Here is a 103,467-nt window from a genome sequence, read left to right on the forward strand (position 1 = left end):
TAGACAGCCTCTGGGCAACTGGGATCATTCCTTCGGGGCCAGCACGTTGCAGGGACACTGCTCGTTCCTCATCCATGCTGCTTTTGGAAGGACTCTGAAGCCAGAGGTCGAGCCAGTCAGGCCCAGAGAGCCACCCGCAGAGGGCAAGGGGCCTGGGAGGATGCCCTCCTGCTGACTTCCCTGTCTCCAGCCCCTCTGCTGCCTGCTGACCTGGCGCCATGTTGCGGCCGAGCTCAGGGGTGTTGATCTCGGTGAACGGGCTGGGCTTCCCACCGCAGAATCTGGCCCGCGTGGTGGTGTGGGAGTGGCTGAACGAGCACGGGCGCTGGCGGCCCTACACAGCAGCCGTCTGCCACCACATTGAGAATGTGCTGAAGGAGGATGCCCGGGGCAGCGTGGTGCTGGGGCAGGTGGATCCCCAGCTGGCTCCGTATATCATTGACCTGCAGTCCATGCACCAGTTCCGCCAGGACACAGGTAGGGAGGGGCTCTGTGTGTCTGTGGGGCGTGGCCGGGGCGCGGGCTGGCCAGGGGTGTACTAAGATCTTGGGGTGACGTGGGGAGCTGCCAGTGGGGTTGGGCTTCAGGGCTCACCGAGACCCTCAATCTCTGCTTGGGTTGGGTGTAGGAGTTGCACGCCTCTGCCTGGTAAAGACGGGCATGGGGCTGATCTGATCCCTCATGGCACTGCCGTCATCCAGCCAGGAGAGCAGAGTGCAGCTGGTGCTAGCCTCAGCCGTGGCTCTGGAGACAGTGAAGCGGCCCAAAAGGAATACACACACTTGTGCATGTCGAGAGAGATGGGGATTAACCACAACTAATGTTTATCGAGGCCAGGTGGAGGAGAGCACATCTTTTACTGGACCCATGTCACAGAGCTCTTCCTCAAGGCTGGGAAAGGAACTCACAGCCAAATACAGGGGAGGGGACGGATTGTTTAGATATTACCTCACCCACCGTGTCTCTCTAGTATCTTGGGACCAAAACAACTACAACAACACTGCCAACAATATCTGTGTGTCCGTCCATTGCATCCAGCCAGCCCTCCAATTGGTGTCCATATCTGTCTGCCTGTCTCTACCTAGGGTGACCAGACAGCAAGTGTGAAAAAGTGTGAAAAAAACGGGGGTGGGGGGTAATAGGAGCCTATATAAGAGAAAGACCCAAAAATCAGGACTGTCCCTATAAAATCGGGACATCTGGTCCCCCTATCTCTGCCTGCCACGTGCCCCTCTCTGTCTGTCTGCCTGTCTCTGCCTGCCACGTGCCCCTCTCTGTCTGTCTGCCTGGCTCGGTTCTGCTTCTCATCGTCATCAATTCTCATTGCCACCCTAGAAAAGTCTCACGTGAGCTCATTTCCTCTCCCCTTCCCCCAGGGCTGCTGGGAGATGTCCCCCCTTCTCGATCCCCGACCATCCCCCACATTCTGGGAACGCAAATACTGCATCCCATGAGACACCCTGGCTGCCATGTGGGGACTGAGGTTTGGTGGGGGGTGTCACTCCCGGACTCCCATCACTTTGGCATAGGGGAGGTTGGCCCCAATGACCTCGGGGAGTGGTGGGAGGTGGCTGCCCTGAGCTCTGGTGTCTCCTGCTGGCCTAACTGTGGCATGGTGCTTGCGGTGTTTTCGGAGAGGGGGAGTGCTGTGGTGGGAGGCCAGCCCGCAGGGGGTGAGAAAGGGCATTAGAAGGAAGGGTGCACAGAGGGGCTCAGATATCTGGAAGGGAGGCAGCAAAATGCAGATCCTGCTGTGGGCCAAAACCCCAAATGAAGGAGATCCCCAGAATTGGCTCAGGGAGCTTAAAATGAGGTGGAATCAGTTCCTTCCACATGGATGACACTGCCCCCAACCAGAGGCTGGTGAGCTGGCTGGGAGAGGGGAGCAAAAACCCAAGGCACTATTTCTGGTTCTGACACCAGCCTGCTGTGTGGCCTGGGGCAAGTCCCTGCCTCAGTTTCCCCCAGCCCTATAGAATGGGGATGACGACACCCACCCACTGGAAAGGGCAATGCTATGTAATATGCTTCTGCCGCTGGCTCTTCATGGGGATAACCTGGAGGGGAATGTGGGTCTGTAAGGAGGGACTGTCCTGAGAATGGGAAGCCACGGAGAGGCGGGGGAGCAGGGTGGGGATGGGAGCACTGCACAGCTGGGTATCTGCTGCCTGCACGTAGCCTGTGTGGAGTCCCTTCCTGGGACACTGGGGCTCTCTTTTAGGCTAGGCTGGGATTGGCGGGAAAAGGGCTGTCTGCAGGACAGCTTGCGGTGGTGTCTGGCATGGGGCGCAGTACAGGAAGGAGGGGTGAAATACAGAGATGTGCCCATCAGCTGGATTGCTGTCTCCAGACTCCCCCAAAAGGTGCCAATGACACCTGCAGGCCCCTGGCTCCAGGGGGCCCTGTTTCAGCAGGGGCAGGGAGGGTCCCCTGCTCGCTGTACTCTCTGTGCCATGGCTGAGGTTACAGAGGGTGGGGACGCTAGCTCTGTGCACTGGGCTTGTGCTCTTTGTGTGACGTGTGGTTTGCTGGTCCATTGCAGCTCTGACCGGGAGGGGACTGGGCGTTAGAGATGTCACTAGCGGCTGTATTGATGTGATCACCCCTCTCCTCCACCCTCCTCTCACTGCTGCTCCCTTGCTGCATGGGCAGCTTCCTATTGCCAGCCTGTGATGGGGCATCCTCCCCCCGCTGGCCACATGGGCCCATTCAGCCCGTTAGGCTGCGAAAAGGGCAGAAGTAAGCTGGAGGAAGCTCATTAGAAGGCGGCTCCCCTGTGAGGGAACAGGCCTGGCTCCTCCAAAGCCAGGAGGCTGGGAAGAGTGCAGCAGGGGGGAAGCCTGCAGCCCCTCTCCCGGAGGTAGAAGCAGCAGCCCAGTAGGAGGGAGTGGGGTGAGAGCAGTACAGGGTGGAGATGCACACCTCAACTGTTCATGCCAGCCCTGGACTGGCACCCAGCACAGACAGCAGGCCTGGGTTCCCATACCAGCCATTGCCGCCTGGCACTGCTTGGGGGCAGTGACTAGGAAGACTGCCTGAGTCACTGGTGGAGTGGCAGGGTCAGGGCAGCGGGCGGAGGGCTGCCTGGTGCTGTGTGGACAGAAGAGACTTTGAAAGACACCCGGGAAGGGGATCCCCCCTAGTGACCTGCCTGGAAGGCTGACTCCCCAAGGGGTTGCAGCAGCTCCTGGTGCAAGGGAGGGGCTGCAGACGAAGAGGGAGAGATGCGGAGATGGAGTGAAACCACAGGAAGGGGCGTTGACTGTACCGAGCTAATCCCCAGAACGGCTAGGAGGAGGTACCACCTGCGGTGAGCAGAGCCCCCCATCACACAGCCCTACCTGTTATGGTCAGTGCAGAGGGTGCATTCTGCCTAGGTGCCCAGTCTGCTGGTGCCTTCCACCTGCATCTATCTATCACTGTAGATGTTTTCCACTGGGCTGGCCCTGGCACGCTGGACAGCATGGCTGGTGCCCACAGCACAATGGGTACTTTGGGCACAGATGGATCCAGAATGTCTGGTGACCTTGTTGTTGGCGGGTGCTCCCAGGCTCCATGCATTGTACCTGGCTTTAGCTGGAACATTAGGGAGCAGGGCAGATGGGTTCAAAGCTTGGTGCAGCTGTAACTTTCAGCAGCAAAGCAGGTGCATTTCAGCTGGATGTACCCAGAACATGGTGGCATGGCAGGCAACATTCGTCTGATTACAATACACCACATGGCTCTTAGGGGGCATGTTAGATTGTCCCGTGTCTGTGCCCTGACTTTCAACAGCCTCTCTTGCATATCTTCTAACATTGGTAACATTAAAAAGAACAGGAGTACTTGTGGCACCTTAGAGACTAACAAATGTATTTGTTTTATTAACAAATGTATTAGTCTCTAAGGTGCCACAAGTACTCCTGTTCTTTTTGCGGATACAGACTAACACAGCTGCTAGTCTGAAATTGGTCGTGTGGGCTCCCCACAATTAGCCTCACACTGCTTGTGCAGGGCAGACTTGTGATGTGCCGTTAGTCTATAGATTTGTGCACACCAGCTTTTGTACAGCACCTAGCACACAGGATCCTGGTCTGTGACTGGGGCTCCCAGGCACTGCTGCAATAAGTAAATGTACAAAGCTGTTGTTGTTAATTACATCCTGTGGCAAATAGCCAATGCTATTGTGGTGGGTCCCATATTTTTCCTTGGGGTCAGGGCGCTGTCTCTGTCCCGGACCCTATTCTTGGGCTCTGCTAGTGCCCTGGAGGGGGAGAGAAAGGGAGCAGGGAAGGGACCTAGGTCCGCCCCCTACTCCGGTCCCAGCCCCTTCAGCTTCACAGGCTTCTTACCCTCTCTCCCCTTGGGCTGGGTTTTGCTCAGTCCTCTGGGCTGGGGGAGTCCCACTGCCCTGCTCGGGCAGGGTTTCCCTTTCCCGGTCCTCTGATTGTCTGGTCAACCCCAGTCAGCGCCAAACCCCAGTCAGCTCTCCTTCCCTCCTCCTGTGTGACCAACGCAGGGGTTTTATTAGGTCTCGGGGGAAGGGGGGGCTTAATTGGCTCCAAGTGCTCTAATTAACCTGTAGTAACCTCTCCTTAGTCCACAGGGAATAAGGCTCTGGTGATCCTGGGGCTTATATACCTCCCATCGATTACTCTCCTGCTGCCCTCTGGCCCTGCTGTACCACAATATATTTATTGCAGCGCCCGTCCAGATACTGGCCTCTGCCCAAGGATCAAAACCACAACAAGAACAAATACCCTTAACAGAAATTAACATCCATTCATGTACTCTGAGATTGACCCACAGTAAAGCACAGCCTCTGTAGGAATATACCCTAACTGATACACAAGAACTCCAGCTTACAACTAATACCTGGAGCTACATTTTACACAACATCTAACTGACCTGGAGAACTCATTGCCACAAGATGCTGTGGAGCTCAGTAGGGTTCAGAAAAGGATTGGATATTTCTGTGGCTAATGAGGACATCTCCAGTTACATGAGAAGTGGTAAAACTTTTGTTGTTAGAAAGGACACAAACTCTCATGCTTCAGGGCATGAGTCAATCACAAACAGATGGGGTCAGGCAGAAACTTCCCCTCTGAGAAGGGTTATTCCATAATTGTCCAGTAGGGGGTTCCTTGTACCTTTCCTCTGAAGCAGCTGGTGCTTGTCAGGCTGAGACAGGGTGCTGGCCTAGGTGGACCCCTGGACTGATCCAGTCTGGCAATTCCTGTGTTATATGCCCATATGCAGAGAATCACCTCCCCAGAGTCAATCACCCCCAAATCCTTCACCCCTGCTCCTCCCAGACAGCACAGCTCTGTATTAGCCCAATTTGATACCCAACAATGTGCTTTGGACTGACCCATTTATGTATAGACATATCTGACATCTACAGACACGGTGCCCTACGCCTTAGACAGATACACATGTATCAACACCAAAGATAGATAGATCATAGGTACTGCCTGAATGGTTTGGCTTTATAAAGTATTATTTGCAGGCGCCCGTCCAATGGTCCGAGCTCTCTCACAACACATCAAGCAATCATAGAATCATAGAAGATCAGGGTTGGAAGGGATCTCAGGAGGTCATCTAGTCCAACCCCCTGCTCAAAGCAGGACCAACACCAACTATGGTAATGATAGAACAATACTCAGTACTGCCTGTAGACATAGTTTCAAACAGATGCCGAAAACTTCCTGGCATCAGCAAGGCACAGAGCTGATGGAAGATTTCCCGGCGGATCAGTTGACAGAACTGAAATTTTCTGTGGGAACTCCCCAGGCTGTCCAAACTGCCCGGCTCCTAGGGATCACAGGCTCCACGAGCTAGCCAACTCCCTGCACTGCCTGCCTGGCCGGTGGGCAGGCTACCTGCCTTCTCAGTTCCCCTGGGAGGAGGGTGGTTGGCTCCCTGGCAGGCCGGCTCTCTGGAAACCAGCTTTGCAGCCTGGAATTTTTCAGACATGTCCGTTCTGAGGGAAATTGGGCATTTTTTACTTTCTTCCAATTCGGAACAAGACCAATTGGAAAAGCACCATGGGGATGGAAATTCGATGTGTGAAAGATCCAGAGTGAAGAAGGGAGGTCTTGTGGCTAGCTCTGGATCTGGATTTGGTTCCTGGCTTTGCCACAGATCCCTTGGGCAAGTCACTTAATCTCTGTGCCCATCAGCTCTCCATCCGGGAAATGAAGGTAGAGAGCCTTTCTTTGGTCGAGTTCGATTCGAAACGCTGCAGGACAGGCCTGTCTCTTAGGGTGTGTCTGTGCAGTGCTTAGCACAATGGGGCCTCAGTCTTGGTACTACTGTAGCAATAATAAATAAATCACAGGACCCTCAGTTACTCCCCTAGTCCCCTCTCTTCCCCAGCTGCCTGGACTTTGTGGCACTCTGGAAAGCTGTACATAACCATGTGATGGGCATGCACAGGGCTCAGCATGGCTTTAGCCTCACATGGTGCATCAGCATGTGGGTTTGGTTTGAACAGCAGCACCAATAGCTGTGTGTGTCAAACAACAATGGCAGACAGGAAATAACCTGCAGAGCAACTAGAACAGGAGTACTTGTGGCACCTTAGAGACTAACAAATAACCTGCAGAGCAACTGTTACCTATTGAGCCCCAGCTCAAGGGGGGAGGGCGGGACCCTGGGCCTGGAGAACAAAGGGGCGCTGGTGACGGGAAGAGCTAAGTCCCCTCCACTACTGGGGCTGCCTCTGTCCATGTCTTTCACTTGGCAAAGTGGTGCATCTTGTTGCAAGGCAGAGGCCATCAGCTATGGTAGGAGTGCCGCTGCAATGGCACTAATGGCCAGTGGAAATGCAGCTGCTGCTTTCAGGTCCAAGGGCTGCAAGTTCAAGCCCCAGCAGGACGGAGCACTTTGCTGAATGCTCCTTCTTTCTCCAGCACCGAGAGGTTCTAAGCACATATGGCTCCCTTCTGAATCACTGTATCCTAGAGGTGGAGGCAGGGCCAGGGCAAGCTCCGACTGTCTGAATCTGCTATGGTTCTTGAGAGCTGAGCTTTGGTGTGTTGTGGTTGTTACTGGGGTGTCCCAGTCAGGTTTTAGGAAGTCCCAGAGACCTGCAAATAGGGTTGCGGGTTGCTTGGATCAAGCCCAGAGACTCCCTAGTGAGGCATGGAACTCCCCGCTTTCCCGGTCACATCCGCACTGCAGCGGCATTCACCCAGCACCAAGCAAACTCCCACCGTCCAGCCGCACCAAGCTCCTGGCAGAGCCTGGCTGTTCCAAACTCCCACTCAGGAATGTGCCGGGGGCGATGGCCCTGTTCTGCCGACACCCTTGCTGTGCTAGGCCTTGCGAAGCACAGATGCCAACTGCTCTAAAGGCTGCTTCATTCTCCTACTGGCTCCATGTGTCGGGTTTCCTCAGTGCCGGTTCCAGTAGGGGAAGCATGTTCAGAAGTGGTGGGGGAAGCCGTGCATTCCTGGGAACTAGAGGAGCTGGGCTGTGCTCAGAAGGGGCTCAGAGCTTGGGGCTGTCAAGGTGGGGGCCGCTCTGTCTGCGTGTGAAGAGGCAACGGTGTCTGAGCCCTGAGAGGACGAGTCGGACCCAGCCAGCGTGGGATCGTGATGGGGGTTGTTGGGTTTGGTGGAATCTTGCACCAATAGTTTTACTGCCCGTTTCACACCCGTTTTCAGTGGGAGCTGGGCCAGATGCCACCTCCAGCCAGTGGGCATCCCTTAGCAATGCAGCCCCCCAGAGCGGGCCCATTGCAGCGCTGGCTGTGTAGCGGGCAAGCCCTGGAATCCCCCATAACTCTGCCGTCCCTTACTGGCATCTCATGCCCCCACATTACCCATGGGGCGATGTGCCTGTTGTGCTGAAGGGCCCCTTCCCCAGGTCTGCATTGCAGCTCACTGCCCCAGGGTGGGGAAGGGGAGACGGAAGGAAGCTCCCCTAGAGGGCTCACAACTATTTGAAGGGATTCTACCCAACTCCTATGCACTAGAGGGGGGCAGAGGAAGATGAGGGGACGGGGGAGACAAGAACAGAAGGCAGAGAGGAAGAGATGGACAGGAAGGGAGCTGTGGCTTTAAAGATCAAAGGCTTCTTTTGGTTCCCAGGAGATGCAAGCCTTGTCTGAAAATGCCCCCTTCTTCCCCACTGACTGCGAGCCATTCTCAGCCTCCCGCCCCATGCAGTGTGGTTTACGCGCGGCTGCCTCTCTGCTCAGCACACGCTGCACCTGCTTTCCCACACCCGCCTGTTTGCAGGAAAGGGGGAAAAAATACATCTGCGACGGCCTGGCCTGGTTTCAGAGCAGACACGAGGTGCGGGGGACCCAGCGCCAGCCCTGATGGCCTGGCCTGACCCGGAGAGGTGATGTAGGGAGCGGACTGGTGGGTAGTTCGCCTGCTTCCTGCCCCCGATGCACGCTCCGTGGGGATCTCTGTCTAACACACACACAGGTGCTGACAGAGTACCATGGGATTCCCACACGTGTGCACGTGAACTAACTCTCTCTCTCACACACACACAGATTACCATGAGGATCTTGCTTACACACATACAAAATACCCTGGGGATCTCTCTCACTCTCTCTCTCTCTCACACACACAGTCAGGATGCATGGGATCTCACACACACACACACACACACACACACACACACTCTCTCTCTCTCTCTCTCAGGGTATCAGAGATGTCAGCCAAGCACACACACCATATTTACAGACTCTGCAGGTAAATTACACTAGGAGCCCCCTTATCTTGCACCTGTGGAACCCAACCCGGGGCTCCCCAGCGGCAGGAAGTCTGCCTGGGGGGAAACAGGGTTGCCAACCTGCAAGGCACAAGCTGGCCCCATTGGGCCCAGAATCAGCGGGTGCTGCTGACAAAGTGGGCAGTCTGGTGCCGGGCATTGGTGGGTCGGCACATGTCCCAGCAAGCCTCCCTGGCTGGATTATCCAGATCCCCTTCCCTGGTGGGGCGCGTATACCACCAGCTGTGCTAGCCCAGGGTGTCTCCACCGCGACAACGCTGCTGTCCCGCGGGGGCACCATTTCACCTCTCCCAGCTCCAGAGGGGCCAGCTAGCCCAGCCCATTTATCTGTGAGTGCTTCTCAGTCTGTCCTGGGTCTCCGGAGCTCCAGCGCCCCCCAGGCACATCCCTTCCCCGACAGAGTCCCCATGGCACGTGTGGCTTGGCTCAGCACGTGCTGGGCCGACGAGGCCTTTGCTACGACCTGACCCAATCTCCTCTCCCTGCAGGTTCTAGAGCAGTACATTTCCAGGGGCAGGCGTGGGAAAGCCCCCTCCCACCTCTCTGCAGTTTGGATGGGGAAGGACAGCCTGTCTGTCTGTTTGCTCAGCGGCAGACTGGTGCTCACCTCTAACCCGAGGTTCCCCTTGACACAGGGTCCCACCTGCCTCCGGTTGGGGTCAGTGCCATGAGCGGATGTGTGGGAAAGCAAAGGCTGTTGCAGTCAAACAGCAGGCGGGGGTTGTGCAGAGCCTGCGGGCTGGGGGCTACCAGCTCGGCACTGCTGATACAGCCCTTTTCTTAGGGGAAGGGGGGGCTGCTTCTGCCTGTTCAAATCCTGAGTCAGGTCACACATGTCATGAGTTTGTCAGTGTTATCCTAGTCCCTAGCTGGAGTGAAGCCAAAGCCCAACATGCATCTGTAGGCATGTCCTCGTGTGCCCCTTCAATCCACAGCCAGGACATGGCTTCTGCCGGACTCACAGCCTTGCCTCCAGCTCCTGCCACGTCCCCAAAATGCTCAGCCCCGTGCCCAAGGACTCCAGCAGTGCCCGCTGAATAGGCAGTTCTTGTCATGCCCATACAACGCCCAGCCATGCATTCCTGGCCACAGCCCCCGTATGCCCCTGAAACCCACAGGCACATTCCCTTGGCGAGACTCGCCATCATAGAATCATAGAATCATAGAATATCAGGGTTGGAAGGGACCTCAGGAGGATATCTAGTCCAACCCCCTGCTCAAAGCAGGACCAATTCCCAACTAAATCATCCCAGCCAGGGCTTTGTCAAGCCGGGCCTTAAAAACCTCCAAGGAAGGAGACTCCACCACCTCCCTAGGTAACGCATTCCAGTGCTTCACCACCCTCCTAGTGAAATGCCCTAGGCTCCCCAGCCTTTCTGGCATCCTCATGCCCTGGTTGCTCCTGTGCACCTGAAGTTGCTAGAGCATCTCTGGCCAACCCATCTCCAGAGCCATCTCTCACCCATGGGTGGGCTACGGACGTCTGCCTGGGATCAGCGTCTAGCATTGCCTGGGGCCCACATGAGGTGCTGCGGGAAGGCATCAGAGTGTAATGGGGCAGATCCTGCATCGGAACCACAGAGCCTGAATTCAGCCCCGGAGACTAGTGCAAAGGGGACCAAGCCAGCAGCCCTATAAGCACCGCAGGACCTATCGAGAGCAAACCCCAATCTCCCTCTCTCATGGTACTGGATCTGGCTAGTAAATCCCATGGGGAGCCAGAGGCCAGTCTCTCTTCCTCAGGCAGCAGGACGTAGACACCAGCCCCAGGGCAGACTAGCAAATGGCTTTTGGCATCAACTGGGTTTCCGTGTCCCTTCAAGAATTGCTTGTATTTCCCAGAGCCAGGCGGGGTCCCGTGGTCTCCATGTGCTCACTGGAGATCTGCCTTCCAGGAGGTACCAACTCAGCAGCTCCGGTGAAAGGCCTATGCCCCTCCCACCCACAGTCAGGAATAATTACAGGGCAAGAGCCTCTGCCTGCTAGCAAAGGGGAGACTTCCTTAGAAACTCCAGTAGCTTTAGTGAGCCCAGCTCATTGCCTTCCCATGCCCCACTGCCTTGTGCTCCTGGTTGAAGGCTCTGCAGGGGCCCGGATCGGGGGAGAGCTGGGGCCTCAGCTTCGTCCCATAGAGGTGTGGCTCCTCCACCCAGCCGGGCGGTGCTCTGCAGCCGTGTTCTCTGGGTCACGCACAGACCACAGGACATTTGAGGGCTCGCCCCCTTGCTGGGCCTTTTCAGTGGGGGTGGGCCCAGCATTGCAGGCAGACTGCGGCCCCCGCCTGGCCCTAGCTGCCCTCCAGTGGCAGAGTTGCGGGGGGAGGGGTGAACCAGCCCATACTTACTCCACCTCCAGGAGCAAAGGGGGAGGTGACCGGTGACTTGATAGCCCCCTCCCCCCAGCCCTGCTCAAGTGCTCTGCACCCACATCGATCAAGCTCCCCTCCCCCCCGCCCCAGCCCTGCTCGAGTGCCTTGCACCCACATCGATCTGGCTGTGTGTGTTGCCAAATGCCCTGCAGGGATGAGATGCAGCAAATACTCAGGTTTCAGGGGTAGCTGTGTTAGTCTGTATCAGCAAAAACAACGAGGAGTCCTTGTGGTACCTTAGAGACTAACACATTTATTTGGGCATAAGCTTTCGTGGGCTAAAACCCACATCATCAGATGCATGGAGTGGAAAATACAGTAGGGAGATATAAATACACAGTACATGGAAAGATGGGAGTTGCCGTACCAAGTGGGGGGATCAGTTCTAATGAGACAATTCAAGTTAAGTGGGCTATTATCAACAGGAGGAAAAATCACTTTTGTAGTGGTAATCAGGGTGGCCCATTTCAAACAGTTGACAAGAAGGTGAGAGTATCAGCAGGGGAAAATTAGTTTTTAGTTTTTGTAGTGACCCATCCACTCCCAGTCTTTATTCAGGCCTAATTTGATGGTGTCCAGTTTTCATATTAATTCCAGTTCTGCAGTTTCTCACTGGAGTCTGTTTTTGAAGTGTTGTTGTTGAAGAACTGCCACTTTTAAGTCTGTTATTGAGTGTCCAGGGAGACTGAAGTGTTCTCCGACTGGTTTTTGAATGTTATAATTCTTGATGTCTGATTTGTGTCCATTTATTCTTTTGCGTAGAGACTGTCTGATTTGGCCAATGTACATGGCAGAGGGGCATTGCTGGCACATGATGGCATATATCACATTGGTAGATGTGCAGGGGGGAGGGATAGCTCAGTGGTTTGAGCACTGGCCTGCTAAACTCAGGGTTGTGAGTTCAATCCTTAAGGGGGCCATCTAGGGCAAAAATCTGTCTGGGGATTGGTCCTGCTTTGAGCAGGGGGTTGGACTAGATGACCTCCTGAGGTCCCTTCCAGCCCTGCTATTCTATGAACAAGCCCCTTATGGTGTGGCTATGTGCTTAGGTCCTATGATGGTGTCCTTTGAACTGATATGTAGACAGAGTTAGCAATGGGGTTTGTTGCAGGGATAGGTTCCTGGGTTAGTGTTTTTGGTGAGTATTTGCTTCAGGTTAGGGAGCTGTCTGTAAGCGAGGACTGGCCTGTCTCCCAAGGTCTATGAGAGTGAGGGATCATCCTTCAGGATAGGTTGTAGATCTTTGATGATGCGCTGGAGAGGTTTTAGCTGGGGGCTGAAGGTGATGGCAAGTGGCGTTCTGTTATTTTCTTTGTTGGGCCTGTCCTGTAGTAGGTGACTTCTGGGTCCCTTCTGGCTCTGTCAATCTGTTTCTTCACTTCCCCAGGTGGGTATTGTAGTTTTAAGAATGCTTGATAGAGATTCTGTAGGTGGCTTCCGCCTTCCATGCTACTCTGCACTTTGAACTGTGAAGCTGGCTGGGATTCCCCCTCGTGGCTGCCGCTGTTGTGTGACTGGCCACGGTCTGATGTGGTCTGGTCACTCTTTGCTTCTGCCTCGGTCATTTGAAACTGGTATTTTGGCTCCTAAATCGTTTAGGCACTTTTGAAAAGCCCCCCCATGTTATTCTGGCTCCATTCGTGTTCCCAGGAAGTTGACTGAGACCCAATCCCAAACGCAGATACAGGGATCCACAGCTCATTGGCCTGGTCAGCACCCTGGAATGGGTGGCTTGAGCTGTTAGACCCTGGGAGCTGCCTTCTCCAGGAACCCCAGCAGCAGCCCCAGGTCTGGATTTCCTTGTGCCTTGTCTTTCCTGGGATCTTGAATTAAGGAGCCATTCGCAAATGCCCTGGAGTGTCCTGCTGTGGCTGCCAGGCTGTTCGGTAAAGTCCTGCTCCTGCTTTTTTACTGCCCACAGCTAGGAGGGCAGCAGAGCAGCTTCTGCTCGGACCCTTGGTCCGAACGAGTGACTCTGTTGCATGAGCAGCTGTGAATTGTGACGAGGTTGCCCAGAGGTCTCGTTGTTCAGTGCCCTGAGCACCTCAGCGGTGGACCCCCACTGAGATATACTTACCCACCCCACTGATGTTGCTGGGGTCAGATCTTCCATTGCCTTGAGTGCAGTTAGTGCAATCCCCAGAAGGGAGCATAACAGAGGAACAATGGGCCCAGTGCCGTGTGCCATAGGAACCACCTCCAGCTGCAGTGCGTTAGTTTCTTGTCGGTGGGGCCTTCTAGATTCTGCCCGGAAGCGGAAGTGGCTACTGAGGTACATCCTGCTCTGGTGACCAGTGCCTTTAGGGCATGCAGCAAGACGACCCATAGGATTAGTATTTAATATAGTGCCTGGGAGCCCAGTCCTGGAGCAGGACCCCACCATGCTATGTGCTGTACAGACAGAGCAATAAGATGGTCCCTTGCCAAGGAGCTCCCAGTCTAAGGCCCAGATCCTCCAAGGTATTGAGGCTCCTCACTTCCACTGATTGCAGCGGGGGCTCCCTGTTGGGATGGAGTCCACCTGCAGGAGGAGCTGGGAATCCCAGCCAAGGAGAAGCCATGTTCAAAGATACAGATGGAAGAAGAGTCAGCTGGGAAGAAGCAAAGAGGTGGCAGCACTGGAGCTGCGGATCCCAGTCTCACAGGAACTGACCAGCCCACGTACACGTCCCTCTAATGTGTCTCTCGATCAGTCCTCCGAGTGCAAAGAGAGACGAGCTCGTTCGCCTCAGTGGAGCTGAGTCAGTAGTGAGGAGAGGGAATCAGAGACCTGCAGGGACATCGGCAGCTTGCTGCATGATGGAGCTCAGTTGGGTTGATGGGATTCCCATCTCCTCTTGTCCTGGGGCAACGGTGGGGGAAAGCAGAGCCAGCACAGGCTCTCTGTGGCGGAAGGGAAGGGGGCTTGGCTGTTGTTCACCTTAGGCTGCCTGGGTTCAAATCCTGTCTCGTGTCACGAGTGAAAAGGACTTGGGTGCTCTGGGTATGTTCAAAGCACAAAGCTACCACTGAGGGCTGAGCCACCTCTACTCAAGAGAGCTCCAGGAGTAGGGTAACGGGGGGTTGCATTGAGGAGCATCAGCAGAGCTCACCAGTGTGTGTGTCAGGGAGAGTGGAAGGGAAACTTGGACTCAAGTAGCAGAGCTGGTGGGGGTGTCTGGTAAGAGTGAAAAGCACAGGCAGAGCTGTGTGCGTGGGACCCAGGAACAGCAGGTCCGATCAGGACTGAGGACTTTGTGTGTGTGTGTGTGGTGGGGGGGGAGGATGGGGACTTGGAGCTGGAAGAGCCATGTGTGCTGGAACAATTTGTTTAGTGGGGGTGCTGAGAGCCATTGAACCAAACTGTAAACCCTGGATATAATGGAAACCACTTCCAGCCAGGGGGTGCTGCAGCCCCCCCAGCACCCCTAGTTCTAGCACCTATGAAAATAGCAGGGGATGCTGTTGCTCAGGACTGAGTTTTCACAGATTCCAAGGCCGGAAGGGACCATTGTGATCATCTAGTCTGACCCCCTGGATAACACAGGCCACAGAACTTAGCCAAAATAATTCCTGGAGAAAAGTGTCTTGAAAAACATCCAATCCTGATTTAAAATGGTCAGTGATGGGAGAAGCCACCACGACCCTTGGTAAGTTGTTCCAAGGGTTAATTACCCTCACTGTTAAATATTTACACATTATTTCTAATATGAATTTTTCTAGCTTCAGCTTCCAGACATTGGATTGTGTTTGAGCTTTTCTGCTAGACTGAACAGCCCGTTCTCAAACATTCATTCCCCATGTAGGTACTTACAGACTGTGAGCAAGTCACTTTCTTTTTGTTAAACTAAGTAGATTGAGCCCATTGAGTCTATGACTACGTCGTGTTTTCCAATCCTTTCATCATTCTCATGGCTCGTCTCTGAACTCTCTCTGACTTAGCAACATCCTTCTTGAGCTGTGGGCACCAGAGCTGGACACAGGATTCCAGCAGCGGCCGCACCAGTGCCCCAAATAGACATAAATTAACCCCTCTACTCGCACTCAAGATTCCCCTGTTCATGTATCCCAGGATTGCACTCGCTCTTTTGGCCACAGCGTTGCACTGGGAGCTCAAGTTCAGCTGATTATCCACCATGCCCCTCGATCTTTTTCAGTCACTGCTGCGCACTGAGTGGATGTTTTCAGAGAACTATCCACAGTGACTCCAAGATCTCTTCCTTGAGTGGTAACAGCTAATTTAGACCCCATCATTGTATATGTGTAGTTGGGATTATGTTTTCCAATGTGCATCACTTTGCATTTATCAACATTGGATTTCATCTGCCATTTTGTTGCCCAGCCACTTAGTTTTGTGAGATCCTTTTGTAACTCTTTGCAGTCTGCTTTGGACTTAACTATCTTGAGAAGTTTTGTATCATCTACAAATTTTGTCACCTCACTGTTCACCCTTTTTTCCAGATCAGTTATGACTATGTTGTACAGCACTGGTGCCAGTACAGACCCCTGGGGGACACCACTATATTCCTCTCTCCATTCTGAAAACTGACCATTTATTCCTACCTTTTGTTTCCTATCTTTTAACCAGTTACTGATCCATGAGAGCACCTTCCCTCTTATCCCATGACAGCTTACTTTGCTTAAGAGCCTTTGGTGAGGGACCTTGTCAAAGGCTTTCTGAAAATCTAAATACACTATATCCACTGGATCCCCTTTGTCCACATGCTTGTTGACCCCCTCAAAGAATTCTAGTAGATTTGCGAGGCATGATTTCCCTTTACAAAAACTCTTCCCTGACAAATCGTGTTCATCTATATGTCTGATAATTCTGTTCTTTACTATAGTTTCAACCAGTGTGCCAGGTACTGAAGTTAGGCTTACCAGCCTGTAATTGCCAGGATCACCTCTGGAGCCTTTTTAAAAAACTGGCGTCACATTAGCTATCCTCCAGTCATCTGGAACAGAAGCTGGTTTAAATGATAGGTTACAAACTACAGTTAGTAGTTCTGCAATTTCACATTTGAGTTCCTTCAGAACTGTTGGGTGATGCCATCTGGTCCTGGTGACTTATTACTGTTTAGTTTATCAATTTGTTCCAAAACCTCCTCTAATGACACCTCAATCTGGGACAGTTCCTCAGATTTGTCACCTAAAAAGAATGGCTCAGGTTTGGGAATCTCCCTCACATCCTCAGCCGTGAAGACCGATGCAAAAAATTAAGGCTTGGAGGATTTACAAAGATACTTTCAATTCATGAACCTTTATTCCTGGCATTTAAACCCAGGCTGTATTCATGGGAGAGTCAGCTGGGAAATAAACCCAGCCCCTGTGTTGTCTACCCAGAGGGAGTCCTGTGATCGCTGTGATAGCTAGAAGAGAGGAGGCAGAAGCACGTTGGCTCAGGCAGGTGCCCTAGGGAGAAGTTATCGACTGTATCTATTTTCCTTCCAAACTCTGTTTGCATTTCACTCTCTGCTCCCCTTTTCTCATTAGATCATTTCTGTCTGCTCTTTTTCCCAGTGTCTCCTCAGCAGAATGGGACTCCAAACCACACCCACCCTGGTCAGATCCTCTCTGCCATCTCGCCTATGGAAAGTGAGCTGCAATTAAAATAATGGTGTGCAGTGCAGCACACCCATGGGTGCTAACCAGCTTAAAGGGAGTAGGGAAGAAGCCTGGCTCTAACTCCGCTGCACCTGTCAGCAAAGCTGGATGGATAGATGCACATGCAACACCCCCCTAACATCAACCATGCTCTTCTTGCACTGCAGTTAGGCACAATCCTTCCCCAGCCCAGGCCAGCCAGGGCTTGATTGTCATAATTGGTCCCATTGCTACTTGGCTGCCAATGCTGGCATCCGTTCCCATGGCAGCAACACCTGGGGATGTCAGGTGAGACTGTCCGGAGAGGTGAAGTGACCAGGTGTTGGGGTCAGCGAGACCAATCAGACATAGGTTCTAGGGGCAGAATGTCATGGGCCCTGGAAGTGAGCCCCACCCTTGGAGGATTTACTGGCGCAGCTGCTGTTTGTGCTGGTTCCAATCAGCTCTTCCGACCTGGCTCTGCTGGCTGAAGATCTCTGTTGTCTGGGAAAGGCAAAGAAAAAGCCGCCTGGCTCTAGCAGCCCGTGGGATGCACGTGTAATTAATAGCGGTTTACTTAGTGGTGGCAGCCGTGTCGAGAAATCAATAGCTTCCCCTTCTCCGTCTGCAGAGATGGATGACGCCCTTTTGTTAGCTGAACACAGAACATGGTACACATGGGATTTAAAAGTAGACGTCTACCAGAGTCCATTCCAGGTGGGCACAGAAATCCAGATCTGGTTCATCTCCTTCCAGGCTGCACCCAGACTCCATTCCTGTGGGCCCAGGAAGATTCATTAGATGCTTCCTCCATTTCAGGGAAGTTGGGCACCAATAGTCAGCTGATCCTCTTCATTATGCCAAGGCAAGGAGCCAACTGGCTAGTGCTCTGCCTGCGTGGCCCAGTGCAGGCTTTGCTAGCCCCCGGTCTCAATGCACCTAGCCCAGGCCCTGTTGTCCTGCACAGCAGGAATGGGTATTGGACATTTCCTCCCAAGACACAGCCCACAGTCCAGCTCAGGTGCAGGGCACTAAAGAGTGGGGCCTAGCCAAAGCTGGAGAGAAGATTGGCTGAAGATCAGCAGAGAGCTTTCCAGGTGGAGCCTGACGTGTTCCAAGTAAGCCCATTGCGGAGCCACGGCATGGCTGGGGCTGCAATTCTGACCTGAAGCTGATGAGAAATGAAAGCTGGCGAGTTTCCAGGCTGGGCTCCCCCTATTCATGCATTTCTTCTGTGGGTTAGGATCCCCACTTCACTGAGTCTGTATTCAGAGAGCCACAATTTCTATCCAATTGTCTGTGGATCTTCCCATCAGCCACTTACCTCCATGCAGGAGGGGGCCGCTGGGTGGAGATCTCCCTGAAGGAAGTTGATTGGGCACCAGACCAACTGCTGGCTTGGAGAAAGCACAGTATCCTCCCAAAATATAATGGGATCAAATCTTTGGAGCGAGAATGCCCCGCCCTTGATGAGATGGAAAGAGATTCCCCAGTGACAGGGGAACCCAGACATCATGAACAGGGCATCACTCCCCACCAGTGACAGAGCCCTGCATGGGCAGCCAACTAGAAGGACATAAAGGACCCAAGAATGTCCCACACAGGACATTGCTAACCTGCCAGTCATGCACACAGAGGGTTTGATTTGATGGGGAGCCCTGGAGCTGGCCATCCCAAAGCGAGGGCATTGCTCACCTACCCACCTGCGACAGAGATGTGGGTGAAGCACAGAAAGCTCTGGCCTCAATCCATCCAGACCAGGGCTGGGGAAAATTCTTTCTTCAGACAAATGTGTTTCTCTCCCTAGTGGCACGGAGGCCGGGGCTTGAGATGGAAGCCAAGTCTGGGAAGAGACAGTCATGCAGCATTGATCTCGACCCTCCACCTCTCTTCACGTCTCCATCCGCAGGATGAAACGGGTCTGAGTCTGGATCCTGGTCTCACCCCTCACTCCCCAGGGCTGGCAACGGCAGCACCCTCAGCTCTTGGTGGCAGGGCCGGCTCCAGGCACCAGCTTAACAAGCAGGTGCTTGGGGCGGCCAAGGGAGAGGGGCGGCACCTGCGGTAATTCGGGGGCGGCAGGTCCCTCACTCCCTCTAGGAGGACCTGCCGCTGAACTGCCGCCACCGATCGCGGCTTTTTTTTTTGTTTTTTCTTCCCAATTGTCGCCGCCGATCGCGATCGCGGCTTTTTTTTTTTTTGCTTTGGGCGGCAGAAATGCTGGAGCCGGCCCTGCTTGGTGGGGAGGCACCTCATGCCTCTAGCATGACCTCCTCTGGCTGATACTCGGTGTTAAAGAGCCTAGGAAAGGTTGTAGGAACATGGGACCACGAAGGAGAAAGCAGGAAGATACCACAGGACCTTCACTGGCCAAAGCAGTGTGAATGAGCTGGCAGGGTGGAAAGAGACTGATTTTAAAAACTGTGCAACTAGTGATTATTTTTGGATGCCCCAAAAATCACTAGCTGGTTTTCAGATGTTGATAAAGGTAATAGTGTTGATGTAATGTACTTAGACTTCTATAAGGCATTTGATTTGGTACTGCACAACATTTTGATTAAAAAACTAGAATGCTATAAAATGAACATGGCACACATTAAATGGATTAAAAACTGGCTAACTGATAGGTCTGAAAATGTATTTGTAAACAGAGAATTGTCATTAAGTGGATCTGTTTCCAGTGGGGTCCCACAAGAATCGCTTCTTGGTCCTGCGCTGTTTAACACTTTTATCAATGACCTGGAAGAAAACATAAAATCACCACTGATAAAGTTTGCAGGCGACACAAAAATTGGGAGTGGGAAGTAATGAAGAGGACAGGTCACTGATTTAGAGCGATCTGGATCGCTTGGTAAACTACTCTCCAATACCAAATTCTACAGGCCACTTTCCTCAGATCCCACTGAGGAATATACTAAGAAACTGCACCATCTACTCAGGACACTCCCTACACTAACACAGGAACAAATCAACACAACCTTAGATATTTATCTAGCCTACTCTTAAATATCTCCAGAGATGGAGATTCCACAACCTCCCTAGGCAGTTTATTCCAGTGTTTACTGAACAAGTTTTCTCCCTCCTCCTTATGACACCCTTTTAGATACCTGAAAACTGCTATTATGTCCCCTCTCAGTCTTCTCTTTTCCAAACTAAACAAACCCAATTCTTTCAGCCTTCCTTCATAGGTCATGTTCTCAAGACCTTTTATCATTCTTGTTGCTCTTCTCTGGACCCTCTCCAATTTTCTCCAAAAAAGAGCCCCAACCGAGGTTATTCTATCTACTACCCAAGATCCACAAACCTGGAAATCCTGGACGCCCCATCATCTCGGGCATTGGCACTCTCACTGAAGGACTGTCTGGATATGTGGACTCCCTACTCAGACCCTATGCCACCAGCACTCCCAGCTATCTCTGTGACACCACTGATTTCCTGAGAAAACTACAATGCATCGGTGATCTTCCAGAAAACACCATCCTAGCCACCATGGATGTAGAGGCTCTCTACACAAACATCCCACACAGATGGAATACAAGCTGTCAGAAACAGTATCCCTGATGATGCCACAGCACAACTGGTTGCTGAACTCTGTGACTTTATCCTCACGCACAATTATTTCAAATTTGGTGACAATATATACCTCCAGACCAGTGGCACCTTTATGGGCACCCGCATGGCCCCACAATATGCCAACATTTTTATGGCTGACCTGGAACAACGCTTCCTCAGCTCTCGTCCACTCATGCCCCTTCTCTACCTACGCTACATTGATGACATCTTCATCATCTGGACCCATGGGAAGGAGACTCTGGAAGAATTCCACCACAATTTCAACAGCTTCCACCCCACCATCAACCTCAGCCTGGACCAATCTACACGGGAGGTCCACTTCCTTGACACCACAGTACAAATAAGTGACGGTCACGTTAACACCACCCTATACCAAAAACCCACCGACCACTATGCCTACCTTCATGCCTCCAGCTTCCATCCCGGACACACCACACGATCCATCGTCTACAGCCAAGCTCTGCGGTACAACCGCATCTGCTCCAACCCCTCAGACAGAGACCAACACCTACAAGATCTTCACCAAGCATTCTCAAAACTACGATACCCGTACAAGGAAATAAGGAAACAAATCAACAGAGCCAGACGTGTACCCAGAAGCCTCCTGCTGTAAGACAAGCCCAAGAAACAAACCAACAGAACTCCACTGGCCATCACCTACAGTCCTCAGCTTAAACCTCTCCAACGCATCATCAGTGATCTACAACCCATCCTGGACAATGATCCCTCGCTTTCACAGACCTTGGGAGGCAGGCCAGTCCTCGCCCACAGACAACCCGCCAACCTTAAGCATATTCTCACCAGCAACCACACAACGCACCATAACAACTCTAACTCAGGAACCAATCCATGCAACAAACCTCGATGCCAACTCCGCCCACATATATACACCAGCGACACCATCACAGGACCTAACCAGATCAGCTACAACATCACCAGTTCATTCACCTGCACGTCCACCAATGTTATATACGCCATCATGTGCCAGCAATGCTCCTCTGCTATGTACATTGGCCAAACTGGACAGTCCCTACGTAAAAGGATAAATGGACACAAGTCAGATATCAGGAATGGCAATATACAAAAACCTGTAGGAGAACACTTCAACCTTCCTGGCCACACAATAGCAGATTTTAAGGTAGCCATCCTACAGCAAAAAAACTTCAGGACCAGACTTCAAAGAGAAACTGCTGAGCTTCAGTTCATTTGCAAATTTGACACCATCAGCTCAGGATTAAACAAAGACTGTGAATGGCTAGCCAACTACAAAAGCCGTTTCTCCTCCCGTGGTGTTCATACCTCAACTGCTAGAAGAGGGCCTCACCCTCCCTGATTGAACTAACCTCGTTATCTCCAGACTGATTCTTGCCTGCATATTTATACCGGCCTCTGGAAATTTCCATTACATGCGTCTGACGAAGTGGGTATTCACCCATGAAAGCTTATGCTCCAATACAGCTGTTAGTCTATAAGGTGCCACAGGACTCTTTGTCGCCTTTTACAGATCCAGACTAACACGGCTACCCCTCTGATACTTGGTAAACTAGGCACAAGCAAACAATATGCATTTGAATATGGCTCAGTGTAAATGTTTCCATGTAGGAACAAAGAAGGTAGGCCATGTTTACAGGATTGAAATACCGATAATAATTAACAGTAATGGGCCTGCTTTTCAGAGGTGCTGAATGCCCACAGATCCCACTGACATCAGCTGAGTTTGTGGGTGCTCGGTACCTTTGAAAAGACAGCTTTATTCCATGTTTGTTGGGAAAAATCTGAGTAAAATTAGGTAACCTTGCTTTGAGCTTTGCGATCCTGAATCTGCTCCCACCTGTCCCAGGGGTGATATTTGCATAACTTGGTCTGTCTCGAGGAAGGAAAAAGGCAGTTCAAGCTTGATGAGAATTTAGTTCAGCATTTTAAACCAATGAACCTCCAAACCGGGCGTTTCTATCCAATCGCAGGAGACTTTTCTTTTGAGTCTTGAGCTGGTGTGTTAACCCTGGAGCGTGTTAATGAGGCCTTTACTAAAGATGCTTTGGGTTAAGATCTTCTGGATTTATCTACTGTAGGAAAATGACCCACTGCAGATAACAGGGGTCAGCAACAGGTGTAGCTGAGCATATTTGAGCTGCAGGTAGAGACCAAGAGGTTGTGTTCAGCATGGCTGTATCTATGGCCCTCATCACCATAGTATGTGAGCACTGCCCAGTCTTTAATGTATGTTTCAGCAACCCCTCGAGGCAGGACCGTGCTGGGAGACAAACTCCCACAGGCCCTGGGTGGTGGAGCAGGGCCTGCCAAGGCCTTGGCTAGCACCTGAACCACTGGGCCAGCCTCAGTTTTCACAAGCAGTTCGGAATGGAAGGCCAGGGGACAAGCACCATCAGTAGGTAGGAACGGTGTGATTATACACCATGGTTGGCACTACGCGACAGTCGATACAGGCTTCTGGGTGCCGGGCATTAGTATAACAGAGATGACACGATCATGTCCAGATGCTGGCGATTCACAGATGCTGTGCTACTGTGATATAACACAGGGGCTGCAGTCATGTCTCTGTGCGGGGTGTGTGTGTGTGTTTCCCGGGTGCTGTGTTGTGATATAGCAGAGGGGCTGCAGTCGTGTCTCCGTGCGGGGTGTGTGTGTGTGTTTCCCGGGTGCTGTGTTATGATATAACAGAGGGGCTGCAGTCGTGTCTCAGTGCGGGGTGTGTGTGTGTGTGTTTCCCGGGTGCTGTGTTGTGATATAGCAGAGGGGCTGCAGTCGTGTCTCAGTGCGGGGGTGTGTGTGTGTGTTTCCCGGGTGCTGTGTTGTGATATAACAGAGGGGCTGCAGTCGTGTCTCAGTGCGGGGTGTGTGTGTGTGTGTGTGTGTTTCCCGGGTGCTGTGTTGTGATATAACAGAGGGGCTGCAGTCGTGTCTCAGTGCGGGGTGTGTGTCTGTATGTGTTTCCCGGATGCTGTGTTGTGATATAACAGAGGGGATGCAGTTGTGTCTCAGTGCGGGGTGTGTGTGTTTCCCGGGTGCTGTGGTGTGATATAACAGAGGGGCTGCAGTCGTGTCTCAGTGCTGGGGATTCCCAGGTGCTGTGATAGAGCAGATGGGATGGGATGCCATTTTGTCTCAGTGCTGGGGGTTCCCAAGTGCTGTGCTATGATTTAGCCGAGGGTTTGCAGTTGTGTTTCAGTGCTGGGTGTGTGTGTTTCCCGGGTGCTGTGTTGTGATATAGCAGAGGGGCTGCAGTTGTGTCTCCGTGCGGGGTGTGTGTGTGTGTGTTTCCCAGGCGCTGTGTTGTGATATAACACAGGGGCTGCAGTCCTGTCTCAGTGCGGGGTGTGTGTGTGTGTTTCCCAGGCGCTGTGTTGTGATATAACACAGGGGCTGCAGTCCTGTCTCAGTGCGGGGTGTGTGTGTGTTTGTTTCCCGGGTGCTGTGCTGTGATATAACAGAGGGGCTGCAGTTGTGTCTCAGTGCTGGGTGTGTGTGTTTCCTGGGTGCTGTGCTGTGATATAGCAGAGGGGCTGCAGTCGTGTCTCAGTGCAGGGTGTGTGTGTGTTTGTTTCCTGGGTGCTGTGCTGTGATTTAGCCGAGGGGATGCAGTTGTGTCTCAGTGCTGGGTGTGTGTGTTTCCTGGGTGCTCTGCTGTGATATAGCAGAGGGGCTGCAGTCGTGTCTCAGTGCAGGGGGTGTGTGTGTTTGTTTCCCGGGTGCTGTGCTGTGATATAACAGAGGGGCTGCAGTTGTGTCTCAGTGCTGGGTGTGTGTGTTTCCTGGGTGCTGTGCTGTGATATAGCAGAGGGGCTGCAGTCGTGTCTCAGTGCAGGGTGTGTGTGTGTGTGTTTCCCGAGTGCTGTGTTGTGATATAACAGAGGGGCTGCAGTCGTGTCTCAGTGCAGGGTGTGTGTGTGTTTGTTTCCTGGGTGCTGTACTGTGATTTAGCCGAGGGGTTGCAATCGTGTCTCCGTGCTGGTGGCTCCTGGGTCTTGTTATTCTGTATAACCAAGCGACAATACTGGCTCATGGCTGTTACTATCCTGCGCTGTTCAGCAGTGAACGGAGTGTGCACACTGCTGCCTGCGTTGTCACGGGCAGAATTCCATCCGCGAGCTCTTTGTGTCTGTGGCGACTGACGTGGTTGGGGACGCTGCAGCTGGGCCGTTGAGGATATCGCAGCCTGCTTGAAGAGCTGCTTTCCCTGTGCGTGAGACGATGTGAGCCGTGCATCCAGAGCCTCCCCCCTGCCGGAGACCAGAACTGCTGCCTCAGCACATGATCTGGGGCCTAATTTAATTCCCTCCCCTCTGCCAGGCTGGTGCTGGTGCTGCTGCTCTGAAGCCAGAGGATTAATAACGGTTATTCTAGTAATTAGTAGGGCTGGGCAAACGCTGTCAAAATGTCTTGGGGAATCTTTCTTTTGCGAGCCGAGCAAAGGGCTTACACACAGCCTGTGTAGCCAGCTTTCTCTGCCTGGGGGAGGAGAGGGGCCCACAGGACTCTGCCCCGATCTGATTGTAACATGCTTGGAAAGTGTGTGCTGCAGACCCATCTTTGGCTTGACCGCAGAAGGCAGCTGCTGCCTGGTAAAGGACATGAGCCCAGAGCCTCAAAGACAGGTGATTTCAATGGGAGTTAGGCATCTAAATTCCTTTGGAGATCTGGCCCATAGATCTTTGAATCATGGCACTAGGCTGGGACCCAGGAGATCTGGACTCTGCTTTTTGCTCTGCTGCTGAGCTCCTTTGTGATCTGGGGGAAGTCACTTGCCCTCTCCACCGTCACCTGGCCTGTCTCTTTAGGCCGTCAGCTCTTGGGGTAAGGACTGTTCTGTGTGCTTGGACAGTGAGCAGCATGGAGCCCCACCCCACACATCAGCACCAGTGCTGTGAAAGCTGGCACTGCTCTGCTCTCAGGGCCCCAGTTGGCAGGGAGAGGAGCAAACAGGAGCAGCCTCCTCCCTTCCGTAACCCAGCCCTTGAGAGACCCACTGCCACACCCAGCCCCTCCTTCCAGACACAGGTTGATTTTCCAAACCTAGGAAGTAACCCAAACCATTCCTCAGCCCACCCTGGCGGCAGCTCCCCGGGGATTTCCCCCTGTGCCTCTCTGTCACTCCTGCAGGATCTGCCTTGCTGTGTTAACTGAGCACCGTCTCCCGCCGCAGGAGGCCACTTTGCATCCACTGTGACACTTCCAGGGTTACCCGAGGGGCACAGGGTGAATTGCTCCTGCCTTCTTATAGCGCGAGGGAGCCTTGTCTGTGCCCACCGGGGGAAACTTGCCCCATCCTACCAGCTGCTGGCAATACAAGCGCCCCGCTCCGGGCTCCACAAGCTCTGCTCTTTCCCCCTGCAGGTTGGTGATTTGCACAGCCCTCAGGTCCCCAAAGCAAGTACTTGGGGCAGAGCAGAGAGAACTTAGGGCTAAATCTCTGGAGATTGCTAGCCACAGCCTGTCTGTGCACCCCACTGCATTACACGCGCATGCCCAGCCCCATGGCCTCTGGATACCCGCAGAGCACACGGACTTGTTGCCTCCGTGGAAGCAGTGCCCTTCCGTTTACTAGCTTCAGCTCAGTTCAGCTCTCCTCAGCATGCCACGCCTAATCGTCCTCATGCTGTCCTGCCGTGACCCCAGAGCATGAGAACCAGCCTCAGGGCAGACTGCTAAGAACCAGGGCACAGACCCCAAATTGGCTGGAGTTCTATACTTAGATTTCACCCACCAGTTATCAAGTGTAAACACCTCAGGCACCATAACAACCTGAACATGGAGTCACAGAGAGTCCCCTGGGATGCACCGATCTGTCTTGCCACCCTTTGTGATAGATCACAGCAATATTCAGGTGACTCCCAGTCCCAAAGGACCAGTCCCTTACCGCAGGTCAGTTGCACCTTATATCTCACACCAGACGCAAGGCTTGTCACCAACCCTGTAATAAACTATCTACAGATTTATTAATAGGAAAAGGAAACAAAAGTTATTTCCAAGGTTAAAGCAGGTAACACACACACACAAATGAATTACAATCATACGTTTCAAAAGGTAACAGAAGCTTCTATAACAAGGAAGCTCTATGTGTCCTTCAGGGCTAACCCAGGCTAAGCAGCTGGGGATCCCTTGCCTATGCCTAGAAACCTTGCTCTCCAGAGTCCAAGCAGCACAGAGATCTAGTTCCTCCTTGTTAGGGGTTTTTAGTCCCTTCCCCCCCTTCTGCTCTGAGCTGCCAACTCAGCTGATGGGAGGAATTCACTTGCACATCTCCTCTTCATGGGGTAGGGGCGGGGGTGAGTCAACAATGACGTCTTTTGTCCTCTTTAATGTTCCACTCTAGTCCCTGCATTGTGGGGCAGGACAGAACCCTGCTGGAGACCAGCCCTTCACACTAGTCAATGTCTCTCCCCTGCCTGGTGATTTCCACATGGGCTGACGACGTGAGCGCTCAAACATCGTCTTACACTGTGGGATACAGATGTTACAAGTGAGATTAATGCAAATGCGGCAGCTCACAGCATTCTATCAAGTCTGCACACTAAACACATTCTTAGAATTCTGACACCTGTTGTAACAACTCTAACACAGAGCTGTGCCAGTCAGAGGTCACTTGAGGCATGGGGACCTTGGCATGGGCAGGCACCTTGTCTGCCAGCATCACAGTCATGTCTCTGTAAACCCAGAGAGAAGTTTATTTGTGTGAGGTGGTGCGTCAATGCAAAGGTGCCCCCCTGGCCAAACAGGGGTGGGGGACATGACTCCGGCTCACTCAGCTCAGCAGGGCTGTCAGGCCACCCCTGGTGTCCAGGAATCTGGAAACCCGCTCTGTTCTTAGAGGGGTAGGGGAGAGGGAACCCAGGCCCGCCCTCTCCACTGGATTCCAGCTCAGCCCTCAGGCTAGCCAAGGAGAGTCAGAGTTTGCCCTGAGCTCCTTCCTACCTTCCCCTGGGCCTCTGCAGGCGCTTCATTCAGTCTGTTGGCCTGTTTGCCCCTTGCTGGGTGTTGTCCCCGGGCGGCTCTCTAGCAATCTGCTGATTGGAGATCCTTTCTTCTGCCTGTTCACTCCTCTGTTAGCCGCCTTGCCTCACCCTTCTGCTTCCCAGCCCGTTTACCCTGCCAGCTGCTAGACTGCCAGTTAGCAGTGGCTGGCAGGGCCTGTATTAACCTTTTGGTTGCTGGGCTAGCATGGGGTATGTACACCTCAGGACAATTTGACAAAGCTTCAGATAAAAATTCAAGTAGAAGCTGGTGTGAGGACTGGAAACATGGTTACAGATGAAAGAAAAAATCTAGAGGCTATATTTAGTCCCAAGCTCCTTGCCTGTGTAATGAGGTATTTCTCACTCAGAGGTGACTCCATCCAGAGATCTGGGATCCATTTTCATGAGACACGCTTCCTGTTCTTATTGCTGTTCCCGACCTTCTGTCTTTTCTCATAACCAGGGTGTTTCATTAACTTCAGTTCACCCCCATGGTCCCACCTAGTCAGGATCTTTCCGGGGGGCTCTTTTGTGCTTTGGCCAGGCCCTCGCACACTCTTTCTGGACTGTCAACACTCGGCTGCGCTGGCTCAAAAGAAGGCAGCTGTTCTCCCTCTGAGAAGCACCTCGGCCCAGCGGAGCAGTTTCACCTCCAGTGGCTTTAGAACACAATATTCTACCTGCTACAGAACTGTCCATCCCTATATCCAGCAGTAACTGTGACAACTGTGAGTCCTTAGCCTATGGCAGAGACCACTCGTGGGAAATCTCGTGACAGTGCTGATCAGAGGGGAAACGTGCCCATCTGAGCATGTCTAGGCCAGTCTCTGGGTAGAGACATGTAAATGTGTACCCCCGTCTGCTGCCAACATGGGGCAGGCAATCCTGCTTCCTGGGGCCGGAGAAGGAGCCACATGGCACCAGGAGAGCATGTGTGGCAGCTGCTGCAGGGACACCCAGCCAGAGGGTCTGAGCTCTGGGCTGGTGCACAGCAGATCAGCCAGACCCTAGAGGGAAGGAGGGCCCTGATCAGTGGCAGGGGGGCTGATGCCATGGGTCACGGAGGCTGTGTGTTTGCTGATCAAGCTGAGTGCTTGTCACTGATACAGGCATTGGGAGTGATTTCTGGGTGAATTCCTGCCTCCCCAAGGCAGTAGGAGGGGTCTGCAGGTCCCTCCAAGGCAGGGGGGTCCCTCCAAGGCCCTGCTGGGAAGATGCAAACAGGATTTCTTCCTCCAGGGCTGTCAACTCAGCCCCTTCCACCAGCGCCAAATTCACTTTAGAGCAAGTAAGGCCAGTGAGCGAAATGGCGGCTAAGCCAGAGCAGGCGTCAGTAGCTGTGAGCCTGCTGGTGCCAGGGCAGTTAGGGGAGCTGCACATGTTTATAGGTAGATGAAAGCAATTCTAGCAAGAGGCATGTAATACTAAATCGGCATCATTTTCATTACTGCCGCGAGAGCAGGTCGTGTCCAGCGGGATTCCAGCGCCCTGGCCTTCCTTTAACCTTTCTGCTCCAGCTGCCTTGTCATTAGGAGAGGGATCGTTACTGTGTCTGCTGGGTACAGCCAGAGGATCTTTATCGTTTGTTCGGGTTGGGGGGGAGGAGGTGGAAGCTAGGGCGGAGGGAGGAAACGGAAGGAGGCTGATTGCAGGGGAGAAGAAGAGGCAGAGGAAGAGAAATGGTGGAAAGGAAGAGGAGAGTGAATGAGAGAGCAGAGGAGGAGAGAGAGATGGGGATGGTTAAACCAGTGCAATGTCTCTACACAGAACAGGCCAGCAGACTGCACCTGCAGGCCATGGAGGGAAGGGGGAGAAAGACTGTTCTGTTCCTTTTGATGAATGCTTGAGGCCATCCCTACTGAGATGGTTAGCTAGGCAGATTGATAGATGATGGGTGTGAAGCAAGGGGACAGAAGTGTGTACATGGGGTTGGATGGATGGATGGATCCACATGAAGGGTGTTAGTTAGCTGCTGAATGGGAAACTGAGGCAGCGGCTGCGAAAGGTGGGGCCCTGACTTCCCAGAAATAGGGTCTAAAGTTAGGCTCCTAAATCCACTTGGCTCTCAGGAGTGGGGACTGCTGGGTGCTCGGCAGGTGCCTTGCTTTGGCCAGAATCGCCAGAAGCGAGCATCAGGAAAGGCAGCCTGGCAACGTGCAGGAGGCTGCAGAGCCAGGACTCCTTGGCCCACAGAGCAGTTGGATGTGACCAGGCTGCACGAGGGAAGAGACATCCTGGAGTGAGAAGCAAAAGCTGCTGTGATGAAGGTATCTGATGTGGGGCACACATAGTGCCCCTGCTTCTGAAGGAAGGTGATAAAGGCCACATGTGCATGGAATGCAAACTGGTCTCTGAGCTGGAGGAAAGATGGAGGGGCCTGAATGGCAGATGAAGTCACTGAATGAGCTAAGCCAGACAATGACTGGCAAGAGAGACAGAGTAGGCTGAGGGTATGTCTATACTACCGGCAGGATCTGCGGGCAGCGATCGATCCAGCCGGGGTTGATTTATCGTGTCTAGTCTAGACACGATAAATCGACCCCCGAGCGCTCTCCCGTCGACTCCGGTACTCCGCCAGGGCGAGAGGTGCAGGCGGAGTCGATGGGGGAGCGGCAGCAGTCGATTCGCCGCAGTAAAGACACCGCGGTGAGTCGATCTAAGTACGTCCACTTCAGCTCCCTTCACGTAGCTGAAGTTGCGTAGCTTAGATTGATCCCCCCCAGTGTAGACCAGGCCTTAGACCCCAAAGGGGAGAGGTGGAAAACAAAGGAAGATAAAAGGATCTGGCGTCCAGGAGGGCAGCAGACGGGAACCGAGTTGAGGCAGAGTCCGACAGACACAGTCTCCTTCACTTCGATACCTGCGATGGCTAAGCCACTCGAGTGGCGGATCACACTAATGGGGACCAATGACCTGCAATCAAGAGACAAGCTCTGACAAGGGCGTCACCAGCCAGGAAGAGGCAAGTAGCCCTTGACTGACGGCTTGGCAGCGAAGTGGATTGCAGGGAGGAGAGGTATTGTGGGGCACCCCAGGGATCCATGGTGGGGTCTCATCTGGTTCATCAGTGATCCAGAAGAGGATACAAAGAGCACCGGCAGGTGATATGAAATGAGGAGCTTTTGCGAAGGGGGAGAGGAGGAATGATACAAAGGGACCTGGAGAGGTCAGAAATACGGACAGGAAGCAACGAGAGGACATTCACCTTGAGAAGATGTGGCTGAGAGCTCTGGGGAGGAGCAATCTGGAACCTCGCTATTGGATGGGAGGGGAGCCGTGATGCTGAAGAGACCTACGGGTGTTAGCAGGCAGCACGTTAGGTACGAGTTTGCAATGTGATGTGACTGGTAAAAATTTTGCAGATTGATACCGTGAAACCAGGCAGCAATTGACCCTCTTTATCCAGTGCTAGTGCAAGCCCAGCTTTCCAGAAAGGTATTGACAGACTGAAGAGTACTCAGAGAAAAGTGACAGAAATGACCAGGGGCTAGAGAGGAGAGTTCCAAAGGGAAGTGTGTACGGCTTGGCTAAGTGCCGTAGAAGGGAGACATGAACCGCAGGAGGGAGAGGAATTACTGACGGTGGAGCAAGTCATGGGCTGAAAGCTAAAAAGGGCCCACTTTATTATTTATATTCCAGTAGCTCCTAAAGGCTGCAATTGAGCTGGGGGCCCCATTGTGCTGGGCACTGCACAGCCTGGCCCTGAAGAGCTCACCAGAGTGGGAACAGAGGTACAGAGAGCGGAGTGAGGCGCCCCAGGCCAGTGGTAGGGTGGGGAATAGAACAGAATCCAAGCCTCATGACTCCAGATCCAGTCCTTACCTAGGAGAGTGCATTGCGTCTCTGGGATGGCTGTCAGCAAAAACATCCTGAGAGGGAGATGCATTGATCTCCCCAAGGAAAACAGAGAGAATCCCGTCACTGGGAACATAACAAACTAGACTGGACTAAGCAATGGAAAATGTACTGCAGGGAACAATCCCGCACTGGCAACCTGACGGGATGGACTGGATGACAGAATAGATCTATTTTCTCTCCAGTTTCCATGGATGAAATTTATCCCCTGATAAATTCCATTGACGTCAGTACAGTCAGACCAGATACTATCTGTCAGTCCGTTTGTCTGTCTAATGCTGGTGTCACTGCTGTACCAGAGTGCTGGCATGGAAGAGGAGGTGGGTGAGGAAGGGAGATGGTAAAAGGAGGCTGGTCTGTGTCCTGGATGATTTTGCTTTCAGACTGCGGGGGTTGGGTTGTGCTATGGCCGAGGTACCATGCGCAGAGATTAGGGATGTTTGAGCTTTTTGTTTCTCCTTAAGCTTCAGGCCCTGCAAGTTTCTGGGCTTCTTTGTGCTCCCCGCAGGACAGGGGGCTGGCCGGTTGCCACTGCTAAGTCCCATGCCAGGAGAGTGTGCAGGGGGCTCTCAGGGAATAGACAAGGCTGGGCTGGCTGGCTCTCTGGCTACAGCTGTTGGCCAGGGACCATGAGAAGCACTGGCTGCGGTATCACGCATGGTGCACGCAGGGTGATGGACAGACTCTCCCCAGTCAGACCAGGCAGGTCTAATGTTCAGCCACTTCCTTGAAGGCACAAAGCTGCTCAAGGGCAGAAGCCCACAGTGCTTTACAAGCAAATGTTCAGCACAGTCAGTAGCAAGGAGCAGCGCTTCGTCACCTCCCCTCCTTCCCCCCCTTGGGTCATATCCCACCCTCCTCTCTTGGGGGGTCCTGGCAGAGGAGGGACTTGCCATCCCATCCTAACCTGGGTGATAGTTTTCACACAATCCTGACTGCAGCCCACAGGTTAAAGAACTTCCTGCACCCCGTGCAAAGTACTGGCCCCTTTCTCCCAGATCCCCCGTTCCAGAACACTAGGGGGAGGGAGCATCTCCATCAGTAAAGCTCAGAGAGGTGATGACGCTTACGGTGTGGTTGCGATATCCGCAGTGCTGCTCTCGCTGCTCGTCCTTAGCACAGAGAGCTGCCTGTTCACTCCGGTCCCCAGCAGCGTTTGTATTACCCACATCCTGCCGTGGGACTGTGATTTACCTTTCCTCCCCAGGCAGCCATTGCGCCACTAGAGTCGTTCAGAATCACGCCGCGGCAGGAAAGGATCCAGGCACTCGGTATTTTTTAGATTCCAGTAGCACCTAGAGACCCAGCTAAGATCAGGGCCCTGCTGTGCTGCTCGGCACCGTACAGGACCACGTTCATTCAGTCCTAGGCTCCAGGCATTTATGTTTCAAGTACATAAAAGGTTGTTAGAAGGAGGATGGAGAAGAATTGTTCTCCGTAACCTCTGAGGCTAGGACAAGAAGCAATGGGCTTAAATTGCAGCAAGGGAGGCTTAAGTTGGACATTAGGAAAAACTTCCTAACTGTCAGGGTGGCTAAGCACTGGAATAAATTGCCTAGGGAGGTTGTGGAATCTCCGTCATTGGAGATTTTTAAGAGCAGGTTAGACAGACACCTGTCAGGGATGGTCTAGATCGGGGTAGGCAACCTATGGCACGCGTGCCGAAGGCGGCACGCGAGCTGATTTTCAGTGGCACTCGCACTGCCCGGGTCCTGGCCACCGGTCCGGGGGGCTCTGCATTTTAATTTAATTTTAAATGAAGCTTCTTAAACATTTTAAAAACCTTATTGACTTTACATAGAACAATAGTTTAGTTCTATATTATAGACTTAGAGAAAGAGACCTTATAAAAAGTTTAAAATGTATTACTGGCACGTGAAACCTTCAATCAGAGTGAATAAATGAAGACTCGGCACAGCACTTCTGAAAGTACTTCTAGATAATACTTAGTCCTGCCATGAGTGCAGGGGACTGGACTAGATGACCTCCCAAGGTCCCTTCCAGTTCTATGATTCTATGATGATTCTATGATCTCCCTCTTCTGGTGTTTCTCCCCCATGCTGCTCTACCAACTCCCCTTAACGTGAACCTGCTGTCCCAATCCTACATCCTCCTCCAGCTCTTCCAATGGCATTGACTGCTGGGCTGCAGCACCCCCTGCTGGTTTGCTCCCTGCTCTTAGGCGCTTACTGTATAAACTCTGTGTTTCACAGATGGTGAACTGAGGTCTTAGAGCCAGATTTGCAAAGGCATTTAGGAGCCTAAATGCCTTTGCAAATCTAGCCCTTGATCCAACGCCCATTGAAGTCAATAGATCAGCACCTGCCTGCCCTCGACTTGGCCAGGGCACACACAGAGGCAGGAGGAGGAGATGAAACTAGATCCCCCGATTGCCAGTCCAGCACCTTTAGAAGACCCTCGTTCAGGGGTGGGCAAACTTTTTGGCCCAAGGGCGACATCTGGGTATAGAAATTGTTTGGCAGGCCGTGAATGCTCACCCAATTGGGGGTTGGGGTGCGGGAGGGGGTGAGGGCTCTGGCTGGGGGTGTGGACTCCGGGTGGGGCCAGAAATGAGGAGTTCAGGGTGCGGGGCTGAGGGCTCCGGCTGGGGGTGCAGGCTGTGGGGTGGGACTGGGGATGAGGAGTTTGGGGTGTAGGAGGGTGCTCTGGGCTGGGAACCAAGGGTTTGGAGGGCGGGAGGGGGATCAGGGCTGGGGCAGGGGGTTGGGGCGCGGGGGGAGGCTCAGGGGTGGTGGCGCTTACTTCGAGTGGCTCCCAGAAGCAGCGGCATGTCAACTTGTGGAACTCCTTGCCTGAGGAGGTTGTGAAGGCTAGGACTATAACAGGGTTTAAAAGAGAACTGGATAAATTCATGGAGGTTAAGTCCATTAATGGCTATTAGCCAGGATGGGTAAGGAATGGTGTCCCTAGCCTCTGTTTATCAGAGGATGGAGATGGATGGCAGAAGAGAGATCACTTGATCATTGCCTGTTGGTCCACTCCCTCTGGGGCACCTGGCATTGGCCACTGTCGGTAGACAGGATACTGGGCTAGATGGACCTTTGGTCTGACCCGGTACGGCCGTTCTTATGTTCTTATGTTCTGTTCTTATGTCCCCCCCTCTGGTTTCTACGTGGAGACGCAGCCAGGTGGCTCTGCTGTGCGCTGCCCCGTCCGCAGGCGCTGCCCCTGCAGCTCCTATTGACTGCAGTTCCTGGCCAATGGGAGCTGTGGGGATGACGCATGGGGCAGGGGCAGCGTGTGGAGCGGAGCCCCCTGGCTGCCCCTACGTGTAGGAGCTGGGGGGGGGGCATGCCATTGCTTCTGGGACCCGTGCGGAGCGGCCCCCGACCCGGCTGGAGTGCTGGAGTGGGGCAAGCCCCCGACCCCGCTCCCCAGTGGGAGCTCCAGGGCCGGATTAAAACGGCTGGCAGGCCGGATCCAGCCCGCGTAGTTTGCCCACCCCTGCCCTAGTGCCTGCTCTTGTGCTCTGTTGGCTCAGACTCCATCAAGCCCTTCTGCGTCCACAGGCCCTGGAGTTTGCTGAGTTCTTGTTGAGTCCAACTCCAGTTGCTGCAGACCTTTTAGCCCCTTGTGAGCCAGGGGCAGAGAATTTCTGGGGAGCCCTCCCAAGTAGAAGAGGCTGATATTTGCCACCTCCCATCCTCGCGCTGATTTGTTGGTGCAAGGCCTGTCCTCCAGTTTTTGATGCTCCATTGAACGTGGCAAGGCATACTGCTCCTGGAGAGACATGGGGGAGAGTGGGGGAGGGTGCTCGGGGCAGGCTGAATGCCCTTGGTGACTGGGTACTTGTAATGGGTATACTGGCCCCTTAAGGACAGAGGGATTAGGGGGAAGGGAGCAGGGTCCAGGCTACCCCGTTCCAAGTAACCCCAACCTTACAGAGACCATGCAGCAGCAGGGGCAGCAGGCATGGGGGAAAGGCAGTGGTCCTGGGGTAAGAGTGCAGTGTTGCTAGAACTAGGGGGGCTGGGGGTATTGCTGCACCCTCTGGCTCGAAGTAGTAATAACAATCCAAATACATGGTTTCCATCATCAGCACCGCCACTATAAAATTGTTCTAGCACCCCTGCAACCATGGACTTGTCCTGCTATTCCAGAGGTATTTGATGTCCTGGTGGGAGCCTTCTTCTATAAGGTTTCCAATCAAGTGCCTAAAATAAAGGGGTTTTGACCTTCTGGATGCTTATTATCCAAATGGAATCTCCAGACCTGGTATCGTTTGCCCCTCACTAGCTGACACCTCCAGTCAGGATGAGACAGATCTATAATCCTGCACTCCTTGCTAAGTCCCCACTGGCTTCCGTGGCAGCTTTGCCTGAGTAAGGACTGCAGGATCAAACCACTCCCCTTATACACACACTGAACCCAGGTTTTTTGTGCCTGGCTGGGAGTCCCAGCTCAAGCTGCTGCAGTCCTTTTGCAGGGCAGACAGCCAGAATGATAGCCAAGCCAGCCTCGTTGGAAATAAACACCACAGCAACCACTAATGTACAGCTGTTTAGCTTCATGAGTCTCCGGGGAGGGATGCATAGCTAACAACGCTTCAGACATCATTATTGATTGCACACACGGGTTGCTCTTACATTTGCAGTGTCAGCCTCGGAGACAGAGGCAGGCGCAAGGGAGGAGTAAAGACAAAGGAAGGGATGCAGTGGGGGCTGTTGTGAGCTGGCCTGCACAGACTTTTTGGTAGGGGTCTGCAGCACTCCATCTCAGCTCCCTGCTGCCAGGCAGACAGGGCTCCGGGCCTGGCGCAGAGGAGCTCTGCAGTGCAGTCTGATGTTTGCTTGGGAAGGGGTTCTTTTCACATGTGCAATTAGAGCCCTCTCCAGTGGGTCTGCGCCGTGCGAATCAGAGACATGTTCCTTCGTGTGCTGCGTCATGACCGCGTTGCCAGCTAACTGCATCAGCTACACCACAGTGCTGTGCGGCTGGCGGCTGCAGGCTGTTGCAGTGGTGGCCTCTTGATTCACCTGGGAGGCCTGGGGAATAAAAAGGGGATTTGTGTTCATTGCCCCACTGATTCTGGCGTGTGGGATGTGGGGGGACCTGTGAAATCCCATTCCTAGGCCTCAGGGATCCTCTCCTGGGTCCCATTCCCAAGGCTTGGGAGACTCCACTCATGATGCCCATTCTCAAGTGCTGGGGAGGCCCACGCTTCCCATGTCAGGAGCTGGGGACCCTCATTTCCATGCTTCCCAATCATAGGCATTGCGGGTGCCCCTAGGGCCGGCCTTTGGTACAGGCAATGGGGCGAAGGCCCAGGAATGCCCCTCCCCCCACTGCTCTGCTGCAGCTGCTCCTGCCCCCTGCCTTCGAGCCGCCCCCGCCAGCTGCTCCCAGGAGCTTCCTGTTTGCTGTGCAGAGCGGGGGGGGGGGGGGAGCCTGATGTCAGGGTGTCCCCCTCTCCCCGCTCATGTGCCCCATCTCTGCTGAGTGGGGTGGGGGGACAGGGGTCAGGAGTGGGACAGAGCTGCTGGCTGCTGCTGCTGCTGGCTGAACAAGCTTCAGACTGGGGAGTGCTGCTCTGCTTAAAGGGGCAGTGCGCTGTCTCTCACACACTGCCCCAGCACACACAATCTCTCAAATACTCTCTCTCTCTCTCTCTCTCACACACACACACACACTCTGTCTGTCTCACACTTCCCCAGCGCGCACACATACACTCTCTCTCTCTCTCAAACACACACACACACACACACACTCTCTCTCTCTCTTATGCTTAAATTTAATTCTTTGAGTAGTGAGTTCTAAAATGTCTAACTTGTCCTGGCTGGAATAATTATCTTTATTGCTTTTATTATTATATTGTGCTTTGTCATTCATTACTTAAAGTGGTACAATCAAATACTAGTATCCTTCTAGAATGTAACTTTAGCTTGTACTAACCTTAGCAGTGCCAGTTTAAAAACATTAGCTAAACACATAACTTTAGACACTGGGCAGATGAAGGTCACTTATTTTCAAATTGTATTTTTAGTTATATCTGTAAAATAACTTAAAATCTGCATGGAAATAAATGCATTTCCAAGTATGATACTAATAGCAATGATGGACTCAAATGTTAGTGAGTCACATACATGATTGTGATCGGTAAACATAAATGCCAAAATAATTAGAAAAATAAATTCCCTTTCTTAATAAAAGAGAAAAAACCCTTAGTCGCATATGTTAAAATTAAGTATGTTTTTAGTGGAGTGAAAAACCATTGACTAAACTAGAGTAGATCATGGCAGTAACAGAGTGTGTCTGTTAGAGAAAGTCAGCAGATTTGAGGCAGATTTTATATTTATTTTTAACTCTACTAAAGATAGTGTACAAGGTATCAAATGTGTGTTTCTGTGATCTGTGTTAAAGCTCCAGAACTGATACCTCAAGGGTTGGGACTGGGACTATTTTGCCGTATTATCTCCTGATTGTTCAAAATTTACATACAAACGTGGCTTTAACTGGAGTTTGTATATATTTTCTTTCTTTATATAATAATTAGATACAGGGCTCCTGTATTGTTATATCGGGGTAGAGGTGTATAACAGTTAGATACAGGGCTCCTGTATCGTTATATCGGGGTAGAGGCGTATAACAGTTAGATACAGGGCTCCTGTATCGTTATATCGGGGTAGAGGCGTATAACAGTTAGATACAGGGCTCCTGTATCGTTATATCGGGGTAGAGGCGTATAACAGTTAGATACAGGGCTCCTGTATCGTTATATCGGGGTAGAGGCGTATAACAGTTAGATACAGGGCTCCTGTATCGTTATATCGGGGTAGAGGCGTATAACAGTTAGATACAGGGCTCCTGTATCGTTATATCGGGGTAGAGGCGTATAACAGTTAGATACAGGGCTCCTGTATCGTTATATCGGGGTAGAGGCGTATAACAGTTAGATACAGGGCTCCTGTATCGTTATATCGGGGTAGAGGCGTATAACAGTTAGATACAGGGCTCCTGTATCGTTATATCGGGGTAGAGGCGTATAACAGTTAGATACAGGGCTCCTGTATCGTTATATCGGGGTAGAGGCGTATAACAGTTAGATACAGGGCTCCTGTATCGTTATATCGGGGTAGAGGCGTATAACAGTTAGATACAGGGCTCCTGTATCGTTATATCGGGGTAGAGGCGTATAACAGTTAGATACAGGGCTCCTGTATCGTTATATCGGGGTAGAGGCGTATAACAGTTAGATACAGGGCTCCTGTATCGTTATATCGGGGTAGAGGCGTATAACAGTTAGATACAGGGCTCCTGTATCGTTATATCGGGGTAGAGGCGTATAACAGTTAGATACAGGGCTCCTGTATCGTTATATCGGGGTAGAGGCGTATAACAGTTAGATACAGGGCTCCTGTATCGTTATATCGGGGTAGAGGCGTATAACAGTTAGATACAGGGCTCCTGTATCGTTATATCGGGGTAGAGGCGTATAACAGTTAGATACAGGGCTCCTGTATCGTTATATCGGGGTAGAGGCGTATAACAGTTAGATACAGGGCTCCTGTATCGTTATATCGGGGTAGAGGCGTATAACAGTTAGATACAGGGCTCCTGTATCGTTATATCGGGGTAGAGGCGTATAACAGTTAGATACAGGGCTCCTGTATCGTTATATCGGGGTAGAGGCGTATAACAGTTAGATACAGGGCTCCTGTATCGTTATATCGGGGTAGAGGCGTATAACAGTTAGATACAGGGCTCCTGTATCGTTATATCGGGGTAGAGGCGTATAACAGTTAGATACAGGGCTCCTGTATCGTTATATCGGGGTAGAGGCGTATAACAGTTAGATACAGGGCTCCTGTATCGTTATATCGGGGTAGAGGCGTATAACAGTTAGATACAGGGCTCCTGTATCGTTATATCGGGGTAGAGGCGTATAACAGTTAGATACAGGGCTCCTGTATCGTTATATCGGGGTAGAGGCGTATAACAGTTAGATACAGGGCTCCTGTATCGTTATATCGGGGTAGAGGCGTATAACAGTTAGATACAGGGCTCCTGTATCGTTATATCGGGGTAGAGGCGTATAACAGTTAGATACAGGGCTCCTGTATCGTTATATCGGGGTAGAGGCGTATAACAGTTAGATACAGGGCTCCTGTATCGTTATATCGGGGTAGAGGCGTATAACAGTTAGATACAGGGCTCCTGTATCGTTATATCGGGGTAGAGGCGTATAACAGTTAGATACAGGGCTCCTGTATCGTTATATCGGGGTAGAGGCGTATAACAGTTAGATACAGGGCTCCTGTATCGTTATATCGGGGTAGAGGCGTATAACAGTTAGATACAGGGCTCCTGTATCGTTATATCGGGGTAGAGGCGTATAACAGTTAGATACAGGGCTCCTGTATCGTTATATCGGGGTAGAGGCGTATAACAGTTAGATACAGGGCTCCTGTATCGTTATATCGGGGTAGAGGCGTATAACAGTTAGATACAGGGCTCCTGTATCGTTATATCGGGGTAGAGGCGTATAACAGTTAGATACAGGGCTCCTGTATCGTTATATCGGGGTAGAGGCGTATTACAGTTAGATACAGGGCTCCTGTATCGTTATATCGGGGTAGAGGCGTATAACAGTTAGATACAGGGCTCCTGTATCGTTATATCGGGGTAGAGGCGTATTACAGTTAGATACAGGGCTCCTGTATCGTTATATCGGGGTAGAGGCGTATAACAGTTAGATACAGGGCTCCTGTATCGTTATATCGGGGTAGAGGCGTATAACAGTTAGATACAGGGCTCCTGTATCGTTATATCGGGGTAGAGGCGTATAACAGTTAGATACAGGGCTCCTGTATCGTTATATCGGGGTAGAGGCGTATAACAGTTAGATACAGGGCTCCTGTATCGTTATACCGGGGTAGAGGCGTATAACAGTTAGATACAGGGCTCCTGTATTGTTATATCGGGGTAGAGGCGTATAACAGTTAGATACAGGGCTCCTGTATCGTTATATCGGGGTAGAGGCGTATAACAGTTAGATACAGGGCTCCTGTATTGTTATATTGGGGTAGAGGCGTATAACAGTTAGATACAGGGCTCCTGTATCGTTATATCGGGGTAGAGGCTATAACAGTTAGATACAGGGCTCCTGTATTGTTATATTGGGGTAGAGGCGTATAACAGTTAGATACAGGGCTCCTGTATCGTTATATCAGGGTAGAGGCGTATAACAGTTAGATACAGGGCTCCTGTATTGTTATATTGGGGTAGAGGCGTATAACAGTTAGATACAGGGCTCCTGTATCGTTATATCGGGGTAGAGGCTATAACAGTTAGATACAGGGCTCCTGTCCTCAGCTAATTCCTAACTTATTATCTGGAAAAAACCCTGGAGTTTTCAGGTGCCCAAGTAGCCCCTGGAATCACGGTTATAGTTTCCTGCCATGCCCCAAATCGGAAATGGTGCCCCCGTGTGCGTTGGGCCACATGCTGAGCACCAGGCACCACAAGCCACAGCAGCTGCGCAGAAGTGAGGGTGGCAACACACCCTATGCCAGGCCCAGGGCAGGTGCTACCATTAAGGCGAACTAGGCGGTTGCCTAGGCCGCCAAGAACTGGGGGCGCCAAAAAACGGTGCCCCCAATTTTTTTTTTACAGCGTTCCTCCCCGAGTGCGCGGTCGCCGCTCCACTTCTCCCACCTCCCAGGCTTGCAGCGCCAATCAGCTGTTTGGCGCCGCAAGCCTTGGAGGGGAGGAGAATTAGAGCGGGGGCGGCGTGCTCGGTGAGGAGGCGGAGCAGAGGTGAGCTGGGGTGGGGAGGTGCCGCACGGCTCCCCGGGCCGTGGGGGTGGGGAGCTGCCGCGGGGGTGCCTCAGGGCAGGGGGGAGGGAACTGCCGCAGGGCTCCCCACCCCAGCTCACCTCTGCTACGCCCCCTCCCCGAGCACGCCGTCGCTGCTCCACTTCTCCCGCCTCCCAGGCTTGTGGCGTCAATCAGCTGTTTGGTGCCACAAACCTGGGAGGGGAGGAGAATTACAGCGGGGGCGGCGTGCTTGGGGAGGAGGCGGAGCAGAGGTGAGCTGGGGTGGGGAGCTGCCGCACGGCTCCCCGGGGGGGGGGAGCTGCTGTGGGGGGGAGGGCGCCTCAGTGCAGGGGGTGGGAGCTGCCGCGGGGGGGCGCCTCAGGGCGGGGCGGGGGCGCAAGGTGGAAGTTTCGCCTAGGGCGCGAAACTTCCTTGCACCGGCCCTGCCCAGGCCACCCTGACTTCTGCGCGGCTGCTGGCGGTGGCGTGGCCTTCAGAGCTGGGCGCCTGGAGGACGGTATCAGGCTGCCCTGCCAGTGCTTAATTTTGTGCCAGGGCTGAGCTCTGGTACTGCTTTCAATACAAATTAAACACTGAGGGAGGCAGTGGGGCCCAGAGGTGATGGGGTGGGGGGAGATGAGAAGCCCAGGGAGCCCATGGGGGCTAGGGGTAATGGGGGGGGAGGGGGTGCCAAATACAAATTCACACAGGGCTCACAGGGCTCCTGCTGTCACTGCACAAACCCTCCTCACTGCACCGAGGTTGCGACATCCAGGCCACAAGTCCAGCCTCTGTATGTGCTGAATGCACGAAGGCTGGGAGGACTGCTCTGGTGAGGGGCAAAACTGAACTAAACCTGGATCTGGAGTGCAAAGAACTAGTCTTATCCAGGAAGCAAGTCTACCCTTCTCTGCCACTTTGCATGCAGCTAACAGGCTTGACCAACAGGGAGTCCTCATGTGGGGTGACTAAACTGCAACAGCCAGCCACCCTGAAATGGATCCTGAGCTGAGAGTCCCCAAAACACTGGTCGCTTAGGCCTTGTCGTTATAGCCACGGTCTGGTTGTGACATTCTCCTCAGCCCTGGCTACAGCCCACACGGTCATGCTGTGTCTGCACAATGGCATTTCTAACCACACAAACGTGGTGGATAGAAAGCTGGCTAGCTCGTCGAGCTCAACGGGTAGTGATCAATGGCTCCATGTCTAGTTGGCAGCCGGAATCAAGCCGAGTGCCCCAAGGGTCGGTCCCGGGGCCCGTTTTGTTCAATATCTTCATTAATGATCTGGAGGATGGGATGAATTGCACCCTCAGCAAGTTCGCGGATGACACTAAGGGCTTGGCTACACTTGCGAGTTAGAGCGCATTAAAGCAGCCCCGGGTGCCCTAACTCACGACCCGTCCACACTGGCAAGGCACATAGAGCGCTCTGAGTCCGTGGCTAGAGCGCTCCTGGTAATCCACCTCGGCAAGAAGCATAACGCTTGGTGCGCCTCGGCTGAAACGCCCGGGCGTCAGTGTGAACGAGGTGTTGAATTACTGCGCTCTGATCTGCCTCCGGAAGAATCCCATAATCCCCTTAAGTCAAGTGGCCACTCTTGTCATTGTTTTGGAATCGCTGCAGGAATGCGGATATCAAAGTAAACCATTACTGTGGAATGCTGTGTGAGAGAGAGAGAGGTGGGGAGGAGGGGGGATCTGCTGCTGTCTGAATTTACCAGACAGCATGCTGACATGCTCTCAGCCCCCCAAAACCCACTCTCTCTCCTCCCGCATACACACAACACATTCCTTGTCACACTCCACCCCCCCCCATTTGAAAAGCACGTTGCAGCCACTTGCATGCTGGGATAGTTGCCCATAATGCACCGCTCCCAATGCCGCTGCAAGTGCCGCAAATGTGGCCACGCCAGTGTGCTTGCAGCTGTCAGTGTGGACAGACTGCAGCGCTTTCCCTACTGCGCTCTGTGAAGGCTGGTTTAACTCAAAGCGCTCTACATTTGCAAGTGTAGCCATGCCCTAAGCTGAAGGGAGAGGTAGATACGCTGGAGGGTAGGGATAGGATCCTGAGTGATCTAGACAAATCGAGGGATTGGGCCAAAAGAAATCTGATGAGGTTCAACAAGGACAAGTGCAGAGCCCTGCACTTAGGACGGAAGAATCCCATGCACCGCTACAGACTAGGGACCGACTGGCTAAGTGGCAGAAAAGGACCTAGGGGTTACAGTGGACGAGAAGCTGGATATGAGTCGACAGTGTGCCCTTGTTGCCAAGAAGGCTAACGGCATTTTGGGGTGTATAAGTAGGAGCGTTGCCAGCAGATCGAGGGAAGTGATTATTCCCCTCTACTCGGCACTGGTGAGGCCACACCTGGAGTATTGCGTCCAGTTTTGGGCCCCCCACTACAGAAAGGATGTGGACAAATTGGAGAGAGTCCAGCGGAGGGCAACTAAAAGGATTAGGGGGCTGGGGCAAATGAGTTATGAGGAGAGGCTGAGGGAACTGGGATTGTTTAGTCTGCAGAAGAGAAGAGTGAGGGGGGATTTGATATCAGCCTTCAACTACCTGAAAGGGGGTTCCAAAGAGGATGGATCTAGACTGTTCTCAGTGGTACCAGATGACAGAACAAGGAGTAATGGTCTCAAGTTGCAGTGGGGGAGGTCTAGGTTGGATATTAGGAAACACTATTTCACTAGGAGGGTGGTGAAGCACTGGAATGGGTTACCTAGGGAGGTGGTGGAATCTCCTTCCTTAGAGGTTTTTAAGGTCAGGCTTGACAAAGCCCTGGCTGGGATGATTTAGTTGGGAATTGGTCCTGCTTTGAGCAGGGGATTGAACTAGATACTTCCTGAGGTCCCTTCCAACCCTGATAGTCTATGATTCTAAGTACAGCTAGCGAGTCCCACCCTACCATGCTACCTTGCCTTGTGTGCACCAGTGCATTCTGGGAAAATCTGAGCATTTAAAGGGCCTGATTCTCCATTGTCTCTCCCCTTGTGGAGTCATTTATATCTGGGCAAAAGTGGGTGTGAAAATGCTGCCAGGTTACCCGCTCTGCACAGGAGCGAAGAGCTGCCCATTGGCGTGTCACTGTGCTGATCATGGGCAGCAGGACCAACCGAACCAGCCACACAGGCGCAGTCAGAAGGTCCTGTCTAGGCTGCACAAAATAGTGCATGCCAAGCTGGTTCCAGGATAACATCCATGTGCTAGCCTAGGGCTCTGGCAGGGTGTTGGCACTAACTTACTTAGAGTCACCCATGCCAGGAGCTGGTTACAACTGGTTCAGTTCTAGCCTCTCCTATCAACCTCCCCCCCCACACACACACTGCTCCACCAATAGCTATTCGCTTTAGACTGGGCTCCAGTCACGTTGCTCGGTTTTGATGGCCATCCAGCCTGTCCGATCCAATCATTGTTTTCCTCTTGGAAGGGCAGGAAGCCTTGTGACAGCCCGGTGTGCTGGGGCTCTTCCTCTGTGGATTTGTACAGGCGCTGAGGAGGGGGTGACCTCTACCCTCTGTCGGCTCTTCACCGATGATGTCATCCTGCCTCTTAGCTCACTTCCCAGTCCACATCTCCAGCCAACCAGTTAGCAGATTCCACCGGAGGTCACAGCTGTCTCCATGAGCGCACCCCCCACCCCCTCGCCCTCCCAGCCACAGAGTCCTTTGGATCTTGCACAACAGCAGGAAAAGGGGAAAGTTACAGTTCAGAGCAGAGACGCTGGGCCAAATTCTGCACTCAGTTACACCAGCTTCATCACACTGACGTCCATGGAGTTACTGAGACTTTCCCACCATCTGGTGGAAATCTGACCCCGTGAAGCCAACACATTTTACTCCCGCGTCGCTGAGAGCACAGTCCGGCCCATTGGCATTATTCAGGATTTACAACTGTGTAATTGGGATCAGAGTTGTATAACTGTGGTTCTGTAGATCCACAGCTTTGTAGCAAGCTTGATGTCCCCACGTCCCCACCGAGGCCTCGGAGGGACCCAAATGTAGCAGCAGCTGCTGCTGTAGTGGCAACCACACCTCTTGAGCATCTCCCAAATATTGGACAGTTGCCACCTGCTTGCTGTCCTGCCTGGACTGGTTAACACTGAGCTGGCTGTAATCTGGAACCTCAGGCTGCTTAATGGTAATGGCCAGAGACTCCATTTTGTCTGGATTAATAACCAGACCAATGCACGCTGCTTCTTGCCGCACCAGCTTGGCCATTCGAGATCTCGGAGTAGAATGGCGTTCAGCCCAACGCCAGCGACAGCTGCCTTTATCCATTAGCCAGTCAGTGCAAATCCTGAACAACGATGGTGACAGAACCCAGCCTTGCTGAACACCTGTGGAGATAGGAAACCATGCCGTGTATCTGCCACTGAGGCAAACGCAGCTTTCTGTTCCACTGTCGAGCACGTCTATCAATGACACTGGCTGAAACACCTCATCAGATCCCACAAACTCACTCAATGCACTGAATCAAAGGCCTGGTGGAAGTCTGTTTAAAAAAAAAAAGTGCAGCTCACGGCATATGAAATTCAGCCATTTTCTCAAAAAGCGGTGCTTTCTGTGGCTTTCTTGGCATGGATGTATTAGAATGGAAGCCAAGTGAATTTCAAAGTGTATATACCAAGGAATGCTGCTGTATGGCTGGCAATCATGTGGGTGTCAAAAGCTTTGATGGCCAGAGAACATTTCCCAATGATGGACATAAACTGAACCAGACCACTGTAGACTGCTTCCCAGAGACCAATCTGCGGGGTGCTCAATTTGCAAGGAGACCACATCCTTCTGGAATTTGCCATGAAGATGATGAATTGGGATCAGAATCTGGCAAGAGTTACTCCAGATTTACTAGGGTTTACATGCCAGCAGAGTCTGTCCCAATGGAGTTACTCTGGATTTACACCATTGTAACTGAGATCTGAAATCCTGAACCCTGCTCCAGCGTGTTGTGCCACTACAGCATGCAAAGGAACTGGGAAGCTGGTGTAACTGGGGATATCCAGGGGCCTACACCACCCACCTTCACAGCCCACAGCAAAGGGTGTGTAAGGCTTGTCCTCCAGCAATCCCAACAACCCCTTGATTGGTAGAACTTAGAGCAGCCCTGAGGCTGCTCTAGATTGCACTGGGGGCTGTGCTGCCTCCCTGCAGCTCTAGGGATCATGGGGAGCAGAACTGTGTTAAAGCCACTTTTACCCTCTCTCCCCACCTCAGCTGCACCAAGCAGAGATGTGGCATAGTGAGGACCTGACCCAGTAAGGGCCATGTTACTCCCGATTTACCTCAGTGTAACAGATCAGAAATTAGCTCAGTGACTCTGCTTGGGGTCTACCAACAAGAAAGAAAACAGGGATATTTTACAGCATGCTCCCATTCCACTGTCCTGATGCCATTTGTGCAGGCTGGGTTGGAGGGGCTGGAACTGGGAGATTGCTTTATTTTTAATAACATTTGCTTACGGAGCAGATTTTTATTATTCTTTCAAAGCATGCTGACACTTTCTTTTAAAGGGAAACACGTTGCCAAAGTTACAGCTACAACAGAGCCAAGAAGAGGATTTAAAAACCGGTGTGTCTGGGAAACAGCTTGTTCAGGAGGCTGGCAGCCGGCTCTCACATCTAGGCTGAAAGCTGACCCCCGTTGGTTACGCGTGAGAGATGTGACCATTTCAGTGCTCCTCTGGGGCAGGACTTGGGTGGGTTTAGCGCAGGTCCTGGAGAAGGGGCATTGGCACCGATTTGGCAGCCTCCCATCCCTGTCCTCTTGTTAGTATATTTCCGCTTCCCAACAGCCTTGTGTTAGCTCCATTTTTACACCTAGGGACCTGAGGCTGAGAGATGAGGCCCTGCTCCTCCAAGTTATTGCAGAGTGAGGACCCCCATCTAGTCAGCTTAGGTGCTAGCTTAGCGCCCAGGCAAGCTAACGAGTGCAGCTGGCCTGCAGTAGGATGCCTAGCTGGCTACACTGCCTGGCTGGCTGGAAGACTCAGCAGACCAGCTCTTAAGCCAGCAGCAGCAGCAGTTCCAGCATTCACCTTCAGCGGTGTTAGCATCTGTTCTTGCCCTCTCCCAGCCTGGGCTGCAAGTTTCTTCCTGCTTTCCCTGACTCCCGGCCCCGATCCCTGGCTCGGAGTCCGACTTGACCCTTGGCCCTAGCATCTGGCTTCTGAATCTCGTTCTGACCCTCAGTCCTGTTTCCCAGCCCCAACACCTGCTCTGACCATAAGGCGTGACTGCCCGTGTCTTGGTCCCTGATGCTAGCTCCCATTGTAATCAAAGACCTTTGAGGTTCTGGGCCTACCTGACTTGCCTGAGGTCACAGCAGCAGTCTGTGGCAGAGCAGGGACTCCCCACCAGATCTCCTACGTGTTAGGCTAGTGATGTAACCTTGAACCATCCTTCCTCTCTACAGAGAGGCTATAGGCTCATGGTGCATGGCCTGGAAGGGAGAGTCTAATGGGTTGAAAACTGAAGGGACAGTCAGGCTTGAGCTGAGTCTCTGGTGCACTTATCCTGGCATAGCTATACCGCAAACCCTCCTAGTATGGAAGCCGCTTATACTGGCAAGAGTTCTTTTGCCGGCATGACGTGTTCCACTTCCCTGAGCAATTTGTGAATACCTGGAGGATGAAGGGGTGATCACTAGCAGCCAGCATGGATTTACCAAGACCAAATTATGCCAAACCAGCTTGATGTCCTTTTTTTGACAGGGTAACTGGTTGGTGGATAGGGGGAATGCAGTGAACATCATATACCTGGACTTCAGCCAGGCTTTGGATGACATTCTGATAAGTAAGCTGGAGAAATGCTGGCTCAACAGAACTACCATTAAGTGGATACGTAACTGGTTAAACAACTGCAAACAAAGGGTGACTATTCATGGAATGATGTCGGATTGGAGGGAGTTCTCAAATGGGGTTCCACAGGGGTCTGTTCTGGTGTTGTTTAACATCTTTATTAATGACCTGGACGTAGGAATAGAGAGAATACTGATCAAATGTGCAGAAACTAGAGAGGATCCAGAGGCGAGCGACAAAGATACTCAAAGAGATGGAACGCAGCCATACGAGCAAAGGCGGAAGGAACTGGGTATGTTCAGTTTGGAAAAGAGGAGATGAAGAGGGGACATGGTATCGGTTTTCAAATATTTGAAAGGCTGCAATAAAAAAGATGGAGAAAAGTTGTTTCCTGTTCCCACAGAGGGCAGGACAAGAGGCAATGTGTTCCAACTACAGCAGAGCAGATTTAGATTAAATCTCAGGAAAAACTCCCTACCTGTAAGAACAGTGGGCCAACGGAACAGATGCCCAGGGAGGTCATGGAAGCTCCTTCCCTGGAGGTTTTCAAAAGGAGGCTGGAGCCATCTGTCTGGGATGGTTTAGACCCAACAACTCCTGCATCTTGGCAGGGGTTAGACTAGATGACCCTTGCAGGCCCTTCTAGCCCTGTGGTTCTATGGTTCTAACATCATGTTGGTGCAGTCACATGCAGCACAGCTTACAACGGTGGTGGTACCACTGGACTGGGGCTCCTGCAGCACCTGTCCAATTCTCCCCAGTTCCGTTGCTGGGAGCAGGAGCTTCTGAGTAGAGCTGGTCAGGAATTTTCTGATGAAATGGTTTAATTGGAAAATGCTGATTCCTCAAACCCCAAATGTTTTGCAGAAACATCTCTGAGCTGACAAACTTTTGTGCCTTGGGGGGTTGCTGGAGAACCTGAGCCTCCAGGGTCCATGGCTCTGGGGCAGCCCCAGCTCTAACCAGCTCCCTGCTCCCAGAACTGCAGCAAGGAGCTTGGAAGCCTTGAGAACCCCAGCTGGGTACACTTGCAGTGTAGATATACTCACCTGAGGGAACCTGGCCGCCCTGGAAGTCTCAGCTCAAGCTCGGTCTCTGAGTTTTAGAGTCCGTGTCCCAGTCTCTCCCCTCGTCGGGCTCCTCATCCAGTTCCACTCCCCCTAGTCTCTGACTCCCAGTCTGCCCCCAGTGCTCCAGCTCCCATTCTAAGTCTCCTTGCACAGGGAGTTCCAGCCTCCTTCACCTTTCCCCTCCACCAGCTCCTTGTCAGATCTTAGCCTTCCCCTGCCGCCATCACACTGGCCCCTATTCCCAATTTCCTTGTCCGGCCTGTCCCAGGCTCTTCCCCCATACCAACCTGACTCCTCACCTGATCTTTAGCTCCCTCCCACGCCCCAATTCCCAGTCTCTACCCACCAGGCTCCTTGTCAAAATCTGCTCCTCTCCAGCCCTGCCACAGCTCCAACTCTTGTCCCTACCTGCATTCAAATCAGGCTGCCTCCTCATTCACGCTGCCTGCATGCCAGCAGGGTGAGCATTGAGGTGACAGCTGCCTTGAGCAGCCAGGAGGAGCAATTGCATATAGAAAGTCCTACTCCTCCCTGGGGGTCTGACCTGGAGCATGCTCTGTAGGGATGGTGCATGTGCAGTCTGCACTAGGAGTTATATGGGGCTGGAGCATGCTCAGTGCAGATGCACTGTGCAGAGAATTTAGCTGCCAAACTCTAACAAGTCTCTGTTGAGCGTGTGTGCATGGGAGCACTAGAGCTTCTCAACCAAACGGTTGTAAGAACTTTTTTTAACATGGGCAAAATTATGTATTTCCCCTTAATCTTGTTCTCAAAAACAGCCGAGCCATTTTTTCAAAACCTACCCTAAAAAATCAGCCTAAGGCAGACCCCTGGCATGGGAAATCTAATGAAGCTGGAGTTTGGCAAAGGTCTTAGCAACTGAGAACAGAATTTTATAATGGGAAGTGTCAGGAACCTTAAGAGCAGGTGGCGCCACCAGATTGCAGTATTAGTCAGTGGTATTGATCAATGATCAGCCAATGGATTTATTGGCTAGCTGCCAGCATGGGCAAGGCCAGTGATTGAAACCAATCAGGTTGCTTCCCTGCCCTCAGCTCCGCCTTTCTCCTTTTCAGTTATCCCTCCACTGGAAGGGCTTGCAAAACCCAGTTCCGGAACAGGCTGTATGTTCCCATGTGTGAACTGCTGCTGTTGGAATAACCTCTGGCAATCCCAGTTCTCCACCCCTCTCAGCCCCTTCAAAGAGGCCCATTCCAAGCTGGCCAGTGCAATAGCATCAATAATTCTATCCGAATGGACGTCTGTTTCTCGTTACCCCTCTCTGTGCCAAAGAGTGGAGCACCCCAAACAAGGCGCGTGGTGCACCCCACCTGGAAAAGGAGGGCTGGGGCTAGGAAATTCCAGCTAGCAAAGCACTCTGATCATTCACAGCGTGGTAAGTGCTTTATAACTAGAGAAGGGACCAAGGACTGGTGCAGCCTTCAGGTCTGTGTCCTCAGTTAGGTCTCAACTCTCCCCAAAGCTGGGGCCTCTTTGGATCTGGGGTTTGGTTCAGGCTGGTCTATGCTGAGACCACCTGGCCAAGGATTGTTAGAGGAACCTGAACTCTCCTCCTAAGCTGTCTCTTCAGTTCACGTCAAAAGACTCGTCTTCCTCTCCAGCCAATGAGCCACACAATCTCCTCTCTAACGAAACAATCCAGCCCCCCACCCGAGACTCCCAGTGCCCTGAACCGTGCTCATTGTAACTCCCCAACAACTTGGGGCACACTGTGTAGGGTTACCATATTTCAAAAATAAAGAAAGAGGACACTCCATGGGGCCCTAGCCCCACCCCTTCCCCACCCCCTGCCCCGCCCCAACTCCGCCCCTTCCCCACCTATTCCCCAAAGTCCCCGCCCTAACTCTGCCCCCTCCCCTGAGCGCCCCGCATTCCCCCTCCTCCCTCCCAGCCACGTGAAAAGGGCTGCCCGAGCGCTACCGGCTTCACGGTTTGCCGGGCAGCCCCCAGACCCTGCGCCCCCGGCTGGCGCTTCCCCAGCGCAGCTGGAGCCCGGGAGGGGAAGCGCCCAGCCGGGGGCGCAGGGTCTGGAGGCTGCCCGGCAAACCGTGAAGCCGGTAGCGCTCGGGCTTCGGGCAGCCCCCATGCCTCCGGACCCTGCGCCCCCGGCCGGGCACTTCCCCTCCCGGGCTCCGGCTGCTGTGCTCCTCCCCTGACTCTTCGGCTCTGTTTAAGAGCCGAGCTGCCCGAGTGCTACCGGCTTCGGGCAGCCCCCTTGCCTCTGGACCCTGCGCTCCCGGAGCCCGGTAGGGGAAGTGCCCGGCCGGCGGCTCAGGGTCCGGAGGCATGGGGGCTGCCCGAAGCCGGTAGCGCTCGGGCAGCTCGGCTCTTAAACAGAGCCGAAGAGTCAGGGGAGGAGCACAGCAGCCGGAGCCCGGGAGGGGAAGTGCCCGGCCGGCGGCTCAGGGTCCGGAAGCATGGGGGCTGCCCGAAGCCGGTAGCGCTCGGGCAGCTTGGCTTTAAACAGAGCAGAAGAGTCAAGGTAGGGAGCACAGCAGCCGCGGGAGGGGAAGTGCCTAGCCGGCGGTATTTTTCCCGGACATGTTCGGCTTTTTGGCAATTCTCCCCGGACGGGGGTTTGATTACCAAAAAGCCGGACATGTCCGGGAAAAAACGGACGTATGGTAACCCTAACACTGTGGCCTGCTGTATGGGAACCTGCAGAATGTGCTGGCGCTCACCTGGAGCAGCTGCAGAGCTCTGGGACCCTTTTGTACCAGCCGTGCCACAGCCAAATGAGCTGCATTGCAGGGAGGAGGGCAGCAGCTTTTCACTGCCAGCCTCCACATCCTGACCTCTGCCTCCATCACTGCTCCCTCCCGTGTCGTCCTATGTAGACAGAGCAGCCGGTTAGCTCTTGCTCTCATTTTCCATCCTCTCTCTCTCTCTTTCAGTCTCCTTTGAAGATGGGGGTGGGGGGAGAGAAGGAGACCAGAAAATGTGGGTGCAGGGTAGAGTAGTAAGGGTGCTAGAAACATTGATCTGGCTAAAAGAACAGGAGTACTTGTGGCACCTTAAAGACTAACAAATTTATGTGAGCATAAGCTTTCGTGGGCTACAGCCCACTTCATCAGATGCATAGAATGGAACATATAGTAAGAAGATATATATACACATACAGAGAACATGAAAAGGTGGAAGTTGCCACACCAACTCTAAGAGGCTAATTAATTAAGATGAGCTATTAGCAGCAGGAGGAAAAAAAAACTTTTGTAGTGATAATCAAGATGGCCCATTTCGGACAGTTGACAAGAAGGTGTGAGGATACTTAACATGGGGAAATAGATTCAATTTGTGTAATGACCCAGCCACTCCCAATCTCTATTCAAGCCCAAGTTAATGGTATCTGGTTTGCAAATTAATTCCAGTTCAGCAGTTTCTTGTTGGAGTCTGTTTTTGAAGCTTTTCTGGTGCAAAATTGCCACCTTTAAGTCTGTTACTGAGTGACCAGAGAGGTTGAAGTGTTCTCCTACTGGTTTTTGAATGTTATGATTCCTGATGTCAGATTTGTGTCCATAGATTCTTTTGATCTGGCTGATTTCCTTTCACTTAAGGCCACATCTGCCCAGGGATTTCAGCCACAGGTGGAGCTGCATTGGTACAACCAGCTAGTGTAGACATGGTTGAAGATGGGGCAGCCTGCTCCAATTCGAATTATGCTGTGCTGGTGTAGCGTGCCTACATGAGGATTGGCACAGGTCCAGCTATGCCAGTGGCTGAAACCCCAGTGTAGACAAGGCCTTGATATTAATCCAGTCACCAGATTCCTGTGTTCACAGCAGCTCACTTGGGTTTCCAATGAAGCCAAGTGACAGCCATTGGTATCCTGCCAAAGGGGATTCAGGGCACCATGTAGTCTGTCTACACTGCGGGCGAAGGCGGGATGGCAGCCGGGGCTGACACACCCGGGCTAGCTCTAATCTAGCTAGCACAGCTAAAAATAGCAATGGCGACGTGGCAGCATGAGCGGCAGCACAGGTGTAAGCCCAGAGTCTCAGGTGCGCTGAGGTGACAGTTCCCTAATACTGTCCTTTCCCAGAAAGCCCGGCCCTTGAGAGTTCACTCTCATCCCGAAGGGGCTCTGAAGGTGAAATCTGCACAGCTCCCAGTAGAGACGCCTGCAGAATTGATATTCTGGGGAGCTGGAATAGCATTTCCTCACCGTCAGGAAAGGCTGGCCCGGCAACCTAGAGCTTGGTGCTAGCTTCTATTCCCTGTATCCCAAAAGCCACCCTCTCCTCCCCATCTCTTTCTTGCTCACTTTCCTGCTTCCCTAGAATCCTTTACTGCTGCCCACAAACTGCACTCTGGGAAGGGTGTTAAGTTCTGCTAGGCCAGGCCAGGCCAGGCCAACAAAGATTCTGTGGTTAAAGGTGTTTCCACTGTCCCCTGTGTTAACGGTAAGGGTGATTGTAAACGGGGAGTCGTCATCAAGCAGGTTTGTTTCCAGTGGAGTCCCACAGGGCTCAGTTCTTGGCCTTTGCTTTTTAACATTTTTATCAGTTATTTGGAAGAAAACACAAAAATCAGCTGATAAAGTTTGCAGATGACACAAAAATTGAGGGAGCGGAAAATAATGAAGAGGACAGGTCACTGATTCAGAGCGTTCCGGATTTCTTGGTAAATGGTGCAAGCAAACAGTATGTCTTTTAATATGGCTCTGTGTAAATGTATACACCTAGGAGCAAAGAATGTCGGCTGTACTTACTGGGTGGGGGACTCTGTCCTGGGGCGCAGTGACTCTAAAACAGATTTGGGGGTCGTGGTGGATAATCAGCTGAATGTGAGCTCCGGGTGCGACACTGGGACCAAAAGACCCACGCAGTCCTGGAATGTATAAACAAGGGCATCTCAAGTAGGAGCAGAGAGGTTATTTTATCTCGGTATTTGGCACTGGTGTGACCACTGCTGGAATCCTGTATCCAGTTCTGGTGCCCACAGTTCAAGGCAGATGTTGATAAATTGGAGAAGGGTCAGTAAAAAGCCTGGGCTCTGAGACCCTCCCCACTCATGGGGTCTCAGAGGCTGGGCTCCAGACCGAGCCCAAACGTCTACACGACAATTTTTAGCCCTGCAGCCGGAGCCCCCCAAGCCCAAGTAAGCTGACCTGGGCCAGTTGTGGCCATGCCACGGGTCTTTTATTGCAGTGTAGACGGTTCAGGGGTGACTTGATCACAGTCTATAAGTAGCTACATGGGAAACCAGTATTTACTAATGGGCTCTCCACTATAGCAGAGAATGGTCTAACATGGTCCCATGGCTGGAAGTTGAAGTGAGACACATTCAGACTGGAAACAAGGTGTACATTTTTTGATCGTGTTGGAACCTGACTCCTGGGGTCACAGCAATGCTCAGGTTTGGCCCAGCCAAAAAGTAGTCGGGCTGTGGCCCCAGTGCTGTTCCCACCCCCAGCTCCATGGCCAATGGCTTATGCAATATGTGGGGGCCTTGTGTGGCTTCTGCGGTTGGTAGCGGGGAAATGGAACCTTTCACAGGTAGGTCACCAACTCTAGCTGAGTCCAAGTGCTGGTGTTCCATAGCTTGTGTGGAATGAGTTTGTTCAGACCATTTCCTAGGGCTCCGGTATTGAACCCACAAAACCCATTGTCACTAGTTAACAGTACCTGGCTCCTGGTTGGCGGCTGAACCAAGCACTGAATGGCTTATTGAGACTGAACCCCCTACCTGTTCCATGGGTGGGCCCTCCAGGTCAGGGCTGAGCCCCACTGGGGTGGGGGAACCGTGTTCTGCCCCTCCCTGTGCTGACCTTGATGCCCAGGCGCTAAATAACAGGGGCTGACTTGCCGCTCTGTTACTCCAGCGCAACTCTGTGGGTTCCAGCGGAATTACCTGACATCAGCTTGGAAGGTAGTGGCTACTCAGCCCCATATTTTGAAGCAAAGCGGGTTCAGTGACTCTAATTCTCCTCTCCCTCACACTGGAGTAAAGCCAGGGTAACCCCAGTGCCTACCCTGGGGCGAGAGGCGAATTGGGCTCAGAGTAGAGCTGTTTGTAATAATATAAGTGGGTTTTGCTTCCAATAATTCTAGAGGGCCAGAATCTCAGCGGGTTTAAATTTAGGGTTACCATACGTCCGGATTTTCCCGGACATGTCCAGCTTTTTGGTCCTCAAATCCGCGTCCGGGAGGAAATTCCAAAAAGCTGGACATGTCCGGGAAAATAGGGAGGGGTCGTGGGGCTTGGGTCCGGGCTGGAGCCGCTGGGGCCGGAGCCGGAGCCGCTGGGACTGGGGCTGGGGGTGCTTGGCCACCGGCCGGCGCCGCTCAGCCAGGGCCGGGGCCGGAGCCGCTCGGCCGGGGCCGGGGCCGGTGCCCCGGTGCCCGAGCCGAGCTGGAGTCCCTAGGGCCGGAGCCGCCGGGGCGGGCCGGAGCCGCTCGGCTGGGGCCGGCGCGCTCGGCCGGAACCGGGGCCGGCGCCCCAGGGGCCGAGCCGAGCCGGGCCGGAGACGCCGGGGCCAGAGCCTCTTGGCCGGGGCCGGCCGCCGGAGGGAGCCGCTCGGCCGGGGGGGGCCGGACTGGGCCGCGCCTCCTTGCGCCCCCCCCCCTCCGCCCCAGTTTACCTGCTGCCTGCCTGCCTGTTTCAGGCTTCCCGTGAACATTTGATTAGCGGGAAGCAGGGGAGGGGGCGGAGTTGGGGCGGGGCCAGCGCCCCATGGAGTGTCCTCTTTTTGTTGTATTAAAATATGGTAACCCTAGTAAATTGGCATTGCTGCATTGAAATCAGTGCTGATTTACACCAGCTGAGGCTCTGGCCCTGATGGGTATAAAAAGGCCAGGGTGATAGCTGGGAACAAGCTCTGCTTAAGTGTTAGGAAAGCCAGGGCTTGAAGGACCATCCCAGTGTGTGAAATCCCGTCTCACCTGGAGAGGTCTCCCAGGCTGACCTGGCTTGGCCAGGCTCCCCTCGGAGGGCTCCGTCCCTCACATGAGCTAATTGGTCTGACCCATGCAGAGGAAGCTCAGCATCCCTTTTCTGTGTTCTTCTTTCCCCCAGGGACCATGCGTCCAGTGAGGAGGAACTTCTATGACCCCTCCTCGGCCCCTGGGAAGGGGATCGTGTGGGAGTGGGAGAACGACAACAACTCCTGGACTCCCTACGACATGGATATTTGCATCACCATCCAGAATGCCTATGAGAAGCAGCACCCGTGGCTGGACCTCTCCTCTCTGGGCTTCTGCTACCTGATCTACTTCAATAGCATGTCGCAGATGAACCGGCAGACGCAGCGGAAGCGCCGACTCCGGCGCCGCATGGACCTGGCGTACCCGCTCACCATGGGCTCCATCCCCAAGTCCCAGTCCTGGCCTGTGGGCACCAACTCTGGGCAGCCGTGTTCCTGCCAGCAGTGCCTGCTGGTCAATAGCACCAGGGCAGCCTCCAATGCCATCCTGGCCTCGCAGCGGAGGAAGGTGTATGTGGGCAACAGCAATGGGACTCTGGCTGTTAGGCAGAGCAACACTTTCAACGGCACAGCATTGTGGTCTGCGGGCACCATGCCAACTGGGGGGACAGCTAAGATGGAGCAAGTCCGGTCCCCTAGCGGCATGCAAGTGACTACCTTCTCCCGAAGCCAGAGCGCTCCCACTGGCACCCAGCTTCCTGGGCAGAACAACCTGAACAGGCCTGGCACGCAGCGGGTTGCAGTACTGAGTACCAGGGCCTCCATCCCACCAGGGTAAGGATCCATACCTCTTGTGGCTTCAGTGGCGAGGAGGTGGGGGTAGCTACTGAAGGGCAGATGTGGAGCCAGGTCACATTATAGGGCTGTTAAAATGGTCCAGTGCCCCTCAGCCATTATGCCTATGGTGATATATGGCCTGCATGTTTATGTAGTCTGGCATCCTGTCAGAGACCCTCAGCTCTCACCTGGAGCAGACGCACCCTCCTGAGTAGATGATGGAATTCAGTTTCTGTTCTTTCAAACATGGGGCCTGATTCTCTTCTCTGTTACGCCAGGGTAAATCAGGAGTGACTTCACTGAAGTCAGTGGCGTAACAATGGGGTCAAGCCAGTGTAAGTGAGAGGAGAACCAACTGCCTGGTGTCCGCTATGCTACTTGGCTAGTGGAGTCCAACCCTGGCATGGAAGGAACTCCCCTCCCTGGTCGGATTCAATTTTCATATTCTGTCAATCTTGATAACCCTCCTCTGCTCCACCAATGGCATCTAGCCCTGCCCTGGGGGTAACCCAGCCATTGGGATTCTGTGCCTAGGGGCCTTATAGAACAAATATATTGAGAGAGCAGGTCCATGTCCATCACTGCGGACTTGTGCAGACACTGTTCTATATGATCACGTGTCACCCTTTTCCAGGCTTCCATCCTGTCCAAAGAGGGGCCTGTGTCACTTGGTATTTCCTGGAGGGGGCTCTCCGTTGTTCTTTGGGTGTGTTCATTGTCAGAGAGCCTGACATTCCTGACTAGCTCCACACGGCTCCCCGGGGGCCCACACATGGTGCGACACACCTCCTCTACTTCCAGTGCGGAAAGCCAGGATGAATTCATGGGATGGCTTTCCAAATGGAACCAGTAACAGACCAGCAAGAGGAGGGCCAGGGTGGCTGGCACCAGGGTGGGAAGGGAAGGGAAGAGCTGGGTGTGGTGGGCAGTCCTGGAACTTGACAAGAGATTGACCTAGCGGAAGTCACCCTGGCACCATCAAGATCCGTCTGTTCCTCTCTCCTGCATGTCCTACTTCCCAGTAACATACACAGCCCCGGTCTGGGCAGAGGAAACCTCTCCCCTTTGGAACTCCTCGGCCCATGGGCATGGTAGCCATCCTGTGCCTAAGTGGGCTGTGTGGGGTCTCTCCTGGGCCTCATTAGCTCAGTCAAAGGGATCGCTGCAGATCAGCTCCAGCCCAGCAGCTCGTCCCACCTCCGCAGGGTGTGCAGCCCCACACGGGCAGCCACATGGAGCGCTGACCACAGACCCGTCCGGAGCTGGTGGCCGGTGAGAACAGGGACAGGCTGTGCTGGAGAGAGCAGTTGGTATTTCTGAGCAGCCCTGAACTGGCAGGTGCAGGCCCAGGCCAAGGGGAGACAGAAACGGCTGTTGTTCCAAGGAGGACGTCAGGCGCCGGGCCCTGCCTTGCGGCCTTGCAGAGCCTGGGCCTTGCAACCGCCCTCCCCAGAGCCGCCATGCAGAGCTGAAGAGCCAGGGGGTGCGGGTGTCCGACCGTCACTGCGGATAGGGCTGCCTGAGGGGTCGGCTCTGTGCACTGAAAGTTGCGTGGTCTTGTTGCTGTGGCAACCGGGCCCAGGTGCAGTGGGCTGTAAACACAAGGGGATTCTCCCAGCATAGCTAAGTGTCCGCTCCTGCTTCTCGCTCTCACTCTCCCAGCCTCGTTCCTCCTTCATCCCTAGTCCCCCCACCCCCGATCTGATTTAGTGCATCCTTAATTTCCAGTGCTGGGCCCATCAAACCCCCAGCGGCTCAATGGACCGTAGATCGATAGACAGATGGACAGAGTGGATGGATGGGAAGGAGGGATGGGGAGTGGGATGGAGGGATAGAGGTGATGGATGGAGGGGAGAGATGGGGAAGGAGGAGAGGGATGGGAAGGGAGAGATGGAGGCGGGATGGGGATGGATGGATGGATAGAAGGAAGGCCTGGGGATGGAGGGCAGGGATGGAGGGGATGGATAAAGGGGAGGCATGGGGATGGAAGGGAGGGATGTGGGGAGATGGATGGAGGAGAAGGATGAGGATGGAGAACTGGAGGGGAGGGAGGAAAGGATGGAGAGGAGGGATGTGGGGAGGGAGCCCCAGTAACACTAGCAGCAAGGCTCAGAGTGGGGTGCCTTGCCCAGGGCTGTAGACCCAGTCAAAAGAATCCAGAGCTTTGATGTGGTGGTTGGGGGGAGCTGCTCTCTGTGCTGGGAGGAGCGATGCAGCCAAGTCTGAGCAGTGCTTCCAATGGGCTTGCAGAGCCCAGCAGGGACCATCCCTGTTCTTCTCAGGGTCTGATGCTACTTGCAACCGTACCATGATACACGCTGGAGATGCAGGGGCATGGCTCTGGGTCCATTTCCGGTTGGAAGTTAATCCCGTGGGTCTATCTGGGTTTGCTGTCAGACTGTAGAGCTCTTGGGTTGGGTAGTGCTACTATTGCCAATCAGGCATCAGCTTCACTGGGCAGGGTAGACCACTAGAGTGGGACTCGGGAGACCTGGGTTCTCTCCCTGGCTCTGCCATTGGCCTGCTGGGTGACCCTGGACAAGTCATTTCACCTCTCTGAGCCTCAGTTTCCCCATCTGTAAATGACATTGACCTTCTTTGTAGAGTGCTTTGAGATCTATGAATGAAAGGTGCTATAAAAAGCTAGGAATTATTATTCTTCATATTGGACTGAGCTTCATCACTATTCTGGGTCCATCCCTAGTCAATATCTGGGCTTAGATACCAGGCTGGTAGATGCCTGAGAAATATCTTTGCTAGCTAGGGTCAGATCTTCAACTTGTATAACTTGGCCCAGATCTGCTGAAATAATGGAGCTATGCTGAGTCCCACCAGCTGAGGAGCTACCCCAGAACCCATACAGGGGGAGGGATAGCTCAGTGGTTTGAGCATTGGCCTGCTAAACCCAGGGTTGTGAGTTCAATCCTTGAGGAGGCCATTTAGGGAACTGGGGTAAAAATCTGTCTGGGGATTGGTCCTGCTTTGAGCAGGGGGTTGGACTAGATGACCTCCTGAGGTCCCTTCCAACCCTGAGAATCTATGATACAATAGGCAGTCAGCTGGGCTGGCACATTCATCCCGGGACCATTGTGATCAGTTAGTCTGACCCGCTGGATCGCACAGACCCGAGAACTGCCCCACAGTAACACCTAATGAAAGCAGAGCCAGACTGACTCAGACGTGACTTTCACCTCCCTGCTTTTCAGCTGTCCCCCTTGCTCCCTCCTCTTCTTTGGACCCCAAGCAGCAGAGCCACCCCCTAGCCCTTCTCCGATCAGCCTGAGAAATGTAGCCTCTGTCAGTGATGAACCAGGCAATTCTCTGAGACCCCCCCTTAAAGCCCTGTCAACACCAGCCTATCCCCAAATAACTCCGAGACGGTGGAGCACATTCTGCTCTTGGGTACCCCAGGAAAGCTCCCTGAAGGCAACGCGGGTTCCCTGGGGACAACTTTTCCCAATGTAAGAAGCTTTCTACATAGTTATATCTAACTAGAGGCTCTTTCCGGCCTGCCCCCTATGAATTGAACAGAGAGGGCCAGCTCCTCAGCTGGTGTCAATTGGTAGAACACCACTGAAGTCAGTGGAACGATGCTGATTTACACAGCTGAGGAGCTGGCCCCCTTGGTGTGTCACAGTTGTAAAAAGAGGGGATGAGGGAGCTGCAGGTGAGTCTGAATTCCTCAGCAGGCCTGCCAGGTGAGTATCCCCCTAGGTCAATCTTACAGGCACCGTGTTCCGCTCCTGCGTGGTCCCTCTGAGCAGGCCTTGCTGCCTTGGAGTCCATTTAATTCTGCAGCATTCACTTAACAAGCCTCTTGCATTCCTCGCCCTCGCCCTTTGGGGACTTTCTTTTCCTTCCGCTTCCTCTCATTACCTTGGTATCTGAGATCTTCCCATTCCAGAGGTGTCTCTCTCTCGTCCTTCTCCCCTCCTTAGTTCTGCTTTTCGGCCCTGGCACTCTCAGGCAAACCAGTGTCTTTTTTCAGTCCCCAGGAGCGACCTGTCGAATGATGTCAGGAGATAAACCCGATTGGATTAACTGTAAAACCCTCAGTTAATCCAAGGCCATGAGTGGGGCAGACCCAGTCTCCAGCCCCGCCTCACTGACACCCAGGGGCTGTAAATGGGCTGGCTGTATATATAGTCATACCCCACTGGGAGCTCTCAGCATGGAGGTGGGGAGGGATGTGATGGAAGATGCAGAGCGGGAGAGCCCCAGCACTCGGATGGGCAGCCTGGGCAAGATTAGCCCTCCAGTGCTGGCACAGGGGTTTCTGGGGGCAGAAAGGGTTCATCAGTTCACCCCAATAACTCATTGCCAACAGGTGTGGTACCGCATGACAAGGAAAGAACACGTATGTTTTATAGTGGAAGCCCCCCAGGGCTCAGCATAGCCTCATTGACTCAGTGGAGCTGCTGATTTACATCAGCTGAGGTTCTGGCCCATCGATTCCAAGCAGACAGATGCAATCCAGCAATACTCCCTGAATGGCAAATTCAGACTATTCCACCTTCTTCAGCCCTCTGTTTCTGCCATCTCATATCCAAAACGCTCCCCAGGCCTCAGGGGGAACTGAGAGCAGCCTTCAAACGGGGAAAGGAAATGGGGAGGAGATGGGTCCAGAGACTGGAAATGGCCCATGGAGATTTCTGGCTCGAGCTCAGTCCATGTCAGTTGGTGGCCTGTGTGAAATGAACTGGCAGGTCTCAGTCCAGTTCCGACATCACCCAGGCTGCAATTGGCCCACCCTGGGTGGGGATGTCAGCATAGGAGGCAAGGACTGAATGCAGCATGGAGGTCACCCTTCCAGGTCAGAGTCAGGGCATGTAGGCAGTGTGGTAGGGGAGGAGTTTTCATTGTGCTCTATCTGTTCTGCACATAAACAAAGAGCTGTGGTCTCCAAGGGGCTCCCAACACTGCACTTTTCACCAGCACTAAAGTGCCTTTGCCAGGGTGGAGGAGGATACAACCCAGAAAGTAGCTGACCGGTTAGATGGGAACAAATCATAGAATAATAGAATATCAGGGTTGGAAGGGACCTCAGGAGGTATCTAGTCCAACCCCCTGCTCAAAGCAGGACCAACCCCAACTAAATCATCCCAGCCAGGGCTTTGTCAAGCCTGACCTTAAAAAGCTCTAAGGAAGGAGATTCCACCACCTCCCTAGGTAAAGCATTCCAGTGCTTCACCACCATCCTAGTGAAATAGTGTTTCCTAATATCCAACCTAGACCTCCCCCACTGCAACTTGAGACCATTGCTTCTTGTTCTGTCATCTGCCACCACTGAGAACAGTCTAGATCAGGGGTCGGCAACCTACGGCACACGTGCCAAACACGGCACACGAGCCGAATCTGAGTGGCACGCTGCCTGCCCGGTGAGAGGAGGAGGGGCGGAGGGGCCGGAATGCACCAAGCTGTGGGAAAAAGCGGGGGAGGAGGGAAACTTGGCTGCGGCAGGACCAAGCTTCTGCCTCCTGCCCCGGCAGGGGAGAGTGGTGGGGGGGGAGTCCCGGCCCCCCGCCCCACTCAGCCCCCCCGCCCACCACTCTCCCCTGTGGGGGCAGGAGGCAGAAGCTTGGTCCTGCAGCAGCCAAGTTTCCCTCCTCCCCCGCTTTTTCCCACAGCTTGGTGCATTCCGGCCCCTCCGCCCCTCCTCCTCCCTCTCCCTGCCCGCGATGGCCCTTGCGAGGGGGAGGGGGAAGAGCGGCAGCGTGCTCGCTGCTCCGTAAAGCAGGCAGAGAGAGGTAGGGACGGGCCTGGGGGTAGGGGGTGGAACAGGTCATATCCCTTCCAGCCCCCTGCCATGAGCCACTCAGGAGCCCCCACGAGCCGAGCACCCCAGCCTTCTGCCCTGCACCCCCACACCCCCCAGCCCTCTGCCCTGACCTCCCCCCAACACCCAGCCTTCTGCCCTGCACCCCCACACCCCCCAGCTCTCTGCCCTGACCTCCCCCCAACACCCAGCCTTCTGCCCTGCACCCCCACACCCCCCAGCCCTCTGCCCTGACCTCCCCCCAACACCCAGCCTTCTGCCCTGCACCCCCACACCCCCCAGCCCTCTGCCCTGACCTCCCCCCAACACCCAGCCTTCTGCCCTGCACCCCCACACCCCCCAGCCCTCTGCCCTGACCTCCCCCCAACACCCAGCCTTCTGCCCTGCACCCCCACACCCCCCCAGCCCTCTGCCCTGACCTCCCCCCAACACCCAGCCTTCTGCCCTGCACCCCCCCACACCCAGCCCTCTGCCCTGACCTCCCCCCAACACCCAGCCTTCTGCCCTGCACCCCCCCACACCCAGCCCTCTGCCCTGACCTCCCCCCAACACCCAGCCTTCTGCCCTGCACCCCCCAGCCCTCTGCCCTGACCTCCCCCCAACACCCAGCCTTCTGCCCTGCACCCCCACACCCCCCAGCCCTCTGCCCTGACCTCCCCCCAACACCCAGCCTTCTGCCCTGCACCCCCACACCCCCCAGCCCTCTGCCCTGACCTCCCCCCAACACCCAGCCTTCTGCCCTGCACCCCCACACCCCCCAGCCCTCTGCCCTGACCTCCCCCCAACACCCAGCCTTCTGCCCTGCACCCCCACACCCCCCAGCCCTCTGCCCTGACCTCCCCCCAACACCCAGCCTTCTGCCCTGCACCCCCACACCCCCCCAGCCCTCTGCCCTGACCTCCCCCCAACACCCAGCCTTCTGCCCTGCACCCCCCCACACCCAGCCCTCTGCCCTGACCTCCCCCCAACACCCAGCCTTCTGCCCTGCACCCCCCCACACCCAGCCCTCTGCCCTGACCTCCCCCCAACACCCAGCCTTCTGCCCTGCACCCCCCAGCCCTCTGCCCTGACCTCCCCCCAACACCCAGCCTTCTGCCCTGCACCCCCCCACACACCCAGCCCTCTGCCCTGACCTCCCCCCAACACCCAGCCTTCTGCCCTGCACCCCCACACCCCCCAGCCTTCTGCCCTGACCTCCCCCCAACACCCAGCCTTCTGCCCTGCACCCCCCCACACACCCCAGCCTTCTGCCCTGCACTCCCCCCAACACCCAACCTTCTGCCCTGCACCTCCACACACCCCCAACCCTCTGCCCTGAACCCCCCCACACCCAGCCTTCTGCCCTGCACCTCCACACCCCCCCCCCAGCCCTCTGCCCTGACCTCCCCCCAACACCCAGCCTTCTGCCCAGCACCCCCCACACACCCTCCAGCCCTCTGCCCTGCACCCCCCACACCCCCCAAGCCCTCTGCCCTGAACCCCCCCACACACCCAGCCTTGTGCCCTGCACCTCCACACACACACACACCCAGCCTTCTGCCCTGCACCCCCACACACACCCCAGCCCTCTGCCCTGACCTCCCCCCAACACCCAGCCTTCTGCCCTGCACCCCCACATATCCCCCAGCCCTCTGCCCTGACCTCCCCCAACACCCAGCCTTCTGCCCTGCACCCCCACACACACCCCCAACCCTCTGCCCTGACCTCCCCCCAACACCCAGCCTTCTGCCCTGCACCCCCACACACCCCCAGCCTTCTGCCCTGACCTCCCCCCAACACCCAGCCTTCTGCCCTGCACCTCCACACACCCCTAACCCTCTGCCCTGAACCCCCCCACACCCAGCCTTCTGCCCTGCACCTCCACACACCCCTCTGCCCTGACCTCCCCCCAACACCCAGCCTTCTGCCCTGCACCTCCACACCCCCCAGCCCTCTACCCTGACCTCAAGTTGCCTCCAACACCCAGCCTTCTGCCCTGCACCCCCACCCCCTCCAGCCCTCTGCCCTGACCTCGGGTCGCCTCCAACACCCAGCCTTCTGCCCTGCACCTCCACACACACCCCAGCCCTCTGCCCTGACCTCGAGTCCCCCCCCAACACTCAGCCTTCTGCCCTGCACCTCCACACCCCCCCAGCCCTCTAGTCGCCTCCAACACCCAGCCTTCTGCCCTGCACCTCCACACACCCCCAGCCCTCTGCCCTGACCTCGAGTCGCCCCGCTCAGCCCCCTGCAGGCCTAGGTGAACAGAACCCCAGGCTGGAAGCGGGCTGAGCAGGCTGGCGGCGTAAGATCAGCATTTTAATTTAATTTTAAATGAAGCTTCTTAAACATTTTGAAAACCTTGTTTACTTTACATACAACAACAACAAAAGTTTAGTTATATAATATAGACTTATAGAGAGAGACCTTCTAAAAACGTTAACATGTATTACTGGCACGTGAAACCTTAAATTAAAGAGAATAAATGAAGACTCGGCACACCACTTCTGAAAGGTTGCCTACCCCTGGTCTAGATCCATCTTCTTTGGAACCCCCTTTCAGGTAGTTGAAAGCAGTTATCAAATTCCCCCTCATTCTTCTCTTCTGGAGACTAAACAATCCCAGTTCCCTCAGCCTCTCCTCATAAGTCATGTGCTCCAGCCCCCTAATCATTTTTGTTGCCCTCCGCTGGACTCTTTCCAATTTTTCCACATCTTTCTTGTAGTGTGGGGCCCAAAACTGGACACAGTACTCCAGATGAGGCTTCACCAATGTCGAATAGAGGAGAATGATCACGTCCCTCGATCTGCTGGCAATGCCCCTACTTATACAGCCCAAAATGCCGTTAGCCTTCTTGGCAACAAGGGCACACTGTCGACTCATATCCAGCTTCTCGTCCACTGTAACCCCCAGGTCCTTTTCTGGAGAACTGCTGCCTAGCCATTCGGTCCCTAGTCTGTAGCAGTGCATGGGATTCTTCCGTCCTAAGTGCAGGACTCTGCACTTGTCCTTGTTGAACCTCATCAGGTTTCTTTTGGCCCAATCCTCTAATTTGTCTAGGTCCCTCTGTATCCTATCCCTACCCTCCAGCGTATCTACCACTCCTCCCAGTTTAGTGTCATCTGCAAACTTGTTGAGGGTGCAATCCACGCCATCCTCCAGATCATTAAGGAAGATATTGAACAAAACCGGCCCCAGGACCAACCCTTGGGGCACTCCGCTTGATACCGGCTGCCAACTAGACATGGAGCCATTGATCACTACCCGTTGAACCTGACAATCTAGCCAGCTTTCTATCCACCTTATAGTCCATTCATCCAGCCCATACTTCTTTAACTTGCTGGCAAGAATACTGTGGGAGACCGTATCAAAAGCTTTGCTAAAGTCAAGGAATAACATGTCCACTGCTTTCCCCTCATCCACACAGCCAGTTATCTCGTCATAGAAGGCAATTAGGTTAGTGACTTGCCCTTGGTGAATCCATGCTGACTGGATCTAATCAGAAGGGAATTACTAAGTAACGCATACGGGTACCAATACTCTAGTGAGTAATAGCCTGGTTTCCCTGAGAATAGACCACCTGGGTTAGACGGGAGGTCAGACTAGTTGATCACAATGGTGCTTTCTGGCTTTATAATCTATGAACACACTCGGGCTTCCTACCATCAAGCCACAAAGATGGCAGACGTGGGAGATGCCCAGATCTCATGGATTTTGATTTGAGTTGAATGTTTTGAGCGCTAGAGCCCTGCGTGAAGGAGGAATCGGCTCGCAAACAGCAACCAGCCAGCTCCCTGGGGTCAGCAGAAATCCGAATGGCTGGCAGCAGTAGGTGGGTTCCCTCCGGGGTCAGTGCTGGGGTGGCTGGTGTGCAATATCTTAAGAAATGGTCCGGCACAGGAAGTACATTGTGAGTTGCAGATGAAGAGGAGGCATCACCAATGCCACGAGGACAGGAAGAGTGAGAGGGCAGGAAGAGAGGAGATTTAAAGGGCTGAGCAAAGGGGCTTTAATGTAGGAGAATGCAATGCTCTGTAACTGAGAGGCAGTGGGTAGGGCACTGATGTGGGAGTCTGGGGACCTGGACTCTAATTCCAGCCTGCCACACCTGCTCGGTGTCCTTGAGCAAATGACTTCCCTCTCTTTCTCCTCCTGCCCTGGGTCTGTTTAGACTGTACATGTCTCAGGGCAAGGATTGTGTTTGGATAGCTTCTAGCCCAGTGCGGGCCCGGATCCCAGCTGAGCCTCTGGTCACTGCTGTGATGGAGGAAGAACAATAGGAGCTGGGTTAGTGGTGCTAGGGCAGTAGCAGTGCAGAAAGGGATTTGGAAGGGGAGAGATTAAATGCAGATTTGCAGTGTATGGCTGTAATGAAAAAGGGAAAGATCAGCAGAAGATTATGCAGAAAGGAGCTGCCTGGGAGCCCACTAACCTGGTGGGGTATTACCTGGAGGACTGCTGGGTCATATCCTCAGCCGGTGCCAATCTGTATAGCTCTGTCGACGTAGCTCATTTGTAGCCACTGAGGACCTGGTCCACTCTGTGCATTGCTGGGCAGCTAACTGGATAGAGATACATGAGAGGATGCAAAGAAAAGTGACCAGGATCAATGTGTTGAAAGGTCCAACATGACAGGAAGGGCTAAAGGGACTTAACTCCCAGAAGAAAGGAAGGATGAGGGTATTGTAATAGCTCTGTGCATAGAGTTAAGAGAGAATATAAAGGATGGTGAAGACTTAGTCAAGGTTGCTCAAAGAAGTACAGGTTAGATCACATACCTTCAAGCCACAAGAGCAGTTAGAAAATGGAGCAGTCAGGAAAGGTCATTGAGACATGAGCAGAGAGACAAGACCACATACTCTGGGGACAGCATGGAGGAGAAGCCAGTCGCAGCAGCAGCAGCTGGATTGGATGTCCCTTCTGGGTCTGATTTCTATGAATTCCAGTTAGTACAGTGCTGGGATGGGGCCTTGGGGGAGCAGAAAAGTTGGGGTCATAGCGAGTAGCCCTTGGCCTTATCCACTGTAAATTGAGATGAGGGTCTCGCTCGTGCAATAGACACTATACTGTGAATTTCAGAGTTGGGCTGAAAGCAAAGGACAGATCCAACCTGACCCCTAAGATGGGAGATGGGATGTCACAATCTAAACCCGGGATCTAAATTTTGCAGCTGCCGCCTATAATGGGCCAACCCAACCCCCAAACCCTCCCCACCCCAGACTCCAATGTTGGGGCATTCAAAATCAAGGGGCATTGCATTCAAAATCAAGGTCTAGATCTGAATTCTACAGGTTGGGTCCCTCCCTGGAGTCTGAGAAACCACCTCTGAAAAGGAGCTGGTGGAGAAGCGCTTGAGAACGTCTGGAGTGGAGGCAGGAGGCTCGGTCTGAGTCAGCAGTGCAGCTGTGGTGGAAGCTCGGTATTTGTCAGCTTCGCTTTTGCTTTGCACATGGGAACATCTGTTTGTCAGTGAGAAAATCTTTGAGCCTCAGTTACTCTCTGGTTCCCACGCCCAACCCATCACCTCACCTCTCTTCTACTCTCAGGAGACCCTGATCTGTCACCAACCAGGTGGCTACGGCATGGCTTTGTGATGCCAGTGAGCCTTGGCTTAGCAGCACCCCCCATCCTGCTGGGGGCAATACAAGTGCAGCCCAAAGTGGGTGTTGCAGATCAGAGGCTGGGGCACCACATGGCAGGATGGCACAAGGCTCAGATCCTCACAGGTACTGAGGCAACCTTGCTGCAGGCAGATGTGTCCTTGGCTCTCACCCCTCTGCCTTGTTCTCGGTCTGAGAGGGCCCACAGCACCTTTGGGATGTGACCCTTTCCTCTGTGCTAGGTGTTGGAGCCGGGTAGCCTGGGGCTCCCCTTAGCCCTGACTCAAGAACATCTCACAGCAGTCGCTGAAAACCCTCTTCAACACAGCCACTGGAGAGAGAACCAGTGGAAATGAAAGTGCCTCGTATACTTTCCTATTGCAGCTCACGGTTCCCACAGATGGCCCAGACTTTAGCTCAGTTACTTGACCCATTTTCTGTCTACTCTGCAAATCTGAATCAAGTTATGACTAAGGTCAGAGGACAGCTAGATTAACCATGGGGAGAATCATAGAATCTCAGGGTTGGAAGGGACCTCAGGAGGTCATCTAGTCCAACCCCCTGCTCAAAGCAGGGCCAATCCCCAGACAGATTTTTACCCCAGTTCCCTAAATGGCCCCCTCGAGGATTGAACTCACAACCCTGGGTTTAGCAGGCCAATGCTCAACCCACTGAGCTATCCCTCCCCTCTATCAGTATAGCTGGAGTCTTGTGTTCTTCCTTAAGGTCTTGCTGCCCTCGAGGCCTGGAAAATTCCAACTTTGCACCTAGGATCTGTCTACGCTGCAGTCATGGGCTGTGATTGCAGCTTGTGTGGCAATACCCAAGCTAGACTGAATGTAACTAGTTCGGGTCCTGGAGCCATGACAGCGCAGGCTGTAGAAGACCTCCTGGAACCCTGCATATTACTTAGGCCTCTAGCCCGTGCTGCTGTGACTTCACTGCTCTGGTACCTGAGCTAGCCCCCTGGGACTGCAGTGTGAACACCCCTCCCCTCCCTTCCCAGTATCTTCACTCATCAATCTAATGGCTTCACATCGCCCGCTTTGGGGACCTCAGTTCTCTGGGCAGCCTCGCTTTGTCTGCATTACCTGTTGGCCCCAACACTTCCATCCACTGCCAGGCAGTTTTACAGACCCAGTGTTTGACTCCGTGAAGTCTCACTGCCGTGCAGCACATCTGTGGCCCTGCCCCATCTCTAGCCCCTTGGCCGCAGATATGGGATGATCACACACGGCTGGTGCAGGGACAGCTGGTCTGAGTTTATTGCAAGACACGGGGCTGGTTAAGGGCCCCCTTGGCTATTCCATACAGCTGCTGGCACTGTGCATACAGGCAGGGGGGCTTTTGCAGCTGGGTGCTGTGGCTGCTGCAGGGTGCAACTCCATTGACTTCAGTGGATGTGCACCTACTTTCCCCAGAGCTGCATTTAGTCTGGATGCTGGAGAGTTTTAGACCCAGGTCCCCTTCCGCCCTATCCCTGACCTACAGGATTTACACACTGGGTGCTGTTGGAAGGGAATCTCGGCCTCCTAACTGGAGCTGGAATCAGGAGCTAGCCACAAAGCTCACGAAAATGCCCTCCCCAACTGCAGCTCCCCTTTTAGCAAACAGTCTCTCCCACAGGCTACTTCTGGGTTGCACCGTCCATCTGGGCTGCTTCTCCTCACCAGCCGCCAGGCTCACCTCCAGCTGCAGCTGCCTGCATCCCCCCAGCCTGGAGGGCTTTCGCAGTCCAGAGATTCTCGGTCTGGTCCTTAGCAAAGGGCTGACAATGAATCGGAGAGAGGAAGGAGCCTTTTCCCTGTGACCCTCGCATAGGATGGACACACACGTCCTCCACTCATGCCTTGGCCACTCAGGAGATCTGATAACTGGGGGAAGGGCGTGAGGTCTGGCTCTGAGGCAGCCGCTACTGAAATCTGCCTTGAATTTCTCCTCCTCTTTTGATCTCTGTCTCTCACTGCTCCAGCGTCTGGGCGCCAGCTGCTCGGCAGTGCAGGAAGTGGTGCACAGAGGCCGTTCAGCTGCGGTTAGCTGGGGAGGGATGCAAACTAACATCACACTCTGCCTGTGGTCCTCTGGTCCACCCACGAGTTCGAGAGCCGACGTGAGAAAATGCACTTCCCCTCTCGCTCACCCACCTCCTGCAATGAAAACAGAGCAGCTTCAGCCGCCCAGCCTCCCGCGGGCCCTGAGAACCCCTCTCTGGCTCGAAAGCACCTTCGCAGCTGGGCTTCTCAAAGGGAGGCCTGGGACAGGGCTGTCTCCGAGGTAGCATATCTGACCAGCTCGGAGCCCCCATGTGTGCAGAGGTTAGTCATCAGGGAGGGGTCAGAGACAACGTTTCCAGGTAGGTGTATATACATCTGCACACACACACACACACTTCTACGGGGATCTTACACACACAGATACACACTCTTCTTCTGAGATCTCTCACATACAGATACGCGTACGACACTGATCGGGGATCTCATAAACACTCACCCCTGTGTACATGTGCACGCACACACACTGCTGGGGACCTCACTCCCCCCCATGCATGTGTACACGCACGCACACACACTCTGCTGCGGGAATCTCACCCGCACAAAGACCCGCTCTAGGCAGGAAGCATCAGGTCGAGGCAAGCCCAGCAGCTGGGGAGGAGCAGCAGCTCCAATGGAAGGGGTATGCACACGTACGCTCGGTCTTGGGGATCTCATACACACACCTACACAGTGATCCACACTCACAGCCCACACCGCACAAACCCTGTCCGGGGGCTGTCTCTCTCTCTCATACACACACAGATCAAGATCACACTCGCGCACACCCCAGCAGCTTTTTAAAGAAAACATCCAGAGCTAGGTGATGCATTGACAATGCTGAGAAACTTCCCAGGGGCAGGGGCAGTGCTGTTTTTCAGTCATCAGGTGTTCTCGCAGGAAACCAGCCTGACCTATTTTCACGATTTGTAACAAGGTATTTGATGAAAACTTTTCACTGGTTTCGTACTGAGAAAACCGAATGACTCTGGTGAGCGAAAGCCGCAGCAAGACAGCGTGCCAGAAGGTAGGCAAGTGTCCCACGCCAGCTCTGTCATCACCGCAGTCCTAAGCCAGAGTTGTTCCAGTCCTGGGTCCCTGCACACAGCTATGCCAATGCACCGCACTTCTGACCTGCAGCCCCCTGCACCGCACCGGTATTCCAGGTCAGCTCTAGTTTGAGCCAGAGAATCCCTGTCTCTCCTGATCCTAGGCACAACAATAGCTCCCCCAATGCATTTTGTTCCCTCCCTGCTGTTCCAGTCTTAGGAACAAAGGACCTAGGACATGAAAGGACCTCTTGGGTGATTGAGTCCCGCCCCTGCTATCACAGGCAGCTCCGTCATATCACCCTATTCATAAACTTCCCAAGCTCGATCCCAGACTCTTTGGTTGTTTGCCCACCTGCTCCTAGTGGTAGGCTGTTCCAGTACCACCCTCCTCTGATGGGTAGAAACATTCTTCTCATTTCCAGCCTCAGTTTACCCATAGCCAGTTTATCCTCATTTGTCCTTTAGCCAGCATTGTCCTTTAGCTCCAATAGCTCTTCCCGCTTCTTGGTATTTACCTCCCAGTGCATTCATAGAGAGCAATCAGAGCCCCTTGCAGCCTTCTTTCTGCTGGGCTGAGCAAGCCAAGCTCTCCAGTCTCCTCTCCTAAGATGGGCCCTCCGTCCCCTGGGCAGCCTAGCAGCCCATCTCTGCACCTGTTGCAGTGTGAATCCAACTTTCTTGCCCACAGGTGACCAGCCTGGTACACAGTATTCCAGAGGGGAGCTCACCCATGCCCAGCTCGGCGCCATTTCTTGTGGTGCTCATTGCCGTTTTTGCACTGCCGCACAGTTCTGCAATCTCTGTTATTCTAGTGCTGGCCACTGACACAGCATCTCAGTCCTGACCTGCGCTGCCTCGAGCTCTTCCAGTGTTGCGGCCCTGTCCCAGCTCTGCAGCGATCTTTCTGTTCCACCCCCTAGCTCTAGCAATGACCAGCAGCCAGCCTGGAGCAGCAGTGACGCTCACTTAGCCACGCATCACCCCGTTGATGTCCGTGGGAGAGAGTGTAACAGGATCAGGGTCCTAGCTCATCTCATGCAAAAGGCTTAAGGTGTATGGGGAAAGAGCAGGGTCGGAAACAGCAGCTTGCCTGGGAAATTCGCCGCCGCTCAGCTGAAGAGGGAGGCATGTGAATACGTGGGATGCGAGACCACCACCAAACAGGAGAGTGAGAAAACAGGTAGTTTAAAAGGCAGCATGGTCTAGTGGTTAAGGCATTACCCTGGGCTCCCTTCCCAGCTCTGCCTCTGCCCTGCTTGTCCCCCCACCCCACAAACACACACCATAGACAGTCATCTTTCCGAGGCAGGGACCGTGCGTCTTGCTGGGTGTTTGCACTGCGCTGGGCACAATAGCGCTTGTATGTCCTACCTGGATACAGCTAAATAGCAATCAGAGCAAGTGAGAGCTGGCGAAAGAGGGAGGGATTTTCAGGGCACTGTTGAACTGCAAGTAAACCATCGCAGTGAAATGCAGAGGGGCTGGGGCTGCTATGCCAAGCTGTCTGTGCCCGGCCGAGGCTGCCACCTGGTTCGAGCTTCCTTCCTCTCGGTGACACTGCGCTTTCGCTTCCCTAGTGCTGGGGACTGATCAGAGCTGGGTTGTGGTAGCGTTCTGATCTGCAGAGACGGTGCAGCCCACAGCTACAGATGGACAGGTAGGAACCCCCAGCACCTGGTTGATCCAGCCAGGAGAAACGTGTCTAATGTCTCTTGTCACCTTCGTGCCTGTGGGAGGGGCTGGAGTGAGAGCCCCGCAGAGCAAACCCTGTGGAGCCCCAGAGTGGGTAGCAGCAGGGTAAGCTTCCCAGCAGGATGGCTTGACAGTGACCGGGAGAGACCCCCCTCTAGGGGTGGGAGGGGAGCTCTCCAGGAGCCATTCAAGCCTCAGCTTCTCAGCTGTGACTGCCAACAAGGCCAGTGAGTGCCAGCTGTGCTGGGGTTTTGGTGGGAGGGAGCCATGTGCCCCAGGGCTGGCCTGACACCCAGCACGCCCATTGCACAGAACCCGCATGCCGTCATCAGCTCATTTTCAGAGAGTGGTGACCTAGGCGAGCTAGAGGCAACAGTCTCTGAGTCCTGCACCCAGCTGCCATGGACGAGGGCTTGGGGCTTCTTTGTTTCCATTGTGCTCGTGACTAGTGACCTGGCCCTGAGCGTTCACTCCTTGGGGGCGTTTGAGATTCCAGGCGTTCACTTTGGGATGCCTTTCCCGTGGGATGCAGGCCCCAACTTTCCCCTGGAGCAGGAGCGGACGGCGCCTCCATGCAAATAGAGTAACCTCACATCTCCTCCCCCAGGCAGTAATAGCTAGAGTGCTGGTGGGGAGAAAAGGGAATTCAGGCTAATGTCTTTCACTTCCTTTGCAGCTAAGGAAGCTATGTGGGGTTTCCTGGGGTCAGACGTTTACAATTAGCCACTCTGCAGTCTGGAAGGGCACGAGGCAGCCCTGGGCCACCTTAACTCTGCCTCAGTGAGGATTTTGGACAGCTAATGATTAGTTACCCTCTGTGCAGACATAATGGAAAATACAATCTCTGCTCCCGGAGAGTTTACAACACACAACAAAATGTGTAGTCCTGATCGTTCAGTCTGGGATTGCATGGTCACACCTCGGGTAGTCTTTTCTCTCACACAGCAAATAGTGAATAGGGCAGGATTCTGTGTGCCATACTCAGATTTGGATGTTACAGAGGGGTGTCTAAGGCTCTAAGGGAAAAAAGTATGCTCTTGTATTGTTTGAATAGTAGGCTATGATGATGCATATACACATGGGGGCAGAGTTAAGGTTACCCATGCAGCCTTACCAGGGCTATTTTCTGAGTGCTTAGCTGTGCAGCTATAATGTCCTGTTAATACAGGTTTCTTTAAAAAAGGGTTTGGGTTCAGGACCAGATCCCCAGCTGGTGTAAATCAACCTAACTCCATGGATTGCAGTGGGACTATGCCAGTGTACATCGCCTGAGGATCTGGCCTTTGTCTCAGTGGTTTCCCCTCTACTTTGAACTGGTTCTGCTCTGTACCAGTCTCTAGATCTTTATATAAGCAGGGGCAGACTAACAGACAGACACACACTGGGAGGCCTAGTCCCCATTTAATTCCACTTCTCTCATTTGAGAGCGACTCCACCTTAAACCAAGCCAGGACTCTGTAATCTCCCCTAAGCTGTTATTTATCAATGGCAATGGCAGCTGGTGGCTCTTCCCAGACACCCCCCCCCCCCATCGCAGACTGTGAGGTCGTTGGCAGGGGAGGTGCCGTTCTGCCCCTTACAGAGGGGATTAAGGCCCTGTATAAAGCCACCTGATCTGCACTCCACCAGAGCCTTTGAAGCCAGAGTCGGGGCGAACACCAAGCAGGCTTCCCTCCCCTGGTGCTGCGCTTGCCGTCTCTGGAGTGACACACACTGGGTCACAGCCATGAGGATCAAGCTGGTAGCTGGGTGAGTGAGCTGGCGGCATGAGGCCAGGAGGAATAGGGAGGGGCAGGGGAAAGGTGGAGAGCCACACCTCTGCTTTACAAGCTGGCTCCTGCTCCTTTCATGGGAAAGTTTGGCCCTGGACTGCAGCCAGAGCAGGATCAGACCCTCTGTCCCACTGGAATTTGCTCCCTCTGGGTCTGAGTGGAATGAACAGGAGACTTGTCCGTGACTGCAGAACAATGGGAGCTGGTCCTCTCAGCTCTGGGCCCCTGTTTCTCTTGTTTAGGGCAAGCCTGGGGGCATGGGGCTGGGTCAGGGCTCCGTGCGTCCTGGCTGCTGTCACGTGGCTGGCTGTCGCCAGTGACACCGGGGAGTGGGCCGCGTTGGAGAAGGGGGGGTGGGAATGGCTGTATTGATGTTGCCCTTTGGCTGCTTTTCCTTGTAGGAAAGCAACACAGCTCAGGCGGCCAAGCCAGCTTCAGTGATGCCACAATCCGGGGGCAGGAGTCCCACCCCAGCTGTGCTTTGTCTCATGGCACCCATAGCCCAGCTGCGGTGAGGGGCTCAAGGCCGTTTGGCAGATAGACAAACAGCGCCAGAGGAGAGCCTGGGGCAGAGTGCACAGCCCCTTCCCCGTCAGCTCCAGCTTCCCAGCCCCAGGGAGCCAACAGGCCACAGCTCCGGGTGAGGGGCCCTGGGCCCTGAGCCAGTCAAGGGGGTAATAGGAAGTCTCTCCTGGACTCTAATCCCAGCACTGGATCCTGTCCTGCCGGGAGTTAATCTGGGATAAGGCCGAGAGCTCCCTGGGCTGATGTTAACCCCATAGGCACTGATACCTATACTTAGATGCTGCCACCAAAGCATTCATTTAGCCAGCGTTGTGGAAAATGCCAGTGACCTGAGGGTTAACGCTTGGTTTGGTACTTTAGGGGTTTAGCATTAGGCAGGAGTGTGCTATTTCTATATGTGCATGTTTGCCTATTAGTGGCTCTTGGCCACCCCTTTGCTATGCCTGCAGAGCTCCTCTTAACACAGCAAGACAGGCACTAGCCCCATATACCACGGGTGGGATGTACCCCAGGGGCCGCGGCTGTGGGTTCTCACTTGTACATTGCAGCTACCACCTGTATGCACTTGTGGGGTTCTGCAGAGATTGAGTGAAATGGTCAAAACCACTCACCATGGGCCTAATTTTGCTCCCACTGAGGTCAACTATCCAAAGTCAGTCTCACCCATTGATTACAGAAGGCATCTAATCTAATCTCTCTCTCTCTCATATGGCCCCCAACACCAGAGTAGCTGAGCACCTCACAGTCTTTACTGTGGTTATCTTCACAACACCCCTGTGAGGTAGGGAAATGCTATTATTCCCATTGTACAGATAGGGAAGGAAAGACCAAGTGACTCACCCAAGGTCACACAGGTAATTTGTGGCAGAGCAAGGATTGTCTTCTCACTGGTGTAATTGCATCAGACTCAGTGGAGTTGCTCCTGATTTACACTGGTGCGAGGGAAATTAGGGCCAGAGATTGCATTAAAAGATTCCCACTCACAGTTCATATCACTGTATGCAGCACCTCTCAAAGTGCCTCCCAGATGTAAAGCACCAATGAATTGCAACCATCTCTGGGGTGGAGGACAGCAGCCAATGGAGAAATTTCAGCTTAGGACACTGGGGCAAACCCTTACCGTTAAGCAGAGCAGGCAGGATGCTGGCTTTTAAGCCCTCGACTGCAAGAACCACACACACAAAACATTAATAGCTTGATTTTCAGAGCTAGCAGGTCCCATTGTGAACAATGAAGAATTCCCTTCTGCCTCTTTTCCTATTGACAGAAATTTGGCCCTAAAAGGCTGAGTCAACCTGACTGAACCTGGGGGCTGGTTAGTCTAGTGGCCAAATTGGCTAGTACACTCTGTCTGCTTTGCACCACTGCACTGATGCAAAATAGCCATGAACCCAGTTTAATGGGCCAGTGATGCCAGGTTTGTATCACTGGCGTGGCACAAGGCAGCAGGTGCCTATCAGTGCATCTGGCCCTAAGTGTTTCAGATCTGATGCTCAGGCCCCTAAACTGTCCCCTGCTACAGCAAGAATTGTTTGAAGCCAGGCAGTTCAGAATGAAGTTTCTAGCTCCTCCGTCTCCATCCCCCTCCCTGCATGCACAGGAGTTTGAATGGCAGGTCCTGGGATGGATGGTACCAGCTCACTTCGGCACCATTGAAGCACTAGTTGCTAAAACAACACACCTAATGGACGCTGCTGAGAATGATGCTTCCTCTTGTAGGGCCTGATCCTGCCCGGTGCTGGGGGCTTTCAAGACCCATTGGGCCCAATTCTCCACCTTGTGCAGTCATCTACACCAGGGCAAGGTGGATGTGAAGTTACCAGATCAGAACACTGGTGTGAATGGTGGTGCAAGGTGCAGGGCAATGGAGATGCTGCCCATTGACAACAGTGGGAGCTGTGGGGGCTCAGCAGTTCCCAGGATCAGGCCCGGGTAAGGAGATCAAATAGAAAACACGAATGTTTCCATCCTGTGACCTTCATGCCGCAAATGGACCCAGGCCAAGAGATGCAGGATGATGGTGGCATCCCTCTCTGATGCCTTTGTGCCGAGGTAATGGTGCAGCGAGTCTGGTGCCAGCTATGCAAGCAGGGTTCTGAGCTAGCTGTCTGTTGTGTTTGGGGCCAAACTGCACACACTGGTGTAAATCAGAAGTAACTCCACTGACACCAGTGGAGACAGGCCTAGGAGAGTGAGGGTAGAACTGTAGTGTGAGGACGTAGACATGAAGCGCCATGCCGGAAGCCGTCATGAGAGAAATCCCTGATCCTGTGTTTATTAAGCTCCCCCTGCAACACATCCTGGTCCTCTCTGGTAATGTGGAGGCCTAGGAACTGCATAACCATTCCACATCTCCCTTTCTTTACAATAAAAGATTAAATTTTAAATTATGAACCCACATATATACATTGAACAATTCAAAATAAATGTCAGATTCCTGAAAACTATGTACAGTACTGTGTCCCCTTCCCAATTCCATCTACATAGTGCTGAGCAGTAAAGATCAAGGCTCTGAGGGGGGTCTGACCAGGCTCCAGCCCATGTTCTCACTTCTGTTGCAGTTACATGCAGAGCTCCCTGTGGAAGCAGCTCTCGGCCTGATAGACCTTCAGGTCTCAGATCCTCTCTTTGGTGTGTTGGGAAATATGGAAGATGAACCTGATTCCACTGGAGAAGTTCTTTTGGAGTCACTAGGTAGGATCTGGAAGCTTCTGCTGAGTTCAGAACAGTTCCAACTGTCTGGGAGCTTCGGAGCCAAACTTTGTTTGCTTGTCTCAGCTCAGGTAGTGCCTTTGTTCTGTACTGAACATTGACATTTTGTTGCTGCCAAATTTTTATTTCAACAACCTGTTTTCAAACTTCATTCAAGTCGGGCCATTTTGGTTTAAGCTGTATCAATGCCACAGCTTAATCCTTAGTCCTCTTCCCCTCAGAGTTCTGCTGGAGGTAGTCCAGAGGCCAGTGGGGTTGACCGATATGCCAAGAGTGCCTCATATGGTCCACTGATTTTTGCAGTCTGCACTGCTCTCTCCACCTCCCTGTTGCTCTGGGGGTAATGTGGGCCCATTGTTCAAATCAATGTATAATGTTCAAAATCAAAGTCCTGTGCAAACCCTAGGAATATTTCAGAGGTGAATTGAGGCCCATTATCAGATATGAGAACTTGAGGAACTCCTTATCTAGAAAATATTGACTTGGATGACCTGTGCCTAAGAATCATAGAATGTCAGGGTTGGAAGGGACCTCAGAAGGTCATCTAGTCCAACCCCCTGTTTAAAGCAGAACCAAGCTTTAACTAAATCCCCAAATGGTCCTCTCAAGGATTGAACTCACAACCCTGGGTTTAGCAGGCCCATACTGAAACCACTGAGCTATCCCACCAACATAACACTGGTGTGGGCAGTGCTTAGATGGCTGTAACTTGCATCGCTCAGGCGGGTGTTTTTTTCACAACCCTGAGCGACATAAGTTAGATTGACTTAAGCAGTGGTGTAGACGTGCCTTGAGGTCCCGCCAGTATGGTAGTAGGTCTATTGGAAGTTGACTCCTTAAACCCCATCCTCTTTGGCAAAGTTGAGTAAATTTCTAGCAAGTCTCATCCTTTAGTTGCTCATCTCTAATTTGCTGAAGTCAGCTGGCATATTGCTGACATCTTTTTCTAAGGTCTTTTCTTCTTCCATTGTTAGCTGTTTAATTGGGGCTCTAGATAGTGTCTGCTGCTATACGTGCTTTCCCTGGTGTGTGTTCAGTGTTGAAAGAAAATCATATCAATCATAGTCAAAATCTTTGACTCCTAGATGGAAGGTCATTCCGTGGTTTTGATCACAATAATGCCACTAAGGGCTTGTGGTCTGTTTCTGTTAAATTTCAAGCCCAATACAAATGCACTGAATCTTTTGCAGGCCTAAGTAACTACTAAAGCTTCCTTTTCTACGTGATTATACCACTGTGCAGCTTCTCGGTATGAATGCACCAGATCTCTGGGCTCTTTCTGGCTGCTGTTGTGTGAGCGCTGCTCCTAAACCATATGACGATGTATCAGCTGCAGCTGTTGTTGGATAGTTGCCTGAGTATTGTGCCAAAATATATGGAGACGCTAGTAGTCCTTTTATAATATTAAATGTGTTTTGTTGTGTGCTCCCCCAGATCCACATAGTGACTGACCATCAAGGAGAGCTCTTAAGTGTGTTGGTAGGTGAACTAAATTTAGTAAGAATTTCCCAAAATTATTTGGCATCCCCAGAAATCTTATAGCAGAAACATCTTGGGTTCTATTACGGTGGGTAATGCCTTCAGTTTGTCTGAATCTTATTTCCTAATTATGTGTCCTACAAATTTTATCTGCTCCTTTTCCAATTCACATTTCTCATTCGGAGGGAGGCCAGCTTGTTGGAAACATCTCAAAATGGCAGGTAGTTGCTCATCATGTTCCTTTTTATCTCTGCTATATACCAACACATCATCTGCCTGGCACAGGACACCTGGCAATCCTGGCATGAGCTGAGAGATTCGCTTTTGGAAATGTTCTGGTGCTGAAGATATGCTGAATGGAAGCTGATTGAAACAGTGCCTTCCAAATGGGATGATGAATGTAGATATAGGCATAGATTCTTTAGCAAGAGGGATTTGCTAGAAGCCTCCTTTCACATCTAATTTTGAGAACACTTTGGCCTCTGATAATTGAACTAATATCTGGTCAACTGCATGTTTCTTTCTCTGCACACGCTTGTATTAAGCTGCATGAGGCCCACACAAATGTGGAGTTTTGCCACTGGGCTTCAGTGCTACAACCTTCCCCATGAACCAGTCAGTGAGTTCTTCTATCTGGGAAATAACTCCTATATCTCTAGCAAGGGTATAGAGATGTGGCATGGGGCTATGAGAGCAAAGGCAGTTGCTGATGGCAGCGGTTTTATTTTGTACTCCCCTGACAGCTTTCCTAGCCCTGGGAAGATGTGTGGATACATCTCCTGTATGGTTTGCTTTTTGCCATTAATGCCATTCCAGTTTCTCTAGTAGACGTAGTCCTTTTCCTGATGGCAACACTAGTAGGGGAGTTGTCAGGACCTTGTATTAAATATATTATGTGTTGAAGAACTTTCCATCCTTTCTCCAGTTTCCCAATGAACTGGCCACAAACATCCAATGTAGTGTCACTAGTGCCACATAATATCTTATTTGGTCTTTGCAGAGCTCCATCTTTATAATCTTTTTTTTGGAATTGCAGTGACTGCTGCTCCAGGATCAATGTTAACTGTAAGGTTTTAACCATCTAGATTCATGTTTGTGTATCAATGTGTTGTCCATTCTGTTGAGGATATAGTCCCTAGATGTATGGACTCATTGTCATCCAATGCTAACACTCTCTCTCAGATTATTTCCACTACTCTTAGGGACCTGAATGTTATTGCAGGATGTCCCATTTTGTGGCATCTCCTACATTCTGCCTCTTTGGTTGCCAGAAGTGGCTTGGTGTCTTGCCACATCTTCCACAGCTTTCTGAACCTGGAGTCCTATTAAGGTTCTTTGGACACCAATTCTCTAGCAGTGCACTGTGCTTACATTGTAAATTTGGTCCAACTGCTGCTTTCAAATTTGTGTCTTTACTGTGTCGGTGTGGTCTGACGCAGGCTCCCCATGAGTCACGTTGCTGTTTTTTTCTGATTTCTTGCATTCACTCTTTTGTGATAACTGGAAACATGGGGGAAGAGTCAATCTGGCTACCTCTCGGGGGATGCTGCTATGGAAAAGGAGGCAGAGGGACCAGAGCCACAAGTGGGAGAGGGAGATCCAGGGGAATGAGAGAGCCAGGTAGAATGTCCAGAGAAAAGCTCAAATGCCTGGAAGCATGTTCAGGGGGAGAAGAGTAGAAAATTTATATACACCTATCTCATAGAGCTGGAAGGGACCCTGAAAGGTCATTGACTAGAGTCCAGCCCCCTGCCTTCACTAGCAGGACCAAGTACTGATTTTGCCCCAGATCCCTAAGTGGCCCCCTCAAGGATTGAACTCACAATGCTGAGTTTAGCAGGCCAATGCGCAAACCACTGAGCTATCCCTCCCCCCTAAATGTAGTATTTGGTCTAGCTTAGGTGTCTTCTGATGGCTGCACATTTTGAACAGTCACCTGGTAATGTGGGGCGTAGGGTGACAACACATCTCTTATCTAGCCCTGTTTATCAGTCCGGCCACACTGCAGATAGGTGCAAACCAAAGGCCAGGTCCCATCCTGTGTTGGGACAGTTTGGAACCTGTTCTGTCTCTGAACGGGTTGGCCCCATCCTTCCAGGATGAATCATGTTGCAGAAGGTCTTGGAGGAGAGAAAACTGGCAGAGCTCCTTGCAGGTCTAGGACTGGAAATCCAGGGGTCTGTGTGGGTTAGGAACAAGGGGCATCTGCAGACCTGTGTGCTGGGCAAGGGCTGGATTGTGGTGCATTGGCAGAGCTGTGAACAGAGCTCCCAGTCTGGAGTAACAGAGAGCACTGATGCTAAGGAGAGATGTGCATTGGCTGAACTTCACAGAAGTCACAGAGTGAAACAGCAGGTGCTATCAATCAGGCCTTGTGGCTGGGATCCAGCAGGGGAATGTGTCAATCCAGACAAACAAAATAATTGGTTGCCCTCAAAGGTTAAAAAATAAAATAAAATGTCATGAGGAAAGTCCTGCTCCAGAAACCCCTTCCTCCCCCTGTAGAAATAACGCTTCCCTGAGCTAGAAATAGGTGGCCTTCCCTTTAAAACAATGTAGAGACTTTAGAATCCAGAACCAAAGTTGGTAGCCAAGATTTTCAAAAGTGATTTTGGAGGCACAGCCTAAGATATCTTTTGACACCTTAAAGGTGCCAGACTTTCAGAGACTGGGGGGTCTTCGCTTTGTCAAAACCAGACTGCTTTAGGGCATCTCCGTTTGGGCATCCAAAAACGGAGGCACCCAAAATTAGGTCTGGTTGGGAAATGTTTTTTTCTACCTCTAGAAAATTTTGATTTTTTACCAAAAATTCAGTTACTGAAATATTTCAAATCAGAAATGGTGCCTCATGGGAGCTGTAGTTCGGCTATGGCATGCTCCCATTCTTCTCTATAGAATGAGCTCCCTGGTCAGACTAAATTTCCCATGATGCACCAGTCTCCACTCTTGGTCAGGGGAGGCAGTTGTATCATGGGGAGTCCCTGGCCATGGTGCATTATGGGAGATGTAGTCCAGCTGGGGAGCCTGGCCCATAAAGGAGAATGGGGACATGAGGCAACTGAACTACAATTCCCATGAGGCACAGAAGCAGCATTTCCAAACTGAAATATTTTGGTTTTAGGGCATTTGGCTTTTTGATGAAAAATCAGAATTTTCATGGAAATCAAACACTTTTCGTGGAAAATTTTTAATCGAAAACTCCCAATTTTCTATTGAAAAGTAGTTTTCAACCAGCCCATCCCCAAAAACCACTAGTCACATGTGAACATTTTGACTGGTATTTTTAGCATTAGAAAATTGTATAAATTGGTTTTAGTGTATCTGTTGGATGTGTATCAGGATGGAATCAGGATTGCTTGACTGCGTGTCATAGACCCTATACTGTTCATTGTCAAACAAGATTCTCTTGTAGCTCAAGCAACAGGGTCCCTTGATGTAGGAGGATGTGCTGTGTGTATGGATTTGCTAAGTGCATTTAATAGCTGCCATGGTGCACAGGAGTTTCTGCTGTCCATGAAACAGAAGTACGCTGAGTGGCTTGTTATAATTAGTCAATGTGGGGACCATGAAGGGTAAATATTTTACCAGCACCCCCTCCCTCCTTTTGACAGGTATGATCATATTTACAATATCCTTGCCCTGATGGGATGTAGGATCTAAAAGGGAAGAGCAGGAGAAGCCCTACCCTGGAGTTTTTAGGGCTGCCACCCTCCCAGTTTCACCGGGAGTCTCCCAGAATCAGGCTCTATCTCCTGGAGGCTACTGAAGCCAAACCGGGAGATTTTAGGCCGCTAAAAGTCCGGCAGCGCAGCAGGGCTTAGCCAGTCTCCCTGCCTGCCCCGGCCCCGTGCCGCTCCCGGAAGCGGCCAGCACATCCCTGCAGCCCCTGGGGTGCGGGCAGGGGGGCCCCGCACACTGCCCGTGTCCTGAGCGCCGACTCCGCAGCTCCCATTGGCCTGAACAATGGAGCGTTGCATCACAGCCAAACAGGACAGGGTGCCAACTCCTCCCTGACCAAAGGGCCATCCCTGGGACCATTATCCCCTGGTGACTAATTGTTAGTGCTAGTTCCTAAAGCCTGCTTTCAGCATAAATACATTATTCCATAACTATTACCCGTACATACATCTTGCAAGGTGTACAAAGTTTAACAAGCTATGAGCTTTCTGTAGACACCTCACCTGTTATTCTTTGCAGATAAATGTCCTATAAGATGTGTGCTTGGTGGAGTGAATTTGTCAGGTGTGAGGTGAGAGTTATTTGCAAAGAATAGGGGACCCTTTGCTAAGGAGCCTCTGGGTCACACTTAGGAACAGATTTTCAAAGGTATTCAGGTGCCTAAAGATGCAGATCAGTGTCCAGTGGAATTTTCAAAAGCACCTAAGCACCTAAAACCCATTGGCTTTAATGCTTTTGAAAATCCCATTCGGTGCCCATCTGTATCTTTAGGCACTAATGTACCTTAATATGTGAGCTTCACATCCCCCCACCTGCAGAATGGGAATATTGGCACTTACGTCCCTTCCTGCAGGGCTGTTTTGAGGGTTCCTGGGGTACAGGACAGCGAGACAGACACACAGAGTACCACTTTGTCAATCAGCCTGGAATTGGAGTTGGAGGATCCTTGTTCCAGAACCTGACGAGGGCTGTTATGGTGGCTTGCATTGTTGCTCTGAAGACTGGGAGATGGTTGATTGATGTTCGGTCACCGGGTTGATGGCATTAGTCATGATTTCTCACTTAACAGAGTGGGCTGTGTGAAGGCTCTTCCACGAGAGTCAACCTGGTCCAGAAACTGGCAAGCACAATCTGGGGAGCATCAGCATCAGGGCAACGGACATCAGCGATGGCCCTTGTGTACTCTGTAGCCAAGTACTGTGCACCGGGATGGACCAGAAATAGCCACACCTGACTTGTTGATATCCAAGTGAACACTGCAACGTGGTGCATCACTGGAACTCGCCAGGTGACCCCCACACCTTGCCTGCCTGCTGCTGCTGCTGCACATTGCTCCCCCATCCATTGGCCATGATGCCGCAACCCTTTGGGAATTCCAGCGAATCATGGAAAACAAATGTCTCCCCATCTACCAGGACCTCAGCGACATCCCTCATCACTGCTTGGAGTCGCCCTTTTGGACCCACGCGTTTAACCTTCACCAGTGCAACATCAACCCTGAGGAAGCCTGGAAAGCCAAAGGGAGTTCACAAGAAGTCACAAACAAACACCTTGTGAAAGATGCAACACAGAAGAACCCCGGCTTCAATCTCCCATGAAACTCATGGGCAACCCTAAACCGCATCCACACAAACCATGGCAGATGTGGATACCTGCTGCACAAATGGAAAATTAAAGACTCTGCAGCGTGTGACTGTGGTCACCAGAATAGACCATGAAACATAGAACGACTCAATGCCTGATTCACAAATACGAAGGAGGTATCACAGCACTACACTCGCTACGTCTGACGCAGTTATCTGGTTAACCATCTGAGTGGAAAAACATCTACATCAGCCATACGAAGACGACTGGAATTTGGGTCAATCAATCCAAACAGGCCCCCTAGGAGTGGTACAGAATTTCTGCCCCCACAGCTGTGAAACTGCCCCCTCTTACTAGCTGGAAAGCCAGTGCAGAGCTCTTGGCAATACCGTAACCGAGAAGGTTAGCTGTAGTCACCCTAAAGAGTGCAGTAGTGCAGCCAGTGCTGAGAAACCCTGGCCTTGATACCAGGGATCTCTCCAGCTACCCCCAGCTTCCACCCGCCCTTTGCACCACCCCCCAGCGTCATGGGTCCCTCTCAGTCACAGCCGGATGCTGCCCCAAGACAGCCCTGCAGGTGCTGATGGGTATGGTCCCTGTGCCTCTGGCCATGGAACAAACCACTATACTGTTGCTGCTAGAGCTCTCCGCAGTCTCTGATGCCATTGCCCAGCAGTTCCTGAGCTCATGCATAAGGAACCTGCCAGGAGTAAACTGGGAGCATTGCGCTTGATCCAGTCATTCCTGTAGGTCCCAGAGGGGCAGAATGGACACCTGTACATCCTCATCCAGATCCTCACGCTATGGAGTGTTCAGACCCCACCTCTTTAACACCTGTGGGAGAGAGCTCAGAGAGAGGGGGAATTACCATAGGGTCAGTGCAGTCAGGGTACTCGGCTACATGTCTCCTTCATCTGGACAGCATCTGCAGGCTTCAAGATGCCCCAGAGCCTGGAAGAAATAATCAGCTGGATGAAGAGCTTACTCTGTGTAGGACAGCTAAGAAGTGTGTGTGTGTGGGGGGGGGGGAAGCAACACTTCAAGGAACTTAACCAAACTCTCCCCTCGCCTTCACTTGAAGGCACCATACCATGAATCATCATGATGGTGCAAAGCCCAGGAGTCGAGCCTGAATCCTCACCATTCCTGGGCACATCGATTGCTGACAGAGACTCACAGAAAAAGGCCATGCCACCATGATCCATGCTCGCATCACCTTCAGGATGGGCCAATGCAACTCACCGTACCTAGGGTTGCAGTGCCCACCCCATGGGAGCTGCGGCTGTCACAGCGTACAGCAGCTCCGCTCATGAGCAATAAAGGCCAATGCAACATAGGGCTGACCTAGGAGAGAAGGCCTTAAAAGCCAGAGGCTAAGTGACCAAGGGGAGCTAGCGAACAAGGGACTGCAAACAGGGGAGTTTGAGAAGGAGTTTGTGGGAGGGAGATGTAAAATAATCACTCTGGTTAGAAGGGCCACATTGCCAGTGCCAACGCTGCTCCTGTCTCCTCCACCTGTGCCTGTATCCAGACATAGAACCTAACCGTGGATGCCTCTACCCAGATCCTGGTGTGGATTTCCAGAGACTGTGGCCTGCATTTCCCACTCTCAGAAAGCCAAGCTGGGGGGACCATCCAGTGTGAAAGGTGCCTGCTAGTGGAATCTCTCAGGAAGCAGGTGGGAGAGCTACAGGAATTCCTTGAGAGTATTCATGTGGAGGCATCCAAGGCTGAGGAATCTAACTACAGAGGACTGCTGTCACACCACCGAGGGAGGAGGATAAGGCTCTGGTACAGGGAGGACACTGGCTGCTGGTTACTTCTGGCAGCAGGCAGTGCTCCACCCCTGCTCCCAAATCACCCACCGTGATGATGGAAAACCGATATGCTGCCCTGGCAACGAGCGATGAGGAATCACCCCCAGAGGAGGAGGAGAAGCCATGTACCCCCAAGGCTGGGAGGATCGCAACCACCACTCCCAGGAGGAAACATAGGGTAGTGGTGGTTGGAGACTCACTTCTGAGGGGGACGGAGGCACCCATCTGTCACCCTGACATGGCATCCCGGGAGGTATGCTGCCTGCCAGGGGCCCGTATCCGAGACATTACGGAGGGATTGTCGAGGATCATCCGGCCCTCTGACTACTACCCCCTGCTACTCATCCACGTGGGCACTAATGGTACTGCAAGGTATGACCCTCAGCAGATCATCAGTGACTGCAGGGCTCTGGGAGGAGGGTGAAGGAGTTGGGAACGCAGGTGGTGTTCTCTTTGATCCTTCTGTTCAAGGGTAGGGGCCCAGGCAGAGACAGAGACATCCTGGAGGTGAATGCCTGGCTGCAAGGATGGTGTCATCAGGAGGGCTTCGGCTTCCTTGACCACGGGATGCTGTTCCAGCAAGAAGGGCTGATAAACAGAGATGGGGGAAGGGGAAGAGTGTATTTGGATACAGACTGGCTAACCTAGTGTGAAGGGTTTTAAACTAGGTTTGAAGGGGGCAGGTGACCAAAGCCCACAGGACATGGAGACCTGGGAGAAGGTTCGGAATTTGAGGGGAGCATGGGCTTTTATAGCAGGGGTAAAGGAGAGACAAGACAGAACTGGGGGCGGGGAATCGAATCAGTATCTTAGATGTCTGTATACTAATGCAAGAAGTATGAGGAATAAACAGGAAGAACTCAAAATGCTAGTAAATAAACACAACTGTGACATAGTTGGCATCACAGAGACCTGGTGGGATAACACACATGACTGGAATATTGGTATAGAAGGGTACAGCTTGCTCAGAAAGGACAGGCAGGGAAAAAAGGGAGGAGGCGTTACCTTATATATTGAAAATGTATACACGTGGACTGAGGTTGAGATGGAAATAGGAGACAGACTTATTGAAAGTCTCTGGGTAAGGATAAAAGAGGCAAAAAACAAGGGTGATGTCATGGTAGGGTCTACTATAGACCATCTAACCAGGAAGAAGAGGTGGATGAGGCTTTTTTTAAACAACTAACAAAATCATCCAAAGCTCAGGACTTGGTGGTGATGGGGAACTTCAACCACTCAGACATCTGTTGGAAAACAACGCAGCAGGGCACAGATTATCCAACAAGTTCTTGGAATATATTGGACACAATTTTTATTTCAGAAGGTGGAGAAAGCTACTAGGGGGGAGGCTGTTCTAGATTTGATTTTGACAAACAGGGAGGAACTGGTTGAGAATTTGAAAGTGGAAGGCAGCTTGGGTGAAAGTAATCACGAAATGGTAGAGTTCATGATTCTAAGGAATGGTAGGAGGGAATAAAGACACTGGATTTCAAGAAGGCAGACTTTAGCAAACTCAGGGAGTTGGTAGGTAAGATCCCATGGGAAGCAAGTCTAAGGGGGAAAAACATTTCAAGAGAGTTGTCAGTTTTTCAAAGAGGCATTATTAAGGGCACAAGAACAAACTATCCCACTGCGTAGGAAAGATAGGAAGTATGGCAAGAGAGCACCCTGGCTTAACCAGGAGATCTTCAATAATCTAAAAATCAAAAAGAGTCCTATAAAAAGTGGAAACTAGGTCAAATTACAAATGATGAATATAAACAAATAACACAGGTATGTAGAGACAAAATTAGAAAGGCCAAGGCACAAAATGAGATCAAACTAGCTAGAGACATAAAAGGTAACAAGAAAACATTCTACAAATACATTAGAAGCAAGAGGAAGGCCAAGGACAGGGTAGGCCCGTTACTCAATGAGGGGGGGGAAAACAATAACAGAAAATGTGGAAATGGCAGAGGTGCTTAATGACTTCTTCGTTTTGTTTTTCACCAAGAAGGTTGGTGACATACCATAATGAATGCCAGTGAAAATGAGGTAGGATCAGAAGAGGTTAAAATAGGAAAAGAAGAAGTTAAAAATTACTTAGACAAGTTAGATGTCTTCAAGTCACCAGACCTTGATGAAATGCATCCTAGAATACTTTAGGAGCTGACTGAGGAGATATCTGAGCTATTAGTGATTATCTTTGAGAAGTCATGGAAGACGGGAGAGATTCCAGAGGACTGGAAAAGGACAAATATAGTGCCCATCTATAAAAAGGGAAATAAGGACAACCCAGGGAATTACAGACCAGTCAGCTTAACTTCTGTACCCGGAAAGATAATGGAGCAAATAATTAAGCAACCAATTTGCAAACACCTAGAAGATAATAAAGTGATAAAGTAATAGTCAGCATGGATTTGTCAAGAACAAATTGTGTCAAACCAATCTGATAGCTTTCTTTGACAGGGTAACAAGTCTTGTGGATGGGGGGAAGCAGTAGATGTGGTATATCTTGACTTTAGTAACGCTTTTGATACTGTCTCACATGACCTTCTCAAAAAACTAGGGAAATGCTACTATAAGGTGGGTGCAAAACTGGTTAGAAAACCATTTCCAGAGAGTAGTTATCAGTGGTTCACAGTCACGCTGGAAGGGCATAATGATTGGGGTCCCACAGGGGTCAGTTCTGGGTCCGGTTCTGTTCAATATCTTCATGAATGATTTAGATAATGGCAGAGAGAGTACACTTATAAAGTTTGTGTATGATATCAAGCTGGGAGGGGTTGCAAATGCTTTGGAGGATAGGATTAAAATTCAAAATGATCTGGACAAACTGGAGAAATGGTCTGAAGTAAATAGCAGCAGGAGAAACCCAGGTTCAGACAGGGGGGCTCTCAGCCGCAGGGCCATGGCTGCAGAACCTCTTACCAGCAGGGATCAGATGGAACCCCAACCTGGTCACTCACAGCATGAACCCACCTCTTGGGTTAATGTTCCCCAGGTGATGATGTCCCTAAAAACATTGCCAGCAACAAAAGTGGAAGATGGGGAGAGAAGAAACATCCTTAAGGCTATCATCACCTTAAACTGAACTGTGTCTGGTATTAGGTACCACTGTGGTAGGGGCCTAGAAAGACCATAGACGACAGGACAGGACAGATTATGCAGAGTAAAATAGGTGCTAAGGACTACATTCTCTGATGGCAGATCTCCATTTGAATTGGACCCTGGATATAGCTAGTGATGGGGAGTGGAAGGGCTGCTATGTGCCTTGGAGCAGGGCTCTCAATCTTTTCCTTTCTGAGGCCCCCAACATGCTATACAAACTCCACAGCCCACCTGTGCCACAATAACTGGCTTTTTGCATATAAAAGCCAGGGCTGAAGTTATTGCCTGGGGCCCCATACCACAGGGGCTCCCATGAAGCTAAGTTGCTCAGGCTTCAGCTTCAGCCCCAGGTGACTTGGCTCAGTGCCCTAGGGTTCAGCCCCATGAGGTGGGGCTTCAGCTTTCTGACCTGGGCCCCAGTGAGTCTAACACTGGCCCTGCTTGGCAGAACCCCCTGAAACCTGCTTCTGGCCCCCCTGGGGGCCCTGAACCCCTGGTTGAGAACCCCTGCCTTGGAGGGTACACGTTTCTCTCTGTGGCTGGGTGAACCCGTGCTGGGCATGTGCATCAGGGCAGGTTTAGATCCAGCCCTGGATTTTAGCCCTGCCCTCCTCTCCAGCAGATCAGGGTTCTTTGCATCCTGGGGCTTTGCTCAAGCCCCTCTCTCCACAATAGTCCTAGAGCTTGTCTACACTACAAAATTCTATGGGCTGTTGGTGTCCACACTGCCCTCCTTCTGCCGGTGGTGCTCCTCACCAGGAGCGCTTGCACCGACTGAAGCAGCACACTGTGGGGCACTGACTGCTGCACCGGGCTCACAGCTGGAGCCCCCCACCCACCCCGGGGTGACAGCCCGAGCTGTGAGCCCATGGCTGTGCAGTTTTGCAGCAGGGAGCCTACCAGCAGTGAAAATGACATGCTTGGAATTTCACAGCTGCCTCCAGCTCTGAGGAGCAAGGGGCTCCCTGCTGTGAAAGTGAGCCCCCCCTGCTCACAGCAGGATGCCCAGCTGAGGCAGGAGAAAGTCTCTGAAGAGCAGGAGCATGGTACAAAGCTCTGGTTGGCTGGAGAGTGGCTGTTGCTCTCTGGCCAGCCCCAGGGGCAGTAACTGCCATGCTGGACTGGGCTGCTTTAGTGCTTCCCATCAGCCCTGACTGGGAAAATGGGGGGCAGTGCTGCTCACCTGCACGGGGGGGGGGGGGGGAGGGGAGCCATGCCCAGCTCTCTGTAAAATCCCCATCCATACTACTCAGGTGCCTCCCAGCACTGGCTGGCGAGGCCTCCGCGTGCTGGCTGGGTCACATCTCCATCCCACCCACAGTGGGCAGCGGTGGGGCCATCACTTGTGGGGCATGTCGCCCAATCTCCAGAGGTGTGAGGACTCCCTAGAGGGCTGGGCAGGGGAGCCGCTCATCACTGGGAACCCCTAAAATGTGTAAGCAGAGTCTGGACGAGCTCTTCCCTGACATCTAGTGATGAGCTGTGGAAGAGGACTTCAGGAGCTGATCTCATTTGCATGGGCACACCCACCCTGCCTAGGTGCTCAGCATGGTGGGATTGCTTGCCCAAATGATCACTTTTGGCTGGTGTTGGATCTCCCCATCTCCTTGTTATTGGGCAGGAGTAATAAAGGGTTTTTATCCTTGTGTGAATCAAAGGCAGCAGAACTGTACTTGTCATATCCTGATGGAGGGACTCACCCTCAACTAAACAGCACTCGCTAGGCAGGAGACATGGGTTGATGGGACCTAAAGCCATCCTGGTGGATTTGTGGGTGGTTGATAGGATAGCCAGTAGCACGGTGCAGTGTTTGACTGGTAGGGTAGCTGGCAGAAAGGTACAGTGACCAGCTGGTAGGGAGGTGTGCTGATCAATTGGCAAAGAAGAGCAGAGCATGGATCAGCTGGTAGGATTCCTGGTAGGGAGGTGTGGCAATCAGGTGCCTGGGAAAGAGGAGCTCTGCTTAAGTGCCTGGGCAGTGAAGTGCCTTTTTACTCCCCTTCACCCAGGGCAGAAGGTGAAATCTGCAGATGCGCCCCTGGGTCTGCACTGACCTATGAGTGGGGTGCAGAGAAGGGACGGGCACATTAACGGGACTTTGGGTTGCTGGAGTTCAGAACCTCACAGCAAAGGACACTGCCCAACTTACTTGGGGGTGGGTCGTTTGCTCATGGTTTATGCTTATGAACCCCGTTTTCAGTGTTTCCCCAAATGAATGCCGGGTTACTTCCCTCCTTTTATTAAAAGTTTCTTTTCTGCACTCAGACTCTGTGCTTGCGAGAGGGGAAGTGTGGCCTCTTCGAGGCGCCCAGGGCTGGTGTGTAATTGTCCCCCTGGGTGGGGGCTCGAGCTGGGTTTGTGTTGCATTGTTGAAGAGAAACCCCTAGATACTGAACCTGGCCCTTGTTGCTGCAGCAGGGTTACAAATGCAAGCTTGGAGACTTCCTGCTGAAGTGCAAAACAATCAGCTGCACTGATCGTGTCTGCAGAGCACAGGCATCACCCCCCAGGTCCAACCTTCTGCTGGTGTCAATCCAACGCAGGCAATAGAGCCGGGCCAGCCGGGAACTTGGCCCCAAAACACCTGGCCCAGTGTAACCTGGGCTGGATCTCTGGGCTCTTAGCTTGTTCCAAACCCTGGAAGGGACATCTCCAGGACATCATTACTGCCTTCTTCCCCCTGGACTCTGCAGCTCAGAGCCCCATGCCCCTTGGGCCTGCCTCTCTCCCCCTTGCCAGGCAGCTGCAGACTGACAAAGGGGAGACGGTGGAGAGGTGAGAGAGGGTTCCAAACTCCGGGTCTGGGACCGGAGCAGCAGGGTCTCAGGTCGGTCTGGAGGGACATTGGTGGAGCTGCAGGTCAGCTAGGGGAGCATTGACAGGGCTGGAAGTACGGAAGGTGTCACAGGGCAGGGTAGAGGCATTGGAGGGGGCAGGACTGGAGCTGTGGGGAGGGATTGGGCTGTAGCACAGGACTGGGGAGCACTAGCAGAGTTAGGTGGGAGAGGCCTGCACATCAGCTGCCTGGCTCTCGGTGCCAGGAAAATTCCAGCACTAAATCCACCCTCCCAATCCCCAACCACGGCCATACCCACTGAATTCGCCACCGCAACCTGGCACCCACTGGTACTGGTACCCAGCTCGTGGTTCCCGTGTGAGAGAGGCCAGGCCAGCCAGGAGAGTGGCACACAGGTTTGGGAAGGCAGGGACCATCCCTGCTGCTGCTGCAGCGCACTGCAGCTTTGGAAGAGAGCCAGTGATGCGCTGGCATCCTGCCATGGTGCGCTCTCGGCTCACTGGCCCAGCAGCCAACACAGAGTTAATCAGTCCGAGGAGCATGGGCAGATGGAAGCCCGTCAGGAGTGTTCCTAGCCATGTGTGCACACGCGAGCACACGCACACACGCTGCGAGCACACGCACACACGCTCGAGCACACACACACATGCTCTGAGCACACGCACACACGCTCAAGCAGACGCACACATGCTATGAGCACACACACACACGCTCCGAGCACACGCACACACGCTCCGAGCATGCGCACACACACTGCGAATGTACACAAAGGGTCTCACACTCAACGGCTACACCCATAAATTCACTGCCTGGTACGTGCACGCTGCAAGGACACATGCACAGTCAGGTGTGATCCCAGACAGGCGCGCGGGTGGTGGTGAAAGCTCCCTCATCTGGGTCACTTCAAGCCGAGTAGGACAAACACTGGAGAACACCCCAGAGGGCTCACGCCCGCCCTGCTCCCTGCCCCCGGAGAGGAAATCCATGGGGCTGCGCTTTGCCATCTCTAATTCCTGTGACCAGTTATGTCGGTGTCTGCACCAGAATGCTGCTTCTGCCGAAGTAAGCGGCCTGCTACCCCGACACCATCACTCCAGCTCCACCAGAGGCGCAGGGCTTATGTCGGTGCAGTGAGGGAGACACAGTGTCTGTGTAGACACTGCCTTACTTCACCCCTTGCTGTCACTCCTGTCAGCTTCATGGCTGCTATTGTCTGTGCTCCATAGTGCTCACAGCTGACGCTGCTGGTAGGCTCTGCTGTGAAACTGAGCTGGTGCTGGGCTCCCAGCTGTCCTGGAGCTCTCACTGGTGCTGGCTGTTCCCAGCCCGGGGGCGTGGGATGGAAAGGCTGGAGAATCACTGGGGTAGGGGCTCTGCATCCTTCCCTCTCTCCCTGGGCCTTGCAATACAGTGAGAGCACATGGCAGTGAGGGGGTCCTGGTCCCCTTCCCTGCCCCCGCCCCGAGGTGGAGGAGGCTCCTAGAAGCAATCCAGCAGCTTTACTCCACGGGGAGCAGGATCAGCCTTGCTGACATTTTGGCCCAGCCCCAAGAGCCTGAGCACTAATTAATACGATTGAGCACAGGGCTTAATTGACCAAATGTCTGGGAAAGCTCTCATCACCCCCGGCGGCTGGGCTCTTCATTACCGCACTGACTGGGCCTGGTGCTAGCCAGGGGGGCACAGCTGGCACAACCTGGCCCCCCCGTGGGCTTCCCCTCCCCCCAGGACTCCTGGCCCACCGCCCCAATGTTTGGTCCAGGGGAAGGAGCGGGGGGGGGGGTGGGGGGGAGACAGGCCTGTCTCGGGGGTGTTCAGCCTGAAAAGCAGAACAGAGTGCTGTGGGGGGAAGGAGATCAGTGGGTATTTGTGGGGTGGGGATCGGAGGGAGCCTGGATCCTAGGGCAGAATGGACATGCTCTGGCTGTCGTGTAATGGATTGGTCCCTTCTCGCCTGCAGGACTCAGAATGCCTCACCCAAGGAGAGAGGGGAAGGCTTATTATCCTCAGTATGCAATGGGGAAACTGAGGCAGGGGAGGGCATTGGCCCAAGGCTGCCCAGTGAGTCAGCACCAGAGCTGGAAGCAGAGCCCAGGGGCTCCCTAGCAGGAGCTGTACACAACAGGTTAGGGGCTCAGGTCTCCTGCTGGGGGCCCTAGAACAAGGATGCCCCTCTAGGAACTCCGCCCCTCGAGCATTCCCTGGGGAGTTGCTTGCTTTTCCCCTCTACTCGTACTGCAGTCTCTCTCTCAGGCCCACTCCCACCAGATCCCTAGCCTCAGGTGCAGGCAAACTTACCAGCCAGTGCAGCTCCCCCCAAAGCCCCTCCTCACCTGTCTCCATCAGCCAGAGGGGCATGCCGCTGTTCTCTGCTGGCCTGGGATGCCCAGCGTCCACTGCAGGAGCTGGTGGGACCCCCACTGAGTTCAGGGGGATCATTTGTATCCTGTGCTATGAGATAGAATCCCCCGCAGCCTGAGTCTGCTGCCAGCCTTGATGTAACAAGGGCACCAATGGGCACACAGGATCTGGGTCAGGGATCCTCGTTCGGAGGGTCTGACAGAGCGAGGGGCTCTCTGCTGGTCTGGCCGTGGGTCATGCTCCATTAGCTAATACTCTGAATGCAGGAGCGGTCGCCTTTAGATCCTGGGCTGGATTTCTGCACTCTCTTGGAAGGGATTCTGGCATCACCCCTGGAAAGGTACCATGGTCTGGGGAGCAACATCACTAACTTCACCTCCGCTCCCCTCTCCCTCTCCTGGAGCAGTGGTTTCCGAGGGTGTGGCTTAGCCTTCTGGGCACTACCTTCCAACAACTAAATGTGCTTTCTGCTTCACTTCTCTTGTCTCTGCTTCAGGGTTCCTGCCCTCCCGGTTAAGAATCTGAATGGAACCGGACCAGTCCATCCTGCCCTGGCAGGTAAGAGCAGCTGGCATTCCCCCAGCTCTGGGCAGCTGTCCACTCCTGGGTATAACACTGCCCAGTGAGATGGTACTTACTTATCCTGGTGAGTGTGGATGGATGGATGGATGGATGGATGGATGGATGGATGGTTGGTTGGGTGGGTGGGTGGGTGGGTATGCCGGATGGATGGATGGTTGGTTGGGTATGCTGGATGGATGGATGGATGGATGGTTGGTTGGGTGGTTGGTTTGGTATGCTGGATGGATGGATGGATGGATGGTTGGTTGGCTGGGTATGCCAGATGGATGGATGGATGGATGGTTGGTTGGGTATGCCGGATGGATGGATGGTTGGTTGGGTATGCCAGATGGATGGTTGGTTGGGTGGTTGGTACAACCTACCCATCTCACTTCAAAGCGAAGGGACAATCCCAGCATTTGAGATCAGTCTCACAGACTGCAGGGGATCCTGTCCCACGCTGTGATTGTTGCCACTCAGTGGGGAGATAATCACCCAGCCCCCTAAGTGTCTGCGCTTGGCCTTACCATCTCTCTGTGACCCAGGTATGACAGGCATTTTGATGTGTGCTGCTGGGCTGCCTGTATGCCTGACCCGGGCCCCGAAGCCCATCCTGCACCCTCCGCCCGTGAGCAAGAGCGACATCAAGCCGGTGCCCGGGATCAATGGCATCTGCAGGAAAACCAAGAAGAAGCACCTCAAAAAGAGTAAGAGACAGCACCCTCTCTCCAGCCCACAGAGCCACACACACTGGCCTCCATCCTGACAATCCCAGCGCTGGGATCTAGCTGGGAGCATGGCCCTGGACCTGTAACCAAGCCTGCCTCTTCCTTTCATCACCAGGCTTTGGTAAATGACCTGGAGAGGCCAATAGCCACATCAAGGCACAGTACAGCCTGGAGTACATCACCCCCCCACTCCGAGCCTCACTCCTGACCCCCAGCCCCCTGCTATCCCAGTCCTGGGCTTCTCTGCCAAACTGCACAGTGATTTTCTAATATAGACAAACATCCCCTACACCCTGGCCCAAGACCCTCAAATGCATTTTTATGCCTCAGCCAGATTCAAACTCAGCTCTCCAGAGGTGTTATGCCCAGCTTCTGAAATCGTGCCCAGGGTGATGCCCAGGCACCTTCACCCTGATGCCCCAGAGCCACGGGATTATTGTGCCATCTGGTACGCTACTCATGGGCCATTTCACACGTACTAGGCAACAGAGGATGTCATACACAGGAAGGGTTCGGCGTGTCATCCTCACTGCTAATGTACAGCACAAGGCCAGGCAGCTTCCTGGGAGACCTGGCACCCCAAAGGGGGTGCTAGTGGGGTTGCTTTTCAGTGATTGTCACCAGCGCTGAATGAGTCAAGGGCTGGAGAAAATGCCTGGCAGTGAGACGTCAGGAGGTGATCTGTTTAGCTGAGAGGTGACAGTGTATGAGAGAGAAAAGACCAGCTACTAAAGGGCTCTTTAGACTAGCAGAGAAAGGCGGAACAAGAACCTATGGCTGGAAGTTCAAGCCAAATAAATTCAGATTAGACATGAATATTTGACAGTGAGGGTGAGTAACCACTGGAACCAACTGCCAAGGGAAGTGGTGGATTCTCCAGCTTGTGAGATCTACAACTCAAGACTGGGGGAGGTGCTTTAGCCAATCAAAGCTATTGGGCTGAATCCAGGGGTAATGGCCTGTGATCTGCAGGGGTCAGACGAGATGATCTGATGATCCCGGATTGTCTTGAGCAATATGAACCTAAGACTGTTCTTACCTGCAAGCTGCTGCAACGGGGCTGTGGATTCGGTTAGCCCAGCAGAGCTCAGGACCCCGTGCTAGGTGTGCACAGATATAATGTCCCAGCCCCAAAGAGCTTCCAATCTAAATAGACCGGACAGACAGGACAGACAGACGGTGGGAGGAGGGGAGGATTATTTTTTAGGGCCCTGCCCTACCAAATTCACGGTCCATTTTGATCAATTTCACAGCCAGAGGGTTTTTTAATTGGTCAATTTCACATGTTCACATCTGAAATGTCAGTGTTGTACTGTGGGGGTCCTGACCCAAAGGGGGTCCTGTGGAATCACAAAGCTGTCGTGGGGGGGGGCACGGGATTGCCACCCTCACTTCTGTGCTGTAGCCGCAGAGCTTCCTGCAGGTGGGAGAGGTACCTGGAGGTAATCAGCTCCACCTCCACAAACCTTCCCCTGCTGCAGGAAGCTCCATGGCTGCTGAGGCCCAGACTCAGTGCTTCTGTAACTCAGTGCCAGGGCTCCCCCAGTTCTAGCTTCTCTAACGTGTGGGCATCAGAAGAGATTTGCCCATCGGGTTACATCAGTGCAAAGTACACCAGGGGCCTCCTGAAAGGGTCAGAGAGCAGTCAAGCCCATTGTGCCCATCACCTCCCTGAGACACGCGGCCTTGGCTGCAGCTCCCCATCGTCTCACTGAGAGAATTTGCTCCTGCCCAGCGTCTGTTTATAAAGGTTAGGTCATCAATACCACGTGACCGGGCACCCAATCACATGCACCAAGTGCCAAATGTGGAGTGTATTTGGAGTGGCGTGCAGGCTGCACTCCCCACCCTCTTGTGGGGCACAGTGACAGGCTGGCCGGTGGCGAGCAAGCTTGGGGTGAGGGGCTGGGTCCCAAAGGGTCAGTAGTAGTTTGCCCTGGTTTTTAATTAATGGAGATATCCTATCTCCTAGAACTGGAAGGGACCTTGAAAGGTCATTGAGTCCAGCCCCCTGCCTTCACTAGCAGGACCAAGTACTGATTTTTTTGCCCCAGATCCCTAAGTGGCCCCCTCAAGGATTGAACTCACAACCTTGGGTTTAGCAGGCCAATGCTCAAACCACTGAGCTATCCCCCCCACCTTGGATGCTGTGTTTGCGATGAAGCAGGAGGGAACCCGTGGTTCAGTGGACGTGGTGTGACCCACGCCTCACCCAGCTCTCCCTGTTCCGAAAACCACGGCAGCCTCGTCCCTGGGGATCCCAGCCCCAAAGAGCTGGAGTGTGGAGCTCTGTGCCAGCCTGCCCAGGGAATTGCCTCCTGATTCTGCCTCTGAGCTGGGCCCCTCAGCCCTGAGCTGCAGGGACCCCTGTCCTAGGGGGCAGCGGGATTCCCTCTTCATGCTCACTTGCTCCTGTGGCTTCCAGGAATGGCCCTCCCCAAGCTGATGAAAGGCTCTCCCTGAACTCCCAGGTGTGGGTTCAACCTCCTCCAGCCCTGACCCAGAGATCGCACCCGCTCCAGCCAAGCCGATTTCTGTGTCCGTCCAATCCTGGCCCCCCCCCCCCGCCCCCACAGATGTGGCTCCTAGCCGTGAGCAAGGGGCCGCATGGCCCAGCTGAGTGGGTGGCCCTGGGGCGCTGTGGGCCATGAGGGTGCAATCTGACCCTCTGCTTCTCTCCTGGGGCAGGCAAGAACCCCGAGGATGTGGTGCGCCGGTACATCCAGAAGGTGAAGAGCCCGCCGGACGAGGTGAGCACCTGCGCACGGGTCTCACCAGTGGCCCTGCCCTGGGGCGGCTGGGATCGGACAGTACCCAGGGCCCGGGCTCGGCTTGGATGACTAGGCCTGTCTGAGTGGCAGCCCTGCGGTGGCCTGTGAATACACGGTGAACTCTTGGGACACAGTGACACACAACACACCTGGTATAAAACTACAGCAGCAGGGACCCCAGCAGCTCCTCCACCCACAGGCACACCCCTCACCTCTGCCACCCCCTTAACTCTGCCCCCCAGGACACCAGCCTGGCAGCACTCCTTTCCCAAAATACCCCCTGGAGAACCCCCCGACTCCTCCTAGGCCCTCCCTTCTCCACACTCCCCCTGGCCCTGGCGGGGTTGGTATAAGTGCCCACTGTGTTTGGGGCAAATGGAGGTTGCGGTGGGTGCTCTGAGATGGCATGGGAGCCTGAGCTCGCTGGGAGCTTTGCTGCGTGTCTCCTTTGGTAGCCTGGCTCCAGGAGCTCGCTGCAGAGCCCCTGGCCCAGTTTCCAGCTCCTTGGGGCCCCGGGTTTCAACCACTCGCTGCTGCTGTACCGAAGCGCCTGAAAGGGACGGGACAAAGGGGTTAACTGCCCCATGCATCTAGCCCTGGCCCTGGTGCAGGCCAGTGCCTGCTACGCTCAGACAGGCCAGTCCTCCGGGAGAGAGAGGCAGGGAGCGGGGTGAGGGTCAGGGCTAAGGGGCCGAATGGACAGTGTGGGTAGGGTTGGGGCCAAGGGGGCAGTGGGGCCAGGGGCAAGATTGGGGGGCAGTGGGGGCAGGGTCGAGGCTGAGAAGGTACTGGGGGCTGTGTGGGCGGGGGCAGGGCCAAGGGGGCAGTGGGGACAGGGACGGGGCCGAGGGAACAGTGGGGGCAGGGGGGTTGGGGCAGTGGGGGCAGAAGAGTGGGCGAGGAGCTGGGCAGGGCGGTGGGGCAGGCAGACATCGGGGTAGCCAAGCCGGCTGGCGGAGCAGGTGCCATGGGAAGGACGTGTCCCCAAAGGCTGCAAAGGCACCAGAGGCCCAAACCTGCCGCCTGGCCCGTGGGCAGGAGGGTGATGGTGGAACCGGCTGCTGGGCTCTGGCTGGGGGTGGGCGGGAGCAGCCCAGCTCTGGTAACACCCCGCTCCCCGGCAGGACTGCACCATCTGCATGGAGAGGCTGGTGGCCTCGTCCGGCTACGAGGGCCTGCTCAGCCACAGGGGCGCCAAGCCGGAGCTGGTGGGCAAGTTGGGCAAGTGCGGGCACATGTACCACCTCCTCTGCCTGGTGGCCATGTACAACAACGGCAACAAGGTGAGAGCTGGGCCGGGGGGGGGGGGGGAGAGGTGCCTCCAGCAGGCCACCAGCCTTCCCAGCTGAGAGCCCCCTGTGCCTAGGGCAGTGCTCCCCTCGCTGACCCATCCCACGGCCCCGCAGGGTCCTCACAACCAGCTCTGGGCCCTCAGCGGAGAGTCGGTCAGTTCCAGCCTTGGTGCCCCTCCAGGGCCTTCGGCAGGCTTACCCCAGCCGGTCCCATGGGTCCGAACAGTCCTGCCTGGGGGAGGGATAGTGCCCAGCAAAGGGAGATTCCCCCATTAGCCTCTTTGCAGCCTGTGCCCTGGAGCAGGATGCTCTGCCTGGCTGGCTGACCCTCCTCACCCTGTGCCTCTGCCCCCAAGGATGGCAGCCTGCAGTGCCCCACCTGCAAGGCCATCTATGGGGAGAAGACCGGGACCCAGCCCCCAGGGAAGATGGAGTTCCACATCATCCCACACTCGCTGCCAGGCTACACGGAATCCAAAACCATCCGCATCGTCTACGACATCCCCACGGGCATCCAGGTGAGCCGCCCAGGGACAGAGGAATCTCCGGGGGCAGCCAGCGGCTCCGTGGCCCAGAAGAGTTGGTGCCTGCTGCCTCCCCCTCGGGAATCCCCCAGGTGGCTAAGCATGCCACATTCTCACACCGCTCCCCCGGCCCTGGGGGCAACTGATGGAGAGCCTGGGGCCTCCTCTGCTTCCTCCAGCAGCCGGGCAGAGGCAGCCCAGGGTGTGACACCCCATGGATTTGGTGGTGGGTCTAGGCCAGGCCCCATCTCCTACTCCGAGGTGGTGCGGTCGCTGGCCACGCCCTGCCAGGCGGGATCTCGCTCAGACCCCTGCTGCCTGCAGATTGTGCCCCTTTGTCGACCAATGCATCACTCTCAGCCCCGCCCAGGCAGTGCCTCCCGAGCAATGCGGCGGCGTGGGCAGCTGTGCTGCCTTCTTGAGCAGGGGGGTGACGTGTTTCAGGCACAGCTGCTGGCTGCCGGATTTCCCCAGCGCCTGCTTTGTTCCCTGCCAGGGCCCAGAGCACCCGAACCCCGGGAAGAAGTTCACAGCCCGAGGCTTCCCCCGGCACTGCTACCTACCGGACAACGAGAAAGGCAGGAAGGTGAGTGGCCTGCCCCCAGCAGCTCCTGGAGCCTGGCTGCCTCCCACAAAGCCGGCTGCATCTCCCCCCAAGGAGGTGGCATTGGCGGGGGGAGAGAGGGTCACCCCCTTGGGACAGCTGCTGCAATACTCCCAGCTCTTCTGCTGCAGCCAGGGGGTGAAACGGGTTTGCTGACTATCGACACAAGGTGGGTCGTGCCAGGTCACTAGCACCAGCCCTGGCACAGGGGCTTGGAGACACTCGTGTGTGTGCTGTGATGGGGCCTGGCACGTTACACCCTTGGCAACGTACACCTGAGTTGGCGATTTCAAAGGAGCAGAAGGGAGTTGGGTGCACAAATGCCAGGATGTTCAGTGTCCTAACTCCCCTAGGCTCCATTGCTAATCCAGCCGTGCAAACTTCAGACCCTCAAAGCCTTAGTATTTAATCGAAATAACTATCGGGGCCGTGCAGGTGGGGAGAGGAGCCCCTTCCTCGGCCCGGCCCAGCTGGAGCTGCTGGGGTGAGAGAGGGCTCGGGGGAGTCCTCTCTCCCCACCTCAGCCCTGGGGCAGCTTAACCCCCAAACCCCTCATCCCCAGTCCCACCCCAGAGCCCACACCACTCCCGCACCCCAACCCTCTGCTCCAGCCCTGATCCCCCTCCCACACTCCGAACCCCTCGGCCCCACCACACATCACCTCCATATTGGTGCACATAACAATATTCATTCCGCACATGGCCATAAGAAATGAGAGGGAACAGCCTGAGTCAGTGACCACACAGGACTGGGCCGTATGTTTCCACGGGGCTTGTTGGCTGTGGTAGTCAGACGCTGTCTCTGCCTCCGTCCTGTTGCAGGGCGGGTCTGAGCCCGTGCGGAGGGAAACGACATGCAAGGCTGGGGCGTAGTGTCAAGGCCACAGAGGGTTATTCTGCGGGGGGCTTATATTCCCGTGCTCTGCAGAAAGGAATAGCCTCATAACAAGCCCCACATTTTGGGGTCTGTGTTCTGGAGGGTGGGGCAGACCCCGGATCAGACCAAGTTCCAGGCTCGATCATTCTCTGGGGAATGATTCTCTGGGTTACTGGACCAGATCTGCTGTGACTTGGCAAAGCTGCCGCTCCTACGCTAGAGAGATGTCAGGGCTGAGCCCCCGATATCAATCAGGGGCAGGCAGGCCTCTCCCCTCCCAGTACATGCTGGCAGACTGTGGAGGGATCTCAGACCCAAAGCAGGGTGCTCTAGGCCAACTGGGGCATGCCATGGCCTGGCAGGGTGTGTGACCTCCCTCTGGCCCCACAGGTTCTGAAGCTCCTGATTGTGGCATGGGACCGCCGGCTCATCTTCACCATCGGCACATCCAGCACGACGGGAGAGTGCGACACTGTGGTGTGGAACGAGATCCACCACAAGACAGAGTTTGGTTCCAACCTCACTGGCCACGGCTACCCTGACCCCAACTACCTGGACAATGTCCTGGCTGAGCTGATGGCCCAGGGGGTCTCGGAAGCCAACCTGAAGGACTGAGGAGGAAGCCCCCGCTCTCTGCTAGCGTGCTTCTTGGCAGCCAAACCCCGCCTGCGTCCGTGTCTCCGTGAGTCCGTCCTCCACCACCGCCATGCCCGGGAACCACCCGCCTTCCCAGAGCCCTCACTCTGCTTCTGCTGCCTTGACCTTCAGTAACCTTCAGACTGCAATGCTGGCCTTGGCCGGGGTGCCGCGGAAGTGTACGTCCCCCACCAGGTGGAGTGGCTCTCCCTTTAACCGATGCCATGTGCACGCCCCTCAGACACGCCGGCCGATGAGCAGCAGGCCAGCAGGAGCTGCGTGAGTGACCAAGCAACGCAAAGCTGGGCTGATTATTTTTTTATACTCTTGTGATCTGTGATTATTTTCCCTGTTAGAGACCCCAGCCCACATCTGACTGTACACCCCCCGCCCCCCCATGTAGCTCTCTCTATGGAAATCTTGTACAGTATCTACTAGAACAAGGGGGCAACTTCTGGCCAACTCTCCCACAGCCACATCCCCACCATCTGTCCTGTCCAGTCGGTGCCAGCATCGCCTGGGTGAGCCACCTCCCCCCACAGCCATGTGGCACATTTGCCATTGCTCCTCACTGCTGCAACGCTGCAAGGGAGGGAGAGGGCCCCAGGCTGGGGGAAGGGAGCGGGACGTGCACAGGAGAGAACTGCTCCCACAGCTGGGCAGGGATGGAAAGTGAGGTGGCTCTTACTCCGTGACTGGGCAGGGGTTGTGCCCCTGGGATGGGAAGAGCTCCCAGTCGTGCATGCACCATCCCGCCCCGCCATAGCGAAGGCGCCAAGACTGGCAGTGGTGCAGCGACCAACCGGGGGGGATGATAACGCTTAGCACTCTGCACTGCAGACACCAGTGGTTTATTTCCCCTTAAAGAAGAGGGGTGGAGCAGTCAACACCCAATCGGCAGCAGTCCACAGAGCCACCGATGCCCTGATTGGTCCCTTCAGTCGGCACCAGCCAGGATTCAAAGGGCCACTCATGATTTTAAAAGCCACGAGTGCAGACAGTGGACGGCTGATACCCGTGTGCCAGTGGAGATTGGCACGCCTGCCTACCTGCATGCATGAGCCCTTTGCATGCGTGGCTTTAAAAACCGGGGCCTG

General features: G+C 53.5%; 1 protein-coding gene across 1 annotated transcript; it reads left to right on the forward strand.

Annotated features, from left to right (window-relative positions):
• Positions 1–218: 218 nt before the first annotated feature.
• Positions 219–102,349, forward strand: DTX1 (deltex E3 ubiquitin ligase 1). Its single transcript, XM_065417802.1, has 9 exons — positions 219–477; positions 55,750–56,431; positions 94,875–94,936; positions 95,485–95,646; positions 98,356–98,417; positions 99,563–99,721; positions 100,087–100,248; positions 100,751–100,840; positions 102,125–102,349. The coding sequence occupies exons 1-9, from the start codon at positions 219–221 to the stop codon at positions 102,347–102,349; spliced, it is 1,863 nt and encodes a 620-aa protein (XP_065273874.1).
• Positions 102,350–103,467: the final 1,118 nt, after the last annotated feature.

The sequence above is a fragment of the Emys orbicularis genome, chromosome 16, assembly GCF_028017835.1.
Source record: "Emys orbicularis isolate rEmyOrb1 chromosome 16, rEmyOrb1.hap1, whole genome shotgun sequence".
NCBI lineage: Eukaryota > Metazoa > Chordata > Testudines > Emydidae > Emys > Emys orbicularis.

Bases quoted from the DNA above. Each gene is read 5' to 3' on its own strand.
- DTX1 (XM_065417802.1), top strand. From the start codon at position 219: ATGTTGCGGCCGAGCTCAGGGGTGTTGATCTCGGTGAACGGGCTGGGC. The intron at 94,937-95,484 runs GTAAGAGCAGCT...TCTGTGACCCAG, and splicing joins AGTCCATCCTGCCCTGGCAG to GTATGACAGGCATTTTGATG. The intron at 99,722-100,086 runs GTGAGAGCTGGG...TCTGCCCCCAAG, and splicing joins TGTACAACAACGGCAACAAG to GATGGCAGCCTGCAGTGCCC.